A 144,179-nucleotide genomic window follows, 5' to 3' on the forward strand; every position below is an offset into this window, starting at 1 on the left:
AAGAATGTTGGATGCAGTGATGGAAAGTTATTGCAGAGAATGCCCTACTTGAGAACTAAAAATCCAGTCTCAGGGACTCAGCTTTACTAAGCATTGTAAAACTCTTCCTGTATACAGACAGTAGTTACCTGATAGAAATTGAAATAAAATACTATGACACAATGCACATACAAGGTAGTGTAGAAGGTGCTCCAGGCAGGTATTAAATGTAAAAGGTATGTACCACCAGCTTGCACAGATTGCAAAGACTAAAGTTGTTGCTCAGCAGTCTGTTTTCTCTTCAAGTTTCATAAATCTCGTTAATGAGGAGTTACAAAGCCCTATTGAAGATACAACATATATCTTTACTTAAAAATCATTGGTGTCCAAAAATGGCCAAATTCTCCTCTCAGTAATGTTAGTGTAAATCTGCATTAGCTCTGCTGGATTCAGGAGGTATTACAGGGTAGTTCCTGACTCATTTCCACTAGAATATGCCAATTTGAAATAGTAATATGGCTAACTCTGTGTTATCCATCTGATGCAGAACCACAACACTGAAGAAAATAAAGGCTACTTCTAGAATTGCTTTGGGGTTTTTGTTTGGTTTTGGTTTTTTTAATCCCAAACTCCTGGCATTCAACCACTATAAATAGCTAAATAAAGTACAAGAAAGGATATATAATGCAATCCCTTTAAAATACTTGTAAGTCCAGAGCCGTAAGGCATTCTAAACACATCCACACTGGGAACATCAGGCATGGTGTTTGCTCCACAATCATCCTGCATGAGCTATCCTAGTCTTTGACTTGATCCTGCCTCACCTCCTGACCCCTGCCTGACTTAGAGGTTACCTGCTGATCCCATTGTTTGCCCAGAAACAGGGACTGGGTGTCATGCCATCCCTCTCCTGGGCTGCCTGTGCCTGCAGCAGAGGTGAATTTTGCAAAGTCTGGTGCAGCTTCTCGGGAGCTGCTGTCTCTGAGTGAGGGAGAAATCCTGGAGCTAAAGTCCATGGGCAAACCAAGAGCTTTTATTTCTGTCAGAGACCTGTATTATTCCTTCCTTCCTTATAGGCAGGTGAGGGTTTTCCTTCATTTTGGGCAGCCCAGGCTGCTTGAGGGAGCTCACAGCAGACATTTCTCTGCCTGCCTTTTGCCTCCTTCTCCAGCTGCTTATTCTTGCTGTTCCCAAAGCAGTTCAGGGTCAAAACACCCTGAATAGCAAAGGCTTTTTTTTTTTTTTTTTTTTTTACGAAAGCTTCTGTGAGATGGGCAGTGCAGACCCAGCATAAAATTGTATCCTGCAGCAAAAAAGTTTATTCTGTCACACCATGATTTGTGGATCCATCTAAAAGAATAGCCATGGGATCATGAGGTTCTGCAAGCCTAACACTGAAACCAGAAACAGTCACCCATTACAAATGTTATCTAGCAAGTATATGAGAGGAAAGAGTAGGAAGTCCTCTACTGTTTAACTACCTGAGACATTAGCAAATTCTTTTTAAGTGGTCATGGACATATGTGCAGTGGGTTGACTCTGTCTGAGCACCAGGTGCACACCAGTGCCACTCAGTCACTTCTCTGCTTGGCAGGGCAGAGAAAATGTAATGAAAGTCTCCTGGGTCAAGACAGGACAGAGATCACTAGCAGTGAGCACTGTGACAGGCAGAACAGACTTGACCTGGGGAAATTAAATTCTTAGTAATCAGACTGGAGTAGGATAAGGAGAAATCTTAAAACTGCTTTCACCCAGCCCTTCCTTATTCCCTTCACTCCTAATTTCTCCACCTCCTCCCTGCCAGCAGTGCAGGGTGATGGGGAACAGAGGCTGTTTTCAGTTCATCACATGTTGTCTTGGCTACTACATGCTCCTCAGGCCCTCAGGGGGAGGACTCCTCACACTCTTCCCCTGTGTCAGCATGGGTGTCTTCCATGGGGTGCAGTCCCTCAGGAACAGGCTGCTCCAGCATGGGCCCCATGGGGTTCAAAACTTCAAAAGTCCTGTCAGCAAACCTGCTCCAGTGTGGGCTCCTCTCCCCATAAGGCCACTGGTCCTGCCAGGAGCCTGCTCCACTTTGAGCTTTCTTTTGGGCATCCACCTGCCCTGGTGTGGGCTCCACTATAGGCTGCAGGGTGGATCTGCTCCCTGTGGACCTCCCTGGGCTGCAGGGGCACAGCTGCCTCACCAGGGGCTGCACGGGAATCTCTGCTCGAGTGCCTGGGGCACCTCCAGCCTCTCCTCCCTCACTGACCTCGGTGTCTGCAGAGTTGCTTCTCTCACATATTCTCATTCCTTTTTCCTCTTTCCATATACAACTGCACAGTGTTCCCCTCCCATTTCCAAATATAATGTCCCAGAGGCACTACCACTGCACTACCACTGTTGCTGATGGGCTTGGCCTCAGCCAGCAACAGATCCATCTTGGAGGTGGCTGGCATTGGCTCCAGAGCTTTCAGAACCTTCTCAGGTAAGATACTCCCAAAACACTACCCCACGCTCCCACTAGCAACCAATGCAACACAATTGTAATTTAATTTCTAATGCTGTCTCTTCCCCAGAAAAAACCACAGATACAGGTTCTATAGATTCCTTCATGTTGCAAACAATCATGTAAAAGACAGACGGAAAACTCATGGGAATGAATGTTCCTGTGTCCTTGAGAGATTTTTCTTAAATAGGTGCATTTCCAAACAGTTCCCAGGCACAATGTTAATTAACACTATAAGTCAGATACATAAAATCATAAATTAATAAAACCTGTAGAATTACGTAAGTGTGGAGTATGGAATGATTGTTTAAAAAAAGCAATAACAAAAAAGCCCACCAGCATTTGTTCAAGGCTGATTACCATGGAGCTGACATTACCTGATCTCTTTGGCTGGCAGAGTTCTGCTACCAGCACCAATGACTGACAGCAGTTTCTGGAAAAAACACTTTGTGCATTTCAGATGTGATCTGAGGATTTCCATTTTCAAAGTCTGAGTTGCACCATTTTCACCTGCCTTCATGCCCTGCTTTTTGAATGGCTCAGCTCTTTATAATTACCATGAAAACACTTCTTTAAGGTACCAGAGAATGTTTTTCACAATTCAGTATCATGAATCAGTCTCACATCTTTGCATGCCATAAGCACAGCTAGGAATGGGGTTGCTTGTTGAAAAGAAAGTAGCCGAAGTGTCACTTCAAACTTTTCATTATAAATATTGCCAATAATAAGCCAATTGGTAAAATAAACATTCTTGAACCATGTCTCAATGTTTAGCATCAAACATTTTACCTTTTCTCTTCCACCCTTACTAAAAGTTCAGCAAGGTGAAAGGACTGAATGTTTTACTAGCAAGATACCTAAAAGTTATTAAAATACACAAATAGCTGTTTTCCTCTATGTCATGTGCTTAAATGTTCTACCACTGCAGATCATTGGCTACTGACTATAAGAAGAGATAAGTGAAGACCAAAATTTTTGAAAGTCATGCTTAATTCCCATTTCTGCTCCTCAAAGCAGCCCTACTGAAATAGAAAAGTAGTTTTCTCAGGCATCAGTCACATTCAGGAAATAAAATCCTATCAAGTCTTTGGTTTCCTATGCAGTACAAAAATGGATCCATAAATTAAAAGAAATGTAGCACTCAGAAAATAAAAGTGGTAATAGAGCATGTGCATTTTTTTCCCAGGGCAATTACAATTATTATAAAACATATCAAAAGAAAAGCAAATAAAGGAAGATAGGAATTGCCATAACAAATCTGATCCAAGATCTGGTATCAAAGACAAATGCTTGACATGGAAAGCAAAAAGTTTTGCAGTAGGAAAGTGTGAGGTGGTTTTGGTTTTTCCACTCTCATCATTCCTGGTTCTTTTTTTTTTAATCAAATCACTTGTTTGGACCCCATCATGCCATTTATGTGTTCCCTGCTAACGGCCATTACTCTGCACACATATCCTGAATGTTCTTCACTTCTACCTGCAGTTCCCACTTCCAGTTAAGCCTCCATATTCAGCAAGAAATTAGAAGTGCTTTTATAGCTGTTAGTACTCACTAATAGTCATCTTGGAAATTTGTTACACCTGGGTTGCCAACACTGTGAAACACATGTCTCTGACAGCCTCTTAATTTAGGCATGTTCTCAAGAAAAGCATGTCCCAGCAGATCTTTCCCTCTCCACGGTTACTGCCTGCCCATATTAATGATATGAATCAGCACTCCTGTTAACATGTCCCCCCGTTAGTGCTGCTTCTCATAAAAATATTTGGGTTGTTCTTTTTCTGCATTTTACAGCATATTTTTGCACAGAAAACTGCAGACAGTATTTGCTCCTTTCTGAGCTACCTAAATCTTACCTTGTATTTCTCCAGGGATTCTAGTTGGGATCTTCAGTCTTGGATTTTTATTCCATTAACTGAATTGAAACAGGCATGTAAATTTAATGGATAGCTCTGGAAGTCCTAATTCCTATTCTGTACCCACTCTGCCAAACTACAGCAGCATCTGGCCCTGAGCACTTTGTAATGCAGCAGAAGAAGCTGTGTCATATATAGCTATACAGAAATCTCACCTGTGAACACAGACTTTGTTGTAGGATCAAGCAGTAACTGTACAGTATGGAGGATGCAGTCAGGGATTAGCCTGCCAGAGCAGTGCCTATCCACTGATCCCATCAGTTATAGGTATTTATGTGTATATAAAATACTTTCTCATACTCACATTTTTGTTCTGCTTCCTCTTTGACTGTCACAAAAACAAACCACATAACAGTGTGGGGTTTTTTTCCTAAAATGCTTGCTTGTTCCCCAGTTACTGAAGATAACTTCACAGTCTTTCAGTGGTTTTTTTTTTTTTATCTTAACACTTACCCCTAGTTCAAAGTATTATATTCCTCACCTTCCAAATAGCCTTTGTGTCTTATTTCCCAGTGACTTGCCCAAAATCACACTGAAGACAAGGGCAGAGGAAGGAGCTGACTCCTCCACCAGTGTTCCCTGGGGAGCAGATAACTCTCCAGGTCAGTCCTTGCTCATAGCTGGGGTTACTGTGCCTGGCAATAACAGCTCATATACACCAGAACCCCATTAGATTAAAGGCTCACATTACCTGGAACGGTCTGAACATCAGATTAGGTTCCCAAATTCCTTTCTCCTGGAAGCTAATGAATGTGACTCTATATCCTTAACTATTAGCTGTGCAGACTTCAGGAATAAAATAGAGGCATACTGTTTGCCAAATATTCATTTAAAGGGTTCTACTGAGTAAAATTGAATTATTATAGATTAGTGAGGGTATGGATTAATCTTGGAGATCTCTGATACTTTAATGCCTATCTATGTGTTCCTACTTCTACTTCCATCCCTAATAGATGTACTTGCATATGAGATGGGAAAAGGAACTGCTTTACTATAACATAACTTTTTTTGTTGAATTCATAGAGAATGGTTTTTCAGACTCTTCCCTCTCTTGAATGTGCACCAAAAAGGAAAAGCATAGGAGCAAACCTGTTTTAGATACAGCCTTCTGCATATGTCGTTGAGACAACTGATCTAATAAACAGTGTGATCTGGCACCATTTAAGTCAGTACAATTTTCTCAGCACTGACAGCACTTCCGTATTGCTCCAAATAAACTGGCTCAGGTATCAAGCTCTATAGCTGCTCTGTCTGTGCAGTCTGCTCAGGCAAAGTCTGTCCTGCCTCTCAGCCAGGCTAATTAATTCTGATGAGACTGCTGGAATAGCAGTGCTACACTGCATCCGATTCCTGAGCTCCGAGTGCACCGGCTTGGCATTGGCTGGGGAGCCCCTGTGCTCTGCTCCACTGCAGGACTGTAGATACTCCATCTCATATTTCACATACAATATACTCAGACTCCTAATAGCATTCAAGATTTTGGCATTTTTTCTCAATTAGATGGGAAATAAAAAGTTACTGCAAATCAGTGAGTGACTCATCGCTTCCCCTTTCCTCTGAAAGAGTTAACATCAGGTACATCCAGGAAGCCATGAAGGGTTTGGCACTAACACTGTGTTCTCCTCCTCCATGGCAACAAAGATTAAATAAATATTTATTTATGTAAAAAATTTGCTTTAGTAGTACATTCTTGATATTTTTTAAATTTGGGGGTAAATGTTAGTGAAGTTTAGTGCTCATAAAAATGAGAGATTAATCCTGGCCAGAACAAGGCCTGGTGCAAGTGGACCCTGTGTAAACTCCCACACATTTCTGTCAATGTGCCTCAGTCAGGAACAGCAGTGAAACGTGGCTACTGTCCCAGTGCTCAACCTCTCCCGAGGGGAGAAAGCCAAATCTGCTGAAAAGCTCACTGGTTCGCTTGATTGCAAATAGGTTTCGAGCCCACCAGAACAGCACATTTAATTACACTTGCCTGGTTTTGACACCGTAACAGGTACTTGTGTGTCCTCCAACTACGCTCACGTAATTGGCTATATCCAAAAATAAATCACGAGGCACCAGAAGTTGTATCTGTGAGGTGGGGTTAGGGATTTTTTAATTACATGAGAATTTTTAGTCTACTGGTGTCAATCCTGATGTAACAGAAGCCACTTCTAAGAGCAAATTCTGGTTGCCTCCTGCTTTGATCTTTTACAGGCAGAAAAAATAATCGCAAAGAACAACTAATGCAGAGTAAGAGAGCACTGAAAAAGAGACAGGTGTATGACTCTAAAAAGCAGTATAAGCAGGTCAACAGGAATTTCCCACTGGCTGTTCAAATTGCATGCCTCTTTGCCAGGTAACCAGGGCTAACCACATTGAGTTTCTCCCACTGTGTACTGCTGGCAAGGAATCTTATCACTGAACCAAATTAGCAGGAAAACATATTCTTAGATTGCCATTGGCCAAGGACCAATTTAACAGTGGGCCCCAGGTAAAACTTGAAACAGATTATTATTTTTACATTTTTTTTTCCTTAAAGAAGCAGAATATAAAAGCTGAGAGAGTCCACTACAAGTGTACCCAGATCTGTTCTCCACTTACAGGACAGCAGAATCCAAGAACTGAATTGTTTCAAGACAAGTAGTGTGCCAAATTATGTGGATGACCTGTTTCCCCCTTAGTTTTGGGGAGAATAAAGAACTTATTAAAAAAGGGAAACTTTCTGCATAGAGGCAGTATTTGTATCAGTTTCTCTTGTACTGAGGAAAAAATATGTTGAATATAATTCATTCATACTTGCTTCTCTTATTCAAATCCCAACACTGCACAGCAAAATTGTTGGAAATGATCCCACTAATTTCAGTTGATATAGGACAGAGTCCTGGCTCAGAAGAATGCTGTGACCATATTGACATCACTGGACACTTCTAAGCAATATTGCAAAAGCAGTTTGCCAATGGAACTGCTTTCCCCATGCTCACAATGTGCTTTATGGAGCAAAAACCCACACTGGAAAAATGCAGAGAAGGCTATAACTCAGGGAATTGCTTACGCATTATCCTGTTGGGTCAAAAATTTTGTTTTTCAAGAGAACGTGAAATGCATTGGGTTTTAAAAGCTCTCCCTTATATAACAGTTGCCAAAGGGCAGCCTATTCATTAGCTAAGATATAAAAGTAAAAAGGCTGCTCCAAGGCCTTGAGGCAGCACAGTTTCTTGAGCTGTGCTTCAGAACAGCTGCCCTCCAAAGTCTGGTTAACATCATTGAAAATGCTCTTTAACAGAGGACTAGGATGACACACTTAATGTCACAGCATCCCCTCTTTGGACAGAAAGAAACATCTTCTGTTTCCAGAGCTCTCCTTTCCAGTGCTGAACTCTGACATACTGGGTTTGTCCTTTACCTCAAAGTATTCACAGCAGGAAAATTTGCTCTTTTCTTCTTTAATATAACCTTCTGCTCTCTTTAGTCCTTGATAAACAATGGATGCTCAGATATTTATTGTAGCATGTACTGCTGGCCCTGTACAGTTCAGTCCTCTATGAAGAGGCTGCTTTGATCTTTTGAGGATCAGGGGCAGCTTTACAGAATATTTATGCTTCAGCTTTACAGGACAGCAAGTAGGGAGCCAGTTTGAGGGAGCAAAGGGAAAGAATGTGTTCCCTCCTATCAGATGATTTTATTAATTCGCCCTAGAAATAAATAGTGCACACTGCAGTTTTTCCCTTAAATGCTGCTATAAAATGATATAATTTGCTAAAAAAAAAGAGAACTCTTCCTCTCTAAATCTTGTGTGTCATTTTCCAGTCTAGAAATCCAGCAGAATAGCTGGGCACCTGCATTTATTTCTTGCATACAGTCTGATACCCTGCCCAGAGACATACCCTATTCTCATTCCTGGGCTGGGTTATCCAGGCTACCTTCTAACTGCCCTTCACATGTGATCTCAGCTTGTGAACCACTTCAGAGAAGCCATCAGCACACAGTTGTAGCTGTTCAGAGCAGTTACCATCACATGGGCACTCGGTTGTGTTTGTGATGTCTCTCAGCCAAGAGTGTCAGGTTGCAGGGGAAAGTACTGGCTGGGATGTCTACTGTAGATCAAGGTCTTGCCAAGGAAACCTGAATAAACCTTATAAAAATATTCTCTCCTTCCTATTTATCTGAGATTTCTGAAGTTTTAACTACTTAATTTATCAAACTTGATTTATTTAAGTATTTACCTTGGATGCTGTTATACTTGATGGTTTTGAGCAAAGAAATAACTGATTCATAATGACAGTTGGATGCAAAAACTTGCAGCACCAGGAATTAAACTAAATAAACTCCTGATTTATTTATATTTTTAGCTACTAGCAAAAGATTAGAGTGCTAGATGCAATTTTTTTAAAATGCAATGCAGAAAAGAACTAAAAGAAAACAAAAAATCCATAAACATACAGAAGACCATACCCACCTGCTCCATCCACTCTGGAGGAGAAAAGGGAGACGAGATTGAGCTGGCTGCTAATGACATTCATCTGATGCCTCCAGAGCATTTCTTTGTGAGTGGGGCCACTTAAGTTCAAGCTGCCTTTCTCCTTCTCCCACAGTGCCTCCTGCCAGGAGCATCCTGCCATGCAGCTGGCACCACTGCTGGCCTCAGGACAGCTCTGCTTCGGTTTGAGGAAGTTGCTCACTAGGAGGAGGTGCCTACAGGAAGGCTGTGGAATGTATGCACCAAAGATGATGTTTACAAGTACAAACAACCTTGTAAATGGGTCCTGATGTCCTCAAAGCCAATCTACATTCATGGTGCTCAGCTGCTGCCAAGCAGCTTGATTTTCAGAGCTATTGCCATGATAGCAGAACAGATTTTTCCCATATGAACAGGACTGAGACCACAATTTCACACATGTTGTCAGTTCATAGCTGTGCCTCTCAACTCTCTGCTATTAGACTAGAAGAGCAGCCTAGGCTTCAAGGCCTTTAAAACTCAATACAGATTAAGACCAAAATTTACTGTAGCCCAAACTTAAGCACCTGCTTGTAGCGTAGCCTGTCTTGAGTTGTGATGTTGTCTGGGTACATGCATCTGTTGGGACAAGGAACCTTTTCCTCCCTCTCTGGGCATAATGAGGAAAAAAGGAGAAGTAACTCATATCCTAACTCTCCCATTTGTTAAAGCCAAAAAACGGTTTGTCTTCTTCTGAGACAGCTGTCTCGGAAAACAACAGCATTTGTTGCTATATAAAACACATTATATAGCTTTGAGCTTCAACAATAGACAAGAAAATGAGATGAGGTGCTGTTTAATGCATTTCTGTGCAGCAATGTACAGTTCATGACTTTAGAATTTTGAATTAGGAATTCAAAATTAGCAAGCCTGAAGCTGTAGCTCTCACAAAACCCCATCAGAAAGCTGTTCCTGCATGATGGAAATGTAGAGAACAAGATATCTACTTTGTGGCTATTTCCAGAATAAAACCTCAGCTGACCAGATGGTAGAGAGGCAGAAGACACAGATGTAACTCTGAGTGGAAATGGGCCTTGAATGAAAATATCCATGAGTATCATATCTGTAAATCAATAAATTCAGCTGACTTGCTTCTTTCTCACCTCTACCTGCACAGGTAATCCCAAGTTAATATTTTTTTCTATATAAAATTTGGAGGTTTAGTCCAAATATTCAGTTGGTACTTGTGGCACTGATTTTACAGGAATCAGTAGATTTTCTGTCATCTACACATACACGAGCTAAAATATCAGCACTCTTCAGAAGCAGTAAAGCAGGGCCCATGGAATCATGCACCATGCCACAACTGAGGCTGGTCACTGTCACAGTCCTGCTCTGCCCACCCTGCTAAAGCACAGTGAGACTGTGTCCATGTGGAGCTGTCCCTCTCCTGCTTTGCTCTCGAGCTGCAGGGCAGACAGCTCTTGCAGCTCCCTGGCACCCAGGATGGGGGGAAGGGACAGGGAGCATGGGGGACAGGGCTGGGCTGGGAGATGGAACAGAAGGCTGTTGTGGAAAACAGATAGCTCTTCAAGTCAGTGAAATGCTAGAGCTTCCAAATCAGAACAAAACCTAGCAAGCTGATAAAATTATTCAGATAGAACGAGATCAGAATTCAGTAACTGAGCAAAAGCTACAGAAGGAAGAGTCAGAGTCTTCAACAAATTGAACTGTGAAGATGAGAGCAGAGCTGTCTTTGAGGGGGCTGTGAGCCTTGTCTGCCCTGCACTGCCACAGAAGGAGTCTTTCCTGTGTGTGGAGCACAGCAAGGTGCTACTTGATAGTGGAAATGCCTTGCTCTCTTTGAAATAAGACATAACTCTTTATGGAATAATTTATTAATGCCATTTAAGAAATTGAATTCCTGTTCTGTGAGAATTTTATTTATGCTAAATCAATATATGAAGTCAGAATTTCATTTTATTGCTGAATAGAAATTATATTAAGAAAGTAGTCTTTAAAAAGGAAATACTTAACGATACTGAACTGTTTTAGTCTTAAAGTGGTTTCAGTGACATAATGATATATTAAAAATAATATATTTAAGTATCTATGAAAATACCAGGAGTAAAAGGAACTATAGTGCTAAACATAGAACAAGATATTGTTATTCTCAAAATGACATATTAACATTAAAAACTAGGATTAAAATTATTCATTATTCTTCATGAAAAAATATTCAAAATTGTTATTTTTTACACACAGATTTCTATTGCAACATCAGGAGAGAGGACAAATATGTATTTGGTAGCCTCTGATGCCAGTGCTGATTTAGTCTGTGACAACAGGACTGCTCTGTAGCCATGCAGTCTCCTACACCTCACCTGTAATCTACGTTTTGCAAATTCATTTCTGAAAACCATTCTTACAGAGACCCCCAGCTACACTGCCCCACAAAAAAAGTTAGTACGGGATCACCATATCATCCCTGTTACTTCAATTTTCCTTCCTTTAAGCCAAGCAGCTGCCAAGTCAGCAGCTCATGGATGTCTGGCTGGGGATGGAATCTCAACTTGAGGCAATGAGCGATGCATGCACACACACGCACACCCTCTGAGTCTGAACTGGAGCTTGGTCCTGGGGAGACACAAGCTCTGCAGTGCTGCATAAACAAATGCCATCTTCATTACAAATGGCTCCATGTTACTGAAATGGAGCAAGCTGGATGCACTGCAGGAGGCTCGGAAGTGAGCAAAAGGCGTTTGAAGAGTTTCAGCACAGCCTGCCGGGAATCTCTGAAAATACACAAGGGACCCCCAGGGGCTCTGTGGAGCACTGACATGTGCAAGCTCTGACTCCCAGCTGACTGCCAGGCAAGGTCAGGCTATCGGGAGGGTTCATCTCCAAAAGCAAAAATTTGAATCTGAGTGCTGAAACTGATCCAAAATAAACTTCCTTTTATTTTTCCCTCTGTGTGTCAGACAGTCATACTTATGGCTATATTAGTACTTCCTGTTGTGGCACTACAGATGTGGGATGGAAGAGACACCCAGCTATAAATGCCTAGCCCTCAGAAAAAGATTTATTACCTTAATTTTATGAAGTTTAGTAACATTATGCATTGCTGATGCTGGTAATTCTGAGTCTTTAAATAACTATTTAAAGCTAAAATTATTTAACTATATTTTACTATAATTTGTAGTAAGTATCCTTCCTAAATATTTTTTTTATCACTATAAAGAAGATCTTTGAGCATCAACTTGCACAGTACTTTTGGAATCATGTTCCTTCCTTTTGCGTTGAAAAGACAGATTGACTTAGGCTTTTGTTTAAAATATTCTCTATTGCCATACCTTTCAAATAATTGGATTATATTTATCCAAAGACTTGAGGTTTTCCTGAAGCAAAGCTGATGTACATAGAAATGTTCTGTATTCTGTAACTGAAACTCCCTTTTCTTCTGTTGTGGTTCTCCCAAGTCCAAAACCATCACATTGGTCCTTGGCAAACAGTTGCTTTACGTATGGAAAAATAGCTGTGGTTCAGCTGTGTAGAGCCCTCAGGTAATTTCTGAATTTCTTTTTTAGAGGCAATCTGTAGAATGTACCATGTCAAAAAAACCCTGGGCCTTTACAAAAGCAAGATTCAGATTCCTTGTCAAAGAGATAAGCATTGGTGCTGGAGTGTTCTGAGGAATGTTAAATAAAAGATATAACTTCTTGCTTAATGAAACACCTATCTGGAGCCACCACTCACTTTACTTTCTTTGCTATCTCGCACAAACAAACAGCTCATGATGACAGGATGTTTCTTCCCTTTGTAACTCTTACCTTCAGCACTTTCTGTGGCTCAGACCCACTACCTAGCACAGTTTGTGCCTCTCTACCAGATTATTCCACCCAGCTCTCCTGGCTTGCACAACGCTTTGCCCGCCTCGCTCCCCCAGCAGCCCTCCTGCACAGGAGGTGGCCTCGGGGTGACAGGAGCACAGGGCTGGGACAGGCAGAGACCCTCCAGGCCTGTCCCGACCCTCGGCTCCTGCGTGTGGCCACCAGCTCTGCCCAGCCCATCGGCTGGGGGCAAGGGGCAGAATGCCCTTCCTTTCCCAGAGGGAGTGAGCTCCGTGCCACTGGAGCATGTGCTGCGGCAGGACCAGCTGGCTCGACGGGGAGAGAGCGAGTTCGTGGGCACTGCAGAAGTGTGGGGGAAAGGAGTGGGCACAAACATTCCCTCAGAAGCACTGGGAGCTGGGCTGTGGGAGAGCAGCAGGGCTTCTGCCATATCCCGGAACCCCGACTGCCAGGACTCTGTGCTGGCCCTGTTTTGTTTTGCATCATAATGTACAGCCTCTGAAAAGGCTTTAATATAAATGCCTTCTTCATTACAGAGCACGAGAAACAGGAAATAACTAAACAAAAGCACACACTCACAGCCCACTCCTCACTGCAGTTACCTGACTGAGCAGACTCTTGTGTAGATTCTGGGGTCCTTCCTCTCCTCCATCTTCCCACACCAGATTCCACTAACACAGCACTGTAATTTTTACATACCTACCTTTATGTCAGCATCTACCCAGAAAATCATGGGAGAAACTTAGTCCCTCTGGTCACATAAGCAATTGATTACCTTTATTTGTTGCTCAAAGTCCTCTCTCAGCTCATCTGTTGCTTAGTTGTTTTTATCCTGGACTTCACATTCTAAACCATTCTCCAAGAGTGGTTTGCTCAGCTTCAGGCAGTGGTTGGCACATTTTCTGTGGTTTGGCTGTACTTCATGAGATAAACATTTTTCATCTTACTTTGAGACTCTTTCTCAACTTTCAGGCTATGCAAATCCAGTGTGCTACACTATTTTTCTTGCCCTGACAGAGCCAAAGCAGTTCCTATCAAAGCTTTCTAGCTTGGGCTTCGTGTCTCACCTGTAAAATGTTTCACCGTGTTCCTGGGGAACGTGAGATTAATCCTACAAGTGAATAATCCAAGTAACTGGAGCATCCAGCATAAGGACCACCTGCTACGGCTCTGTGTCAACCACCTCATGGATGTTTAGGAAACAAAGGACAATAGAGAAGGCAAAAAAGCATCCCTGGCACAAACATGGAGAGTTCCTGGAAGCAAGCAGAACTTCAAAACTGTGTTAAAACAGCCTCCTTCAATCACTGAACTGGAATTCAATGAGGTTTAATTTTACAATCTGTTCTTTAATTTCAAAATAATTAAAAGCCAAGAGCTCAATTCACATCCTTGTGACTGTAAGGAACTTTACTACAAAAGTGGTTCACACTAGGGCATATGAGGGCAATTTTAGTGTAAATCTCCATTTCTCTAATAATGAAGACATGCATGAAGCAAAATTTAACTGAGTTAAGGACTTCTCTTTCAAAGTACATGCACAAATCAAGAGGTAACTTGGCATTCTTCTCTTTTAAAATATACCAGCAAAAGAACATTGAAATCATTCTAGAAAATAGTTAAACAGATCGAAATCACACAAGGTTTTTACAGCCTAGGTGATGCAGGAGCCTAAAAAAACAGGAATCTTTTTTCAAGGAATTGAAGTATATAATTGCCCTCAGATTTAAAAGCAGAAAAGTTTGCTGTAATTTTTGATTTGGGAAACACTTTCAGTTAGTTTTAAAAGTGTGACTAGTCTCTGTCTCCACAGCCTTACATTAGACAGTAGTACTCACCTCTTAGTTTTTCTATATGAAAGAGAGGCTTTACAGTTGGCAAATCTTAAACAAAGGAAAATAAATTGTTCTCTGACATGCAATGAACACCAGTGAACTAATCTGCATCCAAGGGTCTTTATACTTTTGATCTTCAAGGTATGCTAAATTTGCACTTTTGTTTTTACTTCCTCTAAAACTAGCCAACAGATTTTGGGCCTACAGAATCTTTTAGATTATCTTCCCATGTAGTCCCTAGAGCTTTCCCTCCACACATGACCCCTTCAGCTTTGTTGGTTTATCACATAACACAACTCCTTGATGAAAAGGGAGTTCAGCTGACAGCCAAGGGGAATCCCCCTGCTCTGTGTCTGCTCGCTGCCACTTTCTGAAGCAAGACTGCCAGCAAGCACTTGTCTGCACTGATAATTGTGAATTATATATTTGATCTAGGCTAACAGTGCAATTCAATCAGGGTTTTAACCAAGTGTGACTGTACATGTTGTTTAGACAGCTCTCTAAGTGATTTCAATTATGTTTTGTAATGAGAAATTAGGAATAAGCAGTGATAAACTTGGAACACTAAATCTGTTGCATGACTGTTCCTTTGATGGCTTCAAGCAAAATAAAATGAAGCCTCTTTCCTCTGTTCTGAGAGAGTCATGACACTTACCTGTACACACAGTTTTATAAGAACTAAATTATGTGTTTTCCTACTGACATTTGTAAATTCTATCCATGTATGGGACAGCACAAGATTTTATACATTAGAAGTAAATGATCAGTTTGCATAGTACTAGAGAACAAAATAATTTTCATCTTGTCAACTATTAATTACCTTTTTTATTGGTTCTGAAAACAGTAGGCCAAAATCCATCAAGAAATAGTAAAAATATCAAAATTATAACATACAAAACATCATTATGAAAAAAATATCCTATACCAATTAAAATCTACAAGTAAAATTATCAAAGTATTTTCCAATTCTGAAAAAAGGTTGAAGGCATTCATCCTTTAAATAAAAGTAAGCATAAGAAATAGATATGCAAGCACACAGTATTTTTAGCTCTAAGAGTAAACAGGATGTGTTTTCCACCAGAACTTCTGCAATGGTCAAATGCCGATCTCCAAACTCCTACTGGAGTATCAGCTTAATATATGTGGAGCAATAAGGACACCTTGAGGACAGTTAGAAAAATGCAAGAATTTCTATTCTGCATTGATATGAGAGGATTTACACATCCTTTGTAAATCTGAATTCCTTGGAATTGCCACATTATGTAAATTATAAGCTCTTAAAACTTTGGCAAACTCCCACAAGTCCCAAGAGTATTATTAATGCTCTCATTAGTCCTGAAATACTCAAATATGTGCTTACCTATAGGTTCACTACTTACTTGCTAGTAGTTTTGAGGACAGACCTTAATCTTGTTTTGACTTGCTTTTTTCCTTGTTACAGAAATAAAAAATTTTGCTCTGCATTCCTCAGAATAGTATTACCCTGTACATATTCTTAAAAGTAAAAATATGAAAATAGTGAAGGCTCCTGAAGAAGTATTAAATGCAAATCTACACAAAAATCAAAATTCCACAGTTCTTTGTCACTCTCTACAAGTTTCAAGTATTCCTTTAAATTTGTACCTTTCAAAACCCAAAATAACTAAAATTAAAAAAAAGAAAGTGGGAAGAGGAAGAAATCTTGTACCTCCCATTTTGCTTTTCTGCATGTGAAAAAGCACTTTCTTTTAGTCTAGCTCTAAGTTAGAACTGCAGTTGTGGGGCCATTTGTAAAGCCTTCTGTTTCTTTAGTGCTATCTGCAGCCTTTGAACCATCACATATTTCAGTTGCCTCAGTTTCCTCTGGCTGTGGTGGGCGAAGATCAGTTGTGATCAAATCAGTTTCCTGATCTGATTTTCCTACTTCACTGCAAAATTCAACTTTATCTTCCTGATGGCTGTTCTTCTTTATTTGTCCATTCTGTGCAGGGTAGGTACTGGCAATGGTGTCATACAGAAATTGGTATTGTTCCTTAAAAATAAAGAGAAGAAGTTAGGGTTAATGGAAGGCTCAGAGTCCAAGACAATCCATTCTTTCCTTTTTCTCTTACATTTTAGAAATGTAGCATGTAGTTGGACAATCAAGACTGCATATGAAGCACTTTCACAGTTTTTGGCATAGAGAGTATTGCTCCTAAGGTTTATTCTGGCTTCATGTGTACATAACATCTCCGAAACAGTGTTAGATATTCCAAGTTGTCACTCAGTGCCTTTTTGGTTCATAAAGTACCAAAATATGGTTTTTAGAGTACCTAAGTTGGAAACAACATATATTGTACTGAGTCTGGAAGGTCATGTAATAACCTGGCCATATCAATGACACCCAGGTCTGGTTTGTGGTAACTACACACTACACACTACACTGTGGTGTCACACTTCCTCTGGAGTGACTAAACAAAATAGTCAGTGGCTGCCAGCTTGCAAATGGACTTCATCTCCTAGCTGCAGAAGGGACACTGCATGTACCTCATGAACCAACTCAAGAACAGCAATTTATGCAATTTGTAATTTGATACGACACACCCTTTGCCAAAGGCAGTACAGAATTGCAGCTCTTGATATCTCAGACTCCTTCATTCCTATCAGCAAGTGCCACTGCCCAAATGGTAGTGAGTGTGAATGTTCTGATTACAATCAGTGCTCCCTATACAGAAATTATGCCCAAGGTTATGGGGATATTAGTGATAAAAGTAATCTCTTTTTTTTTTCCTTTTCTGTTTATTCATAACATTTACTTACAAAGGAGGAGACCATTCCCAGCCTGGTGCGACGAAGTGATTTTACTACTTGGAAAACATCTATTACTTCTTCGATTTCTGCACTTTCCAAAAGGGTCATTAAAGCACAAAATACACCAGTCTGCTGTGATCCATCACTAGAAGATGATGTAAAATACACAATTTACAAAGTAAAATCAGAAGTCTTCTGACTAAGTGTTAGGTACTTTTTAAAACTTTATACTGAATTATATTTCCAAAGCATTTTTTACTGGACTGAAATTGTCACAATTAAGTATACGTGTAGGATTCACACAGGACATAGTTTATCTAGAGACTACCTGAACCTGAAGTACTACTTAAAGGGAAGAAAGAAATTCAAAATTTCGGCCTTACAGAGTCAACTGTTGTTAGCAGGATTATCTTCTGGTTTAGATGGTATGCAAGGCTATTCCTGGAAATGGTCCTAGAAGAGTGCACTTGTATCCTGGAGTGAGAGATGACCCTAAAAACTCTACTGGATATTCACTAGTGCATCCTGCAAGTGCACTCTAACCTAGCATTTCCCCACAAAATAGGCGCACAAGCCAAGAGGAGCTGCTCATAGCACCTGCTCTGTGCTCAGACTTGCCCAAGAGAAGTGGGCTTTCTTTTCATCACTACAAACCAAAAGGCCAAACTTGAGCAATTCAAGGAATCTTCTTGGGAGAGTTGAGTTTCCAGACACACAGAAAGGCTTGTGAGAAAAGTTGGGCATCCCAAAATTACGGTTGCTATGTATACCCAGAACTTAGAGCTAGGTGAATGTGTGTGCTGAGTTCAGACCCACCAGCAGTGGACAAGCAGTGGGACACTGCGGGTTTTCCTGTTGTCCTCAGTAACTGGTCTGGCTGGAAGTTTTTGTTTAATGTTGAGGATCATGCTGACTAAATCTTTGGGGGTTTCTGGAACATCACAGCCACTCCACTGATGGTACTGATACTGATACACTTTCTGAGTTTCTTTTGTCTGGAAAACAGCAGTGGAGATGTGGTTATTTTTCAGGATAAAATACAGATTCACACAGTAACTCTATTGCTGCTGATTAACAAAGAAAGAATTATATTCCTGAGGAACTGCAGGGTCATAGTTCTACCTCATGAATATGAGGTAGGTAGACATCCAAGCTTTGTTGAAAGTACAAAAGACAGCTGATCTCCTGAGACTCCCCTACCACAATCTCAGCAACTCCCTAAATAGAAAACCTGAGATATTTTATAGCATTTCTCATGACTGACTGTTGGTCTAGAAGAGAAAAATATTTCCATTTCATAGAGCAGGAGGTAACTGCAGTGGGAACTGTTTCTTCTTCTTTCTTGAGGCTAAGTTTATAAATTTGTTTTTACATTTAAAAACTCTTCGAAAACCATGTTTTGGAATTTGCATACAAACTTTTACCTTCAGATGTGTAACATGAAATGCACGTATAGTATAGCTAGGACCAGAGTTGATATCTGCCATTTGAACTTCTATGCCATCATACATTTGCTTTCCTTCTCCCCAGTACTGTGCACAGAGTTCCTAAAATGGATAAAAATACAAGTCAGTGAATACCACTCAAATCTCCTTTTGCTTTGCCTTCCACATGCACTTAGACTGTATTGACTTTAAAGTAGGAGGAGTTCCATTGTATTTTAAAATATAGCATCATACACTTTTCCCTTAAAAATTCATTCAAAAGTAAATTAAGTAGGTAAATAATAGGGCAAAATATATTGGAAATGCAAATTCCTCACCCTATGGAAAAGGTTTGAGCAAGGGGAGGAGAGAGTGCAGTGCAGTGTTTTGTTTGCATGTAGAAGATATTCAGTGTGTCTGTGTGCAGACAATGCCCCCACCTGATCTGCCTCCTTCAGCTCTGTCAGCATAACAACAACTTTGACTTTTCTTTGGAACACCATTTGCCAGAAGTCAGAGATAGTTTCCTGCAGTGGTCCCTGTGTTGCAATCATGGCTTTTGGACCCCAGTAACCCTATAAAAGAAATATTATTTTTTTTCTTCGATTCATTTGAAATGTCTTTGTCAAACAATAGATCTTATCATTTAAGGAATCCCCTGTGAAATAAATTAATGAACCTGTTTGTTTATAGGGAAAACATGCCTATCATAGTAGGCATCGGTCTTACAGGAATTCTACTACACAAATGACACTAAGCTCAGTCCTCCTAAGAAGACTATCACTTCAGACTGACAACAAGATATATTGATGCTGCAGTGGCTGAGATCTCACCCTGCCATTTTTTGAAAAGCATATTTTTAAGAGGTAAAACATCCAATTTTACACAGGCATTTAATTTTACCACTAAGAAATTGTGTTTGTACTAAGCAAATGTGGTGCACCAGTCAGTTCACACTGAGCTTCCTAAAAATAAAGATACATTTACCCTGAATAGGTATCCTAACTGTGCAGCATTTCAAAGGATTCAGATAAATAGAACTTAGCTAGTAATTCCATTAAAATCAGTTACTTCATTTATGACCAATAACTGTTCTTCGGATATATAATGGTATCAAAAAATTGTTGGCTCAAATTTTCACTGGTAGGGTTTGATCCATGTGAATAACTATAGTCATATTTCACTAACAGGGACAATATTAATCTGGTTCCACCTGTAGATAGATGCCCACCAATGGAAATATATGTTATCATGAGGCCAGCTGAAGGCTAATGGTTTTAAACATAGATGGATTTGCCAATCAGCCATCAGTTCCATCTCCTTTATTCAACTCAATTATTTTCTATTGGGATGCGAACAAGAGAATAAGAGCTTTAGCTGAAAGTTTGTGAAATGTCTACAGTGGATCCTCTAAATACATACAGTTATGAAGGAAGCATTGATGTATTTGCTGGATTCCTCACAGTCGCTATCTTCATCCGAGGACTCATCTGAATCATGCTCACCCTCCTTACTGCAATCCTCTTCGTGCCTGATGGGCACTCGGTTAAAGTCATCTGTGTAAGACAAAGTGTCACTGTCACAGCACACGGCGCCTGGGTATGGCATTTGTGGAGGCAAGGGAATAGAAAAGGCCAGTCCTTTCACAATAGACTGCAGAACCAAGGCCACCTTGTTTGAAATAAATACTCCCAATAATTCACATTGGTAAAAACTCATCTCTTCTTTTTAAATCACTATAAGGAGTTTAGAATTTTACAGTATTTGGAAAAACTAATCAAATACTACTCTATAAGGTGATTTGCTCATTTTTTCAAAATTTTTCTAATAGAAGAAAACAGAAAATAAGGCAAGGTGAGATAAAATAAGGCAATGGAAAATACTTACATGGAATTATGTTGGCATTCCTATTTTTGCTTTTATTTTCATCCCGATTCCCAGTGTTCTGTGTCCGCCACCCCTTATAGGAAGGCAATCGCTGAAGAAAAAGGATATTTGATATTATGTTTGATTAAAATGGTTCTTGAGATCATTGTCTCCTCAGGTCTCTCAAACTCAGAATTCATCTTGCAGAGCTTCTCTCCTTACTTTTGTTCTTTAAACTGTGTAACATCTGAGCTACCATTTAAAAATGCCTGCTACACCATGTACAATGGCACAGGAAATCATGAACACAGACACAAGGAATCATTCTGTGAGCTCTATCTTTCTTAAAAATATTAACACCAAAGCAGAAATATAACTTCATTAGCATAAAGCTTTTTTTCGTGAGGTAAAGAAACTTTCTGCGCCAGGGAAATAAAATAGCACCTAAATGATCTGTGATAGAGATACCTGTGGTATCTCTCTAGCTCATGACTATTGTGCAAGGCAATTTTTAACACAAGTGGGAAGGAAGGGCAACTGGAATGCAAAGCTTATTTACCTGGAACTCTGCCTCCAGCAGAGAAGGCTCACTCGGGTGGTCTTTTCTTTTCAGATTGTTAAGGGAGGAATGCATTTCTGAGAGACTGATCTCTGTTTCTCCATACTGATTGTATTCCACCAGTGCTTGATGAATAAGGATGTACTGTGACTGGTGTTGCCCATTTGAACAGTTTAAACAAGAAGTTATTAAAGAGTAAAAAAAAAAACCTTAAAAAATAATTTTTTTAAATCATTAAAAATGATTACTCCCGTGATAATATCATTAGTGTTATTAATATTAAGCATTAACATCAAAATCAAATTCAAGTGTTAAAACTTTAAAATGCTGAAATAAGTTAAAAACATGCAATGCATCAGTCCACAACTTCTGTTGTATTCAACTCATATGAAAATTGCACTTGGGCAGATGTATTTTAGAATTTTAAAAATCCAGTTTGACTCTGCAAGTTCAGTTTTGCATTTATGGATTTATGCCAAAAAGCTGTTCTCCTTGGCTTCCTCTTCTAAAGTCTGAACTTAAAAAGTTGAAGTTTCTAAAATTGAAAAATTATGTGGGAAGTTCTTTTCCCTCTTAATACTTTTTAGAGCTGTATTTTCTATGAACAGCTTCAACTGAATTGAGCAATGCACTTGTGAGAAATACTGCTGAAGCCCTAGAACAGGAGAGTTGTGACAGCAGTTTCAGGGAGATACCTCTACTTGGACCATGAGGCATCGCTGCCGACGCAGTTTCACGATGTAGCCATAAACATCCACTCTGCCTTCTGTGTCCAGCCCCTCCAACATGGCATCGATTCCTATGTACGTCCCAGTGCGCCCAACGCCGGCACTGCCGTGCACAAAGGGACTTGGTTATCGACAGGCAATGGCATCAATTGCCAACACAAACAATTATGAGTTTGCATTTTTAGTATCTTTTAGTGAAAGCAAGGCCAACATGGACAAATAAGGTGTTTACAGCCAGAGAAGCCCAACATTGATCTGGCTGTTTTTCAAAAGTCTGTGTTATCCTCAGGTCTTATCAACCTGAATTTCCTTCTTATCCTTCAGAAAACAGGACTTGTGTATCTTTTTCTGCCTCATTTTAAAGTGTTTAAGTCACAATATCTGGGATCAGACAAAGACTTTTGCCAGATCCCTATTCTGAATAGCTTCATTTCAGTCATTTAATATTACCAAATTTTTTAAAGAATAATATATATTTACCTGCAATGAACCACGATCGGACCACTAAAAAAGTTGCTGAGGGCATTAACTCTGCGTCGGAGTTTGAGAAGGAGATGTGGATCCTCAGGGACTCCATGGTCTGGCCAGCTTGTGAATTGGATATGAGTGACATCTCTTCCAGCTGTCCTTTCTCTTCCCTAGAAAAAGTGAAGTGTGGTTTTTAATATATATCAATCTATATATAAATTAGTATGTGTATACAGATGTATATATAAGTCTAAGTGACTAGATTAAAGCCCGAAGCACCTGAGTCTTGAGTGGACTTTGGTATGTTGCTGTTAGACTAAAAGAGAGGACATAAATTTTGATAAAACCAAATGAGAAAAACCCCTCAATGACATTCTTTTACTGGCCAAGATTTATATGGCTGTACAGGCATTTTTCCACTAATTAACCTCAAAGTTCTTACTCATAGTTGAGTTATCCAGTTGTGCCAAAGCTATTCATACATTGTTTGCCATGGTTTCAGTAATTATACATCACTATTCTACCAGAACCGCAGAAGTCTCCACTTTCTTGCCACAGACCACTCTTCAATTCCCCAACCAATATCCATTTTATCTTTATTGATATGATGTCAGCTGAACAAAGAGCAGATATTTCTAAAAATATCAGACCTCAACCTGCTGCAATCACTCATTTCTAATGTCAGATTCCTTAAGGGACAGAGCAATGTCTTTATAAATAGGTGATTTTTAACATCCTGATCTGCTCACTGACCACCGCTTTCTTTTAATCAGATCACATCCTGAGTAAATTTTAATGCAATATTAGACAGCAGAATAGGAATTTCCAACTGTAATCACAAATCAAGATAGGCAGATTCTGTTGCTTTGCTGAAGATCTGCCAGCAGATTTACTCTTTGAGTCTGAATGCTTTTAGCTATGATTTAGGCTCCATTTATTATCATTGAAATATTTTTGCAAAGGGCCTGAGTTGAGCATCTAGCCTTTGATAGCAAATTTTGTTCTCAATTACACATAGAGCAACTCATGTAATTTCAGATGTGTGAAAGAGAACAAGTAACCAGCCTTAATGACTTTACACATTTCTAAATGATGATTTTAAAACACTTATATTTATAAACACACTTGAGATTACCAGAATTTGTGACTGTCCTACTGTACAATTCGCAGAAGGGAAGATAATGCTTACCAGTGAGTACACTGATTTTAGTTGCTGAGATACACACAAAGCAGCAAATTTTTTGTGTTAGAGAACAAACTAAATATATAAAGACATCACAGTGTATGCATTAATGTTTTACCACTTAGCAGCATATTAATAGTATAATCTTAAATATAGGTTCCAGAGGATTAAGGAAAAATGCCTTTTCAAGTAGGGAAATATATATCTAATTCATATTTCTTGCAAAAAATTACACCTACATCCAAGTTTTCCATTAAGCTATATGATGCTCAGGCAAGACAGCAGAGCATCTTCCACTGAGAGCTGACTCTTCTTTCTTAAAATACAGACTCCAAATAAACACTCCAGTTCCAGTCAGTCTCACACTTTTGAATCAACTTACATTTGTGATGTGCAGTTTCTGAATGACATAGTCTGGACACGTTTTGCTTTCATAGATCTTTACAATGATGTCCCCATACGTTGCAGTCCCATTCTCCATTGATGGCCAGTACTGGGCACATTTGTTCTGTGACGAGATGAAGTTAAGTAAGCAGCCCAGAAGTGAAGTGGCAGAGAACTGAGAGCTAGAAAAAAGCCTAATTTAAAGTAGATGGCAACTCAATATAGCTTTTCCAACTTTTCAATTCCAAATATCCAACAACTCAGGTCTCTGACCTGAAATTTATGGCCAGGGAATTTAAATTCACATGCACAGTGGAGAACAAAAAAAATCCTGTATACTAGTTGAAACAATGAAGAGTGACTGCTACTGTTGCCTGATGGCTGGAGAAATGTTTGCAGCTACTTCCATGCCTTGTTTTTCAGTCTTCAATGACGGCTGCTGCTCCTGCCTGCCTATAACATCAGCTTGGGTGTGCTGTAAATCTGCAGGCTGTCAGCATCTTTAACTGCAGCTAAAACAGCAGCTCCCCTTCTTCCTGCTGCACTTGGAATAAGGAACCAGAAGCAGACAACCTTCCACTTTAAAAAAAAGCAACAGACATAAAATATTCTTTCTAGGATCTACTGAGGACACTGCCAGGTTATCATAATAGACAGGGGAAAAATAGAAACCATACCTTTTCTGACAGATATATGAGGAACTACAGCTCTACCTATTCTGAATTAATTAGCTGTAATTTGGAAGCTCACCCTCTGATATGTATTGCTGTGACTATGTGACTAAAGTGGTATTTTCTGGAACGACTGGTAATTCCTAAGGCAACACTGTTTTGGCATGCTTTTTAACACAGGTTCTGCCACAATGAGGGAACAGCAAAGAATGAAATAAAAGTACTTAAGAAGAGTATGTAATTCAGCACAGCACAGCAATCCACTCAGTTTTCAGAAAAAAGAAAGATGGAAAGATAGAAGGAAGGAAGGACCCTCTTCTCACCCTCTTTCCTTCCTCACAGCGAGTCACCATGACAATAATGGTTGCCTTCTGCTCCCAGATCATTCTCCAGAAATCATCTGTGGTTTCATCCTTGGGGCCTAGAAGGAGATAATTTAAGGGACTTTTTCAGAGTGCAGCCACATGGAAAAACATCTGCATTCTTAGCCAGGCAACCTGAAGAGCTAACTAGAGATCATGCAAGTAATAGCCATACACTTGATTTGATTATGGCTGCTGCCATTAGGCTACAACATTTAAAAACTCTCATCTGTGTCTTTAGTGCATAGATATGAAATCTGAAAAATTTTGGTGCAAAATTATACAACATGAGAAATCTGCCTTTGAAGTACGATTTATTAATTGTCACTAAATTCCCTAAGCAAAAACTCATTGACAACTTTGTCATATTAAATGTCAAAATGTCAGATTTTCATTTTTCCTTTAAGCTCACTAATAGGATTTTACTACTCTAAAAAAAATGGGTGAAAATAAAGAAAACATATTCTTTTAAGATTATAAATTACCTTGTGCAGCAATGTATTTTCTTGGTTCTTTGAAGCCCTGTGAAAAGTACATTGTTATTAACTTTTAGAAAGAAAGTATGAACAATCTAAAAGATTTGCAGCTTTAAAAATAAATTTTATATGCAACAATTCAATAATACCAAATACATTACAAAGGTGAAAGCAACTCCAATGGAAATCCTCCAAGGTGCGTGCTGATGCTTTAAATTCACAGATTACAGGATTTTTTCCATAGAGTCTAGGACTTTTTTTAAGTAAAAGCCACTCACATCAATATAACTTGCATTGATATAGTCTGATCCTGGATCTCCTGGCATCTCTGAGAGCTCAACACGGTTATGGTCATCTGTTTAAATCATTTAAACCAACATAATTATATTATCGCAAGGCAGTGACAAATCAAACATATAAAACATGTCAGAATTATTACAAATACTCACATGGAAGAATATCAATGTAACGGTTTTTGTTCTGATTATGGGTTTTTTTGGCCTCCTTTATAGAAAATTTACTGAAGACTCTAGGAATACTCTGTAAAATATGAAATTTATTTTATTAGTTAAGCCTAGGTTTGAAATAGTCAAGTGAATATGGAAATAATTTGGACTTACTGAATCTGGAAGGTAACATTATACTTCATAAGACATTACTTCATATATTTCTTATATCTAAAGTTAAAAAAATTATTCTCCTTAATATAGTTAATGTATATCTCCTCAATTACATATTATTTATATTCCCATGGCTATGCAGTAAGACAAAGTTTAAAAATATGTATTAAAAGGTACTTTAGGATGAGAGGTATTTAGACTGCATACTTTATTCTTTTGCTGAAGAACACCTTCAGGAAAAATGAAGTATTTTCATCTTACAATGGGGAGAGATTGGTAGCAAAATTAACTGAGGACTACTTGACCTTAGATGAGAATCCACTCAATTTTCTAGATTATTTATTTATTTCTAACTAGTACATGTATTTCAAACATGTTCCTGGATGGGATTCTTCCAACCACCTGGATAAAAACCTGTGGTATATTTTGAGTGAAGGGCAAACCTGAAATTCTTCCAAGAAGAGCCTTCCTTCATCTGCAATCTTCCTCTTGTATGTGTCCAGCAATAGCTCTGAGGGTATTGGCTCTATATTAAGAAGTTGCTTGTCATCATCTTTAACTGTGTAAATAAATCAAATGTTTATTGTTACTGATACTGCAAATGCCCATCACACTTCAGTAAACGTGATTCTAAAACTGCCAGATAAATTAACAAAATAACTAAACTCTTTTTTTTTTTTAACTTGGTGTATTTATTTTTACAAAACTGGTGTTGCCTGAGCCAGCTGTGAAGCTGTGAGCAAACAGGCTGTGGGAATAAGAGAACTTCTCCAGCTCTGCTGCCTGACTGGAGACACCTCTGGAGGAGGCCACACGCAGGGACAGCACATCAACACTTTTGCACAAAGTGGTGACTCTCATTTTCAGGGCACAGCAACTGTCTCAACAACCACAAAAGTTACACAGCCTTGCCTTCTGCTTCAGTTCTGGTCAGTTATTGTCAGTGATTAAAATATAATATGTATAGCCTAACTTTCCACATTTTCTCCAGTTTATGTTCTGAGTTGCAATAATCTGCAATATCATCTTGAATGAAAAAATAACAATTGAACAAGTTTTAGCACCTCTTACTAGATATATATTAATTTTTCATTTACATTGACAAGTTGTAACTAAGCAAATGGATTTGAATTTCAACACAGTCCTACTTCCCATTTAATGTAGTTAGTTTCTGTGAATTTAGTGTTCTAAATTTTTTTTTCTTTAAGATTTCTGGTATTGACTGATCCTGTCTTTCTCCACAGGGATTGAAATCTTGTGCAAAAAGGCGCACAAATCTTTCAGTCTTTGGGATTTGAAAGCCTTCAAAATTTTTCAGTAAAAAACAACTGGCTAATATTCAGTCTCTTGTTTTGGAAAAAGGTGCACAGAAAAGGGAAATTATGTTTTAAACTGGATTTTATTCTGGATTTATTCTCAGTGTTAAACATATCACAAACATTGTCTGGGATAACTGTAATTGGGTTTTTAATTGACTAATAAATAAGAACTTCTCAAACACTGATGAACTTTCAGTTCACTCAAGTATATTCTTCTATGTATTTACTGGAGTATTTTTGTCCTCCATATAAGGTGTTATCATGTTGATATCTGTAATCTGTGTATGCAACCTGGAATGCAAATAACCTAAAGGTTGCAGCAAGACCTGAGACTAATTTTATTTCCATTTCCTAAATGGAAATAAATATAAATTGTTAAATATATAAAGATACTCACCTGCAACAAGGTTCACGCCTTCAGAAGAATTGCTGTAAGAAGCAAAAGCACCTGTAAATGCTTTGACTAGTAAACTATATATGATAATAAGTTAAATAAAATCAGTGAAACAAGAGTGCTGTCTGTAAACAAGAGTGCTACACCCAGGAATATGCAGAGATGGTTGGGATTCTTGTCCTCCTGTCCTCCCCTGAGGCTGAGAAACAAGGTGGCCACATCAAAAACCTTTAGTGCCTGCATGATTTTGCCTATCTCACCTACAACAAATGTGTATTTAATTTCTTCACTGAAGTGACTGTTCACACCATCTTCTCTTCTCTTGCTAGTGACAGAAAACTAACACATACCTAAAATACAGCAAGTTTAAATGCTAAGTAGCCACAGGCATCAGGGAATGCAATGACCATCCTTCTGTTGCCATCCTCTGTCCTAGAAAACTGCTGAGCCATTGAGAGGTCGCAGCAATAAGCAACACCTCCCTGAGATATTGTTTAGGGTGAACAAGCATTTAAAACAGTTCCAAGAAAGTGTGGATTATTTTTATTACTGCTGATTTAAATAACGAAGGAAATGTTTTCCAGATATTTCTGAAATTTTTTTCACAAAACTAGGGACAAGTAATTTTGTTCTGTGCCTCAAATAAGGGTAGAGCAGACAGATTTTAAATCTATTTCATTATATTTGTTTTGTTTGACAAACACCATAAAATTCGTTTTCTTTTAAAATGGTTTAAAGGTAAAAGGATATCTTTTCCCAGTCATTCCCATTAATGAAACATCAAATTTGTAACATTTTGTCACTACCCACTGTGAAATCTTGTGGAAAAAACAAAAGCTACCCCCATGCCCCTTCCATTTATGTAAGAGAGGGAGACAAACATGAAGCTTACCTAAGCTTTTTTTTGTGAAGATCATAGATTTTGTACAGAACCAGTAGTAAAGCAATTACAGTCACAATGATCATGAATGCCAAGAATATAATCAAGGCTCTAGAATTATCTACCAACAGAAAAAAAAAGACATTTAATATTTTTAAATTACTTTTAAAAAAAATAAAAAGAAACCTGTATACTCCCTAGAACCAGTGCTCCTCAATTTTTGGTTTAGGGTCTTTTTTGAGAAAAAAAAACTAAACAGGTTTGAGTTTGTTATGCCAAACATAGTAGAGTAGAGGAGGGAATTTTATGTTTTCATTAAGAAAACTTTCCCTTAAATTCTCCATGTCCACCTGTCAAAATGCTGCAACTCACTAGTTCAGCATTACAGTGCTTGTCTCCTGCTCTCTGTGACCTGTACAGTGCAGTTCTCAGTTGCTCCTAATCTGGGAATTGGGAACCTCTGCCAAGTCACAGATGTTCAGCTCCTGAAATGCAGGATCCGAACACAGGAAAATAATCCAAAAGTGAATCATGGCAGTTAGAGAAATTCATTTCTAGTTGCATTTGAATATTTTCTGAAGAAATCACAGCTGGGTAATAATTCTGAGTTATGATTAATGACTTGTCAACATGATCTGCTACATTAATACTGAATGGGGATATTTTTCAAATACAGAACAAATGTTAACTATAAAACAGGAAGTTTGCATTTTTAACTAGGAGCAATTTAACTGAATTCACAATTTACATTATTTATATTATGCTAAAATCGAAAGGCAAAGATGTTGTACATATTTACTTACATCTGGTTTTTATACTCCCCACTACCACTGGCCCATTGTATTCTCCATTAAAGACGAAGATCTGCATGCAGTGGGTGACAATAATAGGGATGTTCAGATATGACAAGTAAAAATTTCTGCCTATAATTCTTAAAAAACAAAGCTCAATGGATTTTCCAATTTCATCCATCTACTGACAACACCATTGACAGCAGTGTCTGCTGTCAATCTCTGTATTGACATTTATAGTGCAGCTCAGGTTTCTACCCAAGTTAAAGCAAGATCTGGATTCAAAAATATAGAGATGACAGGAAAAATAATTTAGAGAAAATAGGAAACACACTTTACAAAATAAAAATCAGATGCATCTCAAAGCAAAATAAATTTTGTCTTTTATTAAGCCTCTCCAATCTGAAAAATAACTGTGCAATAGATAAAAAACCCATTTGCTGCAACAGTGAAGATACAAATAGTCCACTGAATTTGATGGTTTTAGTACAAATTTATGTATGGGTAGGTAATTCATAGAAGTTAATTAAATAGGGTGTTTTCTTGCATCATTAACTTTTGGGTATTTAAATTGTATTAGAACACTAACTTTGTTCAACTGTGTTTATGTTTTGTCATATAATTAATATTTATTTGATCTTTTAAATTTTCTTAATAGAAATTCCTGTCAGATCTAAAAGACAGCTTGCAGTCAAACATTTCACACTGTTTTTTTTTTTTTCCTTGCGAATCTTCTATAACTTGACCAGAGTCCTTTACTTATCAGCTAAGCCCATAAGGCTTTCTCCAGTTTTTGGGCAAGAATTAAGCAAAATATGTGCAAAACAGAAGCCAGGATTTAGAGCTGCAGAAGCAAATTCCTTATGTAAGGAAAACTGCTCACTGAAAGTGGTGGACAAAAACCCTAAATGGCACAAAGGTCCTGTGCTACTGGGAAAATGCAAGGATCTTTTGCTCCTAGAGGACCTCATCTTTACTTTTCAAATATAAAGCTCTCTGAGCAGAATCTGTTGAGAAAATTCTGACAAAATATTGAAATGAAAATGAGATTACTCAAGTTCCCTGAAACTACATTTGTGCAGGTAAAATCAGAGAAGGAAAAGAATGTGGGGAGTAAGTGAAACTGCTTCCTAAAAGTAGTAGAACTCCATCACTCTTACTGGTTACTTTCCTGCCTAAACTTTACTGAGAGGAGCTATCAGGATATAAGAAATATTCCTACTGGCCATATTAAGGGAATCACATAAGACTATTGGTTTTGCAGGCAACCCCAAAAGGGTGAAATGCCTGACAGATGAGAAAATTGCAGGAAGCCTTCAGGAAAATGAAGTGTATAAACAGAGGATGCATTTTTCTTGCTGTTAGAACCTATGTGGATTGATTGCTTGACAGGTTAGGCACATATGCATTTTAGTTCCAAAATAATAATTACTTTTTTACACCTAAAGCCTACAGATTATAAATTGACTTCTCTAACACCATATTTGCCTTCTTTCCCTAAAATCAAGCATAATAAGCTTAAACAATGAAAAATGCAACAATATTTTATATATTTTAATAAAATAAACTAACTTACCTTAAATGTATAGTTTGTCAGGTAAAAGAGATTTTCTCTTTTAAATTCACATTTGCTTTTGTTTTCAATTTTTTCATCATTCTCCCAAATAAATTTAAATTCTGCACGTGGTCCAAACTCTCTTTGTTTTTTGCATGTAATCTGGACAGCATTATCAGCTGTCAATATTGTTTTAACATGATTCACTTTTTCTGGTACTGTAGACAAGAAAAAGGGTTACTCGCTCTATTTCATCATTTCAATCCAAACATTTCAAGCTGTATGTGCTCAGTCTGTTTCCTGTCTTGTCTCAATAACTTCATATATTTTCTTCCTAAAAAATTTCAATCCCACTTTAACAAGATAAGTAAAATCAATTTTGACTTAATCATAAGCTTATCTAAGCTGAAAAAGATGAGATGTGGAACTAAAATTCTCTACTGACAGACTGCAAAAGTAGTATGATGGCAAATCTCTCGTACATCTCACATCACTTTCTCATTTGAGGAACATGGGGCAACAGACAAGACAGGCGAATAAAAGATTTCTCCATGTGAATATTCATTTCAAAAGTATTTTAAATTAAATTTTCTCCCAGAAGTCACTAGTATATTCTAATATTTGGAACAGTGTCCTTATACTTAAGTCTGGCCTAAAGCCACAAAAACTTTTTAATGATACAGAATCTGTTAAATCTAATCTGTGGTTTCAAACTCTAGTTTCTTCTGTTGCAGCAAATGTTGCAGGTTTCAGAATGAGGGGCACAGCCAGGGGACCTTTCACTATGAGCTGATAAAACCTTTCAGAAAGTAAAATGAGGCCGCCTTTGTAAGGCAGCCTCATTTCAATAGCCATATCTCAGCAGCCACATTTCAGTAGAACACCACCATGGAAATTTTCTACAAAATTATGTCAACTTGCAAAACATCATATTGAGAAAAAATAAAACCCAAAAAACTGCAGCTGATATTTTCTTCATATGAAGAGCTAAGACCTGTAAGGCTCTATAAACAGATCAAATAGCCCAGGTGAGGAATCGCAGGATATTTGACTTGGCTGAATGTGAGGTTACATCATAGCTGATAATTTTTATCCACAGGGCAGATCTGTTAGATTCCTATTCCACTTGCTGCTGAAAGAGCTGTGATGAGGAGAAAGTGAACATTTCTGGAGGCAATGTGTTTGTTGAAGATGAAAACATCTTTTATAAAATGTAGGGATTTTCCTGCTTCCAAGGACTTGTGTTCTACTGATATATTCTTCAATTCAAGAAGCCATAAAACTCTTCCACTTCCTGCTTATCTTGTTATTAACTGTTGTGACAGCTGGAGAAGGTCTATTTAATACCATTAATTAATGATGTAACTCATTCTTTTTGCAAAAAATAAGGGGAATGAGGTTGTTTGCACATCCATAAACTTATATTGAAGACTTTAATCTTCCCCTGAGTTATTAAAATAAGTGCAATGCAGAAAGTGGGGGCTTCAAAATATGCTCAAACTGTATTTTTATAGAGAAAAGAACCATGATTATGCTCATATTAGGGCTGCCTAAAAATTAAAGCCATATTTAAATTTGCATTACAGCTAATTCTCAGATCAACTTGTTTATATTTATCAGTAAATCAACTTATCAGCTCTTTTATTTTTTTGTGGAGCTTCAGGTGACAATTCTGATTCCTGTATACTTCAAACCATATATTTGAAAGGATAGCCCCAACATGCTTAATTCAAAATGTTTTCTTTATATTAGGATATGATGCTTCCTAAAGATTTCACGAGAATTTCAAATTAATGAAATCTTCTTTTAAAAATTATATATATATAAATATATAGGAAAAATATTAAAATGAAGTGCATAATTAAAAAGTAGATCAACATTAAGTAATATTAAAAGGGGCACTAGTTATATGAATGTCAGTACAATTATTTTCATTTTAATCAGTTTCTTGGTTAACAGTAATACTATGTATAAAATATAACATACTACTCTAGGAAAGTACAAATTCTTTGTGTTAGTGTCAGCCTAGGTCATAATAGTTAGCAAAGAGATTTACCTCCTGCATTTGTTACAAATGCACAGCTTTTATTTCTACCTTCAAGTATATGATTTTCTTTGTTGATTGTATATGGAATCACAGATACAGAAGCATTGGTATAAGTTTCAAACCCGTCGAAAGTACAGTGAGTTGTGTTGATTTTTGTCTCATTAAACCCTGAAAAATGAAATTAATAAAATTAATTAAATCTATGTTAGGAGCACAGGAACTCTTACACTTTATCAGAGCTACTTGTCATGTGTAATTCTATTTTAATTACCTTAATCTGGTTGCTTTGCTTACTAATGCTAAGTGAAGGCTCAGGAAGAAGAGGAAATACATAAATACATAGAGTATTTACATATAAAGAGTACCTTCAGCCTGGGAAGGGGTAAGTATAAAGGTGTCACTGCACACTGAGCAAGTCTATCCTGGTGTGATGCCTGAGATGTGGGGGTATTCCTGCTTCCAGGAGTGGCAAACAGCAGGAGAATGGAATTGCATGAGGAGCAACATGAGTAGAGCTACTGCCCAGGCTGCCCTGGGCTTCAGTGCCTCGGGGAGCCAGGGAGCCACGGCCTTCCCATGTGCCTGCTGCCTGCTTGCCTCTCTGCAGCCACACGTTACTGCCTCCACCTCCTACACTGGCCAAGCCAAACCAACCACAGAAACTGGCTGGTGGGGCTGCCATCCTTTTGGGTTTTGGTCAAATGTGGGGCATGGAGAATGGGAGATATGATTTGCATCAAGAAGCACAGAAGCACGACAGCCTTCGGTTCCTGTGGCAGCCCAGGTTTACATAACCTGCAGTATGTGAACAGAAAGGCTGAAAGGATCAAGCCAGAACTAGTTAAACCTGATACATATTTATTATTATCAGGCTCTTCATATTAAAAACCTTATTTTCCAATTCTTGTTTTGAAGAAAAGCTTGCACCTGGAGAACATGATCCCAGTACAATAGATACAAATTTATTCATTGAAATGTAAAATGGCCTAGACCAGCATATCTGGAAGGAGTGGCCATTTAGCAGAAGACAATCCCCTGGCTATACCCATCTAAACATGCTAATACCTAACTGCCATGCATTTGTGCCAACTGAAGGGTGACAAGGTCAAGTCCTGACATGGTAAACCAAATACTCTCAACTGAAAGTTCAACTGGAACAACCTTAAAGGAAGGAAATTTTAACATTTGTCTGAAAAATAAATTGCAGTGTTAAGAGATTCCAATACGACTTGACAGTGCATTATAGCTGGTGTTCTGTAATTATGTACATGCAATGAATTATTTAACAGTGAATATACTTACATATGCCTCCCACAAAGAATTTCACAAAGTAGCCATGTATGGGACCGTTAGAAGTGTCCCTAGGTTCTGTCCAACTAATTGTTACACCTGTGGTAGTTTTATTTATTATTTGAAGGTTTTCTGGTTCTCCTGGAACTGTTGTAAAGGAAAAATAACAATAACTAGCAATAAATGAAAATAAAAGTATTCCTCTTTTGACCTATTTTGATTAATTAGATTAAATTTCATCTGATAGTAAAGCAAGATACCAACAACATGTAATATTTTTTGTACTCTATTTCAAAAAGGTATACATAATTATAAACTGAGTATATGTAAAAGCATCATATTACAGTAATTTCATACATTTCATTAATTCAGGACAAGGTGAATACAGCAACGTCACATTTTACTAAAATTGTCCAGTGTATTCAAATCAAGAATTTAAGACTTGTTTCAGACTAGGTCTGTGCTTTTTTTGTGTGTGTGTCTTCATTCAAAATTCCATATATTTGACCATGTTTTCAGTCTCCAGAACAACAACAAAAAATAATTACGGTCTCTGATGGAAGGAAAGAATGGGTCAGACTGGAGGACTGAGAGGATGGCTGCAATGAAAGAACAACTACTAGGGCAATAGACCAGAAAGGAGGAGCTGAAGGAGAAGCAGAGTGTGGCAGAGAATGCTGCTCAAAGTGCATCTTTAACCCCAGGAAACCTAGACAATGGAGTTCATAGTAGGAGTTCCCAGAAATATTTGGAATGTAAACCAAAAGTAAGCATTACACTTACCACCATAGTCTGTATGTATGATGAGGTTTTGGCTGCCAACATTGATTTCATTAAAATGTATGGATCCAGTGCAGTCGTACTGACGGTTTGGTGATAAATCTTCCAGCACTCCACAAATTCCATTATCTGTACACAGAAGAAGAGCTTTATCAATATTTTTCACTACTCCAAAAGCATGTGGCACCATTTTAACTGAGATTTTCTCTACCATATTTATTTGATATAATTTGTAATAAGCTATCATGATATTCCAAACAGAAAAATCTACAACCTGATCCAATGACTAGATTTTAGGTTCTTACATACTAACTTAGTTTGCATAGACCTTTACTTTTCATCAGTAAGGGTCATAATTTGACTTTCTAAGGAAACAGCTTTCCTACAGAAATCAGAACATGTCATGGGGAGTTTGGCAGAACACTGGATTGGCTTCCTAGCTCTTCAGCTCCCTGAAGCAGGAATTCTCCAGCCCCAGCCATTCATCACCCATTTTTCTGGGACACATGAAGCCACTCAGCATCCAGATCTGCCCCATGACACTAGGTGTCTCTGAGCCAGCATGTCCTCAGGCTGGCTGGCTGTGAGAGCAGAGAGCCTGGCCTCACACCATCCAGGAGCCTGTGCAGCCACTGGCCAAGGCAGCCTGCAAGAGGTCAGCTCACAGCACGAGCAGACTGCAGCATTTCCAAACTGCTCAGCTCCCCTTCAGAAAATCAAACAGGACCTCAAAATCTACAGAATTTGTGCAACTTCTGAAACTGGTAAACTCAGCAAAAGAGGCCTCTGGGTTTGAACTTTCCCAGATCCGCACTTTTGGGGATGGTAGTCCTCCAATCCCAGGAATTCTGAGCTACCCTTTCCTCAGACTGGCACAATAAAATTAAATCTGCCAGTCTTTCATCAAAATACAACATCAATAATGATTTTAAAGATAAATAAATAAATAACCCACTTTCAGAATACATTGAAAGTGTCCCATTGCAGGTAACAGTCACATTAGCACAGGCAAGTGAGATACTCCAACATAACCTGGCAGAGGTGTTGCCTTGGTTGTTGACTTGAAGAGGTTCATTGGCAACTGGAAACAAAGAATATTATACATCATTATGACATTGGCTATATTGAGTCTTTAAATTTTGTTTATGTTTCTTGACTTGTTCTGCAATATGAAGATACAATCAGCATAGAATAATATACAAAGAATTTAATAAGAAATGGAAAGAAAAAATTGAAAAAGTCTTAATGAGACAAAAACACACAGGTATTCAAATAATAAATTAACGTTTTAGTGCAGACATTCAGCATAAACACCAGTTTTGAAGTGGTGGCTGGTCTTGCTATTGCTTACACAATGCATATGGCCAATGCAGTTAAAGTTCCCTTTTTCATTTAGAATGGAAATACTATGGTTTGTTTTCATTGTTCTTTAAGAAAATACTGAGAAGTTTTAATATACAACTTCAAAATAGCTTGCAAACCATGGACAAAATATGAAAACTTTCTGTCTGATTCTCTGTAAAGCAACAAGAATAGATAAAGAAACTTGGGAAAATTGAATTACTGCATATAAAAATAAATTCTAAAAGAAACAAGGAAAGAAATTACTAAAACCCTTGTACACCTACCTTTTGGAACAAGAAAAGAAGAAGAAGTACTGTCTGAACACTTGCCATTTTTAACTTTAACAGTGTAATTCTGGCATTTTGGAAGCTCTACTGATTTGTTGCTGGAACTCACAGTTATGTCTATGCCATCCCCCAAAATAATATATTCTTTGTCTTCTGTGGGAATGTTCAGTAAAACTGAAGCCATTTTAGGGTTGTTCTCAGAGTCTTCTATGTTATTGATAATATCTAAAAGAAAATACACTGTAAATGGAGATGAAAATACCAGAACTGTTAAATAACTTTAATCTTACTTCTTCCAGAACTGGAAGACATTTTCTAAAACAATTAATTGATCAGTTTCAATGCTAATTGATCAGTTTTATTTTTTTACTGCTTTATCAGCTTTACCAATTTTCTGTATTTGAGTTTACTATTTGGTCACATTTCAAAACTGAAGGAGAATAAGGGGTTTGGTTCTTACCACAAGATGCTTCAGGTATCACTGTGGTAGTTTCTATAAGAAAAGAAAACAATATGAAGGTCTGTCTTAAGAGATTTGGTATTTTTTCCATAGAGCATTGAAGAAGAGGGACCAGTACTGCCCCATACTCTTTTTTCAATATATTCAATACAAGTAAATGTATTTAGCACTCATCTCACATTTGAAATAGGGAAGAAACATCAGCTGTACATAACCCCATTCTTTAACTAGTTATTTTAGGGATCATGTGTCTTTCACAATTTTCCAGTGACATCAATGAACTAGAAATCAAATTGGTTATTAATAAAATTTCTGGGTACAAAGTTACACAAGAATATTCCAAAATCATACATTCTCATAGCAGTATGATAAACTACAGCAGTTTTCCAGGATATGTGTGCTGTGGAATGGGTAACTGAACTGTATAAAATGTCACCAAAGAAACAAAATTTACCTGCTTTTTGCACTGCCACTCTTACCTTTGGAAAGAGATTTAAACAGTACCGATTGTTTAATGACTACTTTTACACCAGAATACCCAAAATAAATTTTTGCTGGTATTTTCAGTAGAGAAGCTTGAGCAAAGGACTTCATCCTGCAAACAGTTACTTAATATATCCCAAGGTAAAGGTGTCACTAAAACACACTGATATCTAATTTCTTCATATATGGTAGGCCCTAGATTTGCCTGCCTCTAGGCTGGGAGTCACCAGCTGAATGGTGGCCCTAAGGAGAGGACACACTGAGAAGGACCACTGGAGATTCACCAAGACTGTAAGGGGAAGAACACTGACAAGTAAAAGCTAAGTTCAGCTTGTCAAAGAGCAGACAGCTACTTGAAGGACAGTTCAACAAGACGGAAAGTGTCCAGCTCCTGGATTACTTTGCACATGCACATACATATATTTTATTGACCTGACTAACTCTTTACAGCCCAATGGCAACTAAAATCACTGTAAGTGCTTGAGCTACTAGATGCCAAGAAAGTCTTACTGCTGTGTGAAACCAAAGGGAAGACACCAGAAGACAGAGAGGCACACAGATCTTGGATGTATTTACACTTTTTTGCTGCTTGGGCAAATTTCCGTGAATAACAAGAGGAGTACTGATGCAATAATTGACAGATTTACCCTCCTGCTATATGCCACTGTGTGGAAATAATTTCTGTTTTGCAGTTGCTTGACAAGTAACAAATCTGGTATCTTTAATATTACTCATAAACAGTTTGTAAGGTTCCTAAAAACATTCTTAAGTTTAATGCCATTGTATGCCTAATTTGTATGCTTAGGTTTGATTCATTCTAAATTAATTGCCTCATTCAACCCATTTTCTGTGTCTGATGTATCAGAACTGTGGTAACTGTGTGCAAGTTTGTCACCTATTGTGTGAGTGGAGCTGAGAGTGGGGCTGATCCCAGTGCTTGCTGGCATGTTGACTGATGAGGTGGTGCTGTGCAAGGATGTTGAATTGTTATCATCTGTAAGAAAATAAACAACATATCAACATTAAAATTGAAATTCATTCTTTCATATGGCTTTTTCATCAGAAATATCCTACACTACAGCACTTCCCTGGTTTTGTTTTTTCTTATGGGATTTTTGTAATTTAGAGAAGACTGCTGAAAGAAAAGTGATGTTAATATATTACATAAACAAAAAAAAAGAGTATTTAAGTAGAAAGCAAATTTTTGGAGCATACCACTTTCAAATGAATTTTGCAATGTACAATGACAATTTTTTTGGTCAATATTTAGTCATAATTCCAGATGAAGTCAAAATAAAAATAGTGTTACAATCTGTGAACTGGGAAAAACTAGAACATTTTGCTATATTCTTACAGTAAAACACAATTATGAATAGTGTGTGTGCTGTTTCATAAACAGAAACTCTAGGTAGTGCTCATTTGCTGGATCATGCATCTTGCTCACTATATTTCTTACTATACTTCATTCTTTATCTCCCTGTTTATAAACCACTGACAGATCTCTATATTCACTTTTAGGCTCATTCCTACTGTTCTTGATTTGCGGACAGCCTTGTTGGCAGCAGCTGGCATTTTGATACTACTGTGGTGACAGCAAGACTCAGCCCTCAGAAACCAGACCGGGCCCTCCGATACCAGATCCTGCACACAGTCCTGGCATTGCCACCATGCCAAAGCACCAACACCTTCTCCATTTGATGAGCCACGAGCTGAAAAAGGCTACCCTGGTGCTGAATGGTTTTGTTTTCCCCTAGAGTTTCTAAGGGAGGACAGCAAACCTGCAGAAGCATCCCCGAAGGCAGAGGGGGTGCGTGCGGTGAGGGCAGCAGGGCTGCTGCTGCGTGCCGGGCTGCTCGGGGCCGTGCCGGGGCTGGAGAAGTGCGTGCTGTGTGCGAGGCTGGCACCTGTGGAGAGGTACAGCAGGGTCGGTAATGCTCCATCCTTGTGTGCCCGGCCCAGCAGGGACAGAGCTGCCCACAACACCAGGCTGCAGTGCCGGAGCACTCTCCTACTGAGACACTGGGAATTTTTAACAAAACAAAGGCACATCAAACATTTAAAGTGCAGGGGATTCAACAGGTGTCAGATGAACAACCCGGTGAGTGTATTCTTTTTTGGTTATGATTGTGCCTTCCACACTAAATGCTGTGTTTTAAAATATACCTGAATACATTACTCAAAACCAGCCTATTAAGACAGCGTATTTCATTGTGTTGGGTGAATGAAAAAGCATTATACACTCTGTGAGGTAATTGTGTGTGAGAAACAGAAAGAAGAAATTGTCAGGGAAGAAAAAAAAAATCAGTGCAATTCTTCCATGTAAATTGTTTCTTACCAGGTGCGATCGTTGTTGTCTCCTGCCCTGAAAAAAGAGAGAGAAAAAGTGTAAATTAAACTTCCAAGGAATTTGCCAAAAATATAGACACAGTCCTTCCTCCCAAATATCAGCTAAGTTTTCCCCAGGAAATTACACATTCTTAATTTATATTTAGTGGATATAGCAACAACCAGACACTCAGAATATCAAATATATGGTCACAGAATCACAGGTCAAGTCAGGGTTAGAGAGAATCTTAAAGATCATCTAGTTCAAACACCCTGGCCATGGGTTGGGATACCACCCAGCATATCAGGCTGCTCAGGGCCCCATCTGACCAACTTCCATCCACTGTTTGGCTCTTCTTTCCTCCTTCTTCTGTTCTTTTTCTATCAGATCTTTCCTACTATGTTTGTTTCTTGGAATTTATCTCTTTTTTGTGGCATGTGTCTTTCAGATAGAACTTCCCTGTTTCTCTGTTACTTCAGCTTCACTACACAGCACTTCACCTAGTGCTGTAATTTTACTCTTTTGAAAATAAACTCCTTCAACCTTTAAAGCAAAAAGCCAGCTTTATGTGAGAAACTCTTACACTTGTGAGGGATACTAAATATCTGTTCATGTGTCGGCACCAAAACCATGTCCCTCATTTCTGACACAGAAGATCAACATAAGCAGATATCCTGGGACTCCAGACATTTTCTCTTATGGACCTGACAAGCAGCAGCACACATGCTGGCTGCTCAGTGGCCACCATGGACTCCGCACCCCATATGGACAGTTCAGAAGGCTGACAACAGCCATTAAAAACACATAACCAGCAATGGCATAGTCACCTGCAGGGAGTGAGAATTTCTTGGTGCTTGGAACTGTCATGAAGTATGTCTAAGGCATATGAATATGAATGCACACAAAATCTTTGTATGTACACAAAATCTATGAATATACACAAACATTTTTCTTGTCAGCAATTGAATTTGTCGTGGACTGTAAATAATGCAAGAGCTCTTACTACAACTGACAATTAGGAAAAAGCCAGTAGCCTGATACCTTACAGAAAACGTGTCAACAGAAGTTAAATTAAGTTTGGCTGAAAATAGTAATGCAGCATTTATTTCTTTAGAGAAGTGGGGAAGAGTGTTGCCTAAAGTCTAGTCCATGAGATGAGGATATGGGTATATGACATTTGCCTGAAATCATATGAAACTGTCAAAATAACATTACTCTTAATTGAAAGAATATAATCTCTAAAATGTAGCAGACTGAAAACAGATTGAATAACATGGGTGTAGAAGCCACTATATGATATATATATAAATATATATTTAACTATACAACAGGTCTACCATGTTAATTAATTTATATCTATATACCTTCATTGAAACACAGACCATGCATTCTTTTCAAAGCTACAGAATCTTAGCACATGAAGCTTCCTAACCTAAGAGAGGCTAAAAATAAGAAACAAAAATATAGTTGATCTTTTGCATTTTCAACGTACCTTCAGCATCTGAAACCTCCTGTCTGCAACATTTCTTTACAACAATTGTATGATCTATAACTATATGCATTAAACTGCCAAGGAACCCTGTAAAAGCTAACATTCATATCCATTCATATTTTCTATAAGCAATAAATTTTCAATATATTTTCATGGTTTTCAATTAAGTGTTTGAAAGCTGGCAGTTAGTCATTCTAAATTCCACAACATGATTTTCTTTTTTCAAAAGGCTTATTAGCTGAGAATCAATTATTCCCCCGCCTTTTCCAAATCTTACTTTGGTTTAGCACATCAAGTAGACCTCAAGACAAATATTAACTTTCCATGAGCATCATCTAACTTTCACTTAGAAACTTTTCCAAAAACAGAATAAAAGAAGTTGCAGAAAAAGTCCTAAATTAAACTCTGCTCAGTTTAGTGAAACATTCAGAAATACTTTTTAAGATATGTACTGATCTCTGATGCAAACAGAGACAAAATTATATACATCAAGATTGCCTCTTCCAAGTAAAGTGAGGGATCATAAGTGAGTGGGGGATCATAAGCTTGTTGATGTTGTGTTTCTGGTTGCCTCATTCATTTCCTCAAGATTCCTGTGAAAATAATCCTCCCATCCTCCCCCTTGTAAAGTTAGAATAATGCTAATAGCTTAAATAGAGTATAAGGTTTATTGCCCACTCCCAGTGAGAGGAGCTAAGCATTACACAAAATCATATAACTCCAGGCTGGAAGAGACCTCAAGAGATCACCTGGTCCCACTGCCTTCCTCAGAGCAGTGTTTTAAAACAATATGGGAAATAATAGTCCAAGATTGCCCTTTTTTCCTGTCTGTAACTAAGCACTATCATTTTAACAGAACTTCATGGCAGTTTTATGCCCTTCTAAGCATTTCAAGGGTCTCCTGCTCTCCTGTGATTTGCTTTATTATAGCCATGGAATAGGATACAATTGAAAAGAATTCAATAGGTGGCACCAGAACACTAAAAAATCCTCTCAAAAAGAAAAGCAAATGCATTTCCCCATTAAATCTTTTTGAGAGGTACTGGGTAAAATGAAGGAAAATCAAGAAGAATTGCAACACACCAGACTCTGTTACTCTGAAATTAATAGGTATATTGCTACTATTAATTTATTTTCAAAAAAATGTCTCAGCACTCACAAATGTCTGAGCTAACCTCAGGCTAACCAAGTTTACCTCAAAGACAAAACTGTCTTCTCATGTTTATATTCTAAAACATAACTCTAGAAACTTGAAAGCTGAAAACAAAAAATATCTTTAAAATGTAATGAAGATGTCCAATCCCCCAAATACATGCTTTGCAGTATGAAAGCTTGGTGATTGCCAAACTAAGCAAGTCGGTCTGAGTTTAAATGGGAACTACCCCAAAATTTTTCTCAAAGCTTAAACTGCATCCAACTGTAAGACATTCTTAAGATGATATGTGTAAGATAACAAGGACAACATTAGATAACCCAAATGGAAGAATCAGAGCATAGAAAAAGTTCCTACTACTGCAGTAAGTTTTTCAAGTTTCCCTCTACCTTCTCTTGATTTGGCCACCAGTTGGTTCCTGCTGACATACCTAAAAATATTTCAAATTCATCAGTAATGTTTGAGCAGATCTGGCCTTAATCACATGCCCTGGAGAAAGATATAACCAGCAGCTCATCCCACGGGCAGATGGGAGCCTGGCTAATCACTTTCATTCTCCTTCCTACCAGTTGGCAGACAGAATGCAGCTGCTGTTTCAAAGAAAAGTTTGCAATGAAATGACAGGCTGCCAACAAAATACACCTAAAACAAATGAGTTCACCACTCTTTCTCCTGAAAGGCCAAAGATGTACTGGCCCTGTGAGTGAGACATGGGAGTACTGCATTATTAACTACTTTCAACGTTCAACAAGAAGAGCAAATGGAAAAATTGTGAAAGAATCCAAGCCACCAAAAAAAAAAAAAGCCAACCTCTCAAACCCCTAGGACAGTAGGCTGTCTGGGTCACATCTGGAGCTACAGGAGCTGCTGCATCACCTCTGCAGTACTAACTCTGCATTCAGTGCAGTGCTGTGGTTGCACCTGTATAAGAAGTCCAGTTGAATAAGGAGACAGCTTTTTGCTGTCTTAGGAAAACGTCTTCACTTGGCAGGACCAAGCAACTGAACAGAAGACAACTGGGACCTACAATATGTTAGAAGATAAAAATGTGTTTCAAGGAAGTCCAGAGTGAGATCTTCTTGAGCAGCAGGAAGAGCCAGCACACATTTCCTGTGTGCATGTGCTATTAATAACACAAACTCCAGCTGATAAGATGGAGATCCTGTTGAATCAGCATTAAGAGCCTAAAAATGTTATCATGCTTATAGGGGCAGAAATCTATTAGCTGATGACATGGAACATGTCTTTTAATTCCATTCTGCTGCTTAATTTGCACAGTGAGCAAAATGGATCTGGTTTTGTATTTGCTGCTGGACTGGCCAGGGGGCTATGCTTGCAGCTCAGGCCCCTCTGTTCTGAGCACAGGATTGCTGCAGGACTGCATTCCTGCATACACACGGCACAGAGCAATGTGGGAAGGAGGATGCCTCTCCTGCTAATAGTGCATTTGGTGTTTTATCTAGCGTGGTGCCGTACCAGCTGGCTCTCCACATCCAGCTGTACTCCTCGTGTCTTTGCCAGAGCTGGGAGGGGGCAGAGGAAGTAATCCTTCCTCTCAGCCTCGTGTCTGTAAAACAGTTGGCAGCCGAGTTTTGCTGCCAGGAAAAATGCTTACTGAGTCTGCAGAGCTGCTGCCCTTTTCCCAGGATCTCTCCAGCCTTTAGCATATTGGACAGACCCCAGCAACCCCCACCAGGCAGCATTTTACACCAAGCAACAAATGTAGGTCCAGATTCTGCCTTCCCTCTTTTCACAGCTGAATGGCACTGCTTCAGCAGGGTCAGGGCTCTTCACATCTGCACAGAAAGCAACAGGATGTGGTCTACTTGTTCATATGGAGTAAAGCTCTTTGAGGGGGTCTCCTAGCAAACAGCACAGACATTGCAGCTCCCCTGCAAGCCAACACTAAATTGCAAGAAAAGAACAGTTCCTGGTGGGAGGTGAAGGGTGAGTAAGGCAAGGAGCCTCACAAAATGCTGCCAGCCGCCCTTTGATTTATTTTTAAACTTCAAGTGGGATAGGATGTAATTCACACCTGCTTTAAAGCTCCCTTGTGCTGCCAGAACCAGCTAACGAGACCTTAAAGTAAATGAGCATCAGGGCCAGAGATGTTACTGCTACTTTTGCTGAAAACACAAAACGAAGGGATCCATTGCTACTTTATAAACTAATCTGGGCAGACCTAAGAATAGACTAACAAACACTTAAACATCTGAGTAATTCTATACCACAGAGGACCTCAAATTTTATAGGAGGGATCACATGTGCTAAAGTGCTTTCATAACCAGAGATTAAAGAATTACACTTTATTCTTTATCTCTAATTCTGGGGGGGGGAAAGAAAAAAAACTAATATCCCCAGTTTCTGGACAAATTGCTGCTTTTTGAAAATCAAGTAAAAGATTGCCATATAGAGTTCATATTAAAAGTATGTGAAATTTTTCATGCTCTGAGTCAAAAAATAAACAACTCATTTGAGTTTACAGTATAGAATTTTCTCAGGTGAGAGACATTTCTGAGGGTCCTAAAATAAAAATCTATTTCTGTGTTCATTGAAGATGAAGCCATCAAATCAATTCTAAGTTATTCATTGTCTAATTGATAAGTCTTCATAGCCCTATGAGTTAGAACTAAATAAACATTACCATTTATTTTCCACAGGCAATATTTATAATATTTATTTTCACCAGAAATTAGGGATAAAATGTTGAAACTGTAAATTTTAATTTAACAGAATTTCTAAAATGTTCTGATTAAGAAATGCCAATTTCTTTTGTCAATGCCAATGCTTTTGATATCTGGATTTAATGTCCATTCTGACTTTTCAAAATTATAATTAAAATAGTTTCCATCTGATTTCTCCAAATATTTCCTTTGGTACAAGTTCATTAATAATTGCCTCCCATAGCAACTCCTTCACACAGTGCATCGCTGCTCAAGAGCCTGGCACTCTTTCCTGCACCTTTAACCTTTGCTTAAAGCATTACCCGAGAGTCAAAGGCCTTTTTGTTCCCAAGCACCTGCCAGTGCTGAGGCCTGACTTGCAGTGGGGAAGGAAGGTGTGGTCTGCCTGCAGAGCACAGCTCAGGAGTGGGTGCTGCTCTACTATGGCCAACGTGATAGGATGTGGTGTTATGCTTTTAGTGAAAACTGACCTCCGAAATTAATGCTTTTTCTAGATCCCTCTCCTTGCTGTCCACCTTCCAAGATTGGAGTTATACCTATCCTCCTCAAGTTCAGAATCAAATGTGAGCATTAATCAGCATTTACAGCTATGGAGAAGGTGAAAAGTTCAAATTAGCCAGCAATCGAGTACAAGGGGAACAACCAGAAGAAAGGGATGGAATCAAGAATTTATAACTGACAGATACAAGGAGGATCACAATGTTACAGTATATGTTGAATATTTCTGACCATTTAAAAAAGTATTTTTCTGGTTCTGATTATGCAAAATAAACATAGGAGTATATTTTTTCCAAAGGAAAATAAAAGCATAGAGCAAAACAGAAATTTCCCTGAAGAAACATTAATTTAATGGAAACAATACTTGTTACCAATGATATGTAAAATTTCTCAAAACCATAAACCTGAAGTAAAACAAAAACCAAAAGCAGCAAATCAAATACTTTTTGCCAACACAGTTCCTGCAAACCTAAAATAAATACCCAGGAATATTGTGTGTTTAGCAGTCAGAAGGAGGGGTTTTCTATCACTTGCACCATACTTTAAATGACATTTTCAGTCTTCACAGGATGGCTTTGCAGTAACCCACTTGTACAGCTACAGCTAACGACGCCTTTGCTGCTCTGTGGTTTCTCTCATGCTGTTTACTTCTGCCTTTCTTCTACAGAACCCTGCTCAAAAGGAAGAGGGTGCAGCATACTGTGGTTTTGAGCTTAAGTGCTTCCAAATGCAAATGGAGTTACCATAGCACCCACATGCCCAAGCAATCAGACTTATCTTAGTGCTAAACCACTTCTCTAGTGCAGCCATGAAATGTCCCTATTAAACTCCTTTTCATCATATTTTGCATTTGTAATTATTTTCAGTTGTACAGGTTCATTAATATGATACAGTGAGGGGTGGCAATCTTTGCCAAAAGAAGACCAGACTGCTTTGCAGGGAGTCCTTATCACCATGTGAATTGTCTGCAAGAGAGGAGAATATCAAACACTGATGTAACAGTTCTATCAGCTGTGAAATGCTGGGTACTCTCCACAGTCATTAAGAAACACCTATACATGAGAAATGAAAGATTGGCTGTGATATTTGTTTGGCAATTTTGTGCTACATGCAAAAAAATCTGTGTTCATATTTGCTTTGCCCTTTATATATTTTCAATATTTGTGCACAGAAAGTCTTGAGCCAGATTCATATTGTTCCCATGCTAAACTTCTCTGCTCCCCAGGGCCAGTCCCTCTAACTTCAGTCATGACTTTTCCAGCCCTGCTGGATCCTTCCTTGATCTTCCTTTCCCCCATCTACCTTGAACAGAAACACTTGCTCCATATTGCTCTGCTTAATGGCACTGACAGAACGATTCTGGATTTGCTGAATGGATAGTTTATGGCAAGCAAAGGAAGAAAGAACTTACACCTATTTTATCATCCTCTCAATCTGTACTCCCACGGCTTTTGCAATTGCTGACTCTATTGGTCACAGGAAGCTGTGGAGAACAGCAGAAGGCAGCTTAGTTCTCAAGAGTTTTGATCAGAAAAAGAGGCTACAGCTGAGTAGCCTGACTGACTGACTGACTGGCTTAGTGAGAGTGTGAGGCAGGAGCAAACCTAATTTCAGGCCCTTCATTGGACTATGGCATATTTAAATATCTGAATCACTTCTCTGTTTCTCAGTTTCTTCAAGATTAAAGCATTATTTGGACATCTTCCTGATTGAATATAACTTTTTATGTAAGTTTGCCAGCAACAGAAAATGGGTCCTTTGCTCTAAAAACCAAAATCAACTCAGAAATACTTCTCTCAACTGTCTTTAATTAGCTCAAATTCAAACCATAAACAGTTCAGTACTATTTGAAGAGTAGGGGAGGCTGCAAGCAAATGATGTTTAAGGTGTAGTCTAACTTAAGTTTTTCTGTGAGTCTGTGATTCTCAGATCAGCATTTTAGCCACTGATAACATAAAGCCTGTTGAAAACAGAAATACCTTCTGTTTCTCAGAGCTCCATTAGCATGAAATCCTTGGATCAACAGCTCTGTACTTACTGGGAGCATTATGTCAGTGAGGACTCTAATCAGTGATTTTCAAAAATATTCAGCTTTTTAAAAAGAACATTTCTTTCAAGAACTGACATCTGCCTATGAGTTATTCCTTTTCATAATAATATTTTTCTTTGATCCACTGCTATGTTAAACACCCTACCAAACCACTTGTTTGACTGCTAGGCACTGCAGATTTTTTTGCTGATAAAAGATATATAAATGTACCACAGGAGTTCCATGGTTTCACCTTGGCCAAGGGCTGAGGGCAGGGCAAGCAGGGCTGCATGGTGGCACACAGACTTGAGCCAGCAGGACCAGAGTGTGACAAATGACAGAGCAACAGCCCACCAGAGAGCAACACTGAATAACTGCTGCAAAGCTGTAGCAGCACGGACAGCACCTGAGTGTCGTGCCCCTCAGCAGTAGCAGCTGGGGACAAAAAGAATCCAGAGCCCCCAAAGCTGCAGTCAGGGAGCTCCTCTGGCCTAGTGACACAGGTGAATGTACAGCTGTAGTTACCATTCCCAGAGTTTTTCCTTTCACCAAGGTAATTCATTACTGCTGCAAAAATCACACTTTTCAGATATTGCTGTGAAAACAACATTTCTGATAGTTCTAGGAGATGGCACCTGGCTCAAAGGAGTGCTGCTGTGAGTGATGCAGTGATACTTGGTGCTTCTGAAACAACCTTATTACAGAGTCAAATGCTGGGGCTGGGGGATTCAGCTGCTGTTTTGGATGAGAACAAGTCCTGTGGTTCAAAAGGGCACATTAGAGTCAGAGAGAAGATCTGAGTGAGGATCTGCCTTTATCTACTCACAAAATTAAACATTAAATTTTAATTTAATTATCTGATGATAGTGCAGTTTAGGCCTAAAGAAAACTAGCTGCATTATTCCACAGCAGAGAATGTACAAGCCATTGCTCAGTACCTCCAGTCATAGTGCTGGGTTTTATTGTGCCCAGTTACTCTGCCTGCACAGCCTCAGCCTTTGAAAGATTCACAAATCAGAATAAAGATGTGGCACAAAAATTTCCTTTTCCAGTGATCTGTCATTTGTATTTCTGCGACTTCATGCTCCAAGCTTAACAGGACCCTCAGCAGTCCCTGTGCTCCATGAGGTGAAGTCCCAGCCTCACATCTCCAAGCAGCAATGCTCTAAACTATCCTGCTAGTCTCAGTCATCTCCTATGACCCAGATTTCTTCCAGCATAAAGAGAAGATCCTAACCAGCACTGGCTGATAGACAACTAGCTTCTGTTTCTTGAAAGGATAGAGAGTACAGAGGGAAAAAGAAATCACGCAGCTCAGTGGAGAACCGTTCCCATACCAACTCTGCCTGCTGGGCAGCTTCCTCGTCCTCCCGGGGCTGCCAGCTGCAGCCAGCAAACTCTCTTTGTTTCAAGGGACACTGATTTTACTTGGCTACTATCTTCACTTACTCTTTTTCCTCCAGACATTCAGGCCAAAATTTATCAGAATTGAATATCCTTCATCAAATATGCTACTGAATAACATTTTTATTGTTCATAAAATACTCTGACAGCCAGGATTCACTGACCAACAACTAAATCAACTGCATTCTTGTTAGGGTGCAATTTAAAACACAGTAATCTAAACACATAAAATGTTGATAGGAAGCATCAGGTAAGGGTCAGATTCTACCAGCATTATTCATGCAAAAATAATTTGAAAAGTAAATCATTCAGTGATGCATGTCATTATCTTCCAGAACACTTCCAGTTAAAATTTATCATTCTTTTTTTATTATTTCCCTGGAGGTGTTTAAGAAAAGGCTGGATATGCTACTTAATTCCATGGTCCAGTTGACAAGGTGGTGTTATGTCATAGGTTAGACTCAGTGATCTCAAAGGTTTGTTGTCCCACCTAGTTAATTCTGGGATTCTATGAGAAGAAGTAACTACAGTATTTAAATTAATCAAAATGTCCTATATTTATGTGTGACCTGAAATCCATCTTGTCCTCAGCTAGAATGAGAAAAATTGGAACTGTGACCAAGTCCTACCCAGGAATTCCACTTTTTACTCACTTAACTGCATGAGTGGTTGGATGTACCCTCCATGTCTGTGTCTCTCTAACATCCCATGCAAAGTGGAGGTAATGGCATATTACAATCAGAAATTAATTTATAATTATGAAGTTCACAGACAAGGGATCTGAAAGTGACATAAAAAATATGCCCACATCCGTCTTATTGCATAAACAGGAACAGACTGCAAAGAGAGAAACTCCTTGAACCTGAGCTCCCCAGAATGCCCTGCACACACTTACAAAAGCCTCTCACTATCTCAAAATCTGGATTGCAGAACCTGGGCTCTGTCCCTTCAGGGAAGCTGAGCAACTGAGCAGGTCAAGAAGGGGCCCTTACTTCATGTCACATCAAAAGCAATGATGAACGGATTTCAGAATAGAGCAGAGTCCACACAACTCCTCTGGAATTGAATAGAACATTAAGTGAAAGTGATTTCTTGATCCCTTCTCCTTCTTTATTTTCCTTTTGAAACCAGATCAGTAATTTTGGTACCTAGCACTGGGCCTTTCACTGCATTTTAAATATGTTCTTTTTTCCCCTCTTTCTCCATTTGCTGTTTTTATTATAACAAATAGGAGATGTGAGATCCAACTATAACAAACCACATGATAATCAGAATCAAAGGGAGGTGAAAACAGTTAATCTAATTTTGTTTTAAATGCTATGCTGATCATCCTTTTCTAAAATACTGTATGCTGAATGTTTCAGGAAATAAAAATAAAGGCACAGAATGAAAGGACTCCACTCTGCTCTCGTGTTCCTCAAGATTTGAACAAGACTGATTTCAGTATCTCTTGAAATAATTCAAGGCAAAAAGAACATAAATAGTCTGTGCTTCCATCTTTTGCTTGTGGAGGGCAATTTTCATTAGCATTTCAAGTTTCCTTTTTTACTATCAATTTTTATTTTAAAAGTATAAATGAGTGATCTGGGAAAGAAAAGAAAAATCAAAGGATAAGGATGCTAGACAAGAATTTATTTAGGAAAAGAATTGTATGGACCTTTCAATGTATAGGGGCCCACGGAAAGCCCTCAGGCCAAAGTTAAGAGAACATCCAATTTCATGCTCCAGATAATTTTACACTCTTTATATAGGCACAGCTATTCACAAGCTGGGAAATGCCACAGACTTGTAAACATTTCTTATGTCTAATAATAAGAAATGTGTACATAGCAGCATTACATATCTTATGACCATAACAACTCCCACTTGGAGGTGGGAGGTCAGAAACCCACTATGATTTGTAACACAAGTATCAGTTTGTTTACAAACATCCCCATAGATGGAGCAGTGTGGAAGTAGTATGTGTACTGGCTGCTGTCATGACAGATGGAAAAGCTGAAGCAGAAAGACACAAGTATGTGCAAATGTAGGTAAGGCTTTTGTAAGTCTATACTTTCACAGTATTTGCTTGAAATACTGGTGAATGTACCATGTGAACTGGTAAAATTAACTGCTCTTTCATTTTTAATATGGAAATATATAAGGTTTTTTCAGTTGTGTAGACTAAGGCACTTGAAGATACTATTCAGCAGCTATGATTTTGCATTTCATATGCAAAATATGAAATGTATGCCCCACAAAACTGATAATACAAACAAACTAAAAAAGACAAAACCTTCTGGTAAGGTGTTCAGGAAGTACAGAAACTTGTTATTTGTCATTTACTTCAGTAGGAATTCAGTATAGCTTGGGAAAAGATCATAGTTTGAAGAAAGATAATATGAATCAAGACTTCTATAGAGTCTGTAAAAGATCTCTTAGGAAGCCCCCAGCAGCACACGCAAGCAGGAAGTGGGCACTGACAGCGCTGAATTCAGCACTCAGCTCTGTTGGCCCAGGAAGGCACATGAGCCTTCTCTGTACCTCCATTTGGTGCATGGAGACCAACTTCAGTGTGGGATCACCTGGATTTCCATGGGCTGCTCTGCACCATCATGTAAACTGTTAGGTGTACTTGGATAAACTGAACTATTGATCAAAGCCCTGCACAATCTACAGCACCCTCACCCAAATTCTTTATCAAATTTTTCATTTTGCATTATGCTTCATGCTGAAACGGAAACTTTCAAAGTAGTTTAATTCATTTTTAATGGCGCTCAACATTATCAAGGCAACTAAGAAAGAGACTGAAGCATTTTAGTCAGGATTATCAAGAATACCCTCATGAGCAGAAACTTTGAAAAATCTACACAAAAGTAAAACTCTAGTTTCTGGATTTCCATTTTGCCGCATAAGATCCTTTTGCAGGATAGTTCATGATCAAGGATGATGGTCAAGAAATCCCATGGTCAAGAAGCTCTGCTCATCTGCTGATGAATAATAAATTCTGTCTTTTTAATGCAATGTGATATTTCTTTCCTTTTGGATATAAAATATGTTCTTTATATACATTTACATAACCAAGACCCAAAGAAATTAAGGACAGACAAACATTATCTGCAGTGAGAACAGCATAAAGCAGTCTGAAACAGTGCAATGAAAGATATGTCTAACTGTTTTTAAGGTTGACAGGGTCAAAAGAAAGCATTACAAAGACTTTTGAACTTCCAAGAAATCAAGGAACACAACGATCAGGGAATGGAACCCCGTACCAAGAATATAATGTTTTTCTGTTTGGGTACAAAAAGCCAATCCTCCAGGGCCACAGTAGATGGTGTAAAAGAAAATTGAGTTAAAGGCTGTCAATTCATTTTTGGCACATGTATGAGGCAAACAGCTACCCCAAAGGAACAGGATTCTCTCATGAATGGAAATGGAACTTATTAAAAGAATTGTCCAATGAATGCAAGAAATGGTACTAAGGGCAACAACATCTCTTACACTGAGCTGAGATTCTCCCTGCTCAATCCCACATCATGAGTGACTGGGGAACTGGCAGATAGAGCAGCTGGCTCTGCAGAGATGAGTGGTTGATGGCTCAGTGGGATCCCACGGCACTTGGTATCATGAAGAACTTCTCACATTAGAACCATTGCAATCTATTTGACCATGGCTTTGGTCTACATGATATGAGGAATAGCAGCCTCTTGCCAGAGCATTGGTCCTCCAGCCAGGAGCACAAGTGCTTTTACTTGTGCAAAGGTGCACAGTGCTAAAACAGCTTAACTGCCAAGCTCGTTTTGTCTTTCAGTTTTAAGTTACTGGCAGCTGCTAATGAAAGTAATCTTTTACCTCATCAAAGTTAATGAGCTTTGGCACTACACTCCTGAATGATGTTGTAAAAGTCCTGTTTCCACTAGTAGTTGTGTTACTGCTTGTTCAGGGGCCTCTCTGCCTCGTGTTGCTGTACTGTGGAATCGTGTCCTTTTTGACTATGACTCATCACAGTCAGTCAGCCACATGGTCTAACTCCCTTTTCAGTTTAAATCAGCTTCAGGTTAGATTTGAGTGGCTTAACTATGGGAAGGTTCCCAATGTCTTGTTTCCGCCTTCAGACCTGAGGGGACAAAGCTGAGAGTCCATGCTGGTGTTTATCCATTAGTCAGGTCTAAGTTTTGCTTTGGCAGAGATATAGAGACATCACATAAAGCAGATAAAACCCATTGCAGTCCACCACCTCAGCAGGAAGGGGCAGAGGAATTCTTTTACACTTTAAAATAGCTAAAGCCCTTGCTACATGTGTTTGGGCTGTAGTATAAGTTTGACAAAATGTCTGCCTCTGTTCCTCTGCATGCTCTGTGTTAATGCTGACACTGACAACAGCTTATGAAGCACAGCTGATACACAAATGAGCTCAGAGGAGGGGTTTGGGGCAGGTGCTGCAGGGCTCCAGTGCCTTCTGCACATCCACCCAACAGTGCTACTCTCCCTTGTGCAGCTTAAAATTGCAAAAGCCATATGTGGAGGGCTTTTTGACCTTTTTTTTGCCTCCTGCCCTCCCTGCCAACCAATGTAGAAGCTCCTGATTCGATGCTCCTTCAGCAGCCGACCTTTAAAACTGCAATGGTCCCACATTCAGGGGTCTGGTCCCTATCTGCCTGGCTCCTCATTACCTTATCATTGTGCATCTGATTACAACACACTCCAGAAAACTGGCCCACAACTCTGACAGTGCCTCCACAGCACAATCTGAAAGATGTGTTCAGTCTAACTCAGTAGTCAAAAACTGACATGTTTTACACCAGAGTTTCACGAGGAATTTACAGCTGCTTCAGGCTTGCCACCTAGACTGCTGTTTAGGAAGCCTTGAGAGTTTGCTGTCTGCCAACTTGATCAGGAATTCTGAAATTCTGAGATGGTAATATCACAAGGATTAGTTCAGTCCTCTACAGAGACAGTAGTTCAGATTTGCTTGCCTAGCCAGCCTGTGATGCTTAACCATATTACTATGTTTATCTTCCTGGTCTTGACCAGTTTTCACTGGGATAATAAAGTTTGACTTCAGGTAAACTAATATGCTTAATTAAAATTTCTATTTATTTTCAAATAACATACCAATTTCAGAAGAATTTCCAAAATAAACACATTCAGCCCTATTCAATAATTTATTAGTTAAGCTAAATTAAAGTTGCTAACATTATAGAGTAATAAAAGGAGAATGCCTACTTCCCTAGTCAATAACTTCATCTGAATCATATATGTATTTCAAAAATCAAACACAGTTGAATTTTTCAATAATTTTAAACTGCATATTCAACATCTTTGGTACAAGGGTACACAGGAATTGGCAGCAAATAATGATTACAGATGTACAAGAAGAGTTGCATTAGCTACCAGTTCTGTGAATTTACTCCTCTTCACCCAGAAACCTATTATGGCAGAGAAGTAGCCAGAGCTGGTTTTGTTCCTCCTCTGCCACCACCAGGAAGAGTTGCATGAGCAGAGGGTTAAGCTCACAAGGCACACAACTGTGCTCAGTATAAGAAAAATCAAGTATAACTTTTTAAATCTTTGCTGGTTTTTAACAGTGTTTGGAGTTAATGGACTTATTTCAACTTCCTGGTAAATGGCAGCCAGCAAGAACTATACAGTGTGACAGGATGTGGGTGCCTGAATTTTACCTCCATTTAGCAGAGCACTGGTCTGCATTTAGCAAAGCAACTCTCAGCTTGCATTGCCAGCAAGCACCTTCCCATTCCCAGGCAAGGCTGCCTGTCAACCCACAAATGAGTAAACTTCCTCACTGAGGTAAGAGGAATGATGGCAATGTACAGAAGCATTAATACTTCAGCCTACACTGTTTGAAGACACAGAATTTGCAAAACTAAAGAAAGTGTAATTGCCCTAATGACTCAGTTTTCTTCATTTTTAGCGTGCTTTTTTAGCTACAAAGCACAACACAGGCAACCACCACAATGATACAAACTTCATGGTACACTATGAGATGGCAAATATCTAAGAACAAAGACTGTAATTTCCCTTCTCTGAGCATTGCACAGAACATGCAGACTGCCCTGGGCCAGGATGACCCAAGCTGTCCAGTACAGACATCCAAAGTACCTTTTTCTTTTATCCTTCTGTTATTACTATTTCAAGTATTTTTTAATTACTGAAGCTTCATTGATCTATCTAAAGTCCAAATAGCCACCATTATTAAAATGATGATCCCCTGGCTACCTCAACCGCAGCAGCTGATGCTCAGGCAGAGGTTTTGTTGTTTTGTTTGGGTTTTTTTAATTGGAATTTCATATTCATATTCATAAGTCCTTCAAGAAATGGTGGATGAATTCCACAACATTCAGCTCTGAAACTTACTTCTTACAACAACATCCACAAGCTTTTTTTATAAGCTTTTCTTTCCTAAAAGAAAATGTAGCATTAGTTAAAAAAAAAAAAGTAAAAAAAAAAGAAAAAAAGAAAGGCAACAGATCTCATTTCTGCTCTTCCCCAGTGCTCCCAGAAGCAAACACTTTGTGCTGTTAAACTGCTCGGCCCCCTCCTCACGAATCTCTCTGGGGCTGACTGCATGAAAACTTGGTAAAAAGGCACTTTAGTCTTCAGTTTTATTGCTTCTAGTACTTTTTAACAATCTAGCAGACCCATCAACTTATTCACAGCTTTTCTCATACATTGGAATAATTTGTTGATTAATTATGGTTTATGTGACTTCCTTAATTAATGTCTTCATTTTGGTAATAATTACTTTGAATTTTATCTACAGTAGTAGCTATTCTCTTTAGTTAGTACCACTTTAGATGGATTTTCATCTTCAGAAAACTACTACTACCTACACAAACACTCATAACTGAGCCTTTTTTTTCTCTGCCTTTACTGCTCCCTCTCCATTTAGCCTGAGGCACACACTTGCACAGTGTGTTGTCATAATTTCCTGACAGGTTCTAGGATTTCAGTTTATATTTGTATACTTTTTTTCCATACATTCTTAAATGCTTTCTCCTAGAGCTAACTTTTAAACTCTTGTCCCAGAGAAGACTAGAGCTCATATTCTGCAGAAATAGCACTGGGGATTTCAAAGGAGATGTAACTTTTACTGTTTATATTACACCCAGAAGATAACATATATACTTTCAATACATTGCAGTTATGTAACATATTCACATCTCTCATTTTCTAATACTAAGTGTGCATATATTTTTAGAATACTAACTCCAAATACTACTTATAATACAGAAGCTCTTTGTGGTATATCTCTGTCACTGACTGTGCAAGCAGTCCTTTGGTTAGGTGTGCTGGGAGCTTGATATAACAGAGTGAATTAACTGTTTCTTTGAATGCCCAATTTCCAGTCTAACTTAATGGTGTTTGCAGTGACATTCTACAAATGTGTGCCTTGTCCTCAAAAACAAGAATACAAACTCAATTAGTGTGCACTCCCAAGCACTAACTGAATGAAGGATTTTTCACACCATTAAAACAAACCACTGCATCTGCATATTGTTACCTGTGCTTTTTTAAAATAGAATATATTCTCTGTGAAAAAGAGAGAGAAAATTAAACCATTACATTAAACCAAATCATGTATTTTTTAGGTAAAAAGTGGTGACTTACTACAGCAAGAGCAAATCAATCACTGGAAAAATTACACACTGCCTAAGAGTATGGTAAGAGGCATCCAAATGGCCTCAAGTTCCATCATTTATGCATCAGTAGAAATGGATGAATATCATGATACTAACAATCCTGACAAGATTGCAGGTCCAGATCAAGCACTGACACCAAAGGGAAAGCACCTCCATCTGCCACACTGGCTCTATATGAAGGAAGCCTAAATCTGCAGGATGGATGGAAGCAGCCACATGTATCGGGGTGACTTCCTGGACAGCCAGAGGGCTGACAGCCAGGCAAGGATGTCACACCATGCTTTTCTCCTACTTTATCATTTTAATGGATTTTTTATTTCATAGGTTGCATTAAGCTTTTTAAAAAGATCCCTATTAATACAGTTTCTCTAATTTATGTCTATAAACCCCTTATTATTAAGGAAAAAAATTATCTGCATCGAAAAATTACAAATATTAGAAAATAGCAAAAAAATCAGTTGATTTCAACAAAGTTTCCCTGACAGACAGATCATAAATGCCAGTGGAAATACAGAAAATTCATTCTGTTTAATTATTAATCTGCTGACAGCACAAATGTAATGCAATGGACCTGGGTGTATCCTTGAAAATCCTCTAACCTCTGTAAGCAGGAAAGTGGTCAGAATTCGTTTTGCAGAAGATGAACAACCCCTGCATCTCCACAGCATCCTTTGAACTTCCCAGATGTGGAAAATCTGCCCGCTATGCTGCTAAAACCTCTTTTTTTTTTCCCCTGTAGCATGCAGATAACTCCTATCCAAAATGAGAATCTAAGGAATCTTTTTTACTTTCTCTGTTTTCCTCATAACAAGGCTTCGCCTATGAAGAAGGCACAAGCTGGGCTTGCGAACTTGATCATTGTATTAATAAATCAATCAGAAACAACATTAGAAAGACTCATTGGAAAGACTGCAAGCACTGGACAATAAAACAGTATCAAATCTAATTATTTTTAGTAAAGAATCATCAAAGAACTGAAATTCAGAAAGAATTTTCAATATTAAAACAACAGCAAGAATATGAAAAGCAAGTGTACCATAAAGATAATGAGTAGAGAGACCAAGCCAGGATGTATTTGCAATCAAACTGGTTTCTCCTCCAGCAACTGCATTGTGAAGCATCTAGATGGAATCTGTGGTCAAGAAACATCTAACATTTCAAAAACTCAGCATCATACAGTGTCAGCCATTCCCAGTATTATTATGAGTGAAATCTCCTGTCTCTATATGAAAAGAAATCATAGGGATTTGGGTTTGAGCTTGTTTTTGAGCTAAAAGCTTTGAAGCATTTTCTGTTCTGAAATGTGGCATCACAATGTATTTTGTGATAGATCATTTCCCTAATGATCACATTTCCTGTAGTGAGACTTTTCATCTTCCTCTATGTGACTCTACCAACACTGCAACACACACTCTGCAACACCTCCCACCTCAAGTGAAAAGGCGCTTATAGTCCCTTAGATTGGAAGAGGACTCAAATCAATGTGCTACTCTGACTTAAGTCCTGGGTCAGTACTCTGCATCACCAGCTCAGCTGATCTGTTTTGATTTGGGGCTTGGACATATTTTAAGAAGAAAAAATGGTAGGAAGGTAGATAGTAACTTCTATAACAATCTGCCTCACTAAGACCTACCATCATCCTGATCATGTTCATTCTCATTTGTATTTGCCTCCTGCAATGCCACAATAATTCCAGATCAGAAAATAGATGGAGCTGCTAAACGTACTGAGCCCTGCTACAAAATTACTGAGACATCACTGTTATTTCTTTCTCTGTTCTCGATTTACTCTTGCTCATGTACATTACAAAATACCACCCTCTAATCTGACCCAACTGTCCAAGCAACCTTTTTATTTGTGCTCAATTTGATACTTGTGACTGGAATTAGGCTGTTGAAGATGACAGCAATCCTCTCCCAGGAAGAAGGATTAATGCCCTCAGTCTTCCTGCAGCAGTCTTTGCAGAATATCACATTAAAGTCCTTGTGTCCACCCTTACTTGGATGACAAGTACTTTATGCAGAAGGTTGACCTGGGATTTCTACAACTGGCTGAGGTGATGTGCAGGCCTCCTACCATGCTGCTGATTGACCAACAGGGTTCATTAAATTAATGTTTCATTTCATGTATTAATCAGTGTCATACTCTCAGTTTGGGTTGTTCAATATGGCTTTTTGCTTCAGTGTGCTGCAAAGTATATGACTTTCTTTATGAAATTACAGTCACAGGTAATCAACTTCAATGTTTGGATTAAAAAATGCTCCTTTTTTCTTCATTTCTGATCCTTTTTTTATTATTATTATTTTGGCTTCTTACTCAGCAAAAGGTTCAGGGCATTTCTTTTTGTTCAGCAACTTTTCAAGTGACCTTTTGGAAGTTAGCTACCTGAATGTTTCCATTTAACACAGAAATCATAACTTTTACTTACTAAAGTGTAAAATATTCTGAGCTCTGTGGAACAGTAAGACATTTAGAAAGGTGCATTGAAGTCCATTTATGAAATTTTATGTCACCTCTATGAGATGACAATTTGCTACGATGAACGGGTATCCCAAGGTTCTTTGCTTTTGCATTTCCTTTAATAAATAATGTTTACCAGCACTTACTGAAATAAATACATGATCTGATTTCTGCAAATAATACTTTTCCCTCTAATGACACAAATATTTTGCAAGGTAATATTGTCATAAAAAACTGTTTTTTTTAAAAAATGGGTCTTTTAAGGCAATCACGTTTCTTTGTCTTACCTAAAAGATGAAAATGACCATCACTGAAATTATGTTTCACTCAAAACCACTTATGTGTGTGAAATAATCAAGATTCAGATACATTACTGAAAGCATGAATTATTCTAAACCCTTTGGAAGAATCATTGTGCTTCTACTTGCATACAGAAACCCACATACTGCCGAAACTGGCAGCCCTTTCATGGCTTGTGAATCCTGAATGGTGTCTATGAGGTGGCCAAGAGATCAAGCCTTGTGTGCCTGGCCTGATAAATGATGTAGTTTAAATTGTCTATAAGGAATCCCAAGGAATTTGACCAAATTTAAACTAGTGAATAACTCTGCTTTCTTAATGATTTAAGTAAGTAAACCACTGAAACCTTATTAACACTGATTTTAAAGACAAGCTATGTTGTCTTAGGCAAAACTCTCACAAACATGAGAGCTTCTCTAGGTAAGAATCTTCTGAATAGGCACTATAATCCTTTCCCTGAGCAGAATTCCTTCCCCCACACCTATAAGAATTGCCTATACTCTTTCTTAGACTGGAAGAATGAGAATGTTCTGCCTACACTTCCTGGAAACTGTGCCTAGGCCTGTGTGTCTGCTTTTATCAAAATATCCATCAAAGGTCAGGTAATTTTCCATACTCATCTAGAGACAAAGATGCTACCTATCCTTATGAATCAGTTCAAGAATATTAGTGCTTTTCCTTCAGATAGAATCACTAAGAAAATGAAGTGTGTTATTTCCATGTCTGTTTCCAAGCATGCTCAGAATTACAATCATAGCAGATTCCACAGCTTCTTCCACTGTGGCCTTCCCATCAGCTCTTCCCTGGCTTTGGAGCTGGTGGCAGGGGATAAAGGGCTGAGCAGGAAATCAGTCAGGAAGGGCTAACTAGACTTCTGCACTAGTTCTGACAGCTGTAAGAAAGTATGAGTATGGGACACTGAGCACTAGTTTTAAAAAAGAAAAAGGACAAAAAGAGAAAAGGGCAAAGAAATGCTATCACTGAAGAAATGCTGGCGATAAGCCAATGGGCTTTCATTCTCTTTAGACTAATGCCAAAAGGTGATTGTGCCTGCAGTACTAATTTACTTCTTTCATGAGAAACTCCCTGATTTACTGGGACACAAAACAATGACATTTTATAAAGTAAAATAACTTTTGCTTGCTAGTGTTCTGAGCTCTGAACAGGAAGATATTTAGAAATTGCATTGAATTCCTTTTATGAAGTAGAAATATTTTATATCACCTGTATGAGGTGACAATTTGCTACAATGAGCAGGTGTCCCAAGGCTCTTTTCTTTTGCATTTCCTTTAATAAATAATGTTTACCAGCATCAGGACTACTTTTTATAATAAAATCATACACACATAAGCTGTTCCAAAAGTCATTGTCCAGGGAACAAAGGCAATTACTCAAGAGCTGGCAAATATCCATTTTTACTGCCAGTGCAAAGCCTTAGTCCTTTTCCTTTCCTGATACTGCTGAACATCCTCAGAGAGGTTTCATCCTGTGATCACAGACTGCTCTTTTGGTCCAGCTTAGAACACAGCTCCAGAGCACGTGGTGAAGATGCCTTTCACCTGCAGAGCTGATTCTGTGCTTGTGCCATGGAGTAAGGGAGGCAAAAATCCCTGAGAACACAGAGATCTCAGCTAAGTAGGGAAATGGCGGTTTAGGTAACAGGAGGAATATTCCAGCTCTCATCATAGAATCTTGTATGATGTTACAAAATGTACTCACACTAAATTTTACATGCAGCAATCATTAATATTTGGTCTGCATTTAACAGGTTCTTAATTATACTAGTCTGATTGACAGAAGTTGTGACCTTTCAAAACTGAAAAGTAATCTGAGACCAGCACCTCTCTCCTTGAAGCACCCCTAACTTCAGTTAATTTTTCTGATTATTAGATTGATCTTCTCTTTGGGCCATTTTATCATCACAAGTATGAAAATCTGTATGTGTGTAGTACTTAGCTATAGAAGATCAGCAGGAGTAGCGTCAAAAAACATAAAAAGAAACAAGTATTTCTAGTTTTAGAAAGTTTTCAGTAGCAATTCTGTAAATATGGCCTGAACTGTACATTGAGCACCACAGATATAAAACACTGAACAGATTTTCATTCTCTTCACAGAAAAGAGAATCCAGTAGAGGAAAAACCTCTGAAGTTCCTAAGAACTTCTTTCAGTGAAGACACATTGCATCCACCACCACTGCAAAGATCTGGTATCAGCTATATGTCAGCTTTATCACTCTATCTTGCAGTGCTCTTCAAAGACTACCCTTAGAGATGTAAAGTAATTTTAAAAAAGTGTGTAGGGTTACTGTACCTGCTATGGTTACTCATTATCTTGAGGAAAGGCTGTCATAACAGAGAGAGATCAGATCCTACAGAAAGATTCTATTAATAAACAGTTATTACATACATATCACACAATACAACTCCATTCAAGGTTCTGCTTACAGCTGTATCTTATGATCAACTACTGCATTTGCAAACAAAGCCATTCCAAATTCTTAACATTTTATAATAAAACCTTTTCCATCAAACTTACAGCCATCTAGAACCCAAAAGTTCTCATGACCCTGAAATCCAACACCGCAAATTAAAAATAATAAATTCCACAAAAACCAAACAAACAAAAAACAAACCAAAATTCTCCAAACCCTCTGTAGTTTTCAGTAAATATTTAAAAAGATATTCTGTATTGTATTACAGATCCAGGTCACATGTGAATTAATTGCAATGCTTGTATCTCCTAAAGCTTGTATCTACAGAATTCACCCTCTGATAATCAGGAAACATGATTTTAATAATGATAATGATAATCAGGAAACATATTTACAGCCTAAATAAATCATTTAGGTCAAGTACATGTCAAAATTAAAGTATTATTGTTATTACTATTTATGAGCACTTAGATATGAAAGTGCTGAATGCAACCTAAAATTTTTTTGAACTGAACAGAATAGAATGTGGAACCTCTCTTCCACATCCAGATGCTGCTCATCTCCTGCAGGTAAAGGAACAGCTACAAGAACTGAGAATCTATAGGGTGGGATTACATGCTCTCCCATATAAGACAGTGAACGTGTGTGTATGTGTGTGTGTGTATGTTTGTAACACATCATCTACACACTCTGTTGTTTGTTTACTGTATTTCACTCACTGGTGGGAGAATGCAATATGTTAATGAAAGGATTAAACAGCTGAAGAAAATAATCATTGCAAATAAATATAGTGCCTTTGTATGTGACCTGATTTTTTATTGTTTCCATGCAGCAAGAGAGAGCTGTGGAACACCTTTTTACCCACAGTAGTTTTATCATTAAGTGTCATCTTCCAGGAATACTTACACCAGTTGTTGACATGTATAAATGTTATAATAGCACAATGTGATGATATGTGCAATAGTGGACCTGTGTAGGACAGTTTATCTTGAATCCTGGGAATAATTTATTGCACGCTGCTTTGAATGAGGTGTTGTATGTCCCTTTCTCAGAAAAGGAAATAAATGGCACAGGGGATTATGAAAGTTCTCTGGCTGGCCACATATGCTGCTATCACTTTTTCCATTATCAGTCTTTTCTCTCACCTCTACAGCATTCCCTTTTAAGAAATATCCATGCTGTCCAGAATCAGATCAGAAATCCTTTGAGAACAAGACTATATTCATCCTACATTTGTCCAGCACCTGACCCAGCAAGAATGCTTGATCACAGGTATGGAAAATAGCCCTCCTATAAAAACAGAAGTAACACAATTATAACCACAGAGAGGAGCAGCTCATTCCTGACTTCCCAAGTAGCTCCTTCTTTCCTCTCCAAGTATTCAGCATTCACGACTTCAGAAAATCTTTCAGAAAATATTAACTTGCAGCTGAACACTACAATTTTTTACATTGTCTTGGTGACCAACACATGAAGGTCCTCTGAAAATCTGATCATTTTATTCTATGTAAAAACAGTTCCCAAGTGTTTTAGAGCATACAGTAAAAGCCAGGGATATCTCTTCCAAACAGCTTTTTCAGGGCAGCTAACAGGAACTTGGAGTTTGAAGACCCTCAGTAGGCTTAAAGGGAAAAAAAACCAAAAAACACACACACAAAAAAACTCACCCCAAACCAACAAAACCAGAAAGATAAAATAAAAGCTGTAAGACAACTAAATCCTTTTCAGATTTTCCACTGACATCACCACAGAGGTGAGACTCAAGTGAGCAGCAATTTTATTCTGAAGAGAAACAGAGAGGATCAGCTGCAGTGAGAGCAGCTGAAAATTGCATTTGTGACATGCATTTTGTTATGAAAATGTCTTCCTTGCTTGGTGAAGAGTGTGTTTTTTAGAAACCATGGTTTGCAAGCAGTCCTTCCCTTGCCATTTCAGACAAGACACCCTCCTGCAATGACAACACATTTGATGACATCCACACTGTAAATGGTTTTCTTTCCAATATTAACACAAAAACTTCAATGAGCTACTGCACCAAACATTTGTCTATTTATTCAGGGCAGTGCAAAACTGCATCTTAGTAGGCCATTGAGCCCAGCATTAATTACAGGAGGAAGACAAATGCATCTGTTGGTTTTTCATTACCTTTTGGAATAATTGATCCACATATCTTAGCATTTTTATCCTAAACTGTTCTATGATTTCTAATCAATTTAATTCATCATGTATTGATTCAAAAGGTATCTGTAGGTGAGTTCCTTAACTGTATGCCTCTATAAATAATATACTACACATTAAAACTTAACTATTTTATCACTTCAAAATCCTTATGGCAAAACTGACCAGTCTGTGAAAAGTAAAAAAATGCTAAATTTGGCAAGCCAAACAACATAGGACTTTATGAAAGCTTCATGTCTGAGTATTACAAAGCCTTGATCCGTTACTTTCAAGGTTAAATAACTCTACAAAATTCACATTCATTTCCTTGAGCTGCCTCCTTTGTATTCAGCACTATTCTATGGTAAACTTTCTAAATGTAGAGAGGAAGCTGGCACTGGGTTAGGCTGTTATTATTCATACATTTTTTCCTAAGAGCAGGAGTATTGGATGTCTCAGAAACATTTCTTTCTAAGTCATTTTGTTAGCAGACAGACAGCAAAATCAGAAACACTACTTATGTCTACTAACGCATATTTCTTTCTGCTCTTTCACATCTTTCCCTCAAATTTCAACCACATTTCTTACCTCAGACTAACACACCAGACTGCAGGTGTTTGCAGGATGTAGAAAGATCTTTCACTTCTGTTGAGGCAGCACAGTTGAGCATCGCAGCATTAATGAAGCTGCAAACCAAGTCAAGCTTTTTTCTGTATTTGTTAGACAGTCTGAGGTATCCCAAATATTACCCTTCCACTCACATACACTGCACAGGCATGCATATTCACAGACTGTTTTTTGGGAGGAGGGACCTTGTGTACTGTATACAAGAGATCTAGAGCAATAATCTCTTACTGACATCAGGGATCAAAAAAAAAAAAAATCCACATAATTTACATTTAAAATCTCCAAGAAAATATGATATTAATAAAGAAATCCTCCAGATACTCTATCCAAAACTCATTGAAGCTGGAAGATTTCTCTCAGGTGAATACACACATGATTTTGCATTCGTTTTAGACACCAAAGGTCTATCTTGAGAGGTTAATCAAGCTGCTGCAGTAGCAGCACTGGTCATCTTTCCTTTGGTTATGTGAGTGTACAATTTTACATTATATGCTGACAAAATCAACTTGGCCTGCACTTCTCTAGAACAGTTGTTCAGGTTTATAACTGTGACCACTGAGACTCCTAAAACACCTAATTTACTAGACAGGCTTCCTATTGTATTTACCCTTAAGTGTGTGGAGGATTCTTTATAACATGAATCCTTTTGCAGCTGTGGTCTGTTTAGCACACCTCAGCTCATCCACAGACACAGGAAGTAAAAGGCTGGTGGTCCTGTTCTGGTGTCTCAAGAACTCATTGACCAGCTTCAGGTATTTCACCCAGTAATGGGTAAAATAGAGACTAGAGTTGATGTGTGCATGTTTTACAAAATTTCAGATTTGCTAGAGTTAAGCACAGTATAGGTTGTTCTTACTCAGTACAAAACTATCAGCTCCCCATTGACAATACCTGTGCCATAGGACTGAGAAACAGGTATAAATTTATGTACAAGTCATTTGCCCCATACTTTTGCTTTCTTTGCTCAGATACTCTACCCAAAATACTGTAATGCACAGCCAGTTTCATCACATTAATTGGTGGTAGTTTGCATGTTGCAAGACACAGGTTTATCTGTAAATATTTAAGGAATTAGGATTCTACATTTTCGGCAAGGTAAGTGTTACTATCTTCAACTTGACAGATGATGAAACTGAAGTCTGTAGAAATGAAAGCAACACTTCACACCAGGAGTTTCTGAGACAGCCTAGACTGCAGCTGACTTCTGTCTCTTAGATCTTACTCTAGAAGCCTGACTCTGCTTTGTCGTTTATCTTACCCTGGTTTTCCCTACATAAATCTTAACTTATAAGCCTCCAGAAATAGTACAGGGCTTAATACAATCTTAAATATTCAATGCAGTTTTGCACTGTATATGAGTACCTGGAAAGGCAATGCTAGCCCTATATTTTTATAACATCTCAGCTGAGATTCTGTATTATATACTTCTCTGAGTGTAAAAACCTTTCAACTTATATAGGACATATGCTAGTTAACGAACTACTATTTCCTTATATATTTTACAAAGAGCTTCATTGTGTGGCTTCATTTTTCTATTAGACAGCTATTTTGATTATTTCTTTTACTGTCAGGCAAAGAATCTATTTCAAAAGGCAATTAAAAATATTCTTCCGTGGGTTCACATTTTTGAAACAACAAAAAAGTCATTCATGCCCTAAGAAAGGTACCTCTAGAGCTCTTTGCAAGGCAGTGGGATTATGAATGAAGAACAGACAGATTGTGAGAGAAGTCTTTGAAACTGAAGAATAGAAACCTAAGCAAGCAGGCCAGCCGAGAAGGCACTGACACAGAGGGAATAACTGCAAGAACAGTACTGCAAAGTAGTGGTATAAAAGAAAAGAAGTGGATCCTGTTAGCTATACAACACTATGGATAATATAAGCTAGCACTGAAGTGCTCACAGCTAGTTTCTAAAATCCTGGCATTGAAGGCCTCAAACTGCTTTACTTTAAAGGGGAAAAAAAACTAGAAATAGATTAAATGCTGTAACAGTTACTGAAACACCAGTGAAAAAGATCTGTTTGCAAGTGCATGGATAGCCTGGAAATACATCAGGACATGCAGGCTGAAAGAACAGTCAAGTTGCAGGGAAATAAACAACTTTCATAACTATATATGTTATTTTAATCTTGATATTTACAGGAGGAAGTCAAGAGTTTTGCCACTCTTTAAAACTTCTCACTTTTTTTCTTTTCTTTTTTTTCCACAGAAGTGCTTCAGGGCCTAAACTGAACTTTGAAGGGAGTCAACTACTTCCTCCAAAATATACTGGATGCACTTTGTAAGTTTATCTGAAAGAAAAAACTGCTTGATTTCTGTTATATATGATATAAGGTAAATCAGTGTGAACGATGGGTATCTCAGAAGGATGCAGAAAGCAGCAGAGCTCGGGGACAATTGCTGTCTCACAGGCAGAGTCGGCAGTCTCAGTGGCAGCAGCCAGCTGGGTGAGCCCATCTGCTCTGAGCAGGCACAAACACACGGCCCAGCCCCGCCTAAGCCATGCACTCCTGTAACACACAGGCTCTGCTGGGGCTCAGAGGAACTCACAGCCACAGAGCCGACTCTGGCTGGCAAGCCTTGTCCAGCACTTCACACCTTCCTAAACTGAACTCTTGCTATCAAACCTTGTCCAGCACTTCACACCTTCCTGCAGCACTTCTCACTCCTCTGCTGTCTCGGGTTCCATCTCAGCAGCCACCCCCGTGCTGTGCTCTCGCTTTGGTTCTCACCCTAGGACTGGCAGCAGAGGAAGAACAGTCTCCCAGAGAAGGAGGAATGACTTAGTAAGTCTGCTCTTCACAGGGGGATATAGAGACACTTGAGAGACAATTGAGCTAAAGCTGAGCTAACCACACCAGGTAGCTGACCGAGTACAGAAAGTAAAGCCATGCCAGCAGACTTCAGTGTGGGTGAATTTCTTCTGCCTTCCTGGTGGACAAGATTTATGCTTATGAATATTAACTCTTAAAGTAGATAGAGAATGTAAACAGAGAAGGAACATTTCTGTGGTTTGCTGTTCTCTTCTAGCTCCCAGCAGGATACAGAAAAAAATCACAATGCAGCTGCACAGCAAAGGAAAACAGAATATATACAATGTATTCCCACCTTCAGTGTGGAGACTGCTGCTTGTTTAAGGCATACACATGCTACCAGACCAGCAGGCAGTTCTGAAGATAGGTTATGGGAGTCAGAAAAACAGAGCTTGATTCCTGACACTCAGCACATTTGGAAAGTCACTTCATCCTGTTTCCTCCCCCCATTTCTTCTCCCATATTTCATTATATATGCAGTGTTTTTAACATGGTTGCTGTTGATTTGTTTTTCAGAACCTTAATATATTAAGTTAACCAAACTGAAACTAAAGGAAGTGGTTCCAAATACCAAGCCACCAAGAGCTGGACCCTCTTTAGAACTAGTCTCTGCATGACAGATTTTTTGGCTTTAGCTCTACACTGATAAAATATTCTTGTGAGTGAATGTGAGTGAATAAAAATGACTAGAACATGTATTTTCCCTACTATGTAAGAAAGACCCACTAGGCCAGAACCAATCTCTTGCACTGTCTGCATCAACAGATATACCTATAGCACATCCACAACCCAGCCCTCTGCTTGTTATGTTTGAAGAGGTCTAGGTTAATAAGTAAAAAAAAAATCACATATTTAGTCCAAATCTGTTCCTGGTTTCAGTCCAGAAACCAGAGTTCTGCTGACTCCAACCAACTTCTGTCCTGCCCATAGCTTAGGTATGACACCATAATGAAACTAAACAGTCTAGTTCAGCAGTTTGTGTCTGGCCAGCCCAGGGAGCGAGCAGAGCTGCCATCCACCTGTGTGCACACCACTCCCTGCCTCCATTCACTGGGAATAAAGTACTGGGGTGGTGTACAACGTGTAAAGCAGGCAATTAGTTGAAAATGGTTAAGAGACCACTGAGTGCAGGACTCTAGGGTATACATTTCTGAAACCCTCGAGTGCACCACTACAACAAAAAGAACAGTCCCAAACAGAACCTGCAGTGGGGCATCTGTAAGTGGGCAGCATCAGTGGCAATGCTCTTCACGTTCTTCTACCTTAATATACATTCTCCTGCCAGAGCAATTCCCCTTATGCTTTATCCTACACATAAAATGAACCAATTCCACTGCTAAGTTCCACTGCTTAAAAAATTAGGTTGGCCAGACTCTTTCCAAGGGTATAGACTGACCTGTGAAAAAGATTTTCATGGAAAATCAGAGCCATAGGATAAGCTATCTGAAAAGAAAATGCAATACTTTCAGCTGGAAACTTGCACAGCTCTTGAGCATGGAGACTACATGACCAGAATTTCATGTGTGTGCTGGTTTTGACTGGGGTAGAGTTAATTCTCTTCACATTATCTATCTTGGGGCAGTAATGAAAAATGAGGTTAATAATCCAGAGATGTTTTCATTACTGCTGAGCAGTGCTTACACAGCCAAGGCTTTTCCTGCTTCTCATACCACCCCACTAAGGGAGGAGATTGTGAGTGCACAACAAGCTGGGAGCAGACATAGCTGGGACAGGTGACCCAATTGCCCAAAGAGATATTACATATGGCATCATGTTCAGTACTGGGAGCTGAAGGAAGGAGGAAGTGGGGAGAAGTGGGGACATTCAGAGTGATGGCATTTTTGTTCCCAAGTAACCATTACATGTGATGGTGTCCAGCTTTCCTGGAGATGGCTGAACACCTGCCTGCCCAGAAGAAACAGTTAATTAATTCCTCACCTTTGTTTTTTCTTTACCTATTCACTGTCTTTATCTCAACCTATGATTTTTCTCACTTTTATCCTCCCACCCAATCCTACCAGGAGGCACAGAGCACACAGCTTTATAGGGCTGAGTTACCAGCTGGGGTTAAACCACAGCAGTCCTCTTTGGTACCCAATGCAGAGCTCAAAGGGGTTGAGATAACAACAGCTTTGATGGGAATGGGTTAGATTGAATTTATAGCTGTTATTGCTCTTTGGCTGCTTTGGGCAGACTCCTGCACAGTACATTGGTGCAGTGCTTATCTGTGGCTGCTTTTTGCTTTCCCCACTGCTGTGCTGCTGATCCCCTCACTCTGCTGTGCTTGGGGACATTTTGAGGACAGCAGTGGTGATGCACAGGGACTGGCACGTGGCCAGAGTAGTGCTGCTGTTTCTGTGCTGCTGTACTGGACACACTGGAACTCCAGTGTGAGCTCGAGTCAAAGAGACTGTGATCTGTGGATGAGTCCACATGAGAGCACGGTATCCTGAAGCTCCTCTGGCCATGAGTAAGTCCATGCCAAGGTGGGTACATCTGAAGTGCCTGTGGCTGTGTCAGTGCCACAGCAGGGGCACCCCTGAAGGCCCAAGGGCAGCTCTGTGCTGCAGCAGGCACAGCTTGAAGCACCAGCAGCTGTTCACGAGGCTGGGCTGGAGCACCTCGAAGGTGTGGCCATGGATAAAGACACAGCAGAGCAGGAACACCCTGCAGGGACTGAGGCCAGCTTGGGCAGGTTTGCTGTCTGAGGGGACAGTAGCTGTGGGTGAGGCCACACTGAAGCAGGTCAATCTCCAAAGGCACTGCAGCCCATGGACAGGGCTGTGCTGGAACAGCAGCCCCTCAGAACCAATGTGGCTCTGGATAAGCCCATACACCAGCAGGTGTGTCCCTGAAGAGACTGGTTCATAGACAAGGCTCCACTTGGAGTACGTACAACCCTAAGGGAATGCAGTCTATGGGTAAATCCAAGCTGGAATAAGGGCAAGGGGAAGAGTTCATTGCAATGTTAAACCCAGTCGGGAGTGGTTAAGAGACTCTAAGAGAAATAACTTTGAATTGTGGTAATCCATTATTTGAATTGCATATTATAGGAATTACTATAACAAGAACCACCCAAACCTATGGAGGAAAAGCCTTACATGAAACAGAGCAAATGCATCAGGAACACAAACTGAGCTGGTTTGGTGTCCAATAACCACAAAACAAACCACCTCTCCTGTCCTGAGTATCACCACAACACAGAGCCCAAAGTCATGGACTAAATGGGCTCAATGGATGTGTGGTGGACATCTTATGAACACTTTGCAGTGGTATCTGTGTATTACATCAAAGGATGGGAAGGTTGTGGTTATCTACCTCTATTATCAACATGGTTTTCAGCACAAACCCATACTAGCGACTGTGTCCAAAATTAACATTATCCCAGACAAAATCAGTACAGCGTGCCTGCTGAAGCTTGATACTTTTAACTTGGGAAAAAAAAAAAAGTCACACCCAAAACTATCAAGAAATTATTTAGTTTCCTGAAATAAAGGAAGTGGCTCAGAAGTGGGTGAAAGCTTTTGAAAGCTGTCAAATTGCTAAACTTTTGTGGAGGAGGGGGGAACCTGAAATAATCATCTAATGGAAACAGTGCTTATTCTGCAAGCATTTATTTTTTCTAAAGGGAAGCAAAGGTGTTTTTCTGACTTTTTTTGCTTGTGTTAGGGGTTTTTGGTGGAGGGCTTTGGGGTATTGGTCGGTTTTTTTGGGGTGTTTGATTACCACTACATATCTCTTTTTTATCAGAAAAACTAGTTGGATACATGCTTTTTATTTGAGGGATTTACAGAGTGAAAAGGCCTTTGTGCAGGCTCTAACTTTTATTTTGTTTTGTTTAATGTAGTTTGATGCTCTTCAATGTGGCTTGGTGATTACAAGAAATAAGTGATGTTCTATAGGATGTCTGAGCTTGTGGAGGAAGTAAAACAAACTTAAAATTTCCCCTGCTAAGTTTTCAAAATCACTACAATAGGCTGCTGGAAAATAATTTTAGTAATAACAAAAGAAGTCCCAGTGCCCACCAAACTCTTACAATCAAGCGCCTGAAAAGTGATTGCCATAAAGCCAAAGCCTACACCACCCTTTTGAAATGCTGCTCCTCCATTAACAAACCCCTCCCTAGGAGACTGCCCAGTGTCCCTTGGCCACGAGGCAGAGCAATCTGCACAGCAAATATGAAGTATTTCATATCATGCCACCCTGAGAGGAGATGCAATCTCTGTGCCAAACTACATCATAAAAACAAGGTCTATGATGTTGTGTATTTGATACTACAGCATGAGATTTAATTAAGTATAGTAGAGAGGAGTTAAAATATTCTCTTGAGACTCTTCAGTTTAGAAAATGTAGAGAGGAACTGGCTCAAGTCAGACTACTGTGTATGAACAGAGAAAAATAACTATTACTTGAAATAAAATGCTACTACCCATTTATCTGTCTGCCAGCCCTCTCTGTCAGCTAACGTGTTGACTGACTGTGAAGGTGGCTCAGAGAGCAGACAGTAACCTGCCTTTTCTGGAGAAAAGGTTACAGTGGTAAGTCTCAGAAGGACTTCTAAAATGGAAAGTAGGACAGCAGATAAAAAAAAAAAAGTCAGGAAAAGCAAGAGATTTTGTTCTTTTCCTCTAAAGTGCAGCATTCACTTGTTTTCTTATAATCTCCAGCAGCTATCAACCAGACTTATGCAGTGCTGTCTCTGTTCAGAGACTTTGAGGGACAAGAAAGCTAATGCTCAGGTTTCAAATGCTCTTCTTAGCTGGTTACCAACTAAAGGCAGATAATTTTGTTACTTACATCAGTATAAACCTGGAGTTACTATAGTGACATGAGGGTAGAAGCATGAATAAATTCAACGTAAATGGAAAGAGATTTCAGCCCTGCATATAACTTGCTGCCATCTCAGAGAAAATATTTCAAGCCACTTTGTGTCTGCCATCAACTATCCTAAATTACATTACCAGCTAAACTGATGCAAGATACATATACATCAAATGTTGCATTTTCTTCTGAAAAAAATATTTTCTTGAACATGGATACTTTTTTGACTTTACATTAAGTATAATCTCAAGACTAATTGCTTTTCTTGCTATTCTCTTTATCTGTAACATCTAACAGGTTTTGCAAGATCATCCTCTTGGACTCTATCTTTCTCTCAAAAAGTCAAGCAAAAAATTAACCAGCAGTGGGATAATTAAACATTCCAAAGGAGCCATTTTTATGCTTTTACAAAATAAAAAAATAATGTTTTACAAAATAAGTAATTTACTAATAGTAGAGATTGTAATTTACAACTTTTAGAACGTTACTAACCCCCCTGCAGTAAAAAAATTCAAAACTCGAGCAACAGTAAGCAGATTCTGTGATCAGGGAGTGGCTAACATTGATGGGAAGACTTTTTTCTTGAAGGATTTAAACACAGAAAACCAGTACTACATCATGAGATGAAGCTGAACATAAAAACTACATGGAACAGGATCACATAAGAGACCTAAATGTATTTTTTCAAATTCAGCTACAAATGTGGTTGTTTTTTATATTAATCCGTACAACTCTCATATGGGACCACGCAGAAGACATTTTAGCCTAGTACAAGATGTACTGATCTTCCTGACCATTGCACACAATTGTATTCTAATTTCTGAGCCAAGATGGTATTTCTGCACTTTGCAAAGCTTTTCACTGGTTTTACATGTACAGAGGATACTGAGGGATCAAAATGAGAGAAAGAAAGATCAGTTGCGACCTACCTTTGAGAAAAGCATCCTGTCCCAGAAATGCAACACCAAATGCTAAGAGTTTAAGCCACAAAAACATGGTTATTTCTGGAAATCAGGTGTATCCTTATGAAACAGCATGTGTCTCTCTCTAGAAAGCAAAATAAACGTTATCTCTCTGCAAAAGAATTTCTTCACAAAACTTGAACCCAGAAGGAGACTAACTAGGCACATACATTGCACTGCCAGCTTATCTGTGAAGGAGTTGCTTCCTCTGTTACCCTAACTAACCACTCACAAACTCGCAATGCACTGTAGTGATGTCAGAGACAATTACTTCTTCAAAAAAACTTCTTTCAGTTTCCAGGAAGTCAAAGGGGTTTTTCTTAGGTTCCTGCAGTAATACTTAGCTTCCTTAATTCAACTAAAGTAGATTATTTTCAACTATTTCTTCCTTTGTACTTAGGAGCTACACAGGACTCCGCTTTCCATAGGACTGGATTTAGCAAAGCCATTTTTTTCCCTTCATGTGCATTTTCCTGCATGCATTCACTAATTCCCATATATATGTTTCTTGAGATTTCTGTTGAGAGAAAGAGAAACCCTAACCACAAGTCACCAAAACACTTCTGACGACAAGGTCTTCATAAAAATGCATCCTCAGGTGAAGTTACTGATGATTAAATGAAAACCAATGAAAAATGGGGTTGAACTAGATGATCTCTATTTCTGAATCTTTAGACAAGGATATCTTTCTGGGTATGACAGTATTACACAACAAATGGATAGAGGCAGTCTGTTTTCTGTAATGTTTAGAATTGGAGAACTCAATGCAATTCTTTACCATAATAGTGCAGGAGGATTGTTGTTGCTTTCATGGACTTAATACAAGGTACAGCAAAGACATTTTCCCTCACTGCATGTTCCCAACAATTTGGTAACAAATGCCCCTTATATAGTAGACAACAAAGGGAAGAAATATTTGATTGCTTCTCTTATTGAAGATGTCAAAGGTTCTAAAAGACTCAGCAGAACCCTGTCATAAGACAAATAAAGATGGGAAGAGAATATTTTTGTGCTGTCTATTCATAAGTCCTTCAGAGACTTCCTAAGAAACACACAGGAAAAAGTTGCATAAATTCACATAATAATTCACAAATGACATGACTGAATCAAATCCCTCAGAAGATTAAATGCATCTTCTACTCTTATGTGTCAAGTCTTACAAACACAGACCAAAGTCTTAGCTTTCATTAAGCAATACATCTCCATACAAAGTGGCTGCAATAATAATTATATTATGAATGTGTTCAGAACAAAACTGATCCAATGATATTGCTCTGACTTTCCAGAGACTCCAATTTTGATATAAAATAACATCATCATCCTGGAGTTGTCAGAAATTAAATTTGGACTACAGCCATACATTGCCTGCAGCACTGACATTTTAGTCCCTTTAATCCCAGACAAAAGCAGCATACCAGCATGGCTGACATGTGCCATCTGATGAGCAGAGTTCATGACATCCTGTGAGGAATCTCTCCTAAAGGTTCCCAAAGAGAGCCAGGCTCCATTCCCACCTGACCTTCCAGTAGTTTAATACAATCTCCACTCAACTCCTCTAGCTGCGACCCCAAGATAAATTCCTGCAGAATGGATCTTTTCTGACTGTGTGATATTTACAGAGTTTCCACAGCACTGAAATATTGCAACATACCCTATCTATTATTTAGTGAGAACATCACACACTCCAGTGATCCCACTATTCTAGGTATACTGCTGACCATAAACCATCAGCTGTTAAAATTAATGACCAAAGTTACAAAATTACATAAGAAGGACACGGAACTGTTGGAGCAAATCCAGAGGAGGGTCACAAAGTTGATAAGAGGATTGGAGCACCTTCCCTATGAAAACAGGCTGGGAAAATTGGGGCTGTTCAGCCTGGAGAAAGTTGTGTGGAGACCTCACCTGAAGGGGCCTAGAGGGAAGCCAAAGGACTCTTCATCAAGAACTGGAGCGACAGGATGAAGAGTAACAGGTACAAGTTGAAAGAAGGGAAATTTAGGTAAGGTATTAGGAAGAAATTCTTTACTGTGAGGGTGGTTACTGGAAAGGTTGTCCAGGGAGGTTGTGGATGTCCAAACACCGGCAGTGTTCAAAGCCAAGTTGGATAAAGCCTTGTGCAGCCTGGTCTAGTGGGAGATCTCTCTGCCCACAAAAGGAGGGTTGAGACTGGATGATCTTCAAGGGCCCTTCCAACCTTTAACATTCTATGATTCTGTTAGAACTCATGAAGTCTTTTCCAAACATAAACTGTAGTCTCCTTTCCCAAGGTTAAATCCAAAACTTCCCCTTTGTGGGAATGGGAGAATTTACTCTATTTGCACATTAAACAATGGACTGTTAAAATAAATCCTTTCTCAGGACAGAGCCTGAATTTTTAATTGGCCAACAAGATTATGTCAGTATGTAACTAGAGCAGTATACTTCCCCTGTGTCCTGGAAAGAATCAAAGCCAGAACCATCCATTTGTATTAATAAGGATTTCTAAAATGACATTAAAAATGTGCAGCTGCTTAAGTTACCCATTTCTTTGGAAGTCTTTTTCTTTTGTACTCATCCCCCTGGGTAACCTGGGAGGAAGAGTGTGGTTCTCTCACTGCTAATAAGACCACAGCATTGGAGCCAGGAGCTGTGATCCTCAAAACTCCACATACTCATCTCCGTGCACAGCCTCTCATAAGACATCAGACAAAAGTGCTGTAGGTGCTCAGCCACTGATGTTAGACAGTGCAAAAGCTCTGCCCAGATCCCAAATAGTCTTAGAGCTAGCTGAGAGACACCAAGGTCTCTCACAGCCTTCACAGTCACTGCTAACTTGCTTTCTACCAGGAGGTGTTTCTGTAACTCTGTTTTTTAAGTTGTGCAGCTCAGAGGCATCAGATTGCAGGGTGTAACAGAGAAAGGGAGAGAGCAAGCACACATGCATGACACTTCTGCCCCAGAACAACTCCACCATATGCTAATGCAGCTAAAAAATACCTTACTATTCTTTGGGGAGAAGCCAAGGAGCTGCTTCCTATTCCAGTGAAGGGCAGAGCTAAGTAAAGAACAGCCATAAAACTCACCACTATTTACCCTAAAGGAAGGGAGATCATGAACTTTTCAACCATGTGCTATTATTCTGAGATTCCTTTTTTCTTCTCCAAGAGTCTTCCCCAGACCATTCCCTATCTCTGCCTGGTACTACAGAGCCAGGAGGAAATAGACTGGAAAGATTAAAGGACGACAACAGTAGCAGTAATCAGGGTAAAAGGACCAAAAATGACCATTCCTGGCACTCACTGTGTTTAATGCCATAGGCACTGGGACTGAAAGATGCCAGTGAAACCTCACTGTTGTCTTTTCATATGATTTCATGCTGCTCAGTTTCACCGTAAGTGTTCACTTTCCTAAGAGTTTAGCAGCATTCACATTCCTCACACAACACAACTTCCAAGTCCAGTCATTATGGTTTCACTTTGACATTCATCACCAAGAATTTTAACTCAGATTTTTGTTTTTCAGAGGGTATAATGATGTGGAGGGTAAGGGTTAATTCAGGTAATGGTGTTCTGCAGGGTAAGGGTTAATTCAGGTAATGGTGTTCCGCACTGGTATCTAAACCTAATGCTGTTTTGTGTTAATGTGTTTCCAAAATGTAGTATGAATTACTTTTCTCAATCAATGTATTCTCAACTACTCACCTGTGTTTTCCTTTTGTTCAGATTCCTTGAAAGAATAAATTACAAAGCATGTGACTAAATAAAAAATAAATTCTCTACATACTCAATACATCATTTATACTTAAAGACTTTATAAAGATATTTATGCAGACTTTGTTTTACATAATTTCCCTTGCATTGAAGTCATCTCATATGACTCAGCTCAGTTACAGTGATACTCAGCACACTGCATATCAAAATTAGGCAGTTCACAGAAACTGAAGTCACATGCTTTTTCAGACGCTAAGGGACAGAGGATAAATTTATCCCAAGGGCAACTCTGTTTAAATCAAGGGGGTTACCTGCATTATGCATTTTATCCAGTAAAACTGATTTGACAGTCTTACAGTGAAAACACTGTTCATGCTAGAGAATATATCTTATAAGTCTTAATGTTTCACTGAACATTTGCTAAGGAATCTATTTTTTACATACTTTTTCAGGCTTGTTTTCAATTGCCAAGAACTATTTCTTGAAGAAAGAAAATATTTCTACTTAATGTGTCATATTGGATCAAATTATTTTAAGGTCAAGAGTAAACAATAGAGCTCTTTGTGTAAGCATACTGCTCTGCTGCTATCAACCCTCAGGCAACAATGATTTGACATCTTCACTTCATATGTTGCCTGCATGATCTGTGCTGTACCTGCTCAGGACACAGAACGTATTCTGGTATCCCTGAGGCACTCTTCACAATCTGGCCCAAAATGAGCAATAAGCCTACAAGAAGCTCTTGCAAGAGCCAGGCACCTACTTCTTGCTTACACATAAAATCAATGCAGGATAACAGTGGGCTCAGTTATTGTGAAATTAATGTTCTTGAATAGCGCCCTTTAACATGCCCACTTAGAATTTGCTACCCTTAAAGTGTCAGCATACCCATAAATCCTGGGATTTTTTTAGATGTGTGCTGAACATCTGCTCTGCCTCTTGGTTCTGAATAAGTGCTGGATGCTGAGAACAGCTCAGGATTTAGCTTTGTATAAGGTGTTCGAATATTGCACAATGAATAAGATAATTTTTCATTATAAAACATCAAATAAATATTTTTACCCATAGCATTTTACCCATAGCATCTTTTCTTTGTATCCTTCCATCATTCACTTTGAAAGGGAAAATGAAAAGAAGGGATGACAATTGAATATTTGCTTCCCCTGGACCACTTCTTGAACTCTCATTCAGAAGAGCTCTTCGTCAGTGGAAGATTTTTCCTCCTCTTAGTCCGATTCTGGTTTTTCCCCCCCAGTTTCATTTCCTAGTACCAACTTCTGGGTTCTATAGGCATTCATATTACTGTCTCAACAAATGATGATCCACAATTTTAAAGGGCAGTGTGCTGAATTCCAGGCAGGGCATTGTCCTCTGAACAATTAGGCTGAAACTCAGGAACACCATCTCAGGTGAAGGTACTAAACAAGCTGCCTCTGTGCAGGGTCTCCCCTATCACATTCACAAAATCCACTCTGCCTTCAGCTAAACTGGTTACTAACTTGCTGATGGCTTGGTACTAGCTAATCTATACTTGCTGGTTAATTTTTGCAAATTATATGCAGAATTATACTTAATTACATAACACTGCAGTAAATGCTGTCTTACCTGCACCATAAAGTCACAGCTGGGCCATGTTTGCAGAAGTCCTGATGGAAGATGAGTAAAGCAATAGTAGCACCTGCCAACACAAAAGAGCCCACACAAAAAAAGAAGAAAATGCTTACAAACAGTCTTTTTCAAAGTCTTTACATTCTGGTTTTATTGCAGATCACTGGGTATTCCCTTATCTCTTGAATATTGCTTCCTGTGTGCTCTGCACCAAATATAAAGACCAGTCTGTTTATTCTGAAGGTAATACACAGAGTGGGCTTTATTTTTTTTCATCTTTTTTTAATGCTCAACTTCAGCTGAAGCAGGCCAGGACCAGGGTCAGGGTAGGCTACTCAATCCATGTTTCAGGCTATCTTCCTACAAGATGTTACTTCTGAGTTAAATGATCTCTAGTCTCTGTTGTAAATGAGCAGACCAGCTTGCTTTCTGTGAGTTCCCTGTCCCCTTTCCTGTTCTTCCCAAGCATGTATCTTCTGTGATTTTAACTTCTGTATTCTTTGCTTCTACCACTGTATCCTGCTCCCACCCAGACTATTTCTCACCTGGGGTGCCAGATTGATTGTCATACCCTATTAGTTGTGGTCTACAAGTTGTTCTGGTATTTCACTATCTGTCAGATTACAGTGCTTATAGCCAAGAGTATTTGTGTGCATTTTTCCAAAAAAACACAGGATTACTCTATAACAAATGTATTTCTAACATTCCAGCTATGATTATGTTTTGGATGGATATGCAGTCCTACAGCTGATTGTAATCATTACTGTATAGAAGCACAAAATGCCTTTGAGAAAGGTATTTATAAGCATAAACCACAAATCTTTACCTAGAAGGCTGGTCTGCTTACAGTGATGCTGTCGGTCATCTTCTGATAGCCCATCTCTTGCCCCTCTTCACATTGTGACATGATTTTTCTCTCTGGGGCTGTCCAAAAGGGTTAGAGAGATGTCTCCAAAGATAACCATGTGGCAGGCATTACTTCTTCCTCAGTGGCTTGTCAAGAAACTACTGCTATAAATCTACAAGAGTCTGGAAGATTTCTATAATCTAAAGCCACAGTAGTCGTCTTTGAATTTGAAACAGGAAAACTGATCCCATTGATTATTTACCTTGTACATCAGGGTCCGTAACTCCCTCCCTCAGTTTCCATGTCTCTAAGTCATTCAGTTTCTTTTTTTCACACACACTACAAGCTATCTTAAAATGTGACAAGTTCATAGTGCTGATACTCTGTTAAAAAAAAATAAGTCTGTCTAAGGATGCACTGGATGTTTTAGTTTATTCTCACACTAAAAAAAACCAACAAAGTATTTAGCAAAGGCAGTAAATTCTAAACTTTAAAGCAAAATAGTAATGCAAAAGTCATTCATGAAATTGAAAATATTTATCACTTCTTGTTAATGGGCATAATTAGAGTCAGCTAACAGAGGCGCAAAAATATTGGATATATTCTTTTAAAGTAACAATCATGTAAACAGTAGACTCGTGCAAGACACATTTTGGCAGAGTCAAGCAAATATTTGAGGATTTACAACAGGTAAGAGAAAAGACAGCACTGGGAAGTCAAAAACTGAAATAAATAGATTTTTTTTTTTGTATTTGGGTTTTATAGCTAATTTCTGTTTCACTGTAGGACATTTTATAATAAGCACTCAAAGACATTTAGCACAAATTGGCTATTTTAACTGGGTCACAAAGCTCAAGAAACATATTGCTGAGGCCTTATAAATACATACAATCTGTGCATACAATGCAGTGGAAGAGCAAAAAATAACCCAGAAAGGATGGTGAAAGGGGAGGAGGGGAAGCTGGTAATCCCATGCTGTGGTATTCCCCAAACACCTAGAATTCTCAGAGTGTAAACTACTGAATCACAAGAGAAGCAAAACAGTATCAGATTCATTTGTTTCAAGAAAAAAAAAAAAGCTTTCCATGTTTCTCATAAAACAGGACCCTAAGAAATACCACAATTTCACAACTTTTATAATATGTGCTCATGTGCACACTGCCAAAAATCTAGTCTCTGTCAAAAAAAAAAAAAAAAAAAAAAAGGGCAAAAAACATAGTATCACTATTGCTTCTTAGGTTTCATTCTAAAAAGTGATAAAATGCTAGCAATATAAATTATTAGCAAGAATAGCTCATTTTTCCCATACCAAGCTCAGGCTGATATACTAATTTGGTAATGTGCTTTTACTCCCCAGATCAGCATAAAATATTTGCACATCCTCTTTCTGCCACACAGCAAGTGTTACTTCCTACACTTAGTACGTTAGGAAATATCACAGAAGATGAAACTTCATGCAACAATTATTTAGCAAGAGTTTCTGTCTGTTTTTTGCCTTCTTCTCATAAGAAGATCCTCTTTAGAGTTTATGAGATTTTGTGTTAAAATACAGAGGCTTTATTTTAAATTGATTTCGATGCAACCTATAAATAAAGTGCTGGTTCCTAGAACAAAGACAGTCTGTCAAGCCTGCTACCTGGTAAACAAAAATTAAGGCTTTTCTTTCAGACAAAGCTATGCTAGCTATCTGAACCTCATTTTAGTTTCATATTCCAGCTTAATTTTCAGTTTACTGAGGTTCAGAAAGTTGCTTTATCCACACTGATCAATAGTGGGGTGAATTTTCTGAGACTTTACCCACTCCATCAGCCAATTGTCCTTTTAGGTGGAGGAGACCATGGAAAAATACACATTCACAAATAAATTTGTCTAAGAAAAGCAAATAACCTGTTAATTTTCCTTTCCTTCTTCTACTGTAAACAGGAACGGATTAAAGACAGATAACAGCAAACAAAACATGACCTGCCTGCCCTCCATTGTCCCTGATCAAAATAATCCTTGGTGCTATATTCCTTGCACTCAGAACCTTCCTTTCTCCAAATTTCCTACATCAGCCTGAAAAAAAAATCCTGAACTGTCTCACTACTCTTCACAGACAGTTCACCTTCTTCATTCATGAATCTCTAAGGTTAGACTTACATACACTCTATTCTAACTGGAAATACCTTTCACATACTGCTACAATTTTTGGGCACCAAAATACCAGTCCTGAGGAAAACAAGCTCCATGCATATTTTTGCATGAGGAACAGAAGCAGGGTGAGAAAAGAGAAGTTCAAAAACAAGGTGGGAAGAGCTTTTATTTGCTTCTTCCACAATGGCCTCTGCTCAACTCCAAGAGATAACAGGAAGTAGAAAAAGTAGTTTTGAGAAGGCCTGGGTTTTATACATGTCCTAGCTCATATTAGAAAGTTGGGCAGCTGAACACATACATATTCTTTGTATAACCATATAACTATGGGATCTCTCTGAAGATCATGCATCAATTCTTGTTTATCCATTTTAAATAGTTCTATGCTTTCATTAACATTTAGATTAATTAAGGGGCAAAATAGTTTGGTTTTCATGACCTACAATAGTTAAATTATGTGAAACCAGTTTTATAAATTATCTACCAATCATCCAAACCACCTACAACCATTTATTGAAAAAGTAAGAGTTCAAAATGAAAAATAAAACCCCAAAGTCTTGTCAAATTAATTATTTCTCTTGAATCCCAGCAAATACCCACTTAAACTACTGACAGTACTTTTTGTGCTGTAAAAATGTAAAAAATGTATGTAGTTGAAGCAAATGTACATACAAATGTATGTACATTTGTAAAAAATGTATGTAGTTGAAGCAAGTTTTGTTTAACTGCAACATCAGATGTATTTAATACCTTTACTGTCATGAAAGATTATCAGCAGTGTTTTTCAGGACTGCCAGATTAGGACTATTAGACCAAATAAAGCTATAACTGAAAACAATAAAAATTTCTGACTGTTGCTTCTTGCACTTGCCTCAGCTTTGCCCATAAATTGATGCTGCTCTCAGCTTTCCAAGCTGGTTTCACTTTCTGGTTCCTGTATAATAATTACCAAGGCCAAGAAATTGTGCAGAGCTGAAAAATTCATAACTGAGGAACTTAATATAACCTTTTCAAGCTAAGGGGAATTACAGCTACATCAGTGAAGCCACAATTTCATTTATGTTGTCTCTTTGCAGATGGACTTTCTGGAGATCAGCTAAGGCATTTTGATGCAGCCCACTGTGGGTCCCTAAAGCAAGGAAAACCTCGGGAGCTGAAAACAGAAGTATTGATATCCTGACCCTCAATTTAACATACTGAAACACTTGAGGTGAGTCCATGCCTTCTTACCTTTGGATTGTTCGGCTGATTGGATTGATCCTTTAGGGACAACCTATCTGACATCTCAGCTTTCATTCTATACATCAGAGGTACCAAGCTCCTCTTCACCAATCTGGCTGCCACTGGTGCCAGAACTTTCTTACTGAAAGCAGAAAAGTACAGAGACAGATGAATACCATCCATATTCTCATCTAAGGACTACATTAAAGATTTGGCAAAACCTTTAGAGTCAGATGCCTCAGGTTTTCCTCAGTTGGTAAGCTGCTTTCTTATCTCTTGTCATGATACATTGGGTGATGTGAAGCTTGCATTGAACTAAAGCACACTGACTCCCAGGTGCTGCAGGACCTATAAACCCTGCTCTGGGGCAGAGGAGAGGTTGCAGAAGTATGCAGACATTTGAAGTTCTGTCCAGTCCATGTGCTGAGAGCACATCTCTTGCTTTTCCTGGCCCAAGCAGCTCTTTCAGCTTGTCAATAACTCCCTTTTGACATGATAGGACTTGAACACTATGGAGCAAAATGATCCACTACACAGCTCTCCCAATAACACTTTTGGGCAGCACCTTTGATGGGATGCATTTTATGTCTCAGTGCGTCTCGGCTTGCACTTTAACCACGTATTTTAGTCCACCTATGGTATACACAGTTACCAGTATCTCCTCCTCCCCTTACCTGCTGAAGTGTGATGTTGAATTTTAAATATTTAAAAATATATAGCTGTTGTTTTATGGCCATTTCTGCAGGATTATTTGGAATAATTTGAACACTTTCATCATGCAGAGATTTGTGTTGTCCTTCTCCTAAGCTGGGGACAAGCACTGACAGAGGCTTTCTTTCCTCTCCAGCTGTCCCTTGCCATAGCAGCGCTCAGGGAAAGGCACCCTTTGACAGCCAGCTCTGTGCAGCACACTCATGTTCTGGTCGAGCAATGCAATTGTGAGTGGGAGGGAAGGAGAGGAGAGGGAAGAGGAGAGCAGAGGAGAAAAGCAGATCATGGAGCAAGAAGTGGTGGTCACTGAGAGCTCTGCATATTCAAGTAGGATGGTGGTAAAAATCTCAGCAGAGAAAGCACAGACACCAGTACAATGCAGTGTGCTTTTACTACATCCAGCTCCACCTAAATGTCAGGCTGCTGTGTCCTACCCTCAGCTCTACAGGCATTTGTGAAGTCCCAAGAAGTGTTCCAAAAGGGCAATGATCCACAGGATTCTCAGTGTATCTGTAGGTACATATAGGAACATGTACCTAAGTATGTAAGGATGGATGAAGTTGCAGAACAGTTGCCATTTTTTGAAGGAAGGGTAATCAGGCAAAGAGGATCCTTTAAATGTTGTGTGTTCCATGCTGCATAAAAACCTTTGACCATACACTTGTTTTAAGCAGCTCATACTGCCTAGCTCAGCAAGGGTAATGCTCAAATTTGCTCCTAAAATTAATGTCAATAGCATTTAAAGGGTCTCTTCTTAGGAGCTTTTAGCTCTAAGAACCATAGCAGATACATATCTAGCAAAAGACACAGCAACTTAAGATTTATAACTTGACCTTGAATTATGGGAAAGGATTTTAGAACATTCCAGATTTATTACTTATTTCCTGGAGACCCTGACTGTAAAAATAAGGCTGGACTTAAAGAAGAATGTTCACTTCTGGTTTTCTTAACAAGGTGTCCTTGAGCTGTATAATCTTGTAACATAAACCAGACAATCTTTTAAGAAATCTATGTTCTTCCATAATTGTCTCATAGCTAAAGGCTTTAAAACCAAGATGAGGTATGTACTTCCTGACATCCACAGATGCAGAGATACTGAGCAAAATTCCAGCTTTTATTATGCAAATTTCTTGAGATATTATATTCTTTTTCTCCATATCCTAATTTTACAAGTACCTTTTCTCTTTCTTGATTTGTAGCCAACACAATCTTTGCATCATAACACTTCCAAATTTTCAAATTTATATCAAGCAAAATATCCATTCTTATCTACAATAAAAATTCAGAGGTAAATGTTTTAAAGTCTTATGGCCTCACTTTTTCAGTGATGTGTAAACAGACCACTTGTCCTGCAATCATTGAAATTTTCTAGAACAGGATTTTACTACAGAAAACTCAAATATAACTGTTATTCACTTGACAGCTTAAACTGATAATAACACACATACTTAATACTTAATTATTCCTTCTGAGTCAAGACTAAAACCTACCTTTAAGTTATTGCATTATTTTCTGTTACAGCTTTTCACCTCACACTCATCTTACAAAATTTAGGGAATGGAAGCACAAAATAAAGAAGCAGAGAAAGCAGCTTCAAAAACCTGAAAGTTTACTTTACAGTTACTTCCCTTTTCCTGGTTTTCAGGAGTAACTATAAAAAAAAGCTCAGATTTTATTTTATTTTTTTCTTCAAAGGGTTGCTAGGAATCGAATTCAAATTATTAGAGGTTCCCTTTCTTATTTAGGGCCACTGACTGACCCTAAGAAAAATGTATTGAGGCATTAGATGTATTTGTTTGAAATACCTGATATTGAAATTCAAACAGTTCTTCAAGCAGAATTCCTAACAAGACGGATTTGTGACAGGGAGTCTACAAGATTTACTTTGAAGAAAGAAAATGCGTGTTTAAGAGACCCTCAAACCTTCAAAAGAACGCCTCCTTCAAAAGGCCCCACCTCACAGCTATAAGGGATTTTCAGAAGTTAGTGTATTTACATAAAGTGGAAAGACTTGCAAACTGTACAAGGCAATTACTGAAAACAGTGGTGTAGTATTGAACAAAATGGTCCTGATTTTCCTTGGATTTTTTTTTCCAAAGAAATCCATTATTTCTTTCATCTACACTAAAACTATAAACCAAATCATACAGTTCTTACTAAAAAAAAAGCAATTTTACAGACTTCCTGCTGGTCTTAGGTGGAGAGAAATTGAATACTCCAGTGAGGTGAAGGACCGAAAGAAATGGAACTTGAAAATACAGTCCATATGAAAGAAAAATTATATTTAAAATGCACTAAATAAACACTAAAGACCTATGACCATGTATTTGAGCAGCTTTTTCTGACACTTATATGACTATACCTATGTCTATTCAGACACATATATATGCTGTATATACATGCACTATTCCACACAGAGCTATCCAAATGAAAAGCCTGTCCCATCCTCCTTAGTTTTAGTTAGAATACATTGCAACCAACACACATCAGCTAAGACTTCCCTGAGATAGGACTCCATGGTGTCATATGTTTTAAATCAGCTTTCTGAAATTGCTAAAATTATATTTCAAGAAAAGAGGGGTAGAACAGCTAGAAGACTGTATAAGCAGCAGGTCTAGCTGGGTAGTTCAAAGTGATCAATGCCTTTATTTTGTTGGGGTTTTTTTATTTTATTTTTAAAATATTTCCCCCTTCTAGTTTATTAACAACTTTTGCCTTCTGAACCCCACCTTTATGCTTCTCCTTATCTCTGGAATCATCCTGAAGATGTTTCAGAGAGAGGGCTAGAGAGTTGAAAATTATTTTCACAACATAGGACTGGTAGAGCTTTTCATCAACATAGCTGTGGACACGATGCATGAGCACATGCACACACCAACCACCACATATCCACTGAAAATTCTACCCTGATTCATAACTGCCCAGTATCAACTGAAAAAAGATTCCACACTGCAAAGCATGGTAGAACAAGTGTGGTATTTTTGTATGGGAGCTCTCTAGATTTCATCAAAGAAATCTCTTCTCACTAAACACTGCAGTATCATTCAGCCTACTTACAATAATATATTTTAATCTGGCAATGCTTGCCCATATGGTAAGAACACCCAAGAAGGAAGATAAGGCTACACAATATCTAAATTTATTTCCATTCACCTCCCTTAGTAACAGGAAATACGTATTTAAGTAAAAAATTGTATTCATTTTTGGAACTACCTTAAATATTTCAAATACTGACCATCAATCAGCTCCCAATATATCAATCACTCTGGCTGAATGCTTGAGACTGTTTAAAATCATGTTGTATATTTGAATTTTTCTACACATTCACCAGAATGTATCTCCATTGATCAGTATGATGCAACTTTCTGAACCTCAGGAAATTGAAAATTAAGTTGGGATATCAGACTAAAATGAGGTTCAGATTGCTCAGCATATCTTTGTCTGAAGGAAAAGCCTTAAATTTTCTATGCCCAGCACACAAAGCTATGAACGAATTAAGGTTCTGTAGCTGCAAAAACTACATAGCTGACCAGGAAGGTTACAGACACAAGCATCTTCTAATTATTCTCAGCAAAACTAACGAGATAGCTCTGAAATTCTAGGATTCTGAAGTCACGTTGCCTCTTGTAGACACTTGGATGCTGAATTCTGAAATTTTAAAAGCAAAGCAAAGGCTTCCATTTATGCCACTCTGGAGTGATCCTGTTTCCTATTTGTATGGAAGTCTGAAACACTTCTGCTGTGAAATATTCTTTTTAATATGAGGGTTTTTCCAAACACAGAGCCTACTGCCACCTCACCTACTATTAGAACTCCAAACTTTCAGAGTCTGTATAATCACTGCAGTAAATGCAATGAAATCTTCAAGCCATTCCCTAGTACTTTTAAAGCCTGCTGCTGTATGGTTGCTGTGCAGAGCTGTGATTCAGTAACATGACCAAAAACCATGGGCCTGAAAACATTTAACTGAGCTCTTGGTAATTACAGGGGAAGAAATACAGTCTCTAAGGTTTCTCCATTTTCCCACATGGATATTAGTGCAAGCTAGAGTACACTAACGCTAGCAGCTACAGCCTAGATGTACGCAAGAGTTTTTCCTCTTTATATGCCTTGAACAAACCTTAGAAATGAAACTTCACCACTTTTTCCCCACTGCTACCTGCAGCTGTTGGACAACCTGAGAGACATCATGGGGTGCAGGAAAGGACTGGGCCACCTCTGTAACCTCTCTGGGCCAGGACACAGACAAGGCTATCCACAGACTGCAGTACAGGCCCTGTCATTCCACAGCACTCATGGCTCTTGACGCTGGGGGCTGAGGATGCCTCTTTGCCGCTGCCTCAGGGGTCAAGCAAACTGCTGGTAGGTGTGGAACTAAAACACTTTCATTCTTATGTAGGAGTCAATGTGTTCAAATACTGCTCCTGCAGAGAACTCTGGGGATTTTTCTTGCAAAATTATTATTTAGGTCAGTTTTCTAGAACAAACAGGTTCTTTGCAAAGGTAGGCTGCAAAGCTGGTATGAAAATTTGTAAGCCAAATAACAGGATAACACACACCTAACCACAAGCACAAGCACATTTTCACACAAACCTTTGATTTGTTGGTAGAACCTTATCAGATACTGTCTGAGGAAGGGAAAGTTCCCATAGCCAAGTCATCCCTTTTTATATTTAACCTGCAAACTTCAAAACAGCAAGATTTAATATAGAGGAAGTCAAAGTTACTGTAAAGAGTCAGGTTTCTGAACTTCTTACCGTCAGCTCCCCTCCCACCCTTTAATTCACATACCTATTGACACAGGTTTCTATGCTGTAGGAGCCTTATTGTATCTTCAGTATCATCAATACTTATAATAACAGGTGTTTCACATACTGCAGAACTGCAAAAACAGAAATGTGAGAAAGTCAGAAGAAAACACTGATATCAAAGACATTACAATAAGAGGGGGTAATTTATACTTGGAAATTTCAAGGAAATTATAGTGCTTTACCTGTAATGCTTCAGAGCAGTCCCCAGGGTCCTGTTGGGGTTTTTTTCCTGGAGTATATGGGACATAATATGCACATTATGAAAAATACGCCGACCTGTTTGTATTACATTCAGTTTGCACAACATCCACACTTGACACTGTAGCACATTTATTTGACATATGCAGGTAAGTGCCTGCCCCTGCACCTCACAAGGAGAAAGCCTTGTCTTTTCATCACCACGTCTGTCCCTCTACTTCCCATGTGGGATTCATTAAAAACACGGCTGTAGGAGCCAGCAAAAGGGCTGGCAGTGCTACACCTGCAGCTGGGGGCAGAATCCTGCCTGAAGGTCAGACTCGGCATGAGGCCCTGGGCAGCAGCACAGAGGAAGCTGCTGGCATGGGCAAAATGCAGGAACGGCTGCTCGTACTGTCACAGCTTATTTCATAAAAGCAGAGCTGCTTTTGTTCTGAAGGTGAAGAGGAATCGAGTGGCCAGAAAGAGGCAGAAAAGGAGTAATTTCTGAGACTCTCAATACTTTGCATAGTGTTCACCCCTACCTCAAAAAGGGGGAGAAGTGAAATGGACAGATGAACTGCTGTAATGTTTTGGATTCTGGGACACATATCTACAATCAGCTCTGCTATTACGAGGAGAATCTCAGGTGGCTTGGAAAGGAAAGACCCAGTAGGGCACCCTGACAGAATAAAAGCTATTACTTCTTAGGCCTTTACTAAAGAATTTCAATGGATTTAATTTAATTTCAAGAGTGTTTTGAGAGCCAGAACTGTGTAGCCTTTTATCAAGGGTTACCATGCCCATAAGCATGAAGCTTCTTTTTTTTTAATGTATCTTTTGAGGTTTTTCAAAGCAATGATTTTTTTCTTTTGAGAGACTTCTATTACAGCCTATGCCATGCTCTCTGAGAAAGGCTTAATCCATGCTGCTTCTGCTATTACCCATAGTGTCAAAAAAGAGCAGTGCAAATATTCACAATATCCTCAGACAGAAATAGAGAGAATACTTTTGTGCTTTCATAGTAGCCTAATTCAATTTTTTTCTAAAAAAAAAATAATAAAAAAAAAAATTCCAGGCATTTATTTCAAAGATAAAGTAGGCAGCTGCTCAAAATTGCCAAATTGATAATAATTTGACTTTATTTTTTATTCCAGCAGCTCCTATCAAACTACATATTTACTACAGCAAACTTTTCATATTAACATTAACTGCATGTAAATGAAGTTCCATTTCATATTAGAAGTATTTATTTTATAAAATAATTCAGCTCGTTCTTGTTACAACTTCAGAATAGTGCAGGTAGCAGTGAGGCTCCCCTTTAAATGCTGTGTGATAGCAAAAATCCTGTGGCTTCCTACAGAGACAGAAAATATTCCCTGGGATAGACAAGAATCTTCCAAAATATTTTTCTGTAAAATCTTTTGTTCCTCTTTGTTCTCCCAGACAAAGTTTGACCCCTAGAACTTTTGTGACACAGCTACAGAAATGCCGAACCAACTCCCCCCACAGGAGCTGTGAGGAGGGCCCACACGGAGCTCTCCCACGGCGGCCCATGCTCCAAAGGTTCACCGTTTTAAGCATGATTGTTGTCAGAAATGCACCTTTTCAGTCTATCCCACTTCCAGGACGATGGCACCAACCACCTCTGACCTATCTTTGCATCACCACTCCTGTTATTTGCCATCCCACGAGGATTTCGGGCTGAAGCACAGTGCGGGACCGAGCTTGGCCCTTCCTGCAGGAGCCGTCCTGAGGGCCGCGCTTCCCTGCGGCGGCCCCGCCGCCGGCCGGGCCCCGGCGCCTGCAGCCGCGGCTCTGCCTTCCCCGCCTTTGCCTGCCCGCTCCTGCCTTCCTTCCCCGCCTTTCCCTGCCCGCTCCTGCCTTCCTTCCCCGCCTTTGCCTGCCCGCTCCTGCCTTCCTTCCCCGCCTTTGCCTGCCCGCTCCTGCCTTCCTTGCCCGCCTTTCCCTGCCCGCTCCTTCCTTCCCCGCCTTTGCCTGCCCGTTCCTGCCTTCCTTCCCCGCCTTTGCCTGCCCGCTCCTGCCTTCCTTCCCCGCCTTTCCCTGCCCGCTCCTGCCTGCCTTCCCCGCCTTTGCCTGCCCGCTCCTGCCTGCCTTCCCCGCCTTTGCCTGCCCGCTCCTGCCTTCCTTCCCCGCCTTTGCCTGCCCGCTCCTTCCTTCCCCGCCTTTGCCTGCCCGCTCCTGCCTTCCTTCCCCACCTTTGCCTGCCCGCTCCTTCCTTCCCCGCCTTTGCCTGCCCGCTCCTGCCTTCCTTCCCCGCCTTTGCCTGCCCGCTCCTTCCTTCCCCGCCTTTGCCTGCCCGCTCCTGCCTTCCTTCCCCGCCTTTCCCTGCCCGCTCCTTCCTTCCCCACCTTTGCCTGCCCGCTCCTGCCTTCCCCGCCTTTGCCTGCCCGCTCCTGCCTTGCCCGCCTTTCCCTGCCCGCTCCTTCCTTCCCCGCCTTTCCCTGCCCGCTCCTGCCTTCCTTCCCTGCCTTTGCCTGCCCGCTCCTGCCTTCCTTCCCCGCCTTTGCCTGCCCGCTCCTGCCTTCCCCGCCCGCCGCCCCAGCAGCCCAGCCGCAGGGCAGGGGAGGAGGGCGGCAGGCGCAGCCATGCCGCGCTTCCGGCGTGTTTAACGCGCTGTAACGCTGCCCAGCCTCGCCGGCTCTGCGGGACCGGCTGGGCGAGTGTTCGAAGGAAAAGCACAGCTAAGCGTGGATTCTCGCCTCTCAAGCAAGTAAGAGGCTCTGCATTAAAACATAAAGAGATCCTCACCAGCAGAATTACATTCTGCAGAGGAAAGCACAAGTCCCTACCAGCTACCAAGATAATGGCAAAAAAAAAAGTGCATTGCACGAAGGTTTGGCAGTAAAAGTCCTTCCCCCTCTAAAATGAGGAACTGCCTGAGACAAGACTCACTACTCTCACAGCCACATGACAAGCAAGAGAAACAAGGAACAGAAATACCAGAGACGTGATGTAAATTGGTGGATAGGCTAAAATTAGTTAATGTTCTGATTTCTTTTATGAAGGGAGGATAAGTTCAATTTTTATTTTTTTAATTATACCAAAAATCCTCGAGGTCACTGGAAAGTGGTGGAGTAGGGATTTTTAAATCTCAATACACATATGTAATAATATAAATACATATACACGTTAGTGTTTAGGACCACTAATTAAAAGTTGATTTTACAAAGTAAGGAAAAAAACACCCTATTCACCTTCAGAATTGTATCAGAATAACATCAGGAAAATTTACAGACTGCTTTAGCTGAAGCAATTTCTACTCTGATCTTAAGGGGAAGGTTGCCAGTATTTCTCATTTTTTCCACTCCATCTTTTCTCTCTTACCTTTCCAAATAAAGCCATCCTTCTTCCTATTGAGGTATTAATATTTTCACTACAAGAAAGGAAATTCTTATTCCTTTTTCTCACTTTTAGTTTAAGCTGGTGTTGGCTCAGAGCTGGAATGAAATGCAATGAAATGACAGAGTAGAAAATTAAAATTTTGTTACAAGTTAGGAAATTGATTAAACAACCTTAAGCTATACACAAAGCAACAGCGCTTAAGTACAATGCAGAGGACCACAGGTTCAGCTCCTCTAGGCTGCAAAGTTGAACTATTTTCTTTGTGGTATCTTTGTTTGTCTGGTTAAGTCTAATTTGAGACAGATCTGAACTTTTCTGTTACAGTACACTCAGTTTTCTTCAAGTGAATGTTGAGCTGTGACACGGATATGAGTTGTTGGTTAGCCTACACAGTTCAAAATATACTTACGTGGCTCCCCCCTTCCCCTCCCTGCCCGCCTGGGTGCACAAATACACTGATGATGTTACAAACTTCTTTTGGGAAAGGCAGCAATGTGAAGACTCAGAGAGAGATGTAATAAGGGTGGAGGCACTATCATGGTGCAGAAGGATGGGAAAGAAGACAGCAAATAGCTTCACTAAGGAAAAAAAAAAGAAAACTCCTTGAAATGAAGCTGTGTGCTGGGGCTGGCTGTGATCGAGTTCATTGCTTCATCACAACCTGCACCTTGCCAGCTTGCAACTGAAATGGTGCTGATGGCACACCAGTGCTGGAGGTGTTGCTGAGCAGGACTTGCAGGGTGTTAAGTCTTTCTCTGCTCCTCAGCTCTGTGCCCCACAGGGCTGGCAGGAGGCTGGGAGTGGGCACAGCCAGGACAGCACCACAGGCTGACCAAAGGGGTGCAAGGCTCAGCCACAGAGCTGGGGTTTGGCCCTTCCTCAGTACCCCCTCTTTGGAGGCTGACTAGGCACTAGTCTGCTTGTGGGAGGTGAGAAGTGACTCCTTTTGCATCAGTTTGTGTTCCCCTGCCCTTTCCCCTCATTTTTAAAACTGCTTTAATACCCTGACCCACAAGTTTTCTCACTGTTGCTATTCTGATTCTTTCCCCCATGCCACTGTGCGGAAGTATGTGATCTGCTGGGTGGAGATTTGCCAGCTGAGATGATCACACCATAAACTGAGAATAGGAAATAACCACAACCATAATTACAGTGAAAATATAAATTAACCTGGAAGTTACAGACACAGAAACTTCGGTGCTTTTTTTCTGGTGCTTTTTCTTTTGCACTTTTTAAAATGAATATTTGCCCTACCTGAATTTTCACATGGGCAGTGAGATTTATAAAAAAGGACATTTTTTTTATTCTTAACTTTTCTCCTGGATGTTGAAGAGATCTTCAGCAAAATTTATTAAATATACAGCTTACACTGGCTGTCTCTGAACATGAAATCCCCTATGGTTGCAAAAAAAAATTACGTACCTTAAGAGACAGGCCAAATTTAGGAAAAAATATGAGCTGGTTTAAAGTATGTGTTCAATATAGGGTCATCAGAGTGCTACACCAGCTGAAGCTGGGGCTGTGTTGCAGACTTGGCCAGCAGTCAATAAGCTCACCCAGACAGTGTGGCAGCAAGCTGCCTCTAGCAATATTTTAATATTTATTCATCTCTGCATACCTTTTTGTTCCCATATTTTTCAGGCTGATGGGTGAAATTCAGGCTGTTGAGGTCAACTGTGGTGATGTCAACAGAGTGAAACTGTCAGTGTCAGAAAATGGCTGCAGCAAGACTCTTAGCTTGCAGTCATAATTACAACTTCAGTGCAAAGTTCATAACTTTTTCTTCTAATGTAAACAAACAGGGTTTTATAATTCAGAGAGAAAAGGCCAGGATTTTCAGATATGTGTGATGGCTTTCACTGCATACTTACCAATTTGTGTACAAAGACCTTTTGCTATTGATGCTAACAGGAGCCCATCACTCTTTCTCAGCGTGACAGATGCTACTGCATCAGAAGGTGCTCTGTTTTCACGAGGAGCAGTCCCCACCGTGCTGCAGGAAGCCATGCAGGTGTGCATCCTGCTTTTCCTCGCTTGGGCCTTTCTAGAGCAACAAAACAAAAGGCACACAGACCCATGAAAGCACCCGAGGCAGCTGCCCTGCCTGACACACTGCTGATCTTAAGGCTTTATCAGTGAATCAATGTCACTGCTTCGAAGCTGCAGCCTGAACAGACTGTGCTACTTAGCAATCATAGCAGCTCATTTGGAAAGAATGCTGTTCATAATTATATTAAAAAAGAGAGATTTAAAAAGTGTGTGCCTTGGGAAGTACAGCCACAGAGACAATGCATGTTAGACCTTCATGTTAAACACATTTCAGTGGAAACTCTTGCCTGCTGCCCTCCTACATACAGGAGAGTCTGTGCACACTTAAACTGCAATAAATGGATGCCATAGCACTACTTTTACTGCTCAGTAGTAGGTGGATTGAGAAGGTGGTAAACTTGTGCTAGAAAAGGCTCAATCTGAGTTACAGCAAGCAGATTTTTCCAAATAATCTGAATTACCTGGGATGAATTCAGCCACTGGCCCTGGCCTTCCCACTGCAGAGATAAAACAGCAGCTGCACAGCCTGCATCTAAACTCAAAATGCCTGATTTAGAGTGTTTCTGCTGTTCAAGCTGTGGGTCAGCAGAGAGAGCTCAGCAGGGTCTCTTATCCCTTGTAACACTCTTCAAGAGCTCTTGTTCTACAGCTTTGCTTTGAAGGAGTAAGAATGCCAGAACTGAGCCCATTTTTCCCTTTCTGTCAGTTGGGATAACCAGAAAAGGCTCAGGAAATTCTGGAGGCCAAGATAGATAGACAAATGCTGAGAAGAAAAAGGAGACTTTAAAAAAAAAACCAAAACCCCTTTCTCTGCCCTCTCTTGCTTTGGTAACACCTCTCCTGCCCCCATCACCAGTCACCACATCAGCTTCTCTTTTCTAATTAAATGAGTCTGGAGCTGACTTGGAAAGAAAGCCAGCAACTACGACACAGAGAAGTTTCATACTGGTTTTGTGATGAAGTAGGAGCTTGTTTGGCCAGTCCATGGCTTAACCTACTTTATTTTAATGAATTATCCATGAGGTGGGATATATAGAGGTGCTATGTCAGCATGGTCTGAGGTCATCACCAATACCATCAGACAAGCTTTGAAATTACTTCTAAGTGGCAGTACATCATGTGGAGTCTAACAAAATGTGTATAAGCACCAGCAAAAATAAATTATCATCTTCTCCCCTGCAGATATCCACTAGTACCTGCCTGATGCCATGAGGGCCACCATGTCATGCCACCCCACTGTATGGAAACCAGCCACAAGGAAAATTATAAACTGAGATTTTTTTTTAATTCAGAAAAATATTAAAAGTGTGAACTGTGATATGTGCAGCTCAAATGATCTGCATAAGGAATATTTTTTTTTTCACAATGGAAAAACTTTATAGTCTCTTGAAGATTGTGTATTTTTCCCATAAAAATTCATATAGAACCATTTTCTGTTAAATATTAATTAATAGATTGTAAATATCAAAATTCAGATCATTAGTGATGCCCAAATACTATAATTATAGTATTGAGAACTGCTCTGAAAATTCAAAGGGTCTCACCCATAATGCTTTCAGCCAAGTCCAGAAACTGAAGCAGTTTAATTTGCCCGTAGTTTTGTAACATTTCTCACAGCAGTGCGATTTGCTTGACAAGACCCTTTGCCTGAAAAGGGTCATACTTTTGATGTCTGAGACAAGCCTGACATTTCCACTTCCTATTTAATTTTTAAGTAACTTCTGCTTTAAAGTTCTAAGCTCAAGTTTCCTGCCCCAAGTAAGCCAGATCTCTTCATTTTTTACTTTCATTTTCCACTTCTGCTTTTCTTTGCCAGTAATATCACTTGTAGTTGAATCACAGTGGCAAATGGCTTCCTAACCCTACAGTTTCTATAGAATTGATCATCACTTCTTCTGTGTCTGAATAAAATAAACTTCAAGGCTATGCATTAAAATCTTCTAAAAACAGTGCCATGCCTGCTGTCCTGCAGTTAGAGTGAACCTCTGATTTCAGTGCTTAAGATGAACCTCTGATTTCAGTGCTTAAGATGAGCAAGCATCTCACACAGCTTCTGGATGAAGAAATAAACTCAGTGATTGATGTGAAATTTCACTCAGCATGAGTGAAATTTGACTTTGCAATAGCACAGAATAGAAAACAAAACAAATTTCTTTTCCAGGTCTCAGTGCTGCTGTCATTCAGGGCACTGCCAAAGACACTAATAGGACAAGAGGCTTCTCCTTCCATTTTCTCTCAAACCTACAACTATTTGGCAGGGGAAAAAAGACTTCATAGCAGTAGTACACATTTCCTTATCAGGATCAGGTAACAGCCTAGCACAGCATAGTAGCAGCATGACACAGCTGCCCTGGGAAGCCCCAGAAAGCAAAGGGCTCTAGAATAAGAACCACTAACAGAGAGCACCAAATAATTTTTATATAAATGTATTGTATGTATAATATATGCAGAAATCATATAACATGTATAAATATGAAATTATGTATATAAAATTGGAGCACAAAAAAAACCCATTTATGCCAAGAGGTGCTCTCCAGTCCTGGCAGAGCTCTATCAAGAACCTGTAATAAATATATTTTACTCATGCTGTGAGGTTGTTTTTTTTTTTTTTTTGTTACAAAAAATAAATCTATTTTAATTATGCAATGTGACATGTCCCTCTGCTATGCAATGGCTAAAGTACCTGTAACAAGTGGGCTTTTTTGGGTTTTTTAATGAGGATTCAGAAGATGAACATGCTGTTTATTCATGCAGTAGCTTCAAACCAGTCTTTCCTTCTGTAGGGAATGGGATGTGCATTTACAGCCATGCACAGGCATTCATTTGACTGTTGTATGCATTATGACTTGAGAGTAAAATCTAGCCCACCATTCATACCTGGCAAGAGTCTGGGTCTTAGAGCTAATTCCACAGTTTCTCAGTCCATTTCATCTCCACTCACCTCCATCGTGGCAGATTACAATGTAGCATATACCTGAATCACTACATGCTTTTTTAGACTTTAGTCCCCAATTAATTCATTCCTATTGATTTTTTTTTTAAGTGAAAACCCTACTAAGTAGTGTTAAGAAGTAACACTGAACAGAAGCCTACAAGCAGTTCTTGGTGTTCAACCAAAATTAATTGTTGACTGAGCCTGATTCTTCACTTTGAGGGGAAGTTTTACTTAAAGGTAATGCCAGGAAAGTATTTTTTTCCTCAGTTCCTAGACAAGATTAACTGTATTCTGCTTCAGGAATAAGAGCCAAAAATAAAGAAAAAATCTCCACTAAAATACAAGACATTTGAAGTGCTGTTTTTTGCCCCAACGTGTTAATCAGAGACTTCAAGTTCCCTGTGACCCTGAGGAGAGGAGGACATTCCCTTCAGCCTGGCTGCTGTTTTTCTGACTCACTCGCAGGCCTGTGTGCCCAGCAGCAATCCAGGCACAGCCGGCTGGGTTGGTACAATCTGGAAGCTTGTTGCAATAACACACAGAACAAAAGACACAAGGAAGAGCCTGGCAGCTGTATAAAACTCCCTCTGAGCTCCAGTCTCCACAGAAGTTCACCAGCCCCAGCAATCAGCATGACCAGCCAATCTCAGGGAATCCAGCAGCTTTTGCAGGCAGAAAAACGTGCCAAGGACAAACTGGAGGAAGCCAAAAAAAGTAAGTATTTGGCCTGGTTTTACTGTACTTCTCAAGTGCAAGCCCTTCAGAATTACAGTAGCTCCCAGAAAAAGATTATTTCATCTGTATGCATGCACTAGTGCTGTGCCTTGACTGCAGGCAGGCATTAACTCAAACCTGAACATTCAGAGTTTGCTTAAAATCCCATGTGCTTGTGCCTACGTGTACATGTGCCTCATTACATTAAAAATATTTTCTTTGTTATATTCATCCTGTCAGCTGCATTTGTTCTTCCTTTAGCTCAGTGTTGATAATGCCATTACTGCCTTGCTACTTAAATTAAAATCCTACATGCCTTTGGCTGATAGCTCTGAAAGACCAGAGTCCAAACTCTTTATTTTTCTTAATAGGTCTTGCTAAGATTCTTCACTGTTCCTCTTTATTTGCAAAATCCAGTAACTTGTCTCCTAATTGAAGCTGAGCTTCAAAAAATTATATGAAAACTAAGGGAAGACTTCAGCACCCTGATAGTAATCAAAGTCACAGTAAAACTGTGAGCACTCTCAGTACTGTAATAGATCATTCACAGAAGTTTTATTACATGGTACAAGTAATTATTCTCCTGAGTGCAGGTACAACCACATGAGTCACTGACCTGCACTAGCATTGAAACATTAATACTGTTTTTTGGAGTGATCTTGTTTCAGAAACCAGCAGCAGAATGCAAAGAAAATGGATGACAATGATGTCATGTGGAGCAAGAGCACAATTAAAGGAATATATTTTGTTTTCCAGAGAGGAATGGAGGCTAAACAGAATAATCTGTGTAGTTTCCATATCCCTTCTACACACGAATCAGCATTGTTGTGTGCTCATTAATTTTTAGTGTGACGTGTCAATTTGTACAGCAGCGCACAAAATAAGTAGAAAGGCAAGTTCCCTCCCTAAGCACCCAGGCACTGCCTGTGCCATGCAAACACAATAGAGATTAAAACAAATCCTCCCACCTTCATAAAACAGAACTCTCAGGCAGAAACCTGAAGGCAAGGGATAGTTAAGTAGTGTTTTGACCTCTTACACAGCCCAACTAGGAGCTCTGGGAGGGATGCTTTTTCCCTTGTCATGTAGGGCAGAGGAAACACACGGCTCCCTCAAAGCAAGACAGCACACAACCTGGAAAGGCACAGCCTCAGTGGAAGGAGAAGGAGTTTGGCCTGGACACAGACTGCAGAATCAGGCCTTAGCTTGAAGTGGATTACTTTTGGATTTGGGTTGGGTTTTTTTTTGTTGTTGTTGCTTTAATTTCATTTGTGTTTGTTTTTAAAACCAGAAGAGTTGCTTTAGCTTTTTCTGTAACAGTCAGTTTAAAAAGGAAGCTTCATAAATTAAGGAGCTCCAAAAATTAAAATAATAATTATAACATAAAAGTGATGACCAAAGATTAATGACTTGCAGAATCCAGACACAGTTATGGATGCATTTGCTCTACTCTGCAAAAGACACACTCCCTTGTCATCACCTCAGCCTCACTTGGAGTGCTTGTGATAAGAACAGGATTTCTTACAGATAAAATATCTTCAGACCCCTCTAAGTCAGAAACTTGAATTAAACCAGTAGCAGTGTTTACCTCAGCACTAACACTTTAGTAGGAGTTATTAACCAGCTACAGAAAAATAGCTATTAAGAATTTTGCTATCAGTAAAATTATTCAGAGTAAAAATATATAACCACTATGGCTTTCTTTTCTATTACTTTTAAGATCACTTTTTTTTTTTTCATTTATAAAAATTATTAAGGAAAATTAAAGTTTCAAAACACAAATTTAAACATAAGAAAACAACCCAGTGACTGCAAGGGAGGAACAGGCTGCCCAGAGCTGGGGAATCTCCATTCTCAGAGACATTCAAAAGCCCCCAGATATGGCCCCAATCAAGCTGCCCTTGCTTTCATCAGGGAGTATATCTTATAGGCTCCTTCCAGCCTCAGCACTTCAGTGTAATTCTATGAAAAACCTCTAGAATTTCTAAAATTAGCAGATCGAGGGCAAACTGTTTAAATAAATCCACCCTGGATTTTGTTCTAAACCAAGCATTATAGGTAATCTACCAGCATAATTATACCTAGACAGCCATTATATTCAACATTGCAAGAAGTTTGCAATGAAGCTACAAAACAAAATTTAAAATTTCTATATTGTGCCTAATTTAAGTCTTTTTCATAGCACTGTCACTGCACCACCTTAGATAATTATGCCAGGATAAGATAAATACTGTGAGACAAGGTCAAAAGGGATTCTTTTAGAGGCAAATCTGGCTATTCTAAATTGGAATTACTTCAGCAGTTAGATCAAAACAAAGGATTGCAGATTGTCTCTGGACATAAAAGCCAAGCTGAAAGGCAATGCATGAAATGCAACAGATCTGTGCAGTGCAGCTGGCTGACCTGTGCATGCACAGCTGGGTGGAACAAGGAGGGAGGTGCTGCTTCACCCCAGAACGGGCAGCTCAGATCCACCCGGCGCCAGCTGGGATCAGCAGCTGCTGCTCGGAGCCTGCACGCTGCAGGCCTGGGCTGCCAGGGGAAGCACTGAACCCTCCCAGCCCTGCGACCTCCTTTGTCACCCCAAGCAGGCATTGCACAACACCCCTGCACGGTGGGTCTGGCTGCTGTGCTGGCACTGGGACATCAGCTGGCAGCTTGCTCATGGGACACACCAGGGAAAGGCATTTGCAAGGAAATGTGACTAACAAAACTACCCCGACGCAAAGCCTTCCGTGTTTACAGTTGATACGCACATAACCAATCAAAATGTAGTGTGAACACACATAATATTGTATATAAACAGTTAATGGGCCTAGGTTTTGCTGACATATGTGCAATTGTTGGTAATGCAAAAGCCACTTGAAGTCACTGAAAAATTTAGTGAATAAAATTATATTGACACACACAAAACAAAGCAAAAATATAATGCTAAAGCTCCTTTATACATGCTTTGTCTTACTTCTTGCTCAATATCCTTTTTCCTGACATGGTATCATTAGCTGATATCATTTATACCTGAAAAATTATTAATACTTTAAAAATTTAATTAAATTAACACATGCAAGGCTATAATTATTAGATTGATTAAACACAAGCCAAACCAGTCTGCAATCCTTTGACCATTTGAACATAGTGCTATCATTTTTACTTTATGCACCATTTGAATCCCAGAAATAACCGAGCATTGTCAGCACCAAGACAACAATTCCTGAAAATCCTTTTGGGTAAAACAAGGGAAACAAATGTGTCATGAACACTGGGCTTAGCAAAATTCATTCTCCTATAGATTTTTATATCTTCCCTTGAATTTCACATGCCTAATAAAAAGAAAACTCAGATGAAAGATTATAGAAAATCAGATTAAAACCAAATGTTAATCAAAATAAGATATTGTAAGCAGAATTATATCCATGGCACTCTCTTGGATAATATCCAAGACATATTTTATCTACTGAGAAAGCTATATATAATGCTCTGCTGCCTCTATTCTATTTTATTAAAAGTACAAAATAGTTTTCTCACAATGCAGATCTCCAAATCCCATTTTCCAGACAATTTAGCAAAGACAACTGGAATGGTTCTATTTTAAGAAAATATTATTATTTTTTGGCAACTTCTTCAAGTGACTTGATTTCTATGCAGAAATTCCGCTAGAAGCCTAGATTATATGTTTGAAAACAAAACTCCAATTTTAGCATTGCAGTATCGGAAAGATAACTTAGTGTTTGAACAAATTAGAATGCAACATTTTTGCCTCCTACTGCCTTTCTTACAAGATCTAAAAAAACTCCAACCTAAAAGACACCAATTCTTGTGGATCTAACCAGAGCAAAGTGTTTCATTGACATCACAGAAATACCTAAAAAGAAAAATACAGCCTTTCTCCATGCTAATAACACCTTCCCATGTTAGGCAAGAAAATCCTATACGGTACAGACTGGTCACAGCAAGTTTTTTAAAATTTGGCCAATTTAAACGATGCCTAAAAATTTATAGGCTGTGGACAAGGAAACCAGGCACAGCACTGCTGCTTTGCTTCTCTTCAAGGATGGAAGGAGAGACAGAGAGCCAGCAGCAATCCTGGCCCCCACAGCATGACCTTTGTGGTAAAATCTCTTCAAACTTGGGACTTTCTGTACCTCATCTCTATGATCCTGATGAAATGTCAAAGGGCCAGGCTGCTTTTCCCATCTTCCTGCACTTCTTGCCCTCTTTTTGCATGGTTTTGGCTGAATTTCAGTGCTCCACCACCCTTCAATGTGTAAAGGGTTGATTTCAGCTTGGCTGTGCTCTGCAGAGAACCCAGCCCAGCAGATCAGTAAGGCTTTGAAAAGGCAGTCCTGTATTGCACGACTACAGTAGCAGACAAGTGGTTAACAACAGACTGATTAATTAATTTTGGTTTGTCCCTAGTGGAACAGCAGGTTAAGCTCTAGTTTCTGCTTAACTTAATCAGGTGCAGCATATGCACCAGCGCATATGTTGGCAGTTGCCGATTCTGTCCACAACGTTGTTGGACTAGCAGTAATTTACTCACAGCTTTTCCACTTAATTAAATAGAAAGCAGCAGGTTCCTGCTGTGTCAATCCTAAAGGCATCATGGAGAAATGAAATGGCTGCCACCCTACAGTGACACCCTATGCATTGTGCTTACTCCAGAGCACTGTCAAGAGCTGACATGTGTATATATATACTCTTTAGTTCACTATCTACATTGTCAGAGGCAACTGAACTGTTGTTTTATAGTTAATGTCTTTCCATTTTGTGTGTTTTAAGTGGATATATTTATCTATCTGGTGGCCAAATATGCAACATATTTACTACAGATGGCCCCCCAGATGGAATTTGAAATTAAAATCCCACTGATTTTGAAATAATTTAATTTGCTATAGAGATCCAGTTCCTCAGCTGGTGTAATTGGCAAAGCTTCATTATAGTCACTCCCTCTGACTGCCAGCTCCAGAGAATCACCCCCCGGCTCCACTCCTACAGAGTGGAAACTCTACAAAAGGCTGATCAGCTCCAAATTTGGAGAGGAGAATAAGGGAAACTTCAAAATACAGACCCAAACCTGGTTCCAAATTTTGTTGTCCAGACTTATGTCAGGCTCTTACACAGATCTGTCAGTTCACTCATCCTGGTCCCAACACTTCAGACAGTGAGTGGCAGAAGCTGGGTGAAATCAGCCTTTTTCAAACAAATACAAACTCTGGAAAAGTACCCACTAGGTTTAAAACAGCCTCTTTCCACTTTATACATACACACAGTGCTCAATGGGAGAAGGACTCTGAGAAATATAATTTCCCACACACAAGAGCCCTGCACTGATGCACTGGGAATCAATGAAGCTATCTAGTTCCTCAGTAGGCTGCTCCTTCCTGTAAAAAGCATGTGTACATGTCACCTCAATGTTCTACAATAAGCAACAGTCCAGGAATCAAGTCTTAAAATGTAATTCCCATTTTGTGCATCTCTCTGCTTCTACTCACCCATCTGCAGATAATTATTTTGGAAGGAGCAATCGGCTGGAGAAGTAATTTCCTGATTAATCAGGTAGTTTACCCAGGCTTTTGCTCAATCTCGGGTGCATTAAAGCAGTCTTCCTCCCAAGTTTCACCTTCCTTATTATACCATGTACAGTGGAAGCAAGTTGCTATATGACACACCTGGTAAGGCTTGAGAAGCCCAGCTCAGATGTAACCAAACCAAATTATTTATGTTCGTCTTCTTAGCCTAGACAGAGAATGTTACCTAGGATTTCAGGAAAGGAGGAAAGGTATCTTCTGTCTTCTGTGCTTGAATTAAGAGCCTAAAAAAAAAAAAAAAAAGTTCTTATTGCTCAGAGGTGTTAAATAGGTTGTTACCATAAGTAAATAAATCAATGTGCCACAAGAGATCAAGATGTCTCTTTCAGCTGCCTAGGCCGCCACTCTTACATTCTTGTGATATCCTAATTTAAGCAACTAAGCAACTTTTCAGCCACTGAAGATACTTCTGTTAAGAAAAGGGAGCAACCTTATTCCCCCCAAGTCCTAAAATTCTAGCTGTACAGCAGAAAGAGACCCCAAAAATCAGCATCAGCTGATGTCTCAAGTATAGCATACCAACATTCCATGCAAGAAGTTTACAGTTAGAAAATTGCTGTTTCCTCACAAGGCAGTGTAGCAGAATCCTGAGGAGACCCATGCAACTTTACTGATTTTATAAATGACAGAGAAGCCCATAGGGGGTTTATGACACGCTCGCCAGCTCCTTCATGTAAAACCTTAAACATCACATTTCCATCAAACCATTTACCCTTATTCTTTACATGACAGCCCTACTAGATCCAGGAAGGACCTTATGTCCAGTCCTGCAATGACTTACATGCTCTTGATTCGACAAGTCCATAGCGTTTTACCTAAAACAAGCTATACACAGCAAGCAAAATTAGCAATGTAAGCAAGCCTGGTGAGGAGGAAGGGTCTAGTTTCCAGTACACCTTAAGTGTCACCTTACAGATCACCTTCTTGTTTAAAATGAAAAGAAAAAAAAATTAATCCCTTTCATGGTTTCTGTGCACTGGCAAAGAATTGACCTCCTTCTCTTAATCACTCAGCTCTGCATTTAACAAAGGTTGGTAGGAAAAGGTGGGGGAAGAAAAGACAAACCCTGAAAGTTGCAACTCAGTTTGGTAGTGGTTAAGACATCTTGCATTATTTTGGATATCTGCCAGCTCTAAGCAGAATCCAGTTGGTGTGGGATGAAGGGATTCTGGCAACCAGTCAATACAGGAAATCTTACAGAATAACATCTTTTCCCATCCGTGACAACTAAAATCTGTTATCTGGCTGCTAATATTGCTGATGAAGAAAAGATAGATATTTATTTAAACACCAGGCTGTGATTAGAAAAAAATGTGTTTGTGTTGTGGGAAGATGTCTACTTGCAGAAAGACTTCTGTTGTCAGCAAACCAAGAAGCTCTTCACCTGATGTGTGCTTCTGCACAGGAAGTTGGTCTCAGAAGAGGGGTACTTGCATGACTGGCTAGCAGTCAAAAAGTGTTCTAAGTAAATCACTTCATCTCTTCTGACCATTCTTGTGCAAATAAATCCAATGGACAAGACTTTCAGCAAAGTCAGTGCTCTGCTATGGCACCTACAATATCTCTGATTTGGAGAGCTTCATCTTTGGGGATACAGGGAAGGTATGAAATAAATGCCTCTTTCTTCCCCCTCTAGGAAAGGGTAAAAGGCTGAAGCAGGCCAAGGAAGAAGCCACAGCCGAGATAGACCACTACAGACTACAACGGGAGAAGGAATTTAGAAACAAGGAAACAAATGTAAGTAAGAAACCTGCATGTATTCTTTTGTCCTACCAAATGCTCAATGGTAAACCAAATTGTTTTCACGAGTACTACCTGGAGACTTCTGCAAACCAGTATGGTCATACTGATTAAACACAGGGATATCATCTACAGTGTCTACATGCTTCATTTGGACTTTTTTCACAGGCTTTGAATGCATTTGTAGAAGAAATTGTGGACATTCACCACTAAAATGGTCCAGATTCCATATTTGGTTCATGCTTATGCTTTGAAGATGTTATGTCCCTTAAGGAAAATATTTTGGGTCCTTTTTCTATAACCACAGACAGACTTAGTTCCGGTCTTGAAACTGGAGGATTCAGAAAGGTAGATGTGTCACTAAAAGCAAAAGTTTAAAATGTTTCTTTCCATTTCTGTTCCACTTTAGCTGTCTCTTTTCATTACATATAAGACCACATCCCTTGTCAACTGAAGTCACCAAAACTTTGGAGTTTTTCACTGTTTCTATAGCAAAAGTGGTCTGACTCAATATTTTCCTATCTGAATAAAGCTGTTTAATATGTTTATAGTATCTTGCATTTTTCTCTAGTATTTCCATTAAATTCACAAACCATTCTCTTTTTACCAGGTGACTTTCCTCTTACATTCTTGGTCTCGTTTTCTCCCCCAGGTTGTATCATGCAAAGACAAGGAAAGTACTTGTGCAAAAGCAGACACAAAAAAAGAAAAAAAAAAATGCCAAAGAGGTCAAACAAAATCTGTTCTACCAACCTGTCATTTCAGTCACACTTCACATAAAACGTTTTCCAGCAGGGCTCACAAGCCTTAGGAACATCTATACACACAAAGTGTTGGTATCATACCCTGCTAACCCCCAGACACACTGTCACACAGACAGGCCAGCTACAAATGTCTCAAATGTACAGTTTCAGTTGTTTACTGACACCAAAATAAAGTATAAACACCTCTAACATTTGTTCACCTTTTCAGTCAAGCCAGACTTCTTGTTCTAGGTCTTGATAGCAGAAGAGTAAAGATGTTGCTTCTTTGTGAACCCCATTTTTTCATCACAACCAAATTAAAGCTGCAGGGAAAGGCCACAATTTGTTGACAGAATGTTTCACAGGAGCAGGACAGAGCACATATTGCTCCTCAAATGACAGCATGTTGTACAAGATCGTTGCAGTCCTCCTCCACATTCCCTGACCCCCATAATGTCGAACATGCACCTACCCAGACAAATGGCATCATTATTAACCTGTGTCTGGGAGGCAGTCGGGAGCTCCAGCAAAGCCAGTGCAGAGGGAGCTCTGATGCCTGGTTCAGTTGACTTTCTTGGGTATTCGGACACAAGTATTTTTAATTCTCTGTCACAGTCTCCTCTAATGCCATTCTTCCTCCTACTTTGTGTCACTTATATCCAAACAGGAGCAAATTTTCTCATACTATGAGAGGCTTCATATCCATCCAGAATTAAGAACAGCAACATAAAAACAAAGATTGAGGTTAGAATGACAATATGCAAAATCTTTTTTCAAAACATGCAAAATTTTTTGCCTGGATCTCAAACCAATTGTTTTTTCACTCATTGTCTGAGGTCACCCAACTCTGGAGATGTGCAGTCTAGTTCTGAATTTTGTGGCTTCTGAGCCAATGTAATATTTTAGCAGATTTGAAATGACATTAGCATAAAACCTATATGGGAAAAATAAGGGGAAAACCTTCAAGGTCAGCAGAAATCATAAACTAAGCAGAGCATTGCCTGCATTCTGTGAGAAAAAGGTCCTCAAATTCAGAAGCTGAAGAAGAGAGGGAAAAACACATAGAAGAGTTTACTATCTCAAATGACATTAGCATGAGCTAAGAAAGCAGGTCTGCAGAGGCTCTTCTTAAAATTTTAATACTTTTCTTGATGCTTTTCAGAAGTACTTAGTGGCTGGATAACATGGAATCATCTGGGATCTCAAGAAGGTTACTTTCCCCAGTGGAAAAATTCAGTTCCATAAATCTGGTCTAAGCTGTACAACCTTTCCCACACGCAACCCTTGCAACTTTTCTAGAAGTTAAAATAAAATGTCAGCTAAAAATAGTTATTATAGAAAACTATAATCTTTTTCCAATACTTATTATGTCTATAACCTACATTTCTTCCCAATTGGAAAATGGTGTACATGTGGATTATGGGCAAATGTCTTATTATGTTGCCAGGTACTGATAAACAGAACAGGGAAGGTGACCTATGCAAAATATGCTTTTCCTTCTTTTAAAGACTAAGTTGGGCTGAAACCACATAGAAAATAGAGTTAATGACCCCTCCCTTGTTTCTGGTCATGCTCTAGGTACCCCACTAATATACCACAGGTTAGCTCCACCTGCTAGCTCACCCCAGAGAACTGTGGCAGGAACAAGAACAATATTTTACTTATTCCTTTTTTATTCTGCCAGCATACAGAAATGTCGTCTTCTCTCCACATGGAATTCTTTAGCTGGAAATCAATTTCTCTGCTGGTATCTGAAGGACTTTTCCATAAGGGAAGAATTCAAGGGATGTTGGGGCAATGGGGGAGGAGGGAGCAAAGTCACAGATTTGGAACGTGTGCATCTGTTTATAACATAACCTTGCTAAAATGTTCAGTGAGTCTAGAGTCAATTAAATTCTAACCGAATGTCCTGATATTAACTGTGCCAGAAGCTGTCTGGTATTTCGCCAGATAAGAAAATGTAACATTAAAAGACCTTGTCTGAGGCCTGTTGAGGGTTATACATCACTAACTGCTGAAGACATTTCAAGTACTCTAAAACTGTAATTATGCATTTTCAGGAAGGTTTTTCCATGTTTGTTCCTTAGCTGCACTCACAGGCATTCTCAGTGAGGCCAAACGAAGGCACACAGTGATAGAACTTAGCTGCCTAGTCATTAAAATAGAAAACAAATTAAAATGAGCCATATAAAAAACAAACCATACACAATGTTTTTCCCATAGTGAGCTGGGAAACTTTCATTACATAGGGAGATTCCCATTGCTAATGAGCATATGAGAGTTGCCTTTAATCCTGTTTTTATGCCTACAGTTGAACCCAGATCAAACCCTCACTGTTTGGAAGCACTGTGATGTGTTTGTGTAATGCTTGTGCTACATGATGAAGAAAAGTACAATAAACATGGTTATATATAGCCTCTCATTTTGCTCAGAGCTCTTCTGCTTTTCAGGTAATGGGCTCCCAAGGTAACCTCTCTGCCAAAATAGAAGAGCAAACAACAGAAGGCATCCGAAACCTCACAAGCAGCTACCACAGGAACATGGAGGGCATGATAAAAAAGCTCTTGAGCACAATATTTGACATCAGCCCTGAAATTCACCGAAACTTCAGACCTGCAGTTTAAGTTTCATTGATGTGCTGTGTTTGCAAATCAAAGTAGCCTTCTTTCTTGATAAGCATAAATACTTCCTCATGTATTGTTTCTATATGTGTGGGGAAAAAAGAGCACTGAAGCCAAAAGCACACAATTCCACACAGGCTTTTGATGTGACAGGTATTATACAGGGTTTCACAAGCATTTGTTGGAATATTGTTTCCTGTAGCTAAGCCCCTGTCATTTAGGCAGGGACAAGTCAACAACAGCAAAATAAATTATTATTTGACACCGGCAGGTTTTCAGTGGGAGTCTTTGTTCCTTTTGTCTTATAAAATGTTCTGTACTTGGATGTTATGTTGCATAAGGTCTGTTTATCCTAATCGTTACTGTACTTCAAGTCATATTAAATAGAATATAACAAAAAACTAAAATGGAACATTTCTGGTTTTCTTGTGACACACAGAGTGGTCAGGTTATGGACCATACAGGAATGTTTGATTTCAGTCAAAAAGAATAGGTCAAAGCATTTTCAATTTTTCTATGCTAGTTTAAATCAAAATGTAGTTAACTTGTGCAAAACTATGCTTAAAAACCATACTTAAATTACTATACTAAAATTTAACTACACCACAAACTATATACCTTCGTTAAGTCTGATAAATGAGAACAGGCATAATCATTTTTACCAAACTGTTATGATGCAAGGGCCAGGCTAGCACATCTATTATATTCTATACAGTTACCCTGAAAGCACAAGAACCCAAGGGCTCAGACACTACACCAGTTCTCCTAAATGGTACCTGAATCCACAGGTTGTCTACCAGAAATCACATCAGTGACAGCTCATTTCTGTTACCCTAAGCAACCTTGGGTAATATTTCCCTCTGCAGTAGCACAGATTTTCCTTGGAATGAATTCTACTGAAGTTAGGAAAATACAGTATGATCTGTGCTCTCAAGGTGAAGCCCATTCAGTCTGATGGGAGGCTGATGGGGGGGCACTGATGAAGTGGGGATCTGACACACACCTGTGCTGTGAGCTCCTTTAATGTCTTGTCTCCACCACAAAATTACACTAAATTAGAAAAGAAGTTTGAGAAATGGCAATGACTAGCAAACAATAGCCAGGATTCTCAGTGCACGTAGATACAGACAAATAATTTCCATTTCACAGCAGCTAGTCATAAGCAATCTCCTGTTTCAGCAAGGTTTACACACTTGACGTGCTGTCATGTGTAAAATGACCGTAAAGCTGTAGTCAACCTAATGTCAGCAAACATGACTCCTCAAGGCTGTGCCTGGATATTACATAATCTCCAAGCCTTGATTGTTACAGTCTCCTGTGCCCGATTATATTCTCTGGGGACCCAAGGATGCTGAGGAATGGGAAAGAAACTAGAAATCCTATTGACACCAGCTGAAAGGCTCATTTATTTGGGAGTGCTTTGAATCAATGTGTGATAGGTTTTGATTTACTGAGGGGATGAAGGCACTCCAGTTCCAGCCCATGAGCAGGAGCCAATGCAGGCACCTTTCTGCACAGCTTGGGACAGCCAGGGCTGTCTCACAGCCCAGGGGCACATGCCTCCAGCTTGGGTCATGGCTGCAGCCCCAGTGCAGTGCTCAGCTGTGAAACACAGAATTTATTAATCAATAAATCCTAAATCCTCTGATTAAAGTATCTCAATTAATAAGTAGGTCATAAATAACAACAAAAGGTCATACCAGTGGAAAGTACAAGAACTGTTTTATACAACTCATGACATGGACTGGGTTGAATTTCTCTGGCTGTTCTCTCTCAAAATTCTCTTTTGAGTTATAATATATGAGGATGTATAATATAATACATGAGTGATGTGGTTCCCATTCATGGGAGATGAGGGGAGATCTCTGAACTCATGCCAGTAAAACAGAATATCTTTCAAGTCTAAATAAAGTAAAATGAAACAGACATGAAGAATTAATACTACACTCTGTGCTGAAGCTGTCTACTGACTTTCCCATTAATTTCTGAAGAGTTTGGAAGCTGGGGTTTGGGAAATCAGAACCAGATGTTAATCCATTACATGGATTATGATATTTACTGAAATTTTTCCATATTAAAATATACTTGGAAGTTCATACAATCTGTGAAACATAAGTTGTTCTTGTAAATCATCATATGTAGGGTATAAGTGTGTGTGTATGAAGTTTTAACAGAACAAAATATTTCAGTCCCTGACTTAAAAGATTTTGTAGCTCCAAGGCTGTGAGGAACATTTCCCTCTAAGTTAGGACGGTGCTCTGGTGTTGCAGAGCTCGGGAACCACCACAGGGCAGGTGACAACAGACTGCCATGACACACAGTCACAGAAGATGTGAACCTGCAGATCCATACTTTCACACACAGCCTTGCCCTGAAGCATCTTTAACTGCAGACAAAACAGGAGGAAAAATGTCTATGAGTAAGGATATATTGGGCATTCCTGCAGCAGGGGACAGTGTCAAGCTTTGGGTACAAATTTGGGCAGGGTCAGATATCAGACTGAGTGTGGGGCTGAAATTTAAAGCTATTGTTGGGTTGTTAAGCTACACCTTCCATCATTTACAGCAGCACTGGCTGTTACCTGTACTGGCAGGCAGGTAATACTGCCATCAGTTAGACATGTGAACAGTAGCAGTTCTTATAAAAGGAAAAATCAACCTTGCCCCTGTGGTCCATCAATGGAAATAAGTTATGTTCAACTAGAACTTCTCTTAACTGGGTGCATCTTTAAACTATGGATTTGGTTTTTTCTCTAAATAACAGCATGCAGACTAGTCAAATGTTGTCAAGACACAATTCTTCAGTCTCAGCCACAAGTCAGGCTCACACTCTAGGATGTTCTCACCAAAAGACTAACTCATGGGAGTGGTACCCATGTGGCATCCCATCATCTCCTTCTCCAAACTCTGGGGCAAAGAACATGGCCCTGACTGTCCAACAACTCAGTGCAGAGCCAGGTGCTATCGAAAATAAACACAAGGGGAGCAAAGGACACCGGGCAAAGATTTTGGGGTGACAACAGCAATTTGAGCTTTTTTCTGTTCCAGAAGCCCCCCCATGGCCACATGTTGATTAAGTAGGAAATTTGCGCATTATGTAAAATTACATTCTGCTTCATGTATACAATGCATATTCTTCAAAATAATGTCCTCCAGGCCTTATTGAAATAGAGGGAATGCCTGTTCCACAGTATACAAGCATCATGTATTCCTGTCAGCTTCACTGTGGCCTGTCCTTTACAGACTTGATTATTCCACGTTTTATGGTACTATAAGGCACTTATACTCTGAGTCTTCCCCGAGGAACATTAATGCTTGTTAGAAATACATGACCCAACCAGTATTACTACAAAACACTTGGAAAATGTTACATTGGAGTACTATTAATACACTCTATTGCACATGTACTACATGACTGCATGTGGAAAATCTGATGAGTTGCAAGCTTATTAACTTACTGAGATTCCTCATTGCTTTTATGAAAGATTTGCCACAATTGAACTACCCGACTCTAGGTGATTCCTGGAAGTTCCTCTGGCCCCAGATCTGATTTATTTCCAGGGATATCAGACTCCAATATGCTACCAGATTTGATATCACTTTTGTAAATGCAGAATTTTTTGAGTAGAGCTGTGCTCCAAAAACAAGCTTGCCACACAATATGCCAGGAAAATTGCCTCAAAACTTGCTATTAAAATAGACCTTGCTTTAAGAAATGTAATATTTATAATTCACCTGTAACAAACTAAAGAGCATAAATATTAATATAAAACAGATCATCAATGTCAATATAACCTAATTTGTATAACCTTCTTTATATATTTCATGTAAATATTTATTAAACAATCTTGTGGCACTGATTTATTGTAGAAAAGAGACAGAAAAAAACAGATATATAATATAAATGTAATATAACCATGTATGTGTCTCTAGTAAATAAATCTAGCATTTTGTGTCAGTGTCGTTTCCATGCAGACTTACTCACGGGAAATGAGCAATCCATTGCTGGCAGCAGCATGACTCATACCTGTGTTTTAAATGGAATACAGGCGAAGTGTGGAGGCAGCTCCAAGTGCAGAAGTGAGATGTAGCAGCAAGGACAGACTGCCAGGGCACTGCCAGGTGCTCAGAATTGCCATGAATTCCTGCCATGAATTCTGATCCACATCTCTTCTCCAAGGGTGGCGCTGCCCTGTACTTCACACCAACACTGCTGTTTCTACCAGCCCATGAACACACAGCCTTGATTTTCCAAACACCTGGCTCCCCAAGCATCAGGAGGATATGTTTTACCTCTTACTAATGGTTTCCCAGCTGTTAGTAGCAGCAAAGAATGTTTAATAAATTAAATAATTGTGTCTTATAACAGATTTGCACTTAGCAACGTATCTACTGAGATGAGTTTCAAGGAAAAAAACCAAAGTATTGTTTCCTATTAACACTTAACTGCTCTGTCTCCATGTGCTATGGGTAATGTTTCTTATAGCACAGGCTGCCAAATCCTTTCAGAGTATTTTCTCTAATGCCTTTTCCATTCAGCTCTGGAGTAAGCAAATTAGCATTCAGCACTTTTCTCCTGTTTTTAAACCATTTTTCTTCCACATCCTTTGGAGTCACCCATAAAAGTGACATTGAGACAATAATTTACTTCAAGGTAAAAAGTCTGGCGAATCCTCACCCATTTCCAATTCCTACTAACTTCTACAATTTCAACTGATACATTTATACATATGAGCAAATATATACATCCTATGTGTATCCTTTGTATTCAAGAAGTTAAAGTAATTTTCATTATTCATTCAGTTTCTTTTTCTGAACATAAGTATTTACCTACCTTGGAAAAATAAATAAAAACTACTTTCCTACTTTTTTGTGTCAAATTCAAGCCTGAGTGATTCACCAGTTTCCATTTAATCACTGCCTAAAAGAGCCAATATTCACCATAAAGGGTTTTAGACCTGGAAATATTCTTTCCAAACTTTTGTTTATGTAGAACTATTGTGAGAAAACCACCAAAGGCATGACTGTCAGCTGCTGGGAATCTTCGTAAGTCAGATGATAGCAACAGGGTATCAATCAACACAGTTTTATGAAAATCTGTGAGCTCTGCATCTGTCTCAGGCACTTTCTGTGCTGTTCCACAATGTCCCAGCATGTCTTCTGCTCTGTTGATTCTATTGCTCCTATCTGAAACTAGATTCAGTAAGAAAAACCCCTTGTGATGGAGGGGGTCGCCAGCCTAACAAGGCACAAGAAAGATGAGATGGTCACAGTTTGTGCCAGGTCAGTGTGCAGCCTCTCTGCTGCCCAAAATAGCCCACTGTCAGTGACAGGCTGCAGGGTACACTGGAGAACTGAAGAGAATTTCAAAACAGGAGTGCCTCTCAGGAAAATTGGTACTTTCTGAGAGAACTTTCCATGAAAACTTTTTTAATCAGCTCAAGCTTAAAATTGTGCTGCTCTATTATTTTCAATGAGAATAGCTTTAGTAAAGAGAACTCATTCTGAAACACACTGCAATACTCTCTGCACCAAGTCTGCTTAACAGAACAAATGGATACACCCATGTTCAGTGAGACATGAAAATTTGTCACAGCTTTGATCTGCACAGAAATTCAGTAATTCCACAGTAAAGCATGGTGTTTAGAAATGATTCACTTGTTTGACATGTGACTCGTTCAAGCACTAAGACCAATATTTATACTCTTTGGTGGTTAAGAAAGATGTATTCAGAAAAAAATATGTTCTACACAGAAGCATGTGGACTTGTCAGCAAACACTGAATGTAGTCATATATACTAATATGTTATTAAGTGCTTTGTGGATAGTAAAATCAAGTCTCTGATGTACTTCAGAGTGAAAATATCTTTCCTCTCCTTGAAATGGAGAGCAAACTTGAGTCCTACATACTAACAAGGATGCCAGCATTCCTCAAAATCTTGAGCAGCTATTAAACTTGAGATTCATTCTCTATTTCCATGTTGAAAAGGTAAAATTAAATGTGTACTAGTTAAGACAGCATGCAATTAAAATTCAAAGCATTAACAAAAATGACACTATGCAGTTTACAGTTGACTTGCAGACATAAAGTTTAATGAGCGTCTTTGTTTTCTCACCCCTCTGCAACTGGTTCCATATCTTTTAACTATTCCTTTGCCTTGTAGATTCAGGTCCATGTAAGGTGAAGATCAGTGTGAAGGTGCATGTAACCTAACAAGCCTGCCTGAGTTTGTGTTTCAGTGCCCTGCTTCCTTTCAGCAGCTCATGTAAGACTGGAGCATGCTGAGCACCAACAGCAGCTGAGGGCAGGAGTCAGCCCAGGATCTGGCACTGCAGTGCTTACAAATGTTTGTGGAGAAAAGAACATCAGTGATCCCTACAGAGGCATTGCTGACCTTATGGGCTACTCCTGGTGTTCAGACTTCAGCGTGTCTATGGAAGAGGTGGGAATTGAAAGAGCAATCTTAACCCAGACCTATAAATGAGAGGAGGCACACTCCAACTGCATGGGTTTGTAGGAGGCCCAGTTCCTGACTTAAAGCCTCAGGCTATTGCCCTAAGGAAATTGCTAGATGTGCAATAGCCAGCTCCTATGCACAGTGGAGGCTGTCACCAACCATTGGGGTACCCTATATTTGTTCTAATAAAAGAAGGCAGAGAAGGCTTATTTACAAAGATCACACTTCTAATATAACTGAAAAACTTGAAGTCATCTCTTCATAATTCTGTATATAGATTTCATCTGCCTTTCACAGGATCTCTGCTCAAAGTAAGCATATGTACCTCAAAGGAGTGCAGGTATGCTGTAGTAATGGTTTGTTTGTTAGTTTCTTTCCCACAGCCACTAGCACAATTGTGAAGAGTGAAAAAAAACCAAAAATATAAGGCCCTCCAAAACTTTCCTGGCCTCTCACTTTCATCAGGCCAATGTTTTTCTTACACAAAATGCAGTCTGCTTTCCTTTACATCTAATGTGTACCCTAATTTATTCCCACCTTAACCTCCTTAATTTCTACTTACCTTATGCATCCAGTTTCCAATATCCTCTAATTACTTTTTCAAATAATTATCTTCATGTTTTCTCCTTCTTTAACAGGAATTAATCAAAGACACACATCACATTGCTTCATATTCCTTCTCTACACTCCTAGTAATCCTACCAAAAGAGCATGGCAATCTTAAAACAAATTGTATTTTGAAGCTACTACCCAACAGCAGACAGGAACCATCCACCCTTCTGACCTCAGCTCCAAGTCCCACCCTCACTGCAGTCCTGGTCCACAGCTGTGGTATCCAGGAGTCATCAAACACAAATTATTCCTATTAAACAACCAAGTTTGTATAGGGTTTGATACAACAGAATGACTGAGAAACATTTTAAACTGAGAAGCCATAGGTAATTCTAACTCATCCCTCTTACACTCAGTAGAAAGCAAATAATATGTGTTTATCCCTGGGGTGGGATTAAAAAGGCCCATGTTAAAAAAATACCATTTGCATTGTTTTTACTGAAAGACTTTAATTTAACAGGTCTGACCTGGATTAAAAATAATGACCCTCCAAATTCCAAGCATTCTTCATGTAAATACTGGCTGTCCATTTATAGCATAATTCAAGCTTGTTCTTAACTTGCAGCTGGCTCACCACCACCTGCCATTAACAGCTTGTACAAAGTTGAACCTAATTGTACAAAGAGATAAGGAAACCATCAAAGTTATTTCTTAACTAATCCATCATCTTTTATGTCCATCTCTAAGCATGCCACTACACTGCTGGTAGGCAGACTAATCTCTCAGGTATATAAAGGGAAGGGACTTCTGCTTTACCATTACTGCTGGCTAATTCTATTAAAATAACAATATGTATACAATAATTACATGTCAGAAATAATGGGTGCTGCTCTAGTCCTACCCTCTCCTTTTTGTATTTGACTCCGTACTTCAAGAGAAAGTGATCTGGTGGCCTCTAGTTCTGACCTTTATCAAGTATTCCTGAGATCTGCAGCTCATCTTGTCTAATCTTACCTTGACTTCTCTTCAGTGACCCCCGTTCCCCGTTACAAACTTCCCCAATTACCTCAATATTCACAGTATTCCCTAAAGCACCGCTACATGGAACACTATTATCTCTTATCTATTTTATCTATTAACCTTAGGAACACGGGCAAGCTATTATGAGCAATCACTGTGCTTACAGAAAAAGGACAGAAAGGGAGCAGTGCTTTAAAAGCGTACATGGAAAATGTTTGCCATTTTGAATACATTTTGTGTTTTCTCCTAAAAGAAAAATAACCAGATACTTCAGAAGCAAAGCCAAAAGTATTTCAATTAAGATTTTCAGCTCTTCTGCTTTCAGTGAAGTACTTATATTTTTTTAAGATGTTTTCCCTTGATTCCCACACATTTTCTATTGCTCACTCTTCATAGAGAGCCTGTCAAAAGACAACAGCCACCTGGGGATGGAGGTGTTCTGGATCTCTAACTCTAGCCCCATACCCTGTTTTCCAGGTTGACTGCCAAACTCATAGGTTGGTGATGCTGTGCATCTGCCTGGAGACAGGAAAAAAAACTCCTGAAGAGCTAGCTGCTTAAGGATAAATAGATAGTTTGGGAGAGAAGGAGCAGTCAGCTCCGAAAAGACAATAATAGCATGAGACAGCTGGAGGAGAGATCTGCAGGAGCAAAGCTCATCCCTGTTCATGTACTATCAGTAGAACCGGCAAATTATTTATTTGTTTCCCAGTCAAGAGGTTTGGGGCTTTTGGAAATCTGAAATTTAGAAATAATGTATGTAAAGACAGCCAAGATAATTTTTCCTCACTCACTGGTGGATTGTTTGTGGTTTTTAAGTTGTAGATTTGCCCATGTGATCATACTGTGTAATATTCCTGACTTCAGGTAAAAGGGGAAAGAATTTGTCAGCTTCAAAAACAAATGCAAAACATCCATTTTGATCTGCTCGGTTTTCTTACTGCTGTTTTTTTAAAAAAGAAAAAAAACATGATCTTCCCCTTTTCCAAAAAGCTCAAATGTTTTTGAAAGCTATTTCTCAGTCTGACGGGGAGAGCAGGGGCAGAAGTAGAAAAATGCTCTGAGCACAGAGGCAAGGAGAAATCCTTTGGCCTCCACTGTACTTTTGGAATGACATTTTGGAGGTACAGATCTTATTCCAGCTGCTCCAGAGACAGGAATATATGCCAAAGCAGTCTAGGCTATTTAGAGGCGCTGAGCTTTTCTGGTGAGGAAAAGAAAATCCACGTGTTTTGTGCTTTCCATGTTTAAAAATGTTGTTTAATCATAATTAAATTATATTTTGAATTGTAGTCCAGAATGCTATCCCCGACCAGGACTCAATGCAAATTCCATCTCTAATCAGCAGATGGCACCATGAATTCATCAAACAGGATGGAGACAAGAGAGAAGTATAAATTTCTCCCCGAAAAGGAGAGGGGAAAACAGAAGGAAAAAAAAACCCATACATCCAACTTGACACACATAAATCAGGAATTAAATTCAGAGGGTGTAACTTTCCCCTCATGCCACCCCTCCAAAAATAAAACAGGCTCTGGAACATGCTGTGTGACACCCTGATGCACAAAGAGCAGCTACACCTATAATGTCCCCAGCCTTGCCTTGTCACTGACCTACACTGTCTCATGGCTGACTGTGAGACTGTAAAAAATAAGAAAATCAGAAATATCCCAGCTTTCCTTCTGACCTCCCCTTGCTCTGAACAGCACCTCTGAAGTAGAAGGCCTCCCCTGGGCTGGAAGGGGGACCCAGGAGCAGCACAGCAGGGAGCTCAGGGGAGAAGCTGAAGGCAGAGTTCCAGATGCTGCTGCAGCCTGGGTTCAGAGTCACAGGGGTCCAAGCCCACCCAGGGAACCACAGGCTGAGAACAGGCAAGTGCACAAGAGTTTGCAAGACTTTTCAGACAGCAAAATTTCTACTTGGAATTCAAAGGCTGGTAGAGGCAGCCTCTCCATGTCCCTCACCAGCACCATACATCCCTGAAGGAGCACAGCATGAGCCCACAACTCCAGCAGAGGCAGGAAGCAGGCTCTGCCCAAAGGATCAGTTTGGTGTGTGTGGGTGTCTGCCCCATGGCCCAGCCATGCTCATCCCATCCCTGCTGGTAGGATAACTCTCCTGGCAGGCATGGAGTTGGCACCCACCTGGCACCTCTTCATGGCCGCCAGGCTCACACAGGGCTTTTCTGTGGGCAGGGCGTGCCATGGAAAGTGGTTCCTTGGCACTGGCACCAAAGGATGTGCAAGATGTGCTCACCCCCAGCAGAAATCTGCTGCCTTAAATATGGGCTTCTCCATGCTCTTACATATGAACAGTGAGTGTGAAAATCCTGCTTGTCCATCTGTTCCTTAAACGTTTCTTTTGCTGCATGTTAGAATTTCTCCCCAAATCTTCTTCAGCAGCACAAATCACATCAGTGACATTTATAGGTTAGGTAAATGGTATGCTGCTGACATCATCTAAGCACAGTAACAGGCACAGTTAGGTTGCCTGTGGATAGCTTTAGTGCTATGGACTTCAAACTCCATTTATCCTGTTCCCAATAAGCAATAATTAAAATGTGCAGTAAAGAAGTATTGCTCTGACAAGAAATAGCCCTACCTTGCAAAAACCAGACATTTTCCCAACAGAAGAGAGTGTTCAATCAACAGAGTCAACCATGACACAGAAGTGAAAACTCTGATATTTGAAATTTAGAGAGGAAAGCAGCACAACAGTGAAAACATGAGCTTACCTTGCATTGCATGGAGTCATATTGTCTCAGGCCCAAGGAGCAGATGCTGTAAATGTTTGCCTCTGCACGTCTGGTTGTTGCAAAGTGATTTTTCTTCCTGGCCATTCCTTACTATTTTCCAGCTTTCTTAGCAGGCACAACTCAGGAATTACCAATACCTCAGCAGTGACACAATTGATTAAGTATGAGCAATACCAGCTTGGGTTTTGCATTGAGTCAGAGCTCTGTAATGGCAGCACAAGGGGCCTCGCTTGTTGAGCAAGAAGGGCTTTATGTCACTTGTCCCTAGAGCAAGGCACAAGTGATCTTGACGGAGAAGGCAGCAAACATACTGTCAGAAGCCATATTCACAGGGAAAAGGCAGAACAATGGAGATTAAATGACAGGGCAGAAGCAAGGAATTAAATCATCCCCGAGGCTCAGCTATTCCAGGCTTCCCCATGACACCTGCAAGAGGCACAGGGGAAGACCTGGAGCAAATCCCTGTGGAACTCTTGCTGTCTGTACCAACACTCTGATGGAAAACCTGCAAAATCACTTGTGGCTCTTCTAAAAATCATGGGCCATACAACCTCATGTCCAGCTGCACAGTCGCTTTTCAGTCAGTTTCCAGTGTGAAAACTGGACTGGAAAACAACAGTAGAATTGCTTTGAATTCAACTCTCTTTAACTTTTTCTTTCTGTAAACAGCGTAACTCTCTCCTGCCCTTCTGCTGTACTAGTGTAGTTGGCTTCCAAATGGTAAAAAAAAAGGAAAATAATTGCTTGCTATAAATCAAAGGAGATTGTGTAGGCCACTTACACACTTCTATCTTGGTAATAACTCCATTCTTCCAAGGGACAGGAGACACCCTTAATCCACACCTACCCTTTCAATAGTGCACCCAAACCAGCACGGCAGAGCCCCCTGCACATCAGCATCTTTTCCTAGAGATGCTCTTCATGCTCTTCTGTGCTTACATGAACCCATGGAAGATATTTTGGCTGGGAAGACAGTAATGAGAGATTTTGGATTGTCACCTGAGAGACACAACTACAGTTCCAGGCCTAGTGCCAGGGAAAAGCTAAGTTTTCCACAGACAGGGAAAGAACTGTGGGGAAAAAGGGAAAACCAGAGGTTTGCTCTGTCTGTAGCAGCCTGATAGCTACTATATCCTCCCAGACCAGAGGGAAGACACCTTTGCTTCATACATTAAGACAAACCCCTGGTCTGAATCAGATGGAAAACTTAATCCTTGATATTACCTTTCCTAGATTTGTGCTGAGAATGGCACAATGTGCAAGAGTGAGCAGCAACATTTCAAAGTCTTAGTAAATAAGTTCAAGATACAATTACAGTAACTTACTGCTTCCTTATATTGAATAAAAAACATTTACTTCTGTGGAGCAATGGTTCAGGCTGGCTGTAGGTTTGTGAAGTTCCTGGCTCCTTTAGATTCAGTAATACATGGGGATGATGATGGGCACTGCTCACTTTACAGCTCTGTATGCCTCCTCTGCTGATGTGCTGCCACTACGTCCACTGTGGCCTCTTCAGACCATCCATGAACTTGGTACAACACTCGGGGGTCTTGTGATCTGCTCTCAGCTCTGTCAGGAACGTTGCAACGGTCAGCTTGAATTTTTACATAGCTTTTCCATCTCTTGCCTGTAAAATGGAAGTGACAATAGTAATTACTCAATATTAGAAAACTAACTGTATTTGTAGGCAGTCTCTCTGTGCCCCATTTTCCAAAGAGCTTCAGGTTTGAATCCATCCTCTTGTTCCTCCTCATTATTTACTTACTTTCAAAACATCAGGGCAGGAAAAGCCACAGACAACAGGCACAGTTCTGTTACCAATTGCCAAACCTCTGAGTTTGCAAGGAGGTTCCTCTGATGCTTTCCATGATTGCAGGGCTGTGCCCGTGTAGAAGGAAGACACATTTGCATGATAACAAGGATTATGGGGTCTTTGTTGAAACATGAGGTTTCTAACCCCTACCAGTGCAAAAAATGATGTTCAATTGGTGCCAAAAAGTCTGTAGGCCATGCTCAATGTCTTCACTAAAATAGCATCCTGTGCCTGCTTAAAACAGAAGAGAAAGTTACAAAACAGGAGCCACCACCTGCTTGGGAGTCAGCCTGAAATATATCAGCTGCAACTGCTGCTCTGCTCAGACAAACAGGGAGCTGATGTTACACAATGCAGTTGCAAGGGAAAAGTGATCAGCAGTAATATTAAATAATTTATTTCATTCATTCACATTTACTTCATTCATTATCAATATGGGACTGTTTCTCTTGTACTTTTCTCCTCAACAAAACAGATCTTCTATGCAATTTCCTCCCAGCTTCAGGTTGGATACAATCCTTTTAAAACTAGCTGCTTAAAAGGAGAAAATTAAACTCTTTGGCATGGCTTTGGAAAATTGACATCATTTTTGTCACTAGTAGGATATAACTGAGAATTTTGTTTAGCCAGAAAGGCTGTGTTTAGTTTAGTGACTGAACACATCTTCGAGACCCCCCGGAGCATGTGTCCCTCCGCACAGCTTCTGTGAATGATGAGAATCAGGGAATCATGAGGCTGGCAGCCCCCTGCTGCCACCACCACATCTCAGCAGAGAGGGACATGCCTTTAGCACCACTCCATGGCTTTCTGATCTGCTGATATTGCCAGTTTTCCTGTACATGCAGCTGCTTGTTGTTTAAACAGCTTCTATTAGAGAGCTGCAATGACTGGTCTTGAGCCTGAAGCAGTATTTCACTGTAAGCACTGCTGCTCAGCCCTTACAAGTGCAGCTAAGTGATTCTGGGAGAATTTTATCTGACAAATGTAAACATGATATGCTGCAGTTTAGCACTATCTCTACTGATAAGCAATCACACCAAACCCACAACTCTCTTCAGTTCCTTCAGTTTAAAATTATTGTAGATAGTTCTTTGTGAGTAGCTCTTTGCTTCCTGGACCTTCTCTCAAGAGCTTAATTACATATTTTGATTTATAACTAAAGTCTGAAAATCTTGTTAAGCTCTCTGTCTGCATTCTGTGCTCCAAAACACACAGTCCCTCCAGAGGCCTTCCCAACCCATGCTCCCTTCACCTCTGCACCTCCTCTTGAAGGGCTGCACAAGGCACAGGAGGAAAGAAGTCACCTGGCAGCAGAGACATCCACAGATAGTGAAGGAAACACATCCCACCAGCCTCAGAAGGCTTCATATCTACCTGCTAGTTATACAACAATTCTCCAAAGGTATCCAGGCCATGGAACAGCCAGAGGGTTGAAATATATTCACAAAACCGTAGGAGCTCTCCCTCAGATTAGTAGCAGAGTCTACTGAATTTAACCTAAGAGGTATGGACACCTTCAAGATGTGCAACCACAGAGCTGTGGACAACCTGACAAAATTCTGCATTTCATTGCAAAGAAGCATCTAACTCCTCAAATGGAACATTGAGCTAATGTCAGCATTAACCCAGAAACATATAGCTGTATAACAGCAATTTGAACTGATTTCAGAAGCAAGCTGACAGTATCATACCAACAAAATGCACTTTATGACCTAGTCCACACCTAGTTTTAGACACCTCAGAGACTCTTAATGGTTTGGGGCTTTTTTCTTTGTAGGGGTTGTTTTCTGGGTTTGGTAATATTTCATTTACAGGAAGGTTGAAGACTTTATGCCAATATATGCACTTGTACCATATTTCTTTAAATATGTTCCAGGAAATGCCATACTGATGAACTGCTCTGTAATATAATCCTTCAGACTGGAGCAATTCATAAGATCCCAAGAATAAAAAAGCTTTTTCAGCAGGTATGGTTAATCAGGAAGTGAGTACATGCCATATTAGTATCCCCTCAGGGTTTCCAGTCCTCAACCAGAGCATGGCCAGTTTGTTGTTTTGCTGGGAAAGCTGTCACAGGACAGACGGACTCATTAGAGCTCCATTTCCACATTCACTGGAGTTCAGAGCAGAAGCTTTGCCATGTCTGCTCCGAGATCTTTACTGGTTGTAAACCACGACAGACTTGAAGGAAATTCTCAGCCCTACGGTCCAAAAAGTTCACAGTGTAAGAAACAATTCACACCAAAGATAAACTGTGAAATGCATTCCTTAAAGTGTTTTATTATCATTTTTTTCTTTGAGCCAGGTGCTGGAGGTAGACATCTCTTTGACACAAAACCCTTTGTCCCACACCAGTGTTAAGAGCTCCAGGGACAAAACTGCAAATTGGTTTCCAAGTCTATTTCAGGAATGGCTTAACAATCAGAAGAGGAAATGTGATATTCAAATCAAATGGCTAAATTTTCCAGTAATAAAGGTGACAGGGCGAGATCTGCTCTAACGGTACTGAACAACAAAATGCAAATATTCTAGCACTGAGTGGCTTTGCTTGGGCCAGCACCTGCTGAAGTCACACATTTCTACCTGCTGACTTTGGTAGGGAACAAGGCTGTAGAGGAACTCCTGGGGGACAGAAGCCCAGGGGACTGGGCTGGTGTCCCTGCAACAGCACAGCAGTCAGTGGTGAGCAGCGCTCAGGCTGCAGCTGCATCCCCAAGCACATCACCATAAACTCCAGCTGCCCAGCAGCCTCCAGCAATCATCCACAAAGGACTGCTTATTCCATTACATGAACAAAGCAATAGTTTGAGGGACACAGCACCTCTAAACATTGCACCTTTCTTCTCCTTGCTGGAGTAAACTCCATTTGAAGAGGATAATGAATTCTATCAGGCTGGCACATCGAGCAATAACCACCCCAGCACTGAGGCACTCGGCTCTCTGGAGTGGAGATGTGACACAGGAGAGCAGGATGTGGAGGGCAGGATGTGACACAGGCCCCTGGGCAGCACTGCTGCACAGGGCAGCTAAGGTGCCTGCACAGACATTCAGTCCAGCTCATCTCAAACGCCACTGTTTCCAAAAACTCCACTGATAAAAGAATACAAATATACATGTAACTCAGGTTTGTTTGTGATTAGCAGAGAAACATTTCTTAGTGTTCATATTAAGCTATTTTTTAACTGGTACAGTTACTTAGTGTTCACTTGCAAAAGCAGAAGGCTTTTATAGATTTTTGCCAGAGAAGTAAACCAAATGTTATCAGGTGACAGCTTAACACAAAGGCACCAAAGAGAATGGAGCAATGCCTATTTACAGGAGCAAAGGACCCAGCCTCCAGCATCCTCTGTGCATTCAAATAAAATGGACACACTGCAACCTTTCATCTGGTGTAAAAAGTACTGGAAAATCACTGTTGGTGCAAAACTAGCTGTGCCTTTGTACTGGTTTGTCCTATGGAGCAGATCGTGTGCATTTCCTTTGCCTGGTTCCCAAAGCAAGGCACCCAACCATACACCACGCTGTGGGTGTGAAATCCAGCCACGTGCTGCTTTGGGGGTGTCTGCATAAACCACTGCTCAAAAATCCAACTGTCAGTGGCACTGGCACTGGGGGCAAGTCAGTGCTCTGAGATGTGGCCACTTACAGGAAATACTCTGCTTGTCTAAGGGTCTGTCAACATAGGGGAGATTTACTGAGTCAATTATCCTGCCTGTAACAGGGCACTAACCTGCTACAGTCACACTGCTGCAACTCTTAGTACTGAAGTATTTATCTGCAGTTCAGATTAAATTGCTTTGAATGCAATATAATTATTACACTGCCAGAATCATAACAGCAAATATCCCTTTACAGACAAGTTCTAAGGAGCGAAATACTTTTCTGCCCTGGAAAAGATTAGGTAGATACAAATAATGAATCATCAGATTTCTTTTCTTGCTCTTATTATCTGTCTCTGCTAACAGCCTACATGTCAGGAAGCTTGAGCTAATGGACTGGGCATGGGTTTAGGACAACGAGCGTCTCATCTCTGGTTTTCATATGCTGAGTGACAGCAGGTAAGTCACCTGTTCTTTTTGCCTTTGGGTTTGTTAGTAGCACCAATATTTTTCTGGCAAGTCAGTAGAGGCAAAATGCCAATTTAATAGTCACTTTCTAATTTTCCTATTTCAAATGTTTTTTCTTCTTAACACTGATAAAAATCAACAGGATATCTATTGCTCCAGCATTCCACGTTACCACATTCCCCACAGAATTATGGCTTCTCTGCTCAAAGCACCTGATGCTGACAGTTACAAATGGTTTGCAAACTTAGAAACTATGCGAGCTCAAACCTCAGGTCCTTTGTGTGAGTCTAACCAGCGTAATTCTCTGGAGACAGATGTGGAAGAGCAAAACCACATTTGATATAATACTGTTACCTCCAAGCCACAGAGGAAGAAGTTATTTGTTTCAACATAGCATTTTACCTGCAGTGTTGCAGAGATGCATGTGCCATCACAGATCTCCAAAAATCAGTCTTTCTACATTCGCTCACTCTGCTAGAATGACTGGGACATGCAGTAGGTCTCTATCTGATTGAAACGACCTTGAACTCTATTTGCCGATAGGTCAGTGTTAGTCTAGTCTCAAAAACCACACCTCAGCACAACCCAAGACCTGTGCTATGCCACTGTTCAAGACTATGATGGGCTGCAGCAGGCAGCACCTGCCAGCCAAGCACTGGCCTCTATATGGTCTTCATAGGCACCAACCTATGCTCTAACTAGGAGGTTTTCAAAATTAGGGGATAGATGATGTCATGTATTTGAGGGCTGGATGCCTGGACCATCAAAATGAGGCAAAAGCCTTTCTTTGGGGTAGCTAAGTCAGAACATTCTTTTCTGAGACTGACTTAACTGACAGGTGGGAGCTAGGGGCAATCTTTCTTCTCATTTTTAGGTGCCTGCCAGCACACAGTGGTATGGCACAGCTGCCAGATGCTCCAGCAGGTGCCCAGTCATGGTGAGAAGCAGCAAAGCTCCACAGCCCCCTGAGGCATTCCTGTTAGGGAGTTCCACAGTGGGGATGCTCAGCCTGGCATCCCCACTGAGTAACCACACCATGCAAAATGATCAGTCAAGAGCTTGGCTGCCCTGTGCCCTTCACTGGGGACTGGACCCTGTACAATGCCCTGTATTCCACACACACTTCACCCTGCCCATGCTTCACCGGGGTCCTGGCATGGAAGAAGTGTTTCAGAGACAAAAAGCCATGAGAAACTTCTAAGCAGATAACAACTTGACATAAATGAGAGGAAGACATCCCCCTTCAGACCCCACCTGCAAATAAGTGGAAAAAGACAGTGCTCCCAAGGCAACAGCCCAAGACGATTCAGATTAAAAGCTGGTGATGTGCCATTATACTCTTGAGAATACATTGGGATGTGAATTTTTCCCCTAGTATTTTTGAATAGCAAAGTGTAAATCGTGTGAGAAGGTACATGTGTCCCTCTCCACCCAGCTGGCACAGGCCACAGTTAGCAGCTAAAAGAGATAATGTGTCCTGTGAAATGCCTGTGAGAAAAAAACATGGTGAATGTGCCAGCACATGAATATTTTGTTTCCTCGTAACATGGAATATGTACGTCCATACTGTTTTCCACAAAGCAGCTAAAATGAAAAACACTAGGAATACCTCACACAGGAACAGTTTTTGATAAAGAAAAGTAAAGGTGGCATTTGCATGCTATCCATTGGACAGTTTCACACACCGAAATGTCTCTGTGAAGTCCTGGACTCACTGAGATTTGAAGTCAGTTTCATCCATTGAGTATAGATGAGGTCTTCCATTCAAGAGAAAAAGGATTTTAAATTTAAGTCATCAGTTGTGATAACACCTGGGAACTTCCTGCCTTAGCATATCTTTGCTTTTTTACTCAAAACTATCCTGAAATACTTAAGTTCATATGTCTCTGAAATAGTCACAGCTTAATAAAGTATAACTGTCATGTGCTGCAAATACTCACTTCATGTAATCAAATGACCAGTTCATGACCTTGCAGGTATTATAATGTGCACACCCTTACCTGACAAACAGAAAAAAATGGATCTCAACGACGTGGACCACACTTTCAGGCATGTGATGTGATTCTTGGGGTTGCCTTCTGCAGGGCCAGGAGCTGGACTTTGATGATCTGTGTAGACCCCTTCCAACACAGGATACTCTATGATTCTATTAGCAATATTATGTGGAAATACACATTTTAAAATCAGTATTTCCAAAGCATGTAAATGTATGACTCATGTAAGTCTTGCACTGTACAGCTTCATGCTTTTGAATGAGTTTGTTCACCTTCACTAAACTAAAGAAACATACAAGTCTTTGAAGGCATGGGGAAAAGTTTGAGACATTAAGCTGTACAACAGAAAAAGAGAGATCACACAAGCAAAGAGATGGCAAAGATCAGCACGACATGGTTACCTCAATTCTGCAGTGCTTTTAAGAAAAATATTAGAGATTCAGGAGATGCTGAGTATTTATCTTCAGAGAAAAATCAAGCCCATCTAAAGGTGCCAGACAATCAGCCTGCCCTTGAGTTTCACTACTACTGTGCCAAAAGACATTTTGCCTTACCTCAGCAAGTCTCTAAAAACTCTGTAAAGATGCAAACACTTGATGGAAGGTGCCTTACTCCAGGACACATGGCTATCACAGCACTGGGAGCCAAAGAAATAGCTGGAAAAGTCGTCAACCACTCTTGGAACACTAATATCCTTCAGGGTTTTTCTGTGGCTTGTGGCTAGTTTTCAATTTGGTTCTTTCTTAATATTTAATGTTTGGCCTGGAATGTCAGCACTGAGTGGGAAGCAGCATGGGTCATCCCAGGCAGCATCTCAAGCTCTAGTGCTCCAAGGAGCTCCTCCAGGCACCAAGGGAAGCTGGAGATGAAGGGCATTGTGCACTTTTTAGGCGTAGGTTGTCAGTGAAGTTGCTACGTCTGACACTTTTTTGGTGCGGGCACTCGTTTCTAGGAAACACTTTGGTAAACAACTTTGAAGTCAAAATGAAAAATTACAGCCTGAGTGCTTTTTTCACTTTTATCCACCGTACCTTCATGACTGTACTCTCCATTTAAATGGCAAAGCAGTGCTGAATGCAAACAGCCTCCTTCTGCAGGCTGTCTCCACAGTTCAATTACCAGTGCTTTAACAGTGCTAATTAGCATTCCTCAGAGCTAGATCTCTTTGAGTGACAGGTAACCATGGAGAGTCACAATCCTGTAGGTGATCAGCAAGAGTCTGACTTTTCTTTTTAATTAAAAATTAGAAATGCCTTAAACAAAAATAATAATTCACTGATTTATGCTATTATCCCAGGGTTGCCAAGCTGGTGAGAATAACATTAGTGTAGTAAAAATGAAACAATTTTTAAATGAATAGACTAGGGCAATATAAAGGACAGCAGGTTTATTATCTGTAACAAGAGATTGTACTCATAATGATGGTACAAAATAGTAGACAATTCTCCAGAGAGTTGGCATGGAGACCAAAAATAGGACACTCTCCTGAATGTGGGATGGGATTGCCCCAATTTAGTTCAGATTTTAACAAGATAGATAGATAAATACTAAGTCTGTTGCACAGATAGAAAATTCAGAGGGATATAGTTTCAGTAAAATTTAACCGTGAGTTATACTGAGAGATAATATTGCATCTGGTCCAAGTGGGAGCCAAGACTGGAAATTGAATCAGCCAGATAGATAATCAATTAGTGAAAATTCTTTTAAATGTAACTATGCCATTTCCCGTCAGCTAATGATCTAGGTCTCCTTCCAGAAATGGACTCCAGCAGCAAAAAATTCAGAGTCATATTTTTGAAAACAGCAGTGGGTCTAAGTCAGCAGTGTTGGCCCAACCAAATCTGAATATTATTCATCAACAAATAATAAGGAACATTTTTAAGCTGAACATGCCAAAGATAGGGGGACTGATATATGAGTATTTGTAATTATTAAATAGTTCCCAAGACCAAGGAATTTTTACACAGCAAACTCATTAATTGTAGATTCTAATGAAAATAACTGCATATAAAACAATAAAAGGAAACAGGTGATTGAGCAAAAATTTTTCTTATAATCATCAATCACAATGCAGAATTCTAGCCATTGTTCATAGGCAAAATCACGGCTGTTAATTGCGAAGCATCTATTCAATAAGGAATTTTTAAACCTTCCCCATATAGTTTCTTTCCTATATGCAAAAATCCCAAAAAAACCCAAACCCCAAAATCAATATGGTTTGTTTTCATATGGAGGTATTTACATCTTTAATCTAAATGAGAGCAAGATTTAACTTTATACAGGAAGGAAAGAACTAAAGGTAATTTCATCCTTATCAAAATTTCTGTCAGACTGCCTAGTATTATTTCCATCTAAAATTGAATTCTTAACCAAAATGTTAATTTCTACAAGTCCTGGGAGGAACACTTTCCTAAAAAACCCAGATATCTTTCCAATTTACTGAGTATAAATGTATAATAGGCAGTAGTAAAATAAATACCCCATTTTCATCTCATTTATTTAATGTTTTAAGCTAACAAATGGATAAAGTATATAGCTGTCAAGATATGCAAACAGCCAGGGCTAATCACAGTTTTGCTGAAGTTTATAATACAGTCGAAGAAAGAAAGAAAAAAAATGTGGAGACATCTCCGAGTCTAATATTATCTCTCATTTCTTTCTGTATTTACAAAAATATCAGTCACTGACAGATTTTTAGCTCCACTGAATGTTCTGTACTTTTTCTTTTTGAAGGAGAAATTTTACAAGCAAACAAATCAGAGATCTGGCTTTGTGCTGTTAAGAGACTCAAGTGCTTCCCATCCTGCGAGCTCTTATCCAGAGAGATCTCAGCGCAGCCGTAGCACCAGGCTGCCTCAGCCCCAGCCAGTCCTGGTGACTCCCAGGAAATTCAGTTTGACAATTTACTGGTTATCCACACACTCAGACACAAGTCTTCAAAGTTTTGATCTGGTAATCTTCTTCTTACTCTCAGATTTTAAGGAAATAGTAAATTCAGTTTTATGATAAAGCTATTTTTGCTCTGAATTCAGTCTGCCTGTGTATCCATGTAGAACGGTTCATTCAAACACTGCAAACTTTAGTCACCAGCATGGACAGAAAATTCTTCATAGAAGACAATTAATTAGTAGAAAATAAGTCTCAGAATAAAGGCAGCCTGCTTTGGAGACCAGGTTTGTCAGCTTGTTTTGAAATCTGTTCTGCTTTCTCTACTGCAGTGCAAGGGAAGTAGCAAGGGGAAAGAGACAGCTTATGCAGGAATGGGGTAGGAAAATAAACCCACCACTCTCTCTTGCCACAACTGCTCCTGTTCCTACTCTTGGAAAGAAACTCTTTTTTTATCTGCTAAACTATCACCTACTTAAAGAGAAAGCAGATGTGAGCAACTACAAAAATGACAAAGGTTCCTGCCATTAAGTTCCAGATTTAAAGAGGTAACAGAAATAACCATAATCTGAAATGGTGAAGAAATCTCTTTTTAAATAAATGTGTTTGTTTCAGAGTTTATTTTAAATCATTGAAAATTAAACTTTCTATACTACTACTATGCTATTTAACAGTTTATATCCTTCTTGATTCACTTGCCTAAATAATCACATCCTGGCAAGTTTAGGGTTTCAGAGATTAATTATCCTATCGAAAAAGGATTCATTTCTTTCCCTTCTTGTTGATAAAGCTATTAACATGCTTACATCATACAAACTGGCTATAATACACTCTCTGCAGCAATCAGAAATATAAAACAGGCTCTCTGCTAGCTCTCAGCAGAGGGATGAAGTTCACTGACAAAGGGTGCCGATAAATTCCCCCCAAAATGGCTCTTGGAATTTCTCAGCAACATCTCTCAGTATTACAGCCTCCATGCCTTGCCCTCTGACTGCCAAGCTGGAAGGACTGCTAACCGAAATATCTTGGTTTCTTTCCCAAAATCTTTGACAATGTCTCCATCGCTCTCATCCCTCCCTAAAAAATCAGTGCAAGCAATCAGATTACCTTCAGTAGAACTGGTACTTAAATGTGCTCCTGTTACCAATTCTATGATTGATTCTGATGGATATTTTGGTGTTATTAAATATTTATAAAAATTCAAAATTTTATATAAGCTATTATTTTTCCTCTTCCCTGACAGAAACCCTCTGGCTATGAAAATTGGCTGGCATTTTTCTGAAACCACCCTCTGCTTCTCTTCTTTCAACTTTCACTTCACACATCTTAAAAATAACCTCAACCCAGTCCAGTCTTCCCATTAATCTACATGTAGGTAGGCATCATAGGGCAATATCAACATTTTCAATTTTTTTTCTTTAAAGGTCTGTAATTCTTCACCAGCCTTTGACTGTGGAGATAGCTCCCAAAAGCAGGAGTTTTCACAGGTGGTGCTTTAACACACTGTCTCTGTCCCTGTTGTGATAATTTCATCTTGCTTTCATGATTTCTGTATGCTTTGAAATGTTTACAATTTGATACAAGCCATTTTCTGAATAACATTGTTGGCATTCTAAAACTCTGCCATTTAGACTCCTTCTAGATGAGAGATATGGGTGAAAATACTTCCTTCAAGATAAGAAGAAAAACCTCGTGAAAACATTAAATTATGAAAGTGAAAAGACTGCTCTCCTGAAGAATAGAAGTTAATTCTGTAAGTTGTGCTTCTTGCTGTGGAGCCCAGGCTGGCCGGGGTTTCTGGCTCCCTCCCCAGGGTTCGGGCTTGCCCCGGGGGTGCCCAAGCTGCACCCTGCCACAAGCCCTCAGCCATCCCTGCAGGCTGAGCCACAACGCAGGGCTGTCACCTTCTCTTAATTGCACCCTACACTGGATTTCCATCAACTTCAGAAGAGCTCTCAGGTGTGTTCTGCAGCCTGCACTCAGAACCAGACACACTGCCTGTGGTCAACAAGGACTCCACCCTGCTCCTGACCCTAGCACAACCTAAGAGCTCAAAAGCTGAGTGCAGCACTCACTGTTATTTATTTTCCTATTATATTTTGTGTTATGTCCATTTTTGAGTCATTTTATATAGATGGCAAACTGAGATTGGACTATGGATCTGTTCTTGGGCTACTTTGTGAAAGTACATGTAGGAATGGTGTTTTTTGCATGTGGCTAAATTTTGATTAAATATATTCATGGCAGAAGAAAAGAGAGGGTGTAAGTCAGACATTCAAGAAAATAACTTTTGCATCTCTGCTTTTAAAGAAGCTGCTGGAAAAGCTGCTGGCAGCTGCAGAAGTCCTGCCTAGTTTGGCTGCTCCTTTCAGACTTGGTGTCAAAATGGAAAATTTCAGTGCTGTCCGACAGAGATGCTGCATTTTGACTTTACCAGGAACAGGATAGAAAGTGGAAACTAATGAAACTCTACTCCAGTTTTTCCTTTGGTAGCAAAGAGGCTTAAACACATCTGAAAGCCTGGAAAGAAAAAGTAGGATGCATCTTCTGATTCCAAAATTGCAGATAAAGAAAATGTTATCACAAGATCGCTTACCGAGTTAAAAATGTACATATTCAGGTAGCTGTGCACATGTTAGAAAAATTCCAAATACATAGGGGATAAATTTAAGTTTCAGCATTGTTAAGAAGCTGTTTGCTACTTATTTTGGCAGGCCATAAATGATTTTTATATTCAGCAGCACAGGACAGAATGTATTTCCTTTAGGTACAGCAAACTAAGTATCTTGCAATGAAAGGCTGCATTGTTTTGTTCAAACTAAAGAGAAATAGCTGATGAGTGAATAAGAGCATGATCTAAAGCCTATTGAAATCAATGGAAAGATTCTCATTGACTTCTCCAGGCTTTGGATCAAGCCTCAAAAGAGCAGCTATTTCTCTCTGATACAGCAAGGAATCAATTCCCTCTCCCAGCGGTACTCTAAATTATTCAATATTTTGTCTCAGATCATTTCCTAAGAAAAATGATGAGGGTGTTGTTTAAGTGGGCGATACCCTGAAGTGACAGAGTTTACAATGCATTCAGCCATGTACAACCTGCTCTGTGCTGCGTGGCTGCACAAAGGCAGGGCACTGGGAGCAGCCCTTGGACGCTCAGGAGTCCCTCCCTGCCCGCCAGCCGAGGGACAGCACGGTCCTGCTTCTCCTCCCTGGCCAGGAGAGACTTTCCTAAATCACAAATCACAAGGAATGCTCACACCATGACAATTCTTAAAAGAAGCAGCATTTCTTTTCTTGCAGTAAAATCATGATCTCTTTGCACAATTTATTTCTGTGTCCACAGAAGGGCAACAATTGCAATGCTGATAATATTGTTTACCAATGATGCTCTCACCATTCTTCAATGCTTTTGCTTTATAGAGCAAAACACTATATGGAAATTATATCTTCTTTCTCAGCTCTTTTATTACACATGAAAAATTAATCAGTACAAAGCAAACCAGCATTAGATTGAGGAACTCTACCCCAAACCTCAGCAAAACCTTACTAATTTTTACTCTCCTACCATAATCCAATGGCCTTCTGCATACTAATCCTTTTCTCCAGTAAACTGGAGAAGCCTGCTACAAGTTGCTTACGAGGAGTTTGGAGGTGAAGCACAGGATCCATGCTGTCTCCTGGATACAGAGGCTGACAGGAGCACAGCCCAGATCCCAGCCATGCTTCCTTTGAGCCAACAGCAGAGCAGTGCTGGGATGGAGTCTCCCCATTTGCACAGGAGAACAATGTGCAATATCCTGTTGTAAGGGGGAGTGTGGAAATAATCCCACTTCTTCACTTCCACCTGCCAGCTGACTAGAAACAGCTGACAAATGGGCAGGATGAAATTGGTGCTGAGCCACAACTGGGGTGATGAGTTACACCTGCAGGGAGGGACTGGCCAGCAGCACCTGTGATGACTGCAGACATGGCAGGTCTGGCACAACCCTCTCTTCATTCCCCACACAAAGCACAGCCACACTTTCATCATCATTTGTGGAGAAATACTAATCAGCACCTGTCCAAGCATGCTCCAGTTTCCCTTCCTGTCTCCTTGCTGCCTGCACACAGCTGTACTCACAACTCCTGCTCACTGTGCATTTCAGGTGTTTAACAGCACTGGGTGCTGCCTCAGGTGCACTGTGGTGCCAGTGCCAAGAGCTTGTCCTGACTCCTATGCAAAGCTTGGAAATCCCCATGCACAGAGAGAGATTTGCTGCCAAGGCCAGCTTCCCCTGCCAGCTCTTCCATAAGAGCAGGGAAAGGGACAGGCTCTTCCCCTCATCGGGGCTGCTCACTTTCAGACAGGTTCCAGAGATCAGCTGGGTATTTGTGCCAAAGCTCACCCCGCTGCTCAGCTGGGCCAGCCAGCTGCTGCCCACCACTGGTACAGCTGGGACAGCCAAGGGGCATGGCTGAAAGCCCAAAACACTCAAAAAAATCGTCCTCACAGCTGGTACAAAATACACCTGCTCTCCTCTCACACACCAGCAAGCGTCTGGTCTTGGCAAGGCCAGAGGAGGGGATCCTTAGCATCCTTCCTCTGCCATTTGCCTAACACTGCCACATGCAGCCTGACTTCCCACCCACCCCCGCACTACTTCTGCTCAAGTTTCAAAATATTATATTTCCTAAATTGCGCTGCTACCCAGAAAGACACAGAATATTTCTGACACATCCTTCAATTTCATCAGACAGTGCCCTTTTGATTTCTCAGGCATTGGGACATTTAAAAATGATGAATTCCAAAGACATGATAATAATCAGATAATGAAAAACAAACAGTTTTTTCCTAGTCATTGAAAAAAAATTGCCTGTAGATGGATGAATGTATTCCAGCAAATTTGATTGTTGCTTTTATATTATTGTCATCAACTGTCATACTTTTTTGGAAAATGCTTTAAAATGAAGCAGTCAGCCCTTAGTTCTGTATCTTTTCATTTAAACAGTATTCCCAAACCTTTCAACTCAGATTCTTCCTCCCAAATCGGTTTTTTCATTAAACAATTTGTTACAATACCAAAGGGATTTGGCAAAATAACGTATTTAGGAGTCACTGTACAAAAAATATGAACCATCTCTTTGATTTTCTGTGTAAGCCTATAAAGATGAGTTAATATCAACATCACCCAGCCATTTGAATTGCAGTAACAATGCTTCATGAGCAAACTCTAAGACTAAAACCAATTTGAATTCCTTAGTTTAATACACATTTTAAATTGGGTTTTAAAGAGAGCATAAACAGCTTTTTGCAGTTTGGTTATGAGCAACAGACAGGAATAAACATTATAGTTAGAAGCTTTGTTTTAGTATAAACAATTTAAACTAATTTATAAATGAAGCATTTCACATTCTTGCACAGAAATTTAGGCACTACACCAGAAGGCACATGTTTCTTCCCCCCTTACCATGTATGAGCACCAAACTGAGTCTTTACCCCCTTTCAATGTGCCTTAGACTCTACAGCTTGGCTGCCACACTGAAAAGACCAAGGTACACATCTGTGTGCATCAAAACAGCCTCATCAATAGGGCACAGAGTAATGCCTACGTATACCTCCACCCTGCACCTCCAACCATTTCATTTAAAGAACAGGATGATACTCTGTCACAGTCCCATGAGTAAAGGAGAAAGGCAGCATGAGAATTTAGGAATTACACTTATCTAACCACAAAAAGAAATTAGCTGTGAACACACCACTTCCTTTTCTAATGAGCAAATTTATACAGCAATGAATAAAATAAATTTGAGAGCTGCTATTTATTACAAGCAAATAAAAAATGCTCGGAGCACACAGAAAGCAAATTTATCAGAGAAGACACTGCATCCAGTTTTCAAGTGTATTAACCCCTGACTGAGATGGGGGAGAAATGTTCAGCTTTTTCTTTAACCAACCTTGGTCCATGTTATTAAACACTCCCCTCACTGTTGATAAAAACCAGTGGCACAGGAGACCCCACACTGGCAGTCCTGCCTCTTTTCCACCCCAAGCATGGCTCTGCCTCTGGGAGGCTCCCAGCCGGATCCCACACTGCCAGGAGCATGTGTACGCCCGCTCTGCTGCCAGACACACAAAACCTCATTGCAGCCCCTTTGATTCTGTACTTTCTGTCCCTGCCTAGATAACTTTTCAGAAGCTGACAGAGCCTTTACAATTTAATTGGTGTTGACACCTTTTGAAGCAATGCCTTGAGGCGCCGAGGGTCATTGTCTACTTTATCCTGCTTTTCTGCGGCTGCCTCCATTTGGCTACCTTGCAGCCTGTGGTGCTGTGGTGGCCCCTGCACTCTTCATTCATGTTTGTACTTGTACTGAGTCCCGTTACAAGGACCCTTGTTAAACGCCCAGCAGGCAGCACTGAATAGAGATTTTGACTATCTGGGATTTGAAGGCCTCTAGCAATAAGGGAGAAAGGCCTGTAAACACAAAAGTATCCCAGTAGCAGTGGGGCGTTAACGTAATCACGCATTTATGCCACAGAACCGCAGGACCAAGCTCCTTACTGTCGATTCACTGGCTATTAAGCCTTGGTAATTAGGTGGTTTCCCGTGACTTTTCTTTCCTGGGATTCACCAAATATCATTTTCCATATGTCCCTTTTTCCCAGAGCAGCTATACACCCTCACACATTCAATAAGCCAGGCAGATGGTACCACGTACCAGGCTCCAAGCAGCCAAAGCCAATTCAGAACAAGAAAAAGGATTTGGCATGGCATTCCCAAAGCTTCCCAGGAAACCTAGATCCAAAACTCACAGAGGTCACAGAGCCCTGTGATGGCAAACACATCTCTCCAGGTTCAGCCCCGCAGTGCCTGTAACCAGTGAGAGATTTCCGAGTAGTTACATCCCCAAAGCAGCGCTAGCACAGAAGGTGAACAGGACAGAACACTTTGAGAACCATCTTTCACTTCATAAACAACATTTAATATGCATTTCTCTGTTTTCCAGGTTTAAATAATTAAGTCTCACAAATTTCCTACTGAAAATGCAAAGGACTCACTTATTTCATCTGGACCTAAGTGCCAGTCATCTTGGGGCCATCTCTCACTAAAACTCAGCCTCAAACACTGTATTAAGACAGTGAATGATTAAGACCATAAGCAAATAAAATGGAAAATAATATTTTGGTTAAGTAAATATTTTGGTTTAACAAGGTATTAAAGCATGGCCAGAATGATCTCAGTGGCAATTTCCTACTTGAAAAATTCCCTGTCCTCCCAAAAAAACACTCTTGCTCATCAAACCCGATGGCTGAGCTTTGCATTTTCCAGCATTCTGTCTGCCACATTTCAGACTCTGGTTTTCCACAGTCACTCCAAACTCCAGCACTTCACCTAGAGAGCTCTGACAAATGAGACCTGTAATTCCACTACGGTGATGCCAAATCCTCCCACATTCAATATCACTTGGTCCTTTGCCATCTGAGGGATGCTTGTCCCTGTATCCACAATTCCATCAATGCCTTGCTTCTATTATGGAAAAAAGCAATCAGAAACAGGCCTCTGTGCACACCTGCATCCCATGGAAACTGGGATCTCATTCCAGATCTTTACTTCTTGTTACCCTCCTGTCATGCTTCCCAGCCTCTCATTTGCAGGCATTCGTCTTCCCTCTGTCCCCAGCCTGCTTGAAGGAAAGCTGCAGCTCTGGGCTCTGTATCTGAACCAGTGCCACTATGATACATTTCCATTTGCCCAGCTAACCTGCAACCACGAGTTACCAAGATTCAGAACAAAAACTTTTCCACACACACGGACAAAGCTGCATTCAACTGCAATAAAGACTTACCCGTCCCATGCTTTATGAAATCCCTTTGCATGTTTCCGTGTACTTCTCCAGCATGGCACATGGGGTTTTATGGAAGTACCTCGAAGTCCAACAAAGAGGACAAAAAACACCCTGTGTAGGCAGAGTGGATGAAAGGAGCAGTCCTAGAGAGGCCAGGGTGGCCTGGCTATGAACACATGATACAGAGATGCACACAAACCACCTCCAGTGACAGCTGTGCTCACTCAATGAGCTGAATGTACATAATGTTCTTTGCTCCCAGGCAGCAGAGAAACTCACTGGGTGAGAGTTGGTTACATCCACCTGTGCATCTCCTTCCTTGAAGGTTACAGTCAACCCAAAATTCATACAGCTGAAAGCTGTTGGTGCGGCCTTTCTTCTATTTTTATCATCTCATACAGAGTCTGCAGGCAGGGATGTTGGCTAGGAAATAGAAAGTAAAGAAGCTGCTCTAGACTGCCCACTCTAGCTGAAGTTGTCACTTGCAACAATAAAACCAAAGCCCTAACTCTTTCCTCATGGAGGCAAAGACTTTACAGAGTCCATTTCAAGTCACAGGATATTATGTACAGAAACAGCCACATGTCTGGTCAGGTGAGAGGCTAACCTCCCTTTGTCTGAGTGATCTTTGTGCCCGTCTAATTAAAAAACCTCAGTGAAGCTTGCCTTCCATTATTGCACTCAGACTCTTTCCAAGTCCCACTATTAGATACCCATCCATTGCAAAATCATGATGCTCATTTAGAACATTTGGTGTTTCCCTAATTATTAATTCAAAATAGCACAAAGTACAGGAACTGTTCCTCAGATAGAAGAGTTTTCTATTGTATGCTTATCTTGTTACCAAAGGGTTATGGAGAAAAGACTAATGTTATTTCTGAAAGATTCAATATCCCTCTTTTGTTGCTTTTTTCTTTCTTTGGTTTTGGTGATATTTTTCTAAATCCCCTGTATTCTCTGTGAGATGGGAAGAGTGTATTCTGTTCAAGGATTTTGGCACACAGAAGCTGTTGAGCCAAAGGAATCCCCATGTCTCCAATGCACTTCATGTGGGAGCTCTCTCCCACAACTTCCATGCCTCAGCCACAGGCAGGCAGGAAGGGCTATCCCTGCTCTTTTGAGAGCTAGCAGGGAGAGGTTATATTGAGGTACAGCCCATGTCCAGCAAGACACAAAGGCTCCTCCAACATCTGCTACTCAGACTTGTATCCTTGGGGCTAAATAGTCCTGCTGATTACAATGAGCTCCAAAATCTGCTCATTGTAGGGAGAAAAGAATTAAAAATGCCTAACTACATTTACAAGGGAACTTTGCTCTCCTTTGGGTTAGATTTATATCTGTCCTGGTTGTTGTCCAGGAGTTTACCTCTGATCTCCAGCACACTGAGGATGAAACTGTCCATCTGACTCTAGTTACCAAAAAAAGCAATACTGATCCTACCAGGCGTCAGAGGGGAGATTACAAATGAGAGAAGGAGCCACCCCAGCTGACTGGATACACTTCTAAATCCTTTCCTTTCCGCATCCTGCATTTGCTCTTTATTAAAGCAAAAAATAATAATGCACTGTTTACATAGTGCACAGGGTAGCTGTAAAATTTAATTAATCACTGTAGCTTAGCTTGCTGAGATTTTTCAATGAAAACCACTATAAAATGTAATGCTTGCTATAAAGAAAACCCCTCAAAATTGCCTGACTTCCTGCTTTGGTATTGTACCTTATGGGAGCAGAGACATGACATTGCTGACAGTCCTGATTCAGCAAATTACTTGGAGGGAAGCACATACCTAAATCAGTGGATACCAAAGTGTGCATTGATATGGTTGACTTGGGATGATTTAAATTGGTGCCCTATAGACTGGCTCTTCTGCATTTCCTGCCCCCCTCCAAGAGAGGCTGAACTACCAATGAATCTTTCTTTCTCACTTCCAGATTTTCAAACACAGATTCAAAGCATGAGCCCCTGTTTAATAGTACCTTACTTCATGAATATTCCATAGGTCTGGATGAGTAAGTACTGCACAGTGTGTTATTGTGAACAACAACTATAGTTAGGATTACTGACCTAGGAAAAGCAAGATTTCTGACCCCACCTCAGCCCTGTCCCTCCCCAGAATTTGCCTGGAATTTGCCCCAAGGGGTAACACAAGAATGCACGTGGTGGTACAAAAGATCAGTACTGTGTCTCAAGTGTCTTTTTTGTCTTCTGGGTAATACAGTTTTATCACAGGGATATATATTCTTAAAAGCTGCTAATCCCTCCAGATCTCCCTTCTTCTAGATCACATATGTTAGAAGACAACAAATATTCTTCCCTCCCCCCCCCCCCCCCCGGCTAATTTACAGACTTAAATATAAGTTTAGAACATAAGGATGGGCTGAACACAAAATGATTCCTCCCTCTGCAGGTATTATTTTCCCTTTTCCAATCTAAACAAAAAAAGTCTCATGGGTTAATTTTTTCACTTACAAAGAAAAGCAGAAAATACAAGGGCCCTTAGTGAGGTACAATAACATGTGCAGGTTTTCTTGGATCAATTGCCAGCATTGACACTGCATCCTTCAGCTAGCAGTCTGTGATGAATGGTACCCTGTAGCATTGTAGAGAGCAACAGCAGCCAGGCAGCATGGGTGACTGCATGCCCTCCTAACTGGCTGATGAATCAGGAAACTCAAGAGAGACTCTGAGTGTGGGAGCTGGAGTGGTAAATGTTTTCATCTTTCTCTTTTATGATCTTCCCTTCTCCATTTATATAGGACATTTTAGAGACTGAGCTTTGCTACAAACTATTAGCCCAAGGCAGTGGGTTGGGAACATGAGATCTCATGGAAAGACACAGCACAAGAAAGTGTGAGCAACTGGAACTACATGTGATATTAGTGGTTTGTTGTTGGAGGAATTTCTGTTTGGATTGTAGTTCAGACAGTTGCCTTGATGTAACTGGAATGAAAATCAGCACCCAATGTGCCTAGAGACAAACCACAGAACTGTCAAAAAATACTTGCCTTTTTATCTCCCAGAATCTTCAAAATGAAAATTCCCCATTCACCCACAGCACAAAAAACACAGTTCGGCACTCACAGCACTGGACAGTACTAAAGGAAACAAGAAAAAACAACAGCCCCCAAGAGCACCATGAGACGCTGGTGTATCCGACTGCCCAAATTGCTCTGGCACACACTGTGATGCTGGAGAGCCTAATTTCAAACAATCCCACCTCTGGTAATGACCAAGAGCCAGGGAAGCACCCACTCAGATTGACCCAATTTCAGTTTGGAATTCAGTTTTTGTTCTACATTTTCTTACACACGGAAGAGAAAAATACGCTATTTGGTAAATATATCATGACCCATATGTGAGCAAGGTTTTAACCTGTGCATGACCAGTTTGTTCACCTGTATTGCAGATTCAGCTCAGCCTGGTGTAAACTCTATTCCCTGGGAGCCACGGATCCACACAGGCCAAGGGTACAGGCTGGTGCTTGCACACCATGCTGAGCTGGAAGCAACACCCTGTTTGTCAGGTGCTCAAAACACCCAGCTCCAGCAGAGCTTGTGCGTGGAGGTTGTGCAATGGTTTCCCAGAAAACAAAAAAACCTACACAGGTGCTCATCTAAATAGCTGTAGGCCCCCTATGAGTGCCAGGAATTTCTCTGGCCTCTTAAGTTACTACAGCTCTTAACTACCAAGATGAGAGAGTAGGCACAATGAAAAAAATACCTTTCCTGGCACTGTGTGCTTGGGATGGCCACATGAGAGGCTCCTAGAGAACACGTACACAAAAATCTACATGGAGTGTCCATAGAAATAAATTAATACCCAGAGACACCCCAGAAACATTTGATTTCTCTGATGGCATGGCAACCTCATTAAAATGTTTTAATTTAACTGAAAATTAGTAGTGATACAATGCTATGAGGTAAAATATTTCCTTGTGTTTGCTACCACATGTCAAGGTGGGAATTACTGTGGGACTAAGCTCATTCCATGGGCACATTACAGAACTGTGTTAGATAGCTGATAAGTATTACAGGAGCTCTAGTACTGACAAAAATTTAAAATGTTGTCTATAGATTGTTTAAAAAGCCCTTTTTGTTCCTCTAATTTTGAGATTAGTTGTGAGTTTTCCTTCCTGACAAAGAAATGGTTTGTTTTCCACTTGAGGCAAACTGAACTGCTTACTCGGAGAGCCCTGCAATGGACGTGGTTGAGGATCAGAATTCCCAGTTGTGAGGAACCGAGGGCTTTAACCAAAGGGAATTGTTGCTGCCTTATTACGTTGGTCAGTTTACAAAATATGAGACCATAAAAGAAAAGGGGAGTTCCCCTTGTTAAATATTTACCATTAAATCTCTGCAGGACTCCTACCATAAGCCAGAGAACAAGAGAAATCAAGGCATTTATTTCCTGCTCCATGGTGCACATGATGCCTGCAGGATGGACCAAAGTCTTCATCCTGAAGGGAGCACTAAGGATGGAGCTGTCTTCTCCTTCTGAGTGCATCTTTGATGGGTCTAGTTTCCTCTCCTCTTTTGCTCTCCTTTCTTATTAAATTATTTCATAGGGAAACTTGAGATCTGTGGACAAAGCTTTTGATGATGGGAAATTGAATTAAGCAAGGCCAGGTTGGATGGGGCTTTGAGCAATGTGGTCTAGTGGAAGGTGGAAGGTGTCCCTCCCCATGGCAGAGGAACTGGAACCAGATGATCTTTAAGATCCTTTCCAATACAAATCATTCCATGATTCTGTGAATGTTCACATTTAAATATACAGTTTGATTTCCAAAAGCATAGGCTACAATTAATGAATTTACTAATGCAGCTTTATTTTCTAATAAATTTTTTTGCAATGCTTTTTAGTTTGTTTTTTGAATATTTTTAGACCATATTTTGTCTGTCCTTGCTTATGGAAAATGTTGAGTCAACTGAACAAAAGTAATTTCCAGATAAAATTGAACATGCAAAATCGACTAGGAAAAAAATAAAAGAAAATCTAACTAAGCCACAAAACCACCAGGAAAACCACCATTTTCACACTTAGGAAGAAAAGCATTTGAAAAATTGTAATAGTAAATCCCCAGGCAATGGAAGAACCCCCAGGATTGTCAGCAACTTAGGAGACATTCAGTGATGGACTCTTGAGGCAGACAATCCCACACTACAGATTGACTGCACAGTCAAAAAAATCATACAGGCAATTCTTCGAGTCCATGAGGATTAATGGCATACCTTTCTACTCTACCTCAGCAAGAAAAAACAACAAGAAGAAGACCCATCAGAACATTTTCCCATCACCTTCCTAACACTAATAAAGAACCCATTGACCAGCTATGCTCACCAAGTGGAGCAGCAGCAAGGAGATGGAATGAAGACATCAGTGATGACAACAGGGGACATCTGCAACATCCAGTGGCTTGGCCTGACAAATTGCAGGTCCGGCTGCCTTCAATAAGTCAGTATTCTGACTGGTGTGGGTCACTCCAAATAAAGGTCATGTTTTGCTTATTTCTACTGGAAGAAGTGTTTGTGGAGGCCAACAGAAGAACCCAGAAAAAGTGATAAATGTTTTGGTTACAGCTGCAAGTTGCTCTGACAACCATGGGACATTCCAGGAATGTTTGCCCATAACACAGCCTAAACTTGTCTGGAATATATTGAAGCTTCTTATAGTTCAGGCACATCTCGTATGTAAATAGTCTGTGCCACTGTTAATAGAAATAATAGAGAAACTTGTTCTCCAGACAAGGCCAAATAAAGTCATCAGAATTACTTCAGACAGGAAAATCAAGCTTTCCTATAATTCCAGTAGATGGTAAAATTCTGTGGTCTTTGGCCCTCAAAGTCTGGTCCCTGAAGTAAGTCACAATGCTGCAGCACTAGGGTGATGAAAGTAGCTGTCAATGGTTGAGTCCTGAAGTGTCCCAACAGCCACAACACACAGAAGTTCTGAGATCACAACATAACATGAGCTTAAGAATCAGTGCCAGAAGCGACCCACCTCCTCTAACCTTTTGTCTGGTGATACCCCACCTACTGATTCAGTCTAGGGGCTGGGTGAAGTCCATGTCTCCATTACCTAACAAGGAGGGAAGAGGGGAAAACATCCTCAATGACCTTGTGGATCTCTGTTACTGTGATACAAATCTGGGAGAGTGAAAAAATACAAATTTCCAGCCTTGAACTTCAGCCATACAAAGACCACCTTTTCACCTCCAGCTCTCTACGATTTCAGACCAGAGGAGCCTGGTTTTGCCTCTTGAAGTAGAAAAATTCACACTGAGCAAAGTTCTTATGCAGAACAGCCAATTGTCCTCCTGGCCTAAAGACCCAACACTGTGCATGTGGAAAATGCAATAATGGCACCTTTAAACAGCCTCAAAGGCTCATTATTCCAAAGCAAAGATGAGGTAGAGTGAAAATGAGTACTCAC

General features: G+C 39.7%; 3 protein-coding genes across 8 annotated transcripts; 1 reads left to right on the forward strand and 2 right to left on the reverse strand.

The window, feature by feature from the left end:
- Positions 1 to 15,295: 15,295 nt before the first annotated feature.
- PTPRC (protein tyrosine phosphatase receptor type C) lies at positions 15,296 to 73,710 on the reverse strand. 5 transcript variants are annotated; one of them, XM_031505517.3, is made up of 31 exons: positions 73,597 to 73,710; positions 73,394 to 73,511; positions 39,965 to 39,991; positions 39,408 to 39,533; positions 38,525 to 38,623; positions 37,147 to 37,179; positions 36,684 to 36,911; positions 36,011 to 36,136; positions 35,059 to 35,184; positions 34,288 to 34,422; positions 32,995 to 33,153; positions 30,960 to 31,156; positions 29,396 to 29,456; positions 28,605 to 28,713; positions 27,716 to 27,747; positions 26,443 to 26,558; positions 25,829 to 25,919; positions 25,658 to 25,734; positions 25,389 to 25,425; positions 24,865 to 24,962; positions 23,869 to 23,994; positions 22,316 to 22,473; positions 21,803 to 21,938; positions 21,108 to 21,257; positions 20,570 to 20,660; positions 20,105 to 20,238; positions 19,123 to 19,257; positions 18,683 to 18,805; positions 18,075 to 18,253; positions 17,268 to 17,403; positions 15,296 to 16,500 (listed from the first exon to the last, which is right to left on the reverse strand). In XM_031505517.3, exons 2-31 carry the CDS (start codon positions 73,458 to 73,460, stop codon positions 16,228 to 16,230), a joined length of 3,585 nt encoding a protein of 1,194 aa, XP_031361377.2. In that variant the 5' UTR covers positions 73,461 to 73,511; positions 73,597 to 73,710; the 3' UTR covers positions 15,296 to 16,227. The 5 variants fall into 5 exon arrangements, with proteins under 5 accessions (XP_031361377.2, XP_077641616.1, XP_021403068.2 ...); XM_077785490.2 differs by lacking the exon at positions 39,408 to 39,533; XM_021547393.4 differs by lacking the exons at positions 38,525 to 38,623; positions 39,408 to 39,533.
- On the reverse strand, positions 73,389 to 97,495 carry LOC146766773 (uncharacterized). 2 transcript variants are annotated; one of them, XM_085586008.1, is made up of 8 exons: positions 93,861 to 97,495; positions 91,972 to 92,084; positions 88,629 to 88,675; positions 88,427 to 88,517; positions 82,934 to 83,066; positions 79,553 to 79,650; positions 78,724 to 78,796; positions 73,389 to 77,134 (listed from the first exon to the last, which is right to left on the reverse strand). In XM_085586008.1, the coding sequence occupies exons 1-4, from the start codon at positions 94,006 to 94,008 to the stop codon at positions 88,427 to 88,429; spliced, it is 399 nt and encodes a 132-aa protein (XP_085442134.1). In that variant the 5' UTR covers positions 94,009 to 97,495; the 3' UTR covers positions 73,389 to 77,134; positions 78,724 to 78,796; positions 79,553 to 79,650; positions 82,934 to 83,066. The 2 variants fall into 2 exon arrangements, with proteins under 2 accessions (XP_085442134.1, XP_085442133.1); XM_085586007.1 differs by having other exon boundaries at positions 78,724 to 83,066; positions 90,228 to 92,084.
- A 58-nt stretch (positions 97,496 to 97,553) lies between these two features.
- Positions 97,554 to 108,786, forward strand: ATP6V1G3 (ATPase H+ transporting V1 subunit G3). The gene is made up of 3 exons (XM_021547606.4): positions 97,554 to 97,687; positions 104,912 to 105,012; positions 108,209 to 108,786. Exons 1-3 carry the CDS (start codon positions 97,606 to 97,608, stop codon positions 108,380 to 108,382), a joined length of 357 nt encoding a protein of 118 aa, XP_021403281.3. The 5' UTR covers positions 97,554 to 97,605; the 3' UTR covers positions 108,383 to 108,786.
- Positions 108,787 to 144,179: the final 35,393 nt, after the last annotated feature.

Source organism: Lonchura striata, chromosome 8 (assembly GCF_050655825.1).
Source record: "Lonchura striata isolate lonStrDom1 chromosome 8, ASM5065582v1, whole genome shotgun sequence".
Taxonomy (NCBI): domain Eukaryota; kingdom Metazoa; phylum Chordata; class Aves; order Passeriformes; family Estrildidae; genus Lonchura; species Lonchura striata.

Excerpts from the sequence above, each read along its gene's own strand:
- LOC146766773 (XM_085586007.1), bottom strand. The coding sequence starts at position 91,234 with ATGGCTGCGCCTGCCGCCCTCCTCCCCTGCCCTGCGGCTGGGCTGCTG. Across the intron at positions 88,676-90,227 it reads AAGTGGGATAGACTGAAAAG|GAAAAAAACCCCAACAGGAC; the intron begins GTGCATTTCTGA and ends CATATACTCCAG.
- ATP6V1G3 (XM_021547606.4), top strand. The coding sequence starts at position 97,606 with ATGACCAGCCAATCTCAGGGAATCCAGCAGCTTTTGCAGGCAGAAAAA. Across the intron at positions 97,688-104,911 it reads ACTGGAGGAAGCCAAAAAAA|GAAAGGGTAAAAGGCTGAAG; the intron begins GTAAGTATTTGG and ends TTCCCCCTCTAG. Across the intron at positions 105,013-108,208 it reads TTAGAAACAAGGAAACAAAT|GTAATGGGCTCCCAAGGTAA; the intron begins GTAAGTAAGAAA and ends TCTGCTTTTCAG.
- PTPRC (XM_031505517.3), bottom strand. The coding sequence starts at position 73,460 with ATGTTTTTGTGGCTTAAACTCTTAGCATTTGGTGTTGCATTTCTGGGA. Across the intron at positions 39,534-39,964 it reads GACAACAACGATCGCACCTG|GTGCCAGCCTCGCACACAGC; the intron begins GTAAGAAACAAT and ends ACCTCTCCACAG. Across the intron at positions 16,501-17,267 it reads TGGGAATGGTCTCCTCCTTT|GAACAATACCAATTTCTGTA; the intron begins GTAAGTAAATGT and ends TTTATTTTTAAG.